This window comes from Mytilus galloprovincialis, chromosome 1 (assembly GCF_965363235.1).
Source record: "Mytilus galloprovincialis chromosome 1, xbMytGall1.hap1.1, whole genome shotgun sequence".
Taxonomy (NCBI): Eukaryota; Metazoa; Mollusca; class Bivalvia; order Mytilida; family Mytilidae; genus Mytilus; species Mytilus galloprovincialis.
In genome coordinates, this window is record NC_134838.1 from 120,584,572 (window position 1) to 120,718,833 (window position 134,262).

The window sequence follows — 134,262 nt, forward strand, 5'->3', positions numbered from 1 at the left end:
TGTGATGTTACCAAGTTGTAGTGGCGATAGGAGACATATCTAATTGGTTTGACAAAAAATTTGTTTAAGAAGGACACAGTGTAAGTCATACGTCACTATTGAGACACTTCAAAATTATCACCACAGTAATCAAAGCGATTTTAAATGACCAAACCCTGACATATGTTTCTTCATACATCAAAGACGAAGAGCCTTTGATATCATCACACCTGTTATACAGATGGAAAATAAACACAACTCTGTATCCACAATCAGACGTTCAAGATACAGCAAATATTGCAGAGTAAAATAGGAAATCTTGAATTATGCACAAAACTACAGAGAAACATACTAGACAAATTTTTAGAATTGTTGGAAAAAGGAATATCTCACGAGAGAGCAATCAACACGGGTAATGTCGTTTATATTCAGGCAATGTTACCATAAGCAAATGGAAACTAACAATTGTCGAGGAACTGGTGACGGGGAAACAATGGACATGTCAGATCTGCCATAGTGAGAACTAGCACAGGACACACACGCGACCCATTGTTATTAAAACTATAACCAATTAAAGTGAATGGACGAGCTAACGATTTTATGTTATTGTACTTTTGTTTGTCGTACTCCGTACCTCAATGACGTTATCTTGGGCAGAATTTGAAATTATATAATATTAAATGATTAACTTGATCAACTGTATTTTAATATGTCTCCTAATGCCACTTCATATTAAAGTACTTCAGGAAAAGAAGATTTTTAAACAGTTTACAGATTACTAACACCAAAGTGATAGCTAAAGTTCTCATCGGATAATCTAAAAAAAACCTTTAGCATCGATGCAAGATAAATAAATGAAATCTATTCTTAATAGAAATTTTTATTCTATATAAAACAATTATGAAAGACACTTATTAAGTTTTAAACCACATTAAATTCATATGAAAGACTTTTGATGAATGAAATATCAAACCATTAGTGAACAAAACAAACTTACTATAACCAACAACTAATTAGTCATGTCAAATCATCAGCATATCAAATGGTAAAATATTCTGAAATTCTTAGTACATGTTTTGTTTTTATAAAGTAAAGCATTCATTTCTTCATAAGTACATTGCAGATATACCTTTTTGACCCTAAAACTTTATAATTTTTCAAATGCTTGTTTCTCAAAAACAAATATACACACCAATCCACAATTTTGATTTATTTTCATACATTTAAAAAATATGATTGCAATAGCTTACAACATACTAAAAACAAAAGTATGATTGAAATTTGCTGATAGGTTCCAAAATGACACTATAGAATTGAGAAAATAAATCTTTTTCTAAAATTCAAGATCTGTTTTGTTTTTATTTCTTTAAAAAAATCTCAAGTATTAGTTCTGTGACATATGATTATTCTCAATGATTGTTTATACTTCAACAAGTTTATTATATTAATAGAAATGAGAAAATGTGGTTAGTGTGAAAAAAAGGTAAAGTCTAAGAATTCAAATGCTTACACTAGTAATCTTATATTTTCTTCAACCAAAACAATAGCACTTCAAAAGGGCAAAAAATATTTTCATATCTATGCCAAAATCCTATATGATATTATGCTTTGAGGATATCACAAACTCAACATTATTAAGAAAAATTAAAGATTAGATATGCAACACATACAGTATAATTCTAACATAAGGTAAACAAACAATTACAAAGTTTAAAAGTGTTCCAGCGTCTATAATGAAATATTTACTTTGGTTTGCATTAGTAGATTAAAAAACAAACATAACATTTAGACAAAAAGTTTTGCCAAAATGTATGGTCTCTTATTTGCACACTATCAAAATAATTAAATCAACCATGATACTAATTATCAATAATAACTTGTTGCATTCTGAGTATCATAATATATGTTTTATTTTTGTCAACACCTGAACTCAGTGTTCAGCCTTACAATTATATACATAATTCAAATTTCTCCCTTAAGAGACATATTTATAAATCAGACACAGCTCAAATACTACAAACACTTACCAAAAATTGGAATATCCCTTACTTTAGTCACCTAATGGCATAGTTGTAATTTTAGAAGATGGTTATGTTGCCTTATGTTTTAGGAAGTATGACCTTGACCCTAAAGCAAGAAACTGCACAATCAATATGGATCTTCCTCTTTTTACATGTGTCGACAAATTTAAAGAAAATTCTCTAATGTAGTGTTAGCATCCAGAAACCTCATTACTGCACAAAGTTTTGTCTTTTTAAATTCTGTTATTTTAACCCTGACCTTTGACATAATAACCTAAATCATTAAGATCTTCCTTATATTCTGTGACCATATATTCAAGTAAGTTTGCAGTCCCATATGCAGTATTTGATTGAGCATCACTTTTCTGCAAACATTGCCTTCCATTTGGTAACAATATTAAGCAAAAACAAACATCAAATTGAGGGCATAATCCATTGACAAAAATACTCATAAAAGTTCTGTAATATTTAAAATTGAGTAGGCCATTTTTGTCTGTGGTCAATATGCACCATTTTCATTTCTAAAACTTACAAATTGCGAGAATAAAGACTAGCAATACTACCTTGTAAATGATGCCACAATATAATCAGTTATTAACATTTTTTTTCCATGAAGACTAAGAATAATTAAAATAAAATTATAAGTTGTTTAAGATTAACCTGAAAATATTCTTAACTCTAAATAATGTGCACACATTAAGGAATTTGAATTTGATAAATAATTCTGACTTATTACAAATCAAATGCACAACCATTTCCTCCTCAAAGAACAGTTTGTTCATGTATCATATTATAAATTCTTTAGTAGCCAAGACAGTTTGATAAATTAGAAAATTATGTAATTATAATGAGCAACTCTTAGATTCTTTAAACTGAGCAAGATATGTTATTGTTCAAAAGCAAACCTAATGAAAATAAAAAATACAAAGTAAAAAAATTGGTATAAATAACTAAAACAAGAATATTTACATCTCCATTCTAATATCATCTGCCAGCAGATATGTAGTTAATTAAAACACAACTTCTCTTGTTGTAAAAATAGAGGGTTAAGAAATATTAATCAATATTTATAACATAGTGAGCGGTCTAAAGTATACAGGAAAACCTTGAGGTAGCTGAAGCTATTATAAGAATTACATTGATTGTTTGATAAAATTCTGTAAAATAACAAGATTATTCAAATTTACATGATGCAATATAAGCAATCACTTTAAGAGCAGGATCATTAAAAAGTTACAAAAAATCATTAACAGATCTATGGTAAAAACTGAGATAACAAAATTACAAAATCTGTGCCATCCGTAAATAACAAAATAACAAAGTTACAAAATTTGCGTCATCGTATCACAGACGATATCAAGTTTAAGGAATTCTTTTGAGTATCACAACATTTGGATGAATCTTTTCAGTCTTTAAACAAAGTTGAAACTTCTCAGAATATCTGAACATTTGGAAAGTTTTGATCACTGGCTGTACTACGTGTACTGCTACGTGAACTGTTCGGTCTAACCAGTCCTACAGTGCTTCCTGCTAAACTTTCATCGTCCGTGGTCTCCCCTCTGAAGGACCCATCTGAAAACAAAGAAACAAACTATCAATTACATTCTGAAGTTGTAAATATAATATTGATGAGTAGGCACATATTTTTGCTCTTATACTCTGAATGAAAAAATGACTACAGAAAATTTAATTTGATTTTAAACCCAAGTAATTTGAATGGTTCTAGCTGGTTGTATTATCCTTTTTTTACTCAAATCTCCTTACTTATTCTTATATATCCTTAAATTCATAGTAATTTCTACAGTGTTACATGTATGATGTTCCTTTTTATAAGATATATGGTACTCCCTTCCACTCTCTATATCAGAATAATGATGATAGGAGTTTTGAACAACCTTGACTGGCTTTACAGTCCAGGGACGATCGGTGTCAGAATAATCTGTTGAGTGTTCAATCATGCCATTTATACACCCCCCCACCCTTTCCCAATACTGGTAGATTTTTTTTTAACTACTTACAGATATGATCTGCAGTATTTCCATTATACCCCCACTTTCCCAAGAGTGTTTTGTATGACTACTTACAGATATTGAGTCCCCTTTCATGCATCATTAGAACTGCAGTATTTCCATTATACCCCCACTTTCCCAAGAGTGTTTTGTATGACTACTTACAGATATTGAGTCTCCTTTCATGCGTCATTAGATCTGCAGTACTTCCTGTTACACTTTCCATGTCAGAATCATCGGGTACAATACTGTTCCTAAAACTTAATTGTTTACCTAAAACATAGAGGAAAGAATACAATCTAAACTATTGAATGTAACAATTATAACTAAATTACTATAAATACTGTGAAGGTATTTTATTTGTTGGTACACATTTAAGCATATCCTGAGGACCAAATAATTTCAAAACTCCAAAAGTGCATATTTTCTTTTGATTTGTTATGTCTTCAGTGTGAAATAATGATTGTCTGATTAATGATATAATCTGTCAGTTATTCACAATAGAGTGTGGCCTTTCACAGTAAAACACTGTCCTCTATAAAAAGGAAATATTGTACCAATGGATTGAAAGTTATTTTTGCCAGTATCAAATAAAATGATCAAGTACTTTTTTTACTAACCTCTATGAGATGACCCTTTTTCATTGGACAGTTCATCATCTAACATGTCGGTCTGTTTGGAGGCAAAATGAATGAATACCTGAAATAATTATATCACTAATGATAAATAACTCTTAATAATTCTGAGTGAAATAGCATGATTTATAGAAGACTTATTGAAAAATTCAAATATTATTGGTAACATGAAGTATTACTTCAAACAAAATATATGAGGTCAGTAAATTCCATATGGGATGAGACCATAATACAATTTATATGGGGTCAGAAAATTCCAAAGCTGGAATCCCCATTTGGAGTTTGCTGACCCCATATAAATCATCAGGTCACTAGGACAATGTGTAATGAATTTATCTTACTGACTATCCTAACATATGGTATTTAGACTAGTCTATGCCAACAATAACAACTTTTTGGCTTTTAATGTGTTTTATGAACTTATTTCAATTATTCATCATCAATTTTTTTATCTATTGAAACCTTTCAGATTTTACAAAAGAGACATAACACTACTACTGACCATGTATTGAAATAAGCCCCACCTTCTAACCCCATATGAAATATATATGGTCTCCATGAGGTTGCTTTTAACCAATAATGTTCATAGAAATCTATAGGAGGTAAGATAAAGAAAAATGTTCAACCAGTGACCTAACAACGCATTAATTCACAAATATGAGTAGCACACACGTTATAATTAATTATCAGTGTTGTTCTGTCACGAGTTCAATATTTTTAGATATTTGAATTCATTGATTAGATGTTCTATCTATTATTTTGACCATCATGTTATTAACTGAAATAAATCATATAATGTCCCACTAACTAGCTAACTTACCTGATCTAAGGTGGTCTGAGAAACAGAGTAGTCCTCTATATTGAGATTATCCCTCACAGCTTCCATCTGACCAAATATACGAGACAATTTTATTTTGGAATTCAGTTGATACTGTAACATATTATTGTGCTCCTCTTTTAATTCTGGATCACCAAACACATTAGCCATAAAGTCTTTAACTGGTTCCAGTACTGGTATTTCTCCAGCAACACGGATTATCACAGTATAGCCATTACCAAATCTAAGATGGAAATCATACAAATGAATATATATTATACCTTAACTAAAAATATAAATTTTTTTCTCTTTCAAAATAAACACACATTTTCTATAATTCATTAAAGTAATAAGAGAACACTAACTCATAAAATTATTAAAACTGAAACAAAACAAAAAGAAACATTCTGTCAAGCTTTGCATTATTTTGATTAATTAAGGTAAATTAAACCGGTGCATTACGTTTGCGCGCATTACCATTACATTTGCGCTAAAAAATCGTTACGTTTGCGCGCAGCTTTTAATTACAATTGCTCATATTTTTTGATAGGTAAACTCAGGTAAAATACAGGTAGTAATAAAAATAATTAAAAAATATTAAAACAAATGTTAAAACAAAGCTTATCTTAAAGGCAAAAGTATTGATAAATTCATTACTTTACATGTCGGTGCGTGCCGAGACTCCATGTGTGTGCCTTAGTGTAACTTTACAAACTAACTCAACTTATTTACTAATTTTAAAAACCATCAATATTCGTTGAAACACTTTTCACTATGAAATATTCGCAATGAAGTTACATGTATGCATTAAGCTATACTACGGACTTTATAATGATACTTTATAATTGGTTCTAGAATTCAATATGAACAAAATATAATTTGAATTAAGAAATATTTTCAAAATAAATAATTGATAGTCATATTTATTATGAAATGTAGTGCCAAATTGCGGAAACGTAAAACGCTGAAAAATATATAGTCAATTATATATTAATTTAATTTCTTTTTATATTTTTACCTGAGTTTACCTGTAAAACGAATGCGCGCAAATGTAATCAAAAGCTGCGCGCAAACATAAAACATTTTAATCCCCAAATGCGCGCAAACGTAGTGCGCCCAATTAAACTGACAAACTTATGTGACTGACAAAAGGACAGACAGACACATTGACAGTCAAACAGACTGATGTATAACAATAAAATTAAATATGAGGTAATTTTATTGGTCCAACTTTTTAAAATAAGGTACTCGCATCTAGCCAACTTTTTAAATTTGATAAGTATTGGGTTGTTGGTTTAGTAATAATAAGGTGTCTTTCTAAAATTTGACAGTAAATTTGTTCCTGTATGTTTTTATATTAGTATAGTGTTATTAACTGTCTGCTTCTGTATTGACACTGGTATAGATTCAAGGTTTGTTGTATTGACCTCCAGACACGTACATGCATGAACATTTGATAAATATAATTTATTTGAAAAGAGAAATTGCACAAATTTAAAGGACATTTATATAAAACAGAATTTACAAATAGTTTAATAAAAACAGCTTGTGTTTATCTTTTAAAACAAAAGAAGTTATGTATATCGGTCGAATGGAAAAATACGTCCATAAATCTGAATTTTGAGCAATTATATAAAATTTCAACCTCATTTCACTCAAAAGTCTGAAGGATAGACTACAACAAGGACAAATCAACATTTATTATATACTTATAGCAAATAATATATAAACAGCATTGCAATTACGTGAATTCCATATTTTTTCGAAATGGTGTTTAGCGGGCTGATATAAAAAAAAATGATCACATGCCTTTCCGTAACGTTATCGCATGGCATTCCGGCGATATTATGTAAAATAATAAAAAAAGAAGAAAAAAAGGGTTCAATTAAAAGCATTTTTTAAGCATATTAATTTAGAAAGTTACTTTGTTAAAAAAAAAAAAAGTTGACTTTTCCGACAGTGCTCATTATGTATATTGTTAAATTATTTTTTTGTCGATTCGTCCATACTAAAACATTTTTCTTCTCTTTTGAGGCATATGATAGAAAGATTTCATATCGAATGTACTAAATTTGGGGTCCGACGTCTGTAAACTTTTCACTCTTTGAACTTCTATTTGTGAACCACGCAAATGGATCAAAATACGAATCTGTTATTTTTCTCCATTGTTGAAGTATATGATAAAAAGATCATAACATGTAATTTTTCATATCTGATGTATTATCAGCACTAGGTAAATATCAGCCCTCGAGCCTTCTTGGGCTGATATTGAACCTAGGGCTCATAATACATGGGATATGAAAAATGCCATGTTATAATCTGACAATATCACTACACTGATGAAATATCACACCTACTTAAACTAGGATGAAGATCTACTGAACATTCCTTTAGTATGTGCTATGGATTTGTTATGTTCCGTCTTTGTGTATTTTATTTGGATCATTTGATCAGAAGAACAGAAAAAAATATACAACCAGGTGCTCCGCAGGGCGCAGCTTTATACGACCGCAGAGGTCGAACCCTGAACAGTTGGGGCAAGTATGGACAAAACATTCAAGCGTGATACAGCTCTGAATTTGGATTGTGATCAAATTTTTGACATTACATGGGGTTTTTTTTACACAAAAAAAATGTCAAGATTTTACAAATCAATTAAAGATTTCTTCTTCAAACTTATTTAAATCTAAAATTAAATAGTTGACACAGCATAGGTTTCTGACACAGAATGAATGTGGTCTAATGAACTTAAAAATTTTTTTTTGCCTTTGAGCAATTCACTATGCTGTTGAATATTAATCTTCTCAAAAAAATGTTTGAAGAAATTTTCTTTTTATTTATGAAATCTGAAATGAGAAAAATTTAACCCCCCCCCCCCCCCCCCTTCCCCCCATTTTTTTTTCACATCCCCGTTTCCCTTTTTCCAAAACTGATATCAATTCAAATTTCTAATGGAGTTTGCAACAATAACTACTCTTTTAAATACATCATAAAATATTAAAATGTAAAATAAAGTGATGGTAAAGATTGGTTGGTAGTAAAAGTGAATATACATTGTTTATTGTATAAAACAATAAAAAAAACTTCATCAGCAACATTTTATATTGGCAAATTTCCAATGAAGTTATTTACATAAAGTTATTGGCAAATAAAAATAGAAAATGACATCATAGTCATGTCTGGCAAATGTCCAACATACATTATCTAAAAACATTTTAGATAAGATAAGGAAACTAGAGGCTCTAAAGAGCCTGTGTCGCTCACCTTGGTCTATGTGAATATTAAACAAAGGAAGCAGATGGATTCATGACAAAATTGTGTTTTGGTGATGGTGATGTGTTTGTACATCTTACTTTACTAAACATTCTTGCTGCTTACAATTATCTCTATCTATAACAGTACTTTCTGTGGAAAATGTTATTGAAAATCTTCAAATTTTAAGAAAATTGTTAAAAATTGACTATGAAGGGGAATAACTCCTTAGGGGGTCAATTGACTATTTTGGTCATAGTGACTTATTTTTAGTTCTTACTTTGCTGTACATTATTGCTGTTTACAGTTTATCTCTATCTATAATAATATTCAAGATAACAAAAAAAACAGCAAAATTTCCACAAAATTACCAATTCAGGGGCAGCAACCTAACAACCGATTATCCGATTCATCTGAAAATTCCAGGGCAGATAGATCGTGACCTGATCAACAATTTTACTTCCTGTCAGATTTGCTCTTAATGCTTTGGTTTTTTTTTTAACTAGATACCCCAATTATGGCTAAGTTTGGTTAAATTTGGCCCGGTAGTTTCAGAGAAGATTTTTCTAAAAGATTACTAAGATTTACGAAAAATGGTTAAAAATTGACTATAAAGGGCAATAACTCCTAAAGTGGTCAACTGACCATTTTGGTCATGTTGACTTATTTGTAGATCTTACTTTGCTGAACATTATTGCTGTTTACAGTTTATCTCTATCTATAAATAATATTCAAGATAATAACCAAAAACAGCAAAATTTCCTTAAAATTACCATTTCAGGGGCAGTAACCCAACAAAGGAATGTCCGATTCATCTGAAAATTTCAGGGCAGATAGATTTTGACCTGATGAACAATTTTACCCATGTCAGATTTGCTCTAAATGCTTTGGTTTTTGAGTTATAAGCCAAAAACTGCATTTTACCCCTATGTTCTATTTTTAGCCATGGCGGCCATCTCGGTTGGTTGGCGGGGTCACCGGACACATTTTTAAAACTAGATACCCCAATGATGAATATGGCCAAGTTTACTTAAATTTGGCCCAGTAGTTTCAGAAAAAGATTTTTCTAAAAGATTACTAAGATTTACGAAAAATGGTTAAAAATTGACTATAAAGGGCAATAACTCCTAAAGTGGTCAACTGACCATTTTGTTCATGCTGACTTATTTGTAGATCTTACTTTGCTGAACATTATTGCTGTTTACAGTTTATCTCTATCTATAATAATATTCAAAATAATAACCAAAAACAGCAAAATTTCCTTAAAATTATCAATTCAGGGGCAGCAACCCAACAACGGGTTGTTCGATTCATCTGACAATTTCAGGGCAGATAGATCTTGACCTGATGAACAATTTTACCCTGTCAGATTTGCTCTAAATGCTTTGGTTTTTGAGTTATAAGCCAAAAACTGCATTTTACCCCTATGTTCTATTTTTAGCCATGGCGGCCATCTCGGTTGGTTGGCCGGGTCACCGGACACATTTTTTTAACTAGATACCCCAATGATGAATATGGCCAAGTTTACTTAAATTTGGCCCAGTAGTTTCAGAAAAAGATTTTTCTAAAAGATTACTAAGATTTACGAAAAATGGTTAAAAATTGACTATAAAGGGCAATAACTCCTAAAGTGGTCAACTGACCATTTTGTTCATGCTGACTTATTTGTAGATCTTACTTTGCTGAACATTATTGCTGTTTACAGTTTATCTCTATCTATAATAATATTCAAAATAATAACCAAAAACAGCAAAATTTCCTTAAACTTATCAATTCAGGGGCAGCAACCCAACAACGGGTTGTTCGATTCATCTGACAATTTCAGGGCAGATAGATCTTGACCTGATGAACAATTTTACTTCCTGTCAGATTTGCTCTAAATACTTTGGTTTTTGAGTTATAAGCCAAAAACTGCATTTTACCCCTATGATCTATTTTTAGCCATGGTGGCCATCTTGGTTGGTTGGCAGGGTCATGCCACACATTTTTTAAACTACATACCCCAATAATGATTGTGGCCAAGTTTGGATTAATTTGTCCCAGTAGTTTCAGAGGAGAAGATTTTTGTAAAAGATACTTAAGATTTACGAAAAATGGTTAAAAATTGACTAAAAAGGGCAATAACTCCTAAAGGGGTCAACTGACCATTTCGGTCACGTTGACTTATTTGTAAATCTTACTTTGCTGAACATTATTGCTGTTTACAGTTTATCTCTATCTATAATAATATTCAAGATAATAACCAAAAACAGCAAAATTTCCTTAAAATTATCAATTCAGGGGCAGCAACCCAACAACAGGTTGTCCAATTCATCTGAAAATTTCAGGGCAGATAGATCTTGACCTGATAAACAATTTTACCCCCATGTCAGATTTGCTCTAAATGCTTTGGTTTTTGAGTTATAAGCCAAAAACTGCATTTTACCCCTATGTTCTATTTTTAGCCATGGCGGCCATCTTGGTTGGTTGGTCGGGTCACGCCACACATTTTTTAAACTATATACCCCAATGATGATTGTGGCCAAGTTTGGTTTAATTTGGCCCAGTAGTTTCAGAGGAGAAGATTTTTGTAAAAGTTAACGACGACGGACGACGACGACGGACGACGACGGACGACGGACGCCGGACGCCGGACGCAAAGTGATGGGAAAAGCTCACTTGGCCCTTCGGGCCAGGTGAGCTAAAAAAGCTTCATCAGCAACATTTTATATTGGCAAATTTCCAATGAAGTTATTTACATAAAGTTATTGGCAAATAAAAATAGAAATGACATCATAGTCATGTCTGGCAAATTTCCAACATATATTATCAACTACTATTCTATACAAAGAAAGATAACTCCAATTGAAAATTAATTGCTATTGCACAATATTGTGCAATTAGATATTTCTTGCTATTGTGCAATACTGTGCAATTGAAAATTTCTTGCTATTGCACAATACTTGATATGGAATCCTGATTTGGACCAACTTGAAAACTGGGCCCATAATCAAAAATCAAAGTACATGTTTAGATGAAGCATATCAAATAAGCCCAAGAATTTAATTTTTGTTAAAATCAAACTTAGTTTAATTTTGGACCCTTTGGACCTTAATGTAGACCAATTTGAAAACTGGACCAAAAATTAAGAATCTACATACACAGTTAGATTTGGCATATCAAAGAACCAATTTATTCAATTTTTGATGAAATCAAACAAAGTTTAATTTTGGATTCCCATTTGGACCAACTTGAAAACTAGGCCAATAATTAAAAATCTAAGTACATTTTTAAATTCAGCATATCAAAGAACCCCAAGGATTCAATTTTTGTTAAAATCAAACTAAGTTTAATTTTGGACCCTTTGGACCTTAATGTAGACCAATTTGAAAACGGGACCAAAAATTAAGAATCTACATACATAGTTAGATTCTGCATATCAAAGAACCCCAATTATTCAATTTTTGATGAAATCACACAAAGTTCAATTTTGGACCCTTTGGGCCCCTTATTCCTAAACTGTTAGGACCAAAACTCCCAAAATCAAACCCAACCTTCCTTTTATGGTCATAAACCTTGTGTTTAAATTTCATAGATTTCTATTTACTTATACTAAAGTTATGGTGCAAAAACCAAAAATAATGCTTATTTGGGCCCCTTTTTGGCCCCTAATTCATAAACTGTTGTGACCTCAACTCCAAAAATCAATCCCAACCTTCCTTTTGTGGTCATAAACCTTGTGTTTAAATTTCATTGATTTCTATTTACTTATACTAAAGTTATTGTGCGAAAACCAAGAATAATGCTTATTTGGGCCCTTTTTTGGCCCTTAATTCCTAAACTGTTGGAACCAAAACTCCCAAAATCAATCCCAACCGTCCTTTTGTGGTCATAAACCTTGTGTCAAAATTTCATAGATTTCTATTCACTTTTACTAAAGTTAGAGTGCGAAAACTAAAAGTATTCGGACGACGACGACGACGACGACGACGACGACGACGACGACGCCAACGCCAACGTGATAGCAATATACGACCAAAAAATTAAAATTTTTGCGGTCGTATAAAAAGGATCTATTACACACAAAAAAAAGCTCCCTATTACACAAAAAAAGATCCAACTCATTGACAAATCGTCATGAATAAAAGTGCAACTTTTTTTTTATCCAATTCACATTTTAATTAACAGTTCAACAAAAACTAAGAAATACTTTCAAATGATTTACATTGCATTACCTAAATGTCAGTTGCACATTTTAACATGCTATGCTAGATAGGGCGATATCTTTTTGCGCCAAAAAGTAACTCATTTGCGCCACAACTTAATTGCCCCAATACTTCTTTTGCGCCACCTTATTTTCAAAACTATAGGTATCATTTGCGCCAATAAAATAATCATCTTATTTCGCCAATTTTATTTATTTTTATTTATATATAACAACTTAATGATTGACTTCCCGCCTCCTTTATACGGGCTTGGGACCGGCAGTTTACTGACTGGCGGGTTAAAGCCATTTTAATAACAAAACATATGCTGAATTAAAACTTTCACTCGTACATATATAGTTTTAAAAAACCATAAAAATGTCTCTGTTCATTAAAGGCTGGTATTTGTAGCTGAAAATAGACACATATTCCCTTCTGCTTACTTATCCACTCATTAGTTGTTGATACTTTTCATGAGCAAGATGAAATCAACATGACTTAAAAATGACGTCTGGAAAGAGGTCTCTTACTGTTTTGTGCATTTTATCTTCAAAATCTAGATGAATGGTGGTATTATTGGAGGTCAGATTAATCTTCTTGCAAATGAAGTAAGGGAAACATTTTCTTGTAACACGCTTCTGATTTTGACGGCAACAGACAACATACTAAGGAAATATAATGTCCATTCTTAAAGCCATGTATAGAATAAAGTTGTATGAATATGATCTAATTCTCCATTCAAAATAATTGTACAGGATTCATCTGTGAATATACTAGCACAACAAGACTTAACTGTACATCTTGACATATTGACTCGTGAAAAAATATTCTATTACTAAACAATTAATTTTTTTGGTGAGTTTACTAAAATTTGATGAGTGTTCAGTTAAATCTTAAGTGGAAAGGTTAAATATAGTACAAGTATGATATAGGTAAAACATGTAGAGTTTATGATATAGGTAAAAAATATTTACAGGTAAATGTGGCGCAATTTCATTTCATTTATTGGCGCAATTAATACCATTAAAATAAAAGAGAGTGGCGCAATTAATACCTTTTCAAAACTGCAATTGGCGCAAATTGATTCTGCCCGCTAGATAATACTACAGAAAATTTAATCCGGGTATAATTTTCAGTCTTATTTTTCACCTGTCATTCAACCTAAACTCTAAATATAAACCCTTTGTTCTTGATTACCTTTGATCTCATCTATCCAACTTTTTTTTTTGACCTGTACTACCTATAATTTTAAAAAGTTGGATAAATGAGAATGAACCATTTTATTCATATGGTCCGTCTCTTTTTATATTAAAAAGAATTGTTTTAATGGCTAGAATCTTAAGTTCAAAGTTCATTTTTTCATTATATGATGTAGAGTATAAAACATGAAATGCTGTGATATGTCAAGTTCCCCAAATATTTCATCATCCTACTTATTCTAACGTAATTGTGTTTTTACCTATTTTTGAGATGTTGAGTACTTCCTATACACTTCAATCTACCGTTGACCATGATTGCTAATCTGTTACATAAAGCCTCACATTCTTCCATGCTGTAAATACAAATACATTCACATGAATGGTTAGTACAAAGCCCATACTATTCAAATTTCATAGCAAATCTTCAATATATATTTAAAGTGAAGAAACTGGTTTTAAAGCAAATGCAGTTTTTTTCATAATTTAATATTCATTTGAAATCATCTTTTCTTTAAAATAAAATACATTTCATTATCGGAATTCTTGAGACTGTTGAAGTTTACTCTTTGGATCACTACCCTAACACACAACACTTGGTCTCGCTTCTAAATTAAATATCAACCTTGAATATTTTCATTTCATGTTCCTACCTGTGTGATGTTAAAACCACTGATCTTCCATCCTTTACAATATTATTTATACAATTCCAAAGGAATCTCCTGGCATGAGGGTCCATTCCTGTTGTAGGTTCATCCTGAAATTTAAATTATCATTTTGTAATGTAATAATTGTAATTCATACAGTGTTGTATAAATTTGAAGACTTATACTTATTCTACATGCATCTTTCAAATTGAGAAAACAATCTTTCATATTATGAAAAAAGGTATATGAGAATAAAGGGGTTTTAGAAACAATTTCATAAATTTAAAGCTTATTATCCTTAACCAGAAAAATCAAGACCATAGTTATGGATGACCTTATACAACTTATCCATGTAAAAGACTTACCATAAATATAACAGATGGATTACCAATCAGTGAAATAGCTGTTGACAGTTTTCTTTTATTTCCACCAGAATAATCACCAGATCTTTTATCTCCATACTGTATCAGGCCTAGTTTACGGATACCCCATTCTGTTATCTGTAAAACAAATTATAGATATAAAGTTTTATAAGTTCCACTATTGCGATGAATTTTATCACATGATATAAGATACTATTATTTTCTTGGTACAAAAGATATAAATCAAAGCGCTGTAAGCGCTGAGGGCAGTTAACAAAAAACCAAGGCAAACGTAATTATGAAAACTGTGGCAATGTTGCTTCAAGATTGCACATTCATATATAGTACATTTATGTTTATCTAATGATTTTATTTTTAAGGCAAATAATTTATACGTTATCAAGGTTTCAAAAGCAATGCATACATCAATGTATATTTTTTATGGTGAGTCTGCAGTGGTACGAGTTCGCAATGATTGCAGTTGTTCTATTTGGTAGTTAACGTTGGTTTTAGTTGACTGCTAGTAGTACAAGTTGACTTAGTACGAACATGTAATAGTATGAATGGACTGGTTTCCCGGGAAAGAAAACTGAGTTTGTGTTCTAAGTACAAAGGTGAGGTCTGACTGGCCTGCCCATAGTAAATGTAAATAGTTTGTTATATTGTCCCATACATGAATATATATGGTTTAGGGATGGGGATCTCATCGGTTTCCAAGTTCTAAAACAGGAGGGGTACGGTGACCCCAGGGACTCCCCCTATATTTCATTTAATTAGTTATATTGGCCCATACATGAATATATATTGTTTTGGTGTGGGGATCTCAACCGTTTCCAAGTTCTCAAACAGGAGGGGTGGGGTAACGACAGGGACTGCCCCTATATTTCATTTGATTTGTTATATTGTCCCATACATGAGTATATATGGTTAAGGGGTGAGGACCTTGACCATTTCCAAATCCTCAAACAGGAGTGTGTACAGTGACCCCAGGGACTCCCCCTATCTTTCATTTGAATTGTTATATTGTCCCATACATGAATATATATGGTTAAGGGGTTGGGATCTCAACAGTTTTCAAATTCTCAAACAGGAGGGGGTGGGGTGACCCAAGGGACTCTCCCTATATTTCATCTGATTTGTTATATTGTCCCATACATGAATATATATGGTTTAGGGGTGGGGATCTTGACCGTTTTTAAATTCTAAAACAGGAGGGGTGGGGTGACCCCCAGCAACACTCCCTATACTTCATTTGATTTTTCATATTATCACAAACATGAATATATATGATTAAGGGGTGGGGATCTCAACCGTTTCCAAGTTCTCAAAAAGGAGGGGGTGGGTTAACTCCAGGGACTCCCTACATATTTTATTTCATTTATTATATTGTCCTATACTTGAATTTATGCAGGGGCGGATTCAGGCTTTTGGCGAGCGTGTGCCCCCCCCCCTAAAATTTGCAAAGCATGGGTTGTTCTCAGCTTAATAAAGAATATTTCGATAATTTTACCTCAAAATTTTTTAGCCTCGCTCTGCTCGACGAAAATTTAAGTTTGCGCCCCTCCGAACCTTAAATCCTTGATTCGCCCTCATATGGTTTAGAGGTGGGCATCTCGACTGTTTCAAAGTTATCAAACAGGAGGGGGTAGAGTGGCCCAAAGGACCCCACCTATATATCATATGATTTGCCTACATTCAGGTATTACATAATGTAGTTGCATTATTTGTGAAAATAAAGTAAGAAACTTCCAGCTACTTTAATTGACCCTTCAAAATTGAGGGAAAAAAATAATACCCCTTCAAAATTGCAGTAATATGTTTACACTTTAAAAACATCTTACATGCATTATCATCATTTATCACTGATAAAGAAAATTTATACTGTGACCATGAACATATATATTGTTAGATATACTGTTCCCAGCTGTCACATTGTATTGGATTTTGAAATTAAAATTTGTCAAAAAGTAATTTTGAGTTTCTGTATAAAATATTTTCTGCTTTTTCTTTCTTTTACATATATCTTTTGGTTTACAATTCTAGTGTTTATATGCATTTACCATGCATAGATGTATTTTTTTCACTTGCTTGTTTTTTTGTAGTTGATCGCCAAAACCCGGAATTACCCTTATCTGCTTCCGGAAACGAATCCGATTTTGTCTTCACGGCAGCCATTGTTATTGTGTTTACAATGTTGTTTTTGTCAATCAGATACGATTTTACTCGAATTTACACATTATTTGTCGGCGATTTTCTGTATAAAGCTAGCGGTTAAACAAAATGAACATCACTGTCATGAATAATAATGATAAAAATAAGTTTTTAGATCGTTTATTTGGAAACTTTGGTGAAAAGGTTTGCAAAGTTATTTCTTATTCTCTTTCAAGTGGAAGGTGACTACGTTGGGCGTAGCTGGAAACCAACTGTCCAAGTCGAAATTCAGCTTGCCAAAGTAGAAGGATGCGGACCTCGGACCACCGCTAATTTGCTCCCCTGCCTCCAAATTGAAAAGATACGAAAATTTTGTCTTCTAATTTGAAATTGCTGCCAACAGCATGAACAGTTGAACTCATTATATAAACGACTACTGACGTAGTCGTACTACGTATTGATGACAAACAATATTCCTACGACTTTTGCCATTTGGGAAATCTAAACTACTTATCTTAAGAGATTTTCGGCGATTAAATATTTCATACAATTGTTCTTTGACATCTTAGCCAAAAGCACAAGTCATAATAAACTACACAAGGATTCCTAATGAGCACTACTTCCTATGATTGACTGATTGTTGGTTGCTTAACGTCCAGTGGCAAATATTTCATGCATATTCAGGACGAGAACAAGTTCACAATAAATACAATAGGTAGGTTGTTGTAATAGAGGCCATCTTTGATGATGGTCTGGGAAATTTGGACTGCCACTGGAAAATGAGGGTATATTGGATAGGGACAGAAATTTTGCCTTGCAACAGGCCACCTACGGACCCCTCAAAGAGTTGTTGCAAGGGTTCTTAACGTGCAAAGAGCGTGGCACTCTCTTTACACGAGGCATCGGATTTAACGTCCCCTTCTGACGAACGTGACTGCGAACTTGATACATCCCGCACAGCCAAACGGACGCCCCACTTCGGCAAGCGTTTTACTGCCGGTCGGGAGAAGACCAAGTGACCATATTTCTATACCCCAGTCACCCTTGGGGTTCTACTTCCTATGAGTAACTTCAAAACTTTTGGGTTAATCGACGACCATTTAAGGTTTTTCTGGTCATATTTTTTGTAATCAAGAATAAAAGTATTAAAAGTGTTAAATTAGTTATATATAACATAGTAGCCAGCTAGATAATAACAATGACAAGTATTTCAGCTTTTATTGGGTAGAACACAAATCTAGAGTGCTCCCATAATGCAGCTTAACTGCATAAAAATGCAGATATTTAATAATCTTCACTATATTTCTCAATTATATTCTAGGCCTTTAATACATATCTAAATTTCATGCAATATGCTGCAAAAATTAAATAATGTTTAATCATAGTTGCGAAACAGCTAAACATGTCTATCATAAAAGATTTTTTTTTCTTCCACTCTGTTGTGCAAAATGACTAAATAGTACCCTATGTAGAAGATAAGCTGTCCTTATAAATTATGAAAATTGCTTTTTTTTATTATAAGTATAATATTTGGCAGGGAAAATATCTGTATTTTATTATGAAATAGTCCTAAAACCAACCTGTTTAATGTCCTTTTCTTGAATTCCCCTCAATCTAGCAAAGAAACATAGAATCTCCCTTCCTGTCAATAACGGGTCAAAGGCATCAAATTGTGGACAGTAACCCAAGTCCAACCGGACTTTCTCCAAGTCTTTTAGAATACTGAAAATAAAGAATAAAGATATTCAACTGTGAACTAGCACCTAAACTAGGAAAAAATAAAATAACATCTTAAATGTTGTCAAGTTTTGTTGAATTGTTTTTGGCAAATATGCAAAGCAAATGCAATTCTGTCCATAAACCTGTAAAATAAAATGATTTGAAGGTAGCTATAAACCACAATACATTTTCTTGGGCAAACAAGTCGTTTATCACATTGTCAATAATATTTACCTGTGTCCATTTAGTGTAGCATTTCCTTGTGTAACATCTACATCACCAGTTAACATTTTAAATGTTGTAGTTTTACCAGCCCCGTTTACACCTAGTAAACCAAAGCACTGCCCATTAGGTACACCAAAGCATGATCTGTCTACTGCTATATTCCTGCCCTTCTTTCCATGAAGTCTGTACACCTGGTGTGAATGAAGAACAGTTATGTAATTCTCAAAAATATTTTATTCAGAACTTTATACATACATCAAATGGACACCTATATGAACCTCAGTATAATTTTCATTCATAATATTTATTTTAGGGTTTATTAATACATAAATTTAATTCATCATTAGAAACTTGTTTTATTTCCTCTATTAAAAAAAAAAGGAAATGAGGCAATGCAAATCCTTTAAATTTTATAACCTAAAGTTCAGATTGCTTTGAACTCGTCTCACATCCTGGCAATGCACACAAGATAATAGACCACAGTGGCGGATCCAGAAATATTCATAAGTGAAGTGGAGGCCCACTGACTGCCTAAGATTGTGCCTGCGCCAGCAATGCTTCAGTAATTCCCTGTATAATCAACCAGTTTTTCCCACAAAAAGGGAGGGGGAGGGGGGGGCTGGACTCCCCTCAAAATTCAACTCTGGACCACAAGAATTTATGGTCACCTTATCCAGAAAAATTATTCAAAAACTGACAAGTTTTTTCTTTCTTGTTTTTATGCCTGAGAGAAGACCAGGAAAAACAAATTATAAGTTTTTGGTTAGACCCACAAAAGTATAGCATCTCCACAAGGCTTCTTAAATTTCCTGACGACAGCCGGACATTTTACAAAGAAATATTTTTGACGGTCAATGATCAGCTGGATACTTAAATGTTACTGAGAGGATGCATAAGATATATGTGTCTAAGTAATTAGAAGTGTTATATGCAATAAAATTATTTATAACTGTTTTGTTGTCTTCATTCTAAAAATAAATAAAATATTATCCTCGGTATTGTGTCATTTTTCTGTGTATCGGGAGCCATCATTGAATCAGTCAGCTTCAGTACCTGACTTTTCTTATGTTTTCGTTTTCGTTTGTGTTTAAATAATCTATCTTCTCTCTGTGAGTACTCTACACTTGTAAACTTGTTAATTAAGGCCATATTATTTTAAACTGTTGATGACAACTGGCTTTAATTGTAGTACAGCTTGATACACGTGATACTTTTCTTTTTGTGTATTGATTACCTGACCACGTGACCTTTACAACTGATGCGGTATTTATAGATAACATTGAGGAGGCCCAATGAAGGATATTGTTTTAAACCTTGTACTGAACAGTGATAACATTTTTCGTTGTACAATTTTCAAACCCGATTTAGAAAATAAGGAATAAATAAAAACATACCGTACTCAGTTGGTAGATAATTTAATGAATAACAACATGATATGTTATGTAAGCATATAACAACAATAATAGCACAATGTTGACAAACACAAGCAATAAATATTACAATGAGTTCATTGAAAAGAAGCACAGATCATAGCACAAGATTACAGTTCATTTAGTCTAATTTAAGATCTAACATTCATCAGCTTGCTGAATGCATTGTTCTGATACACATGGCGGTTACAAACGGATTGCCATTTGCGGATTGCAGGAACAGGGTCGAAGTCTTTAACATCTACACTTACTAAGCTTATTCTAATAAGTTGATCTAAAGCATCAATACCCAGACTACACCTTAGCGATTTAATAATGTTCTGCCTTGAAAAACCCCTTTCGCATTCGACACTTGAAACCGGCAAAATACGTGAAATTTCCATTAGAGAAATTGCATTAGGGAACTGTTCAATTTCAGACGAAGTCTTTATAAGAGTCAGAGATTGTCATGATTGGATATTATTCTTTATGATTTCAATTGTAAAAACATTTTTTTAATATGAAAACAAGAATAGAGAACGCCCCTCTTATTCATTGGACAAGTCAGCTTGGTATACACAAGCGAAGCTTTTCTTGGTGTTTTTACTATATATTTCAATTAATTTTCCCCTTTATAGTACCCCAGTATTTAACACGATGTACAGTGTCAAATAAATAATATATGTCTGATATCATACTTATTCATTTATAAATATACTTATTTGAAGAATTTGAAGAAAATATCAGGGAACTTTGTTAAACTGAATGCTCATTTAAAACAATATCTATAAAGCGTAATTAAATAGAATGTTGTTCTGTACACGCTTACATATTTGACCTCGTTACCTGATCATCTTTATGTACATTGTTATGCATCATTAGTTCTATTGATAAAGACAAGCTAAAGACACCTCATCAAAGGTAACAAACCTGTAATCAGTGAATGATTTATGGCTTCAATATAACTTATTGAAGGGATAATTGTTTGACAGCTTGTTGTGTTGCTGTGATTTAAATAAAAGAAAACATGTTTTTTCTACTTTTTATTGATGTACACAAGCTAAAGACCAAGCCGTACATTTATGTATCCAGAGAATTAGACTAACTGAGACACTTCAAAGAATCTTAAATTTGCTGCATCTGTTGTAATAAACCCAATTATGACCGAAATATCTTTGTGAAATAGTATGCCCAAGCGGACATGTCCAAAGCCCCAAACTGACATTTTTAATGATCGATAGTTGGTCAAAATTGAAATGACCGTTTTATGAAAAATGCCTTGAATAACAAAAAGTGGCAAACCAATTCTATTTGACCGTTTGAGGCTGAGAGCAGCCGGACTTTTTATGAAAGTTTCGGTCATGACCGGAATATATGACCGTTTTGGAAGCCTTGCATCTCCATGAAACAATTGAAGTAGTTTATTGAAGTACTGGGGTTCTATTAATCTATTCTGAAAATAAAGGGTTAGTTCATCCAACCAAAGTAGCATTCAAAAGTGCCATAATTATCTTTAAATGGAAGTGTCTCTAGTTAATAACCTTGAAGAGGTTATCAATTACATGTTTTAAGGGAACAGCCTCTATATATTTACCTTGGTGAGGTTGTCAATTATAAGAACATCCTCCTTTGTCTGTTTGTTATTTATTCTCTTTCTTTCATTAGTAACATCTATGTCTTCATCAGCCAGGGATTTAAAGTTAGGTTTGGAATTCCAGAAACAGCTCCAACTGAAAGTTTACAAACAAAAAGGTTAGGAGATTTGAAACAATCTACAACATTTAAGGTGGTACCAAACTCTTTGACTAAAATTAATTTGGCTTGTTTACTTTTCATAAAATTTTGACAAAGCATTTTTTGACCCTTTGGAAAAATTTAAGAATTTAAAAATAACTTGAACAACTCACTTTATCAGATTTTTGTTTTTGTATATATGGCAGTTTGACAACACTAATTCTGATCATTGAGAAGCTTAATATTTCCTTAACAATACAATGTGATGAAAAATTGAGATAATTTTTACAGAGTTATCTCCCTGTGGTATTATGTACCACCTTTTAAAGATGTTTTAAAAACTGAAATTAAATTTTTATGGGAAGTATAAGTAGGTCTAGCAATTAACTAACAGAAAATGATTGTATTAATTTAGTATCTGAGGAACATGAACTACAATATGTATCACAGTCCACAAACTACACTTGCAGTCATAAAATCCATTTCTTATCTGGTCTCCACTGAGCATTTCTTAAACGTATCAAACAACATGATTCTTGGCTAGATTAGTTATACTTTTTAAACTATACTGTGAATTCATTAATAATTATTAGATACCAATGTTGTTGAATTTCGTAGGTACAGGGGAACCACAAATTTAAATGTTCAACAAATTACAAATTTTCCAAAGTAATGTATGCAGCCAAAACATTGAATTTAAATATTCACAAAAACGAAAGGTTTTATCTACAACCAGGTGCTCCGCAGGGCGCAGCTTTATACGACCTCAGAGGTCAAAAGCTGAACAGTTGGGGCAAGTATGGACACAACTTTCAAGCTTGATACAGCTCTAATTTGGATTGATTAAATTCTTGACATAATATGAATTGTTGACACAAAACAAATGTCAAGATCTTACAAATCTATTATGCAATATTGTGCAATTAAAGATTTCTTCTTCAGACTTTTCAAAAATTTGAATTTGAGAAATTAGGGGGAAAAAATTGAAAACTACTACCACCCCCTTTTTTTGCAATAAGTCCAAAACTTGACATTTCTTTATACATAATTTACATATAGTGTAAGGGAGGTTAATCTGAACATACCCAGCATTGTATGTTAACTGTTTTTGAATTACCTCCCTTACGCTGCTTTTAAATTGTTGTAATTGTCCAGTGACAAGAAAAAACGGTTTTCCCCTTTTTTGTCCCTAATTCCAAAACATTTTGAGCCATAACCTCCCAGTCATTACGAACCATCCCTTCATGGTATGGAAACTTGTGGTTTAATTTCAGAGAGATTCATACACTTAAACACAAGTTATTGTTTGAAAACTACAAAAATGCTTATATTGGGCCCCCTTTTTGGCCCCTAATTCCTAAACTATAGGGACCATAGCCCCCAAAATCAATCCCAACCTTCCTTAAGTCGTGTTGAACCTTCTGGCAAAAATTTATAGAGATCCTTTCCCTTATTCTAAAGTTATTGTCCAGAAACTAAATGTGTCCTCAGGCGATGCAGACGATAACATACCATTATACGACACAAAAATATTGCGGTCGTATAAAGATTGGTGACCACAAAAATAAACTAATCTACAGTACTTAGTAGTTTTATTAACGAGCTTACCTTCTACTGAGGAAGAAGTTGTATTCTATCAGTAGATTAAGTATAAAGAACAAGATACCAACACAAAACATGGACAATAAATTCCTTCCAACTTGGTCAAACTCAAATGGTGACTTCCATACCTTTTCATCTATAATATATAATTTAATAAATTTTAGTTACATTGAAATATTCATGGTATAGTGATATATATGAGTTTAAAAACAAATCATTTAGGTGTTGTTATTTTATGCATAATCCCTATAAAAATTGAACTAAAATTTAACACTGATATCTTTTACTTTTACAGTAGACCCTTCTTGATCATATGATAACTTATCAGAAATCAGAAAGCTATAGAACATAAAAATATAATTATCTGATTTACACAACAATATGTACTTACTTAGATACTAAATGAACTTACATGAGCCAGGACTGATAATATCAGAGTTATCTGCCCATAGCTGGTTACGAGACATATCTGTCAAACCTCGTCCTAGACAGTACTGAGGTAACAATAGGAAGGCTTTTTTCAATATAGCATTGACATTTTTCAGTTCCTGAAACATACAATAAAATATATAATGAATGAATTAGTTGAGCAACTTTGATGTCATTTGTTTTACAATTCTACAGAAACTTTTCAATGGTCCATTACTTTTGCAATAAACTGATTTCTCCTATTAACATAGCAGAAATTCCCAATGACCTAGCCAACCTAGACAAGATCAGTGTTTTGCATGGGAAACCCCCAAATCATTCAGATAAAAATATTTGATAATGAAAGGTGCCCAGTGATCTATAGTTGCTAATTTCTGTGTCGTTTGGTCTCCTATGAAGAGTTGTCTCATTGGAAATCATACCACATCTTCTTCTTTTTTCTATATATAACAACTTTATTTCTTGTAGAAGAGTATTTGGCCAAACAAAACTTTAAATTATTATTGATTCTTTGTATCCTCCCTTGTTCTTATGAATGTTTTTTGCTCAGTTTGTCAAGCAAGATCTATAAATAAATCACCTCGTCGTCTCTTTCCAGGAATTCTATAATAAATGTAGCCAGTGTAGATGTGGTTCCCAGGAATATATTAACTGATGTCAGTACTACCATGGCTGTACTGGGGACACTGAAAAATCTGGTGAAGGGGTACATCAGAGGGGTCATGGCAAATCTGAAATACATAACAAAATAATAAAGTAAATCAAAAGAGACATGACACAACATTATCTAATATTTTAAAATGAAAGCGATTCAACATGTAACCTTGAATTTAATAAAACTGCCAAAACTGAATCTTTCAGTACCCTCATTAAGATTCCATATGAAAATATCTTTAACTGTAGTAAATAATCTATAACTAAGGTATATATGATCACAGCAAGAAGTTTCCCTTGAAATCTTTTAAAATGCAAACAAAAATATATGTGAACAATGTTCATACATATTATTTAATTTTATTTTCATATGGAAAAGAGAAGTTGTTAGCAGTTCTCAGATGTCAGAGACACGCACAACTATATTGCAGTATACCACTCTCTCTGTAAGTGGTGGTATAAAATGCCACTAATGAACTGCATTTATTACTGTTATTGCAGTTTATAGGAAAACTTTTTAACAAATTATAACATATTATCGCTTTTTTACGAAATTTTCCTTCAATCTTACAAACTAATAATTTCCTTTTGCAGCACAATAGAGCGATATGAAAAATTATGGGTAGAAACTAAGGGTGCACATGCTATTAATTTCAGCTTCGTCATCATGGTCATAAGCAGAATAGTGATAAACAGATTTTTGTAAGTTATCTCAACTTGATTGTTTTTTTTTCACTTTTGAAGTAACAGCTCAAGCGAGAAAATCAATCTCTTTGAGATGACCAAAGATAATTTATAAATAGTCTAGATAGTCTAGAAAATGATTAAATCAGTAATATTTACCCATATAAGATCAGCAATACAATGAGAACCTCCAGATTTCCTGGTCCAACATAGGACTTTGTTTGGAAACACAAGAAGATGATAATACATAAAATCGACGGTATCATATAATTCACCTGAAATAAAATTATGCAAGTCAGAAAAACAGGATACAATCTTAAATATATGCAGGATAAAATCTTAAATATATGATATTATCCTCATTTCTAACAACACAACATCAATATCCATCTGTCTTATGTAAACAATAGTATTCAATCTTGATTCCAAAAACTCAATCTCAACCTAATTATTTTAAAGACATTCAGTAGTTCATTTACAATAAGCATTGGTGTGAAACAGATTATCGTAACATCAGTTACCATCATCTTAAGATTGCAGAAGTCAAATTATGTCAGATTGTCTATTTTTGTATAATGTTTACAGAGCTTTTCCAAGAATAAATCAGCCATGATTATATACATCAAAATTACAGATACATGTATTAACTGAATTAAAACTGAAGTTTTAAAATTTTAGACTGATTCAGGGCCTTACTATTTAAAACTCTATTTTTAAACGAAGGCTTTTGGTATCAAACAAGTTATAAAAGACTCTTGAATAGACTGAATAAAAAATAAAGATGGACAGTCAAACACACAAGTCCGCCACAAATGAACAGACATAATTAAAATGCCATAAACGGAATACGACAAAAGACATAGAACGATCGCAAAATAATTAAATAAAAAACAACAACAATATATCAGTTGCAGTTATATAACAAAAAACACCTTATAAGGCTACAACATTCATTTAAACATGGATATATGGATATTCAAAAGTAATGAGTTCAAAGAGCACAAGTATAATAGTACTTCCTATATTTTCATTTCCTCAGTATTGTTTCGAACAGGCTTTTCATTGTATTCAAGTTTTACTGGCACTCATAATATGTGATTATATCTAAATGATAAGCACTTAGTAGTTGATATTATATTGTAAATTTATAAATGTACCGTGGGCTGGAGGCCTGTTTTTGTACAATAAACTTGATTTGATTTGATTTGATTGATAACTTATAACCATAACTGTAAATTTAGAAATTATTCTGTGCATTTATTTTTCCACTTTTTCAAAACACAAAAAAAGCAAGATTAATAATTATGATATCAGGAAAATATGCATTCAATTATATGTATCCAATACCACAATGTCAGTTCTTATTATTGCGATTCCTACCCAGTCGCATTTTTTACATTAATAAAAACCTTACAATAATTTTTGAGTATACAGTATTCCATTCCTAATGATTTAACTTACCATATCCCATAGAAAGTTTGCCAGCCAGTAAATAAATGGATTGACCCCACTAACAAATTGTAAATGTTTGGAGTTTGATGACCTCTCTTCTATCAACACCATGACAAAACTTGCAGGTATAAATGACATGGCAAATATCATACAGATTGCTATAGTCACATCTATAAAACTTTCTCGTCTGCAAATAAAGAAATAGAGAAGTGTAAATATATAAACTTTCTCGTCTACAAATAAATAAATAGAAAAGTGTAAATATACAAATGATTGCTACATTTTTCCCATGTTCAGTTATGGCTTCCATAAAAATTCCAAATGCATCTTAAATTCTTTTTGTCCATAGGTACCATAATCTTTAATTATAATTTTATCTTAAATTGTATTACATCACAACTACATCCAAAAATATTTAACAAAAAAAATTAATCATTAAAATAGTTTGTTTGGAACATGCAAATTCCATCTTTAAGAATAAGTTATTTTGTTAAATGGACTGTATTACAAGAATAAAATTAATACATGCTTACAGTGTTTCTTCAGTAAATTGTTTGACAGTTGCATTCATGGGATAATTTACAGTTGTTATACCAAACTCTTCTGGATTCTGGCCAGGACTCAGTCGGCTACGTAGAATCAGATTATTCATCACGTTCATGTATGAAACAATGGCTGTCCAACCTTTATTGTTGTACCATACCTAAAATTTTATACAAACTGAATGTATCTAACTGATATTTGAATAGAAAAACACCGTTTTTATTGAAAATATAGAAATCATAATGTCACATGTTATAAAATTTCTCATATGGTTGTGGCCTGTTACCTGTTACTTGTGTGAACATTATAAGTTACTAGAACACATCCGCGAAATCGCGGGCATTTACAGCTTGTGAACTGTTGTTTGATGATTTTTTGTTAAATATATTATGTATGGAGAATTTCATAAAAGGTATCAAAATCTCTCTCCCTTTTTCCAAAGTCCGATATTTGTTTCTTTCTGTCAAATTCGTTTTTTGTGTTTCTGGCCTCAGACCACTATTATTCTTCTCCTTTGCTACAATGCATCTTTTGGTAAAGGTCATATTAAATAAAAAATTTGCACCGCTTCAAACATGAAATAAATGTATATGGAGAATTTCATAAAAGGTATCAAAATCCCTCTCCCCTTTTTATAAAGTCCGATATTTGTTTCTTTCTGTTAAATTTGTTTTTCGTGTTTCTGGCCTCAGACCACTATTATTCTTCTCCTTTGTTACAATGCATCTTTTGGTAAAAGTCAAATTAAATAAAAAATTTGCACCGCTTCAAACATGAAATAAATGTATATGGAGAATTTCATAAAAGGTATCAAAATCCCTCTCCCCTTTTTCCAAAGTCCGATATTTGTTTCCAAAGTCCGATATTTGTTTCTTTCTGTTAAATTCAATTATTTTCGTGTGTCTGGCCTCAGACCACTATTATTATTCTCCTTTGCTACAATGCATCTTTTGGTAAAAGTCAAATTAAATTAAAAATTTGCACCGCTTCAAACATGAAATTAATGTAACTGCTTATATATAGACCATTATAAGTCTAATAAAATATGCTTCTAGGACAATCCATCAGTGCTTTTTTTCTTTTGAGAGCCTTATCAACATGCCAATGGTGGAAACCTTGTACACAGATAAAATAAGGGGAGAAATTTGATTGGTTAACTTCCAATGATGGTTATTTTCTTATATGCAATGAAATGGTATGTGAAATTTTTTCTATAGTACTGGACATAATAGAACTTTACTCATGCCAAGTATTTCTTTATTTGAAACAAAGATAAATTCTGCACATTTTTTTGAAAAGTGTTTAACAAAGACTAATAGGGGAAAATCAATGGTGGTATTACACCTAATATATGAATCTTGTATAAATGACTAAGACCGACTAAGGCTAATTTAATGGGTGGTCGGAGGGGTCCTGATCCCGAGATCCCGGGCTTAAAAACATGAAATCCCCACGTGTAGAATTTAAAGAAATTCCTATCCCGAAATCCAGAAATCGAAAAATATCTTCCCAGGATTAATCTCCAAATCCCAAGCTTAACAACACCCGATCCCGACGTCCTGAAAAAAGGCCCTGCCTCCCTCTAATCTCTACCCTACTTTCATTTTTGCCGAAAACCTTACTTTCACTTTCAACAATAAATTTCTACGCCCCATTTATGGGCATTATGTTTTCTAGTCTGTGCATCCATGCGTTCGTTTGTTCGTTCGTTCGTTCGTCTGTCCGCCCGTCTCTCCCGCTTCAGGTTAAAGTTTTTGGTCGAGGTAGTTTTTGATGAAGTTGAAAACTTAGTGAATATAGTATCGACTTGGCATCCGTGTACTATATATATCAATATATATAAAATGACTGAATAAATAGTCATCGATTAATCTTACAGGGCGATGGATCATGTAATATGATTCTGTACATTTCAAAATATATTATATAACAAGTCAGAAAGGGTACAACATCACCATTAAATAATTATAAAATGAACAAATATTATATATATGGACACATTCTTGTTTCCACATGTTTTACTTATTTTAATATATATGCAACTGGTATGACCCCTTCAATAGTAAACATTTCAAAGAAAACAGTTGACAGAATTCAGAAAGTCTCTATATATTAAAGTTGTATATTCGTAGTTTACATGTAGATAAAAGCGAAAAATAATTGTCCTCTCTAAGGAGATTTAATAGTTGTGGTTCTTGCGATCTAAACACCATGATAAAGAGAACGCTCTGATTGGCTTATTTATTTTTCAGTTTTGTCATCTATCATACGATTGGTTGTACTTGTGCATTTTCAAACCGGAAGTCTTATCTATGACTAAAAGTTATTCTGATGACGGAATCAATATTCGGACTCCTTTTTGTCGTTTTTCTCCAAAAATAACTCAATCTGATTAATTATAAGAATGGATGACAAAATCGACTATGCATGTTACCTACAGAACACAGAGGCATGATGATTAATTTATCGTGCAAGGAAGAGAAGCGACACACTAAATGAGGTCTTCTGATTTAATAGTATAGATATGGTTTGCTACTGATCCCCTACAGATCCATAGAGGGTTAGTAAAATTCATAGGGGGTGAGGCCGTAGGCCGAATCCCCTATGGATTTTACTCACCCTCTATGAATATGTAGGGGGTCAGTAGTGAACTGTATAACAAATTTATAGCATGCAGGACTTTTCCTGCTGCGTTTTGTAGAAAAATAAACAATGAAACTTAAACATCAATAGACAACATCTCCATTAACAGAAGGACATGATGTCATGAACCCCCTATGAAATTTACTAACCCCCTAAGGATCCATAGGGGGTTACCACTTGACAGCACTAAACCAATCATAACGTGATATTTTACCAGCGGTGCGGTAAGTATTTTTAGTATAAGGATGTTCAATCCTCTGTTTTAAAATAACATGATTTTCAAAAAGACAGGTCATTAATAGATAGTGTATAAATAAAGGTTCTTAAAAAGAAGGAAAAAAAGAAGGGTCAGTGTCCATGGTTATGATATACATATATCTATTAAATGTATTTATATGTATTATAATTACATATGAATTATGACCTAATAATTTAATGGGTAGATTAAAACATTGATGATGGAGGATACTGATATCAATTCCCAAACTTTCTAGCATTAAATTATGTAAGACAAAGATAAAGCTATATGTATAGATAAGACTTGCTATCCTCTCTACATATATCAAGCATTCAAGTTCATAACTGGGTAGAAAGTTGCTTATTTTTATGGTAAAGGTCACTGACAGCATATCTATCATAACCTTGAAATGTCTTACCTTGACAGTATCCTGTGTAACAGCATCTTCTAAAATGTCCTCAAGGTCATTAAAAAATTCTGATGAATTTGTTGATGTCTGAGTCAAATTATACAAAATGTCTTCAAATATTTCTCGTATTCTACTTGCGTTCAGGGCCAGGCTGATATTGTTAATGTCTCCAAAAGAAAATCCACCATACCTAGACAGAGGAGATAAGGATTAAAGATATTGAAATTAAACAAATGGATGAAAGAATCATCAAACAAACAAAACAACAGATGGAGAGACATACCCGTGCAGTGCTATAAACATCCATTATCACAAGCAAAATAAACAATAGTTTTCCCCCTTTTTCTTTATCAAGAATTAATAAACACATAACAGTTTATTATGCAATGTATTTAAACATTATGTACTCTTGTATGAATCACAGGTTAAAAAAGGTGACTTTTTCTAATATAGCTTCCTAGTTAAAAACAAGAGTGCACACTGAAATGTCTCGCCTTCTTTACTAATCATTGATATAATGTTGATAGTCCTAAATATAAATTTATTACAACCGTCACATAAACTCAACGTTAACCAAGAAAACTAATCATTGATTAATGAATCATGAAAATGAGGTCAAGGTCAGATGAAACATGCCAGGCAAACATGTACAGCTAACAATTCTTCCATACAATAAATATAGTTGAACTATTGCTTATAAATTAAAAAAAAAAAAACAGACTAAAACACTAATACTTAACACTTGGCATTGACCTGTGAAAATTATGTCAAGGTCAAATAAAACCTTCGCAACTGACATATAAATCATGAAATGAGGTCAAGGTCAAGTGAAAACTGTCTGACAGGCATGAGGACCTTGCAAGGTACACATATACCAATTATAGTTATCCTTATTTTATAATAAGTGAGAATTTAACATTACAAAAAATCTTAACTTTTTTTCAAGTAGTCACTGAACCATGAAAATGAGGTCAAGGACATTGGACATGTGACTGATGGAAAGTTCGTAACATGAGGCATCTATATACAACGTATGAAGCATCCAGGTCTTCCACCTTCTAAAATATATAGCTTTTAAGAAGTTAGATAAAGCCGCCGCCACCGCTGGATCACTATCCCTATGTCGAACTTTCTGCAACAAAAGTTGCAGGCTCGACAAAAAACAGTCACAACTTTCACACTCAAAGGTTGTCTTATCTTACCTCCTTTTCTGGAATGGCTTCATTGTCTTCACCAACCAATCACTGATGTTACGACCAGTCATGTTATATAGATAGTCTGTTGTCGGTAGCAGTTTCTTTGGTGGTTCAGGACCTCCAGCACCTGTTAATGTATAACAAATTACTTGAAATCTTTTGCTTTTTCTCTCACTGTTTTAAGAAGTTTTTACTATCATTTATTTCTACCCTTCACATTTATGTCAGAAAATTCACTAATTTCAAGGGAATGAAAAAATTAAAATTCACTAGAATACTAACAGTTCAAAAGTAAAAATGTCAATGTAAATTATTCTCCTAATTGTTTTACCTGACGGACACACTTGAAATCCACTAGAACAGTCACATTGTGGAAAGTCTATAGCGTCATTACCAGTAAACCTGCCACCATTTGTCCATAAAGATTCATAGCTATCTGCTTTACAGGAATAATCACTGCAAGAAATATAAATATTTGATTGTTTGTCTACTTTGTACATGACAAGTGTAATCATTTGATAATTAGTATCCTATCCTACACTTAAATTTGTTTTCCAAGGTCATGTCCGACTTGTCATCTTTTTAAGAATGTCTAGTTTATCTGAGTTTTAAATACCTTGCAAGTAGTCTGCCAAAATGAAGAGAACTAGATATCATTGAGATGGGAGCCATCTCTGTGGGCCCCGCTGCGAATAATGTGCATTAAAAAATTGTATCTTTACCATAGGACATGGGTTTGTCAACTGAAATCAAAGTTTTTGACCTTGACCTTTGACCTAGGAAGTTGTAAATAAATTATGACACACCCTTTGGTGTTGGTTTATAAACATGTCAAGTATAAACTTTGAAATGATAACGGTTCTCAAGATATAGAGCGGACACGATCTTTACCATAGGACATGGGGTTGTCAACTGAAACCAAAGTTTTTGACCTTGACCTTTGACCTAGGAAGTTGCACATAAATTATGACACACCCTTTGGTGTTGGTTTATATACATGTCAAGTATAAACTTTGAAATGATAACGGTTCTCAAGATATAGAGCGGACACAATCTTTACCATAGGACATGGGGTTGTCAACTGAAACCAAAGTTTTTGACCTTGAACTTTGCCCTAGGCAGTCGTTCATAAATTATGACACACCCTCTGGTGTTGGTTCATATACATGTCAAGTATAAACTTTGAAATCATAACGGTTCTCAAGATATAGAGCGGACACGATCTTCACCACAGGACACAGGGTTGTCAACTGAAACCAAAGTTTTTTGACACTGACCTTTGACCTAGGAAGTTGTACATACATCATGACACACCCTCTGGTGGTGGTTAATAATCATGTAAAGTATAAAGTATGAAATCATAATGGTTCTCTAGATATGGAGCGGACACAAAGTGTTACGGACGGACGGACGGACGGACGGACAGACGGACGGATGGACGGACGGACGGACGGACAGACTGATCACTATAGGGGACCCGCCTTTGGCATGGCCCTAATTAACCTAGAGGTTGCCAATTTACAAAAAAAAAGGTATATCATCAGTTATAACTTCATTTACTCTACAACTGTAATTCACCACATAGTGGCAATATGGTGTTTACACATACATAGGTATTGAAAAATATATCTCTTGATAGTAGGACAAAATTATGGTTAATTCACTGTTCTAGAAATACAAAAATGTAAATTGATTACATCGTAGAATCATGTAAACTATAACTGGTAAATAGTCTAACTCTTGAACTAGAACTCAAAATTTATGCTCTGAAAATATGCTCAAGAAAAAAAGCACCCTTTATTCTTAATGTTAACTGTTAGCTATTACCTGATCTGTTTAATCTTTGGGTCCATACATCTATTGCCCATCCATGGTTTTGTCAGTAATGTTTTCGTTAGGTCTGCACCAACACCAAAGTCATTTCCATCATTGCTGCAAAATAAAAAATATTAATTTGAAAATCACATGTATCTTAACTGTTATTTAGTAAAAACAAGGAATTGAAGACAATGCTCAGCAAAGTATACTACCACTAGGTATATAACATTAAAGTATACATGTTCAGTGGGTGTCATTAAAATTCAAAATGTATAAGGAAGTGACTGCCAAGTAGATCTGAAAATTGTTTACAAAGTATAACTCAAAATATGTATGTTCCTGATCAACTATCAAATCATTCCTAGAGCTCTGCTATAGGGATTATATTGGTTGAGGGTTGATACGGTGTGTGATATTAAAAAAGCCATATCATATACACTTTATTATATACATATATCTCAAGTAGATGTTTTTTATGTGACATGACGTCATACAGATAAGGAGGATTGAAATGACGTCATACAGATTATAGGTTTGACATGACGTCATACAAATTAGGGTTTTGATAAAGCCTTTGCAACAGTGACTGCAATCGATGATGTGACGTCATACAGATTAAAGGTGTGATAAAGCTTTTGCAACTGTGCTGATATCGATATCATCACGGGTGGCTGATACAGCACACTTGCCATTGATTGTATTACACATACAATTTATCTGTATTTACTACTAAGTATATAATAAACACTTTTATTCAACATTATGAAGTTCCAGACCAAATATCCTATCATTTCATACTTGACATGCTAAGTTAGATGCAATGGAAATGTTTGACAGATGATCAGAGAGACAATCAAACAAGAAGACAAACAGATGGACAAACCATCCACACCTTGAGCAGAGATATAACAGGTAATAACATATGCCTAACCTAAAGAAGGTATACAGATTTGGTGCTCCTTTCTGTGGTGTATACATCCATGGCTGAAGTTCCAGTGGTGGTTCTCCAAATGATGGTGGTCGTATCTTTGCAAGGGCCATAGAAGCCAATATGAACAATGCTGGCATAATGATCTGAAAATAGATAACAGCATTGAAATAGATATACTATGTTATATAATAATGATAATTAATAAATAATGGTAAATTATTAAACTATTTTATGCTTGGGCTTCTTATATGTATAAACACTCATTTTTTCAAAAACCAAAAAAATAGTTAAAGAAGTGAAAATTATACAATTCCAAAAATCATTCTGAAGGTAGTTTGAACTTTGCACTTCCATGGAAAACATACTTCTACAATTAAATAGAAATAAAATTATAACAAAATATATTGTTACCTCAAAGAAGAATCCTTTCTTGCTACGTCGAAGTCTGTGGAACCTTTTCAAAAAGATAGCTTTAAACTGCTGAAGTTTGAGTCTAGCTCCTGTATGTTTCACATGGTCCTTGTGGCTGAAGCCGGTCTCAATACTCTTTTCACTGGTTGGAACTGATATTACAGATTCTGTGAAAACAATTCATTTTTAATATTTTTCATTGATGGATTCTTTGCACACAATTCTCCTCAACATTTCTTTTTAAAAAGATATGATAAAAAAAAATTGCCTGCTAAAGAAATTTGAACGGTTTAAATACAATGTACCATTTCTGAGTCAGTAAGGGCTAAAAGAATTCATTGATGCCTGGTGAGTGACATTTTATATACATTTTTTGTTACCAATTGAAGAGCAAAAGAATACCTAAACAGATAAAATTCCATTTAGATGCATGCATATTTTTCTGTTCTTTGAAAAATTTAGACTGCATACTTTAATAAAGCTATTAAAGTTTTTGGGATGTATATGACTAATAACGATTTGATTTTTATACATTCATATCTTTCTGCATTTTCCTATTTTGGATAAACTAACAGCTTCATCAATTCTTACTAGAAATACAACATTTATTTTTACTGTTTGCAAGACTGAATACAAATTATGATTCAGTTTTTTTTTTAAAGTCACTTTAGAAATCAAACACTTAAATGTATAATAAAAGCTTCTATAACATGTAAGGTATTAAGATCACATACTATTATTCTTTTTGTACCATATCATTGTTCTAATTCTTTCACTGGACAGAAAAATCATGTTCATTTCATGCTATTGTCAATGTACTTTAATCCTAGCATTTCTAAACAACTTCCAAATTATTTGACAAGCTTTCAGGCAGAAAAAGATCGACATGGGTATTGTGCTTAGTGAAAGAGAAGGGAGAAAGGATGTTGACGAGGAAAATGTAAGAGAAATAATAATTTACAAAAAGGAATATGAAGCCATAACACATTCTATATATTAACAGGCCATAAAGTTATAATAAAACAATAACATTTTTAAGTTTTATAAATAATATTTATGAAAAGAAAATATATACAATAATGCATGTAAAAATTATAAAAAAAAAAAAGATGAGGAGCTGATCACTTACATTTTAAAAATTTAAATCCATTACCAAATTAGTCATGCATTTGTTTTTTTTCTGTTTTTGTTTAATAACACATATCATCATTCCTATCATGTAGTAGATCATATATTTTAACACCAACATTCATTAAATAAATAACATTCTGGACAATTCTAAAGCAAATCATGCATAAAATAAATCTTAACAAAAATTTGCTACCTTTTTGAAGAAGACATTTATCTGGAGAGTCCACTAGAACAAAATCATTACCATTAAATAAACATCACAACAAAGATTATTAGGCTAAGGAATATATAACAATTGGTTTTCATTCATTTACTGACAGTTTGCCTTCAACTAGTAAATATCAAAATTATGTTACATGATAACTAATACGTAACTGAGGGGTGGTAATGAAGGCTTTTTTTTTTTAGAATAGCCTAAGTGGATATGTAGATATCTCCAAATGTCAAAACTGAAACAAATGAGAAAGCACCAGTGCTTCCATATAACATTAGAAAGGGACATTACTACAAAATGGTAAAAGTGACGCATCCAAATTTGTACTTGATCTGAGTTGAGTGGTAATAAGGGTAATGTATAAGTTTCATAACATTTGCTAGCTAGGCAAACTCAAAGTGGAGACTGGAAATTTTTCATTTGTAAAGGAGTATAACTCTAGAACAGTAAAGGTGACGCAATTAAAATTCAAACTTGATCTGTTTCTTTGTGTTAATAAGCATTGTGTATAAGTTTAAAAACATTTGCTTAAGGCAAACTAAAGTTAAGAGAAACAAATTGTTGCCTAAACCTTATAGAAATGAGTGTTTTTCTTCCTTATTCAAACAACATTTTGTGTTTATGTGTGTCGAATCCTGCAATTCTAATTTTCACAACAGAACAATATTTATACATAAATTCTTATGTTATTAGAGACATTGGATTGTAAATTAAAATATAATATACCTGTATCATCCATAAGTTCTTCTGAGTCTACCTTAGGGTTCTTTCCTTTTATTGCTAACATTTTCAGGAATGATTTCTTTTTCTTCCTTCTGAAGCTGAGTCTAGTGACAGGTTTAGCAAATCTACCACCTGAAAATAAATTAGGTTTTAGGCTAGATAACAAATCACATAAATATAGAAAAAAATCTAATATTTGTATTTATCTTACCTCCTTTTCATTTTTATGTATATGATTGGTTAAAAGGACCATGTGGAAAGTTAGAAGGCATGGTTTATTTTGGTACATGATTAAAAGTGGTGTTACGGTCCTTCGTAAAATATTTGAAAATAACCATAAGGTCCTAGATTTTATTTACTAAGACCTTGACCATTGATGCAGTCTACAATACAAGTCTACCTCTATATATGTGACCATATATCAAAGTAAAGTTGCAATCCTATATTTTCACAGTATTTGAATTTTAAAATACCAGGTAACTACTTTTCTGCACTTTTTGGTCTATTGTTAATTACTATGATCTTGATCTTGGATGAAGTGGCCTAAAAATCAATATGGTCTTTCTCTCATTATGTGTGACCATCTACAGTATTTGATTTATCATGAAGACACTACTTTCAAGCACAATGCCAATCTATTTTGAGTAACTATGACCACGACCTTGGATGTTGGGAACTGTAACTCATTACGGATCTTCCTCTCATTATACGTGACCATAACTCCAAATATATTGGAATTAACATCAGGCAAAGATAAAATGACTGACAGATGGGTCAAAAACTAAATAACCCAGTTTCTTCATAGTGGACAAATCAATACATACTATCAGTTCCTTCCTCTAATTTCTTCCTTTTTGTTTCATCATCCTGATCAACTCCAGTCTCTTCAGCTACTTTCAAGAATACCTGTAAAATAAAAACATCAACATTAAATACTAAAAGGGAACATTGCCATAAGTTAATAGGCATTTCATTTCTATCATCCTGTAAACTGATATGAGATAAGATATGCCATGTGACTTGTCCTTCTATTACACTGCATGTTAACTGGAGTTTTGCAATGTTTTTTTGTACTCAAAAGTAATGATAAGGTATGAAAATTATCTAGCCAATCCAATCAGGGTTTTGAATGTGAATGCAATTCTTACTCCAAACCCGACACACAAATAAGCTAATTCGTCAAAACATAATTTTGTGTGTCAGGTTCCTTGCCATTTTAAACTTTCTTTTAAAGGATCTTGTTTAAGAATAATTCTTTTATGTAAATTTAAAAAAAATATCATATGATATAAGTAAATTAAATAAATTTCTTCAAAATGGTCCAGTTTATAGAAAGTTTCTAAAAGAGAAGCAGAAAATACCAAAGGGACATTCAAATTCATATCACAAAAACAAACTAATAATGCCTTGGCATATCAAGTTACTCGCTTAGGTGATTTGTATTCACTTTATTTAATGACATATCACAATTTGAGTGTTCAGAATAGACTACAGTTTAGTTTGACGTCTTTTTTCATTGAACTTGTACACATTTTTGTTTGGGAGCCAGCTGAAGACCGCCTCTGGGTGCTAAATTTTCTTACAGTGTTGAAGACCCATTGATGGATGGCCTTTGGCCATATTCTGCTCTTTGATCTAGTTATTGTCTCTTTAAAAAATTGCCCATTTCAATTCCCAATTTTCTATTTTACTAACCTCCTCTAGACTTGTATCAGATATACCAAAGCTAGATATCCCCATATCTTTATGGCATCTTTCTAACTGTTTGAATAATTGTTCAAACTGTCCTGAATGAGCTGCATCTGCTGGTAGTTGATAGGTCAGTTCTGTGCTGCTCTCTTCAACAAGCTTGGCCTTCTTTACATATTTACCAATAAATTCAGTAGTTCTCTTTGTAGAAAATCCTTAAAAAGAAAATTTGAAAATAAATCTTCCAAAAATATATTTTGATTTTTTTTTTAGCAAACATGGAAATCAATACTAAGCAATCAATGACCTACAATTTGATTGAAATACAAATTAATTTTGTACACACTTCACTTGCAAGCATCTGAAAATGCTCCCTCATACTTTTCTTTATTTTCGATTTGTATGGAAATGATAAACCTACCTGGTACCATGGTTGCACTTTCTGGAGGAGGAGTTGGAGGCTTAGATCCACCACTATCACTTTTGTCATCAGAATTGTCACCAAATCCTTCATCTTCTATTTCAAACTGCTTATTTACTATTGGCTGTAATATCATTAAAAAACAATTCATTAGTAAACTACTATAAATATACATGTATGTCTAAATGAGTATTAACCACTATTAAGTTTAAATAGAATAGATAACATTTTGATGTGAACTGGAAAATTTGGTAATTAGGATGTCATTATATGGCAAACATACATTAAAATTATTGCATAACATTATATCAAATTTGTTTTGATAGCTTTAATATGTACATACTAGTTGTACAGTGGGTTTTTTTTCCTTTCCAATATTTTCTTTATCATTTAAAAAATGAATTTACCTTGACATCTACAGTTGTCCTTACACTTCCTCTAGATTGTGGCCTGGAATCCATAAAATCCATGTCATCATCACTGTCTTCTTTGTCATTACCCTTCCCATCATCCTGTACTAAGGTCAGATAATATCCATTACCATACTGTGATTTCAGATAGAGGCTAGAACCACAACAGCATAGTTTACCTTGTGAGATAATGGCAATTCTGTCACCAAGTACATCAGCTTCATCCATGTGATGTGTAGACAGGATAATTGTTCTCTCTGTTAACAGAAACAGTAATTAATAATACAATGTTAAGATGACAATGTGTTCTATGGATACAAGTATTGGGCAGTGGAAACATAATTGATGACTGAAATTCTCTTTTTTTTTTATCTTTTCATTTTTATTCAGATTTTCTGATTCCAACAACACAAAAATGTGTAAATATTCTCATTTAACGACAATAACTTCTGTAAGACACTAAATGATGATTTCTGCTTAATTGCCTTATCAATAGATCAAGATTGTCTTGCTAAACTTGTTTGCCAATTTGAAACTACAAAGAAATCTACTAATCGATACTCATGATGAAATGAATGCATAAACATTTGTGGACTGTTTACAGATTTAACATTATAGAATTGAATGCTGTTTTTTAAAATTTATTCAAAATGAAGGCAAGTGACAAATCACATTTCAAATGAAGCTCACAATATATAAAAACTTGTTTCAAAAGATTATGAACATAGAGTAAAGAAATAGAACAAATTAAACTTCTTACTTTTCTTGAGTTTAAGTAAAATTTCCCAAATCTCTTTCCTGGCATATGGATCAATACCAGCTGTAGGCTCATCAAGAATAACTGTTTTGGCATTACCAACAAAGGCTATAGCTACAGAAAGCTTCCGCTTCATACCACCTAAAAAATAAAACATAATTATTTATATATGGCTCAATCTAAAATGAAATTATATTCTTTAGTTCTTAATGTTAACAATGTAATGTATTGTAAATAAAGGTCAGATTTCTGGTAAATTCAAGTTTTACACAGAATATTGTAAGTATAACCAATCATATTTTCCCCTGTTCTGTTTAAACAATCATATGCTTAAGCAGTTATTTTTGACAAATAATTGAGAAACACCATCTTTACTTGTTAGAACACTGTTATTTAGAATCTTAAATGCAGTTGTATACTGTGTAATTAGCGGTTTTCATGACTACCAATTTTCAAGGATTGGGTAAAAATTGTATTTTGATGGATATTTCATTTCATGGTTTTGCCAAAGTCTGCATACAAGCCTATTAAAAGTCTGTACTTCATTGAACTTCAAACAAGAATAAGAACCCAGCAAATTCACATAAATTGGTATCCAATGATTAATAATGAAGCCGCAACATATTGTTTTCATTTTGATTGTGTAACTCTTTATTCTCTAAATGCAAAATTCAATGAATATGGTGTGGTCTTGTCAATCAGACCACAGAACTATTAAACTTCAAACTCTTAGCTATTGTGATATGGTATGCTAATTTACAGACAATTTAAATGAGCAAAAGAGGACACATGAATGTTACATGTATGATGAAACACAATAATTATATTAACCAGAGAGTGATGAAGATAATTCCTTCTTTTTGTGTGGCAATCCAACATCCTGAATCATTCTCACCATTTCCCGTTTGACCTTTTCAGGTTCAAGATTCTTTAATCGAGCATAAAACCATAGATGTTCTTCAACTGTTAGTCTATAATACAATTACAGTTATGTCACAAATATAAATGTCAATACATCATTCTTTTTATTTAAGGATGGCTATTTTACCTCCTGTGTCAAATTAAATGCACATGTAGGATGAGAATATGTTTATATGAAGTAAATATAAATTCTGCTGTGTATAAGACTGACAAATTGAGCAGAATTTTTGAAGTGCTAGTTCACAAGCAAGGTAACAGTCTACAGGAAGACATGTCACACTACTTTAACACATTATTCTAAACAGGTTTTTTTTTGCATCAACTCCTTAATGCCACATGCCAAGTAGAAAAGCAGAAAATATCAGTTTTAAATCTTCAGGTTGAACCAACCAGGCATTGAACAACTACACCCAGCAACCAAGGCTAGCATACAACCATGAGCAACTGAAGCTTTAGTAATTTAAGATGACTGCCATTTGAATATCAGGTTTTATGATGTTAAGATCAAGGAAATTTTACTATTTCTCATAAACATAAATAAAGAACCAAAGTCATACTTTACCCAGAAGTCAGAATTAAAGCCGAGAAAAGTATGACAAATATTCTGTTGTTCAAACAGACAGACAAATTGCAAGTAAAATACCTCTAGAATAGGGGTATAAATCAGAAGCATACTCGTCAAGTTATACATTGTGTTGACACATTCAAAAATATTTCTTTTCAGGCTAATTCATGACCACAGATACAGGCCAATAATTTTAGACTTACTTGTCAAACAAGACATTGTGTTGTGGACACATGCCAAGACTGTCCCTGACAGCGTCCATCTCGGTCAGTATATTATGACCATAGATAAAGGCTGTGCCATCTGATGGAGGAAACAGTCCAGTCAGAATAGACCTGTAAAATAAACACATTTCAGCTTTTCTTTAATTTGTACTGTCAAAATATAAATACAAAGACAGTTCAGCAAAGGAAATTTTACTTCTCCAATTTGGTACATTCTAAAACTTAAGTGCCCACAGTGCTTTATGTAAACAAACTCAAATTCTGTAAGTGATACATTTTTCAAACATTTCCCTGGAATAGAATAATGGGAATATAAATTGCCACAAATATGCCATACTTGGCCAAAAATGTAAATTTATAAAAATAAATCGCCTATTCAAAAACAATATCAAATGACCTGGTCTTTTGACATTAAGTTTCTTTCCTGATCTTTAGTAACACTACAAAGTATAAAAGACGTTATACGTTCTGAACTTCTGAAAAAGTCATCAGATATCTTTAACAAATCTTATGCACCACAAAAAGTATTGTAAAAAACTTACATCGTAGTTGTCTTTCCAGCTCCATTATGTCCCAGGAATGATGATATTTGTCCTTCGTAAAAGTTAATTGATAGACCATCCACTGCTACTTTGTTTCCAGTTTTGTAAACTTTCTTTAGGTTTCTGATGGACACACCCACTTTTTTGTTCTTTGGCTCTTCTTCTACATTGGCATTACCTTGGATAAAAGAACAGGCATTGATTAAGTTATTCATAAATCTACATTGGCATTACCTTGGATAAAAGAACAGGGCATTGTTTTAGTTATTTATAAATCTACATTGGCATTACCTTGGAGAAAGGAACAGGCATTGATTTAGTTATTCATAAATCTACATTAGCATTACCTTGGATAAAAGAACAAGCATTGTTTTAGTTATTCATAAATCTACATTGGCATTACCTTGGATAAAAGAACAGGCATTGATTTAGTTATTTATAAATCTACATTGGCATTACCTTGGAGAAAGGAACAGGCATTGATTTAGTTATTCATAAATCTACATTAGCATTACCTTGGATAAAAGAACAAGCATTGTTTTAGTTATTCATAAATCTACATTAGCATTACCTTGGATAAAAGAAGAAGCATTGTTTTAGTTATTCATAAATCTACATTAGCATTACCTTGGATAAAAGAACAGGCATTGATTTAGTTATTTATAAATCTACATTGGCATTACCTTGGATAAAAGAACAAGCATTGTTTTAGTTATTCATAAATCTACATTGGCATTACCTTGGAGAAGGGAACAGGCATTGTTTTAGTTATTCATAAATCTACATTGGCATTACCTTGGAGAAAGGAACAGGCATTGTTTTAGTTATTCATAAATCTACATTGGCATTACCTTGGATAAAAGAACAGGCATTGTTTTAGTTATTCATAAATCTACATTGGCATTACCTTGGAGAAAGGAACAGGCATTGTTTTAGTTATTCATAAATCTACATTGGCATTACCTTGGAGAAAGGAACAGGCATTGTTTTAGTTATTCATAAATCTACATTAGCATTACCTTGGAGAAAGGAACAGGCATTGCTTTAATTATTCATAAATCTACATTGGCATTACCTTGGAGAAAGGAACTCCACATGGTTTTTATTTTTACATAAATCTACATTGGTATTACCTTACAGAAAGAATCACAGCATTGTTTTTTAAAAATCATAACTAAATCTCATTCTCACTACATTAATATTTACTTTCATTTAAAAGATATAATACTATGAAAATTTACCTACCACATAGTTTTAAAATATGACTGAATCGTTTTGTGATGTCTTAAAGTTGTTTGACAGAGTATAAAATAGGCCCAAACAATTATGCTTAGTTCATATTTAATTTCTACCAATAAGATATAGAAACATTTGTACAGATCAAGTTACTACTTACCTTGACCTTTGAGCTCCATAGTTGACCCTTGATACATGTACTGGTCACTTCTTTCTTTAGATATAGATGAGCCACACCAATATGACTTCAGAAAGGGGAAATAAAATTTCCTTGGAATTCCATACTGACCTTAAATTGATTAACAAGATATATATATAAAAAAAAAACTTGCATAACTTTTGGTTGTGAGAGTACCTGAATAAATTTAAGCCTTTAGTAGTCTTTCTCTAATTCCTACTCAATTTAATTTTTTTCCTGACAAGCTGATTATTTTTATCTTGTCAATGTGTGGTTTGTTTGATCTCAGTTCTTCATCGGTCAAAAAATTCATCATGACGTCTAATTTTCTTGTTTTCTTCTGAATTTCCTTTTGAGATGTAAAAAGGTGACCATGCCTTATGACGTCACATAAAAAGAACACATCTTTTTACAGATCATTCTAAAGAAAGGATCGAGATTGTCTGGATATCGTCTATATATTATTAGAGAAAGATTCCACCACCAAATCTTGTGCAATGCTATGTTTATCTACTTTATGCAGTGGTAGAAACTAAATTTTTAATCATAATGGTCTTGTTTTTTCGAAGTTATACATTATTCCAAAATATTTTTTTAAAAAAAGTACAATCAAATGAACATTTTTTTTTTTAATTTGTGGTTATTTTGTGCAATAAATTACTTTACTACACAAAGATATAATTACTGCTTACCAGGGAAAACAGCTTCTATATACCAGGTAAACAACCCATATATAATGGCATCAACGATCATCATGATGATACAATTCAAACAGCTGTAATCATCATCAACAATAGGTGTATCACCAATATTACTCCATTGGATACCAATGGCTTGCTCCTCATACCTAGCTACATAACTACAGGCAAAACCAAAGGCCACACTGGATGAGAGACCCTGTTATAAAGAATCACATCAGTCAATATAACTTATATGATGATGCTTTATACATGTTTATGTATTAACTAAAAAAAACATTAACATACTAGCAAAGCCTTATCACAACAGGTTAAATGAGTAGGAACTATTTTACCCTTTACCTTATTAAATCCATTTAACATATGCTAGAATATACTATGACCCTGATCCCACATAATAGTTGTCTAGCTAGATATTTATTGGTTATATGTGTCTTTGAGTTCCTGTAGCATTGACTCACTTCAAAAACCGTTACCGGTAGCCTTCTGGACCAATCATATTAAGGTATTTCCAAATATGCAAATAATATCAGAATTAAGATGCAATATTCCATTTGTAAATTTACTTGCAGAGAGACCCTTATTTATCATCTGTTCCTTCAATGAAATATATGACAAATCCGCTAGATAAAGAAAGAGGTTTACAAATAATGGAGTACATGTTATACTTACAGCTAGACTTTTATGTGTACTTGTCATTAGCTCCTCCCACTGAGTACACAGAGGGTATATCAAATACAACATGAAGTACAGAAACCCAGCAACACATGCTGCAATGTTAGCTTTGGAGAAAAAAACACTGAAGAGGAAACATTGTGATATAGTAGCCACTGTGAATGCTGTTAGCAGGAACAGGATTACTGAGGGGTCTGAATGTTCAAGAACTTTTCCAGCCTGAAATTGTATAAAAAAAATAAAACTTAATTAAATTTGTAAATCATATTGCAGACATATAATCAAATGACAATTACTAAATGAAAACAAATACCTTGCAAAGGCCTTATTACAATTATGACTAAAAGAGGCATCATGTGCTGTAGATAAAAATTAATCAAAACATGTAAAAATTAATATATTGCAAAGTCAAGTCATAAATTATATAGATATAGACTCCTAGCAATTTAGAGTGCATATATCAAACAGACCCTTATCCATTGCCAAAGGCAATATAAAAACCATAACAGTTTATGTCTTTTGTGTTGTTAGGTTACTGTCTAAACAATGTTTACTCAATATTTCCTTTTATTAATGCTATTCCTTACCTTCAAAATTATAACCATCAGTATCAGAGATATAAACATAACAATGAAGGCATCAATAAACCACGCCAGCCAGTGGACACCATTACCTAATCCCATAATCTTCATTATTTCCTTCAGACGCATCTCTTTCTCATACACAATATTCTTACATATCATGGCCACAGACAGCACCCAGGCTAACACCAAGAATAATGGCAAAGTTCTGGATATGGCGAAGATAAATCTAAACAATAAAGATAAAGGTAAAAATAATTATTTACAAATGCTTAACACTATTTAAATGATTATTTTTTTTAACTGATATTTGTTTAAAGATATATAATCTTCACAAGCTTGATGAATCTTAATAGTAAAGAATAAAGTTCCCATTCCCCTTACATTACCATCCCTCCTCTACAAACAAGTTGTCTCTAAAAATGACATGATTACTAATTATCAAAAATTTATTAATAAATGTGAAAAAGGTATCATGTATACTAAAGCATAACTAATCATTCCCTTTTATTTCAGAAAATAAATTAGATGAATATTTTCCTTGTACAATGAGTGTTGTAAATTTTCAAAATATCGACAAACAGGAAGTGGCTGCAAGGGGGATGTAAAAATCGATTACTCATAACAACTCAACATAATAAAGCTGCAGTCAGAAAACAGAATCTATTCTTTCAAAACAAGCCAAAGTAACTTTAATTTGATGAAGGTTTTTTTGTAAAATTAGTGCTTTAAATTTCAAACTATAAGCAAACAGACAGAGGCTACACAATGGATGCAAACATTGCTTTCTCCCTACAAGTCTCTATTATCAAGCTGTAGACCAAACATTATCCTTGATTAAAGTAAAGAAAGTTTGACAAAAATTTTCCTTGTACAATGATGTGTTATAAAATTTCAAACAATCAGTAAACAGGAAGTGGCTGCACAGCTGATGTAAAAAGTTACTCATTCTTTTCAAATCAATGTCAAGCTGCAGACCAAATACTAATCATTCCATCCCATAGAAACTAAAGTTTTCTACCCAAGTCTTTTGGAAGGACAAGTTGTATAAATGAATATATATGAAGTCGGGTGATCATTAGTCCTGTCTTGCCTTCATCAATGCAGGATAACCTTACAAAGATCAACATCCTTGTTAAGATATCATGTTGAATATTATGTTTTCGGGGAAGGTATATCCAAGATGTGTCAACAAAAATATATATAAAAAAAAGAACTACCATCTCACTTTTAGATATCTGAGTCAATAAAAATCTAAAAAGAACACTTTATGGACATATATAAAATTCTATACTATAAAAAACTTTTGCATTTAAAATGATTATATTTTAGCTGCAATTTACTAGCCTACTATTTAATAGTTTAGTCTATAATATACAAATATAGCATTTTTATGAGATCAATACATGTTTGATCAACCTGATTTAAGTATTTCCACATCTCAGTCATCTGCATGTTTTCCTTTTCTATTCATTTCAAGCTATACAAAGAATTCATGTTTATTTTTCAATTTAAGTTTATTAATTTTATTTTATGCAACCCCATATTTATAAGTATGTTATAATTGAAACACATGAAATTTATTAACAAATCACAGCTAGTAAATAATACAATATTGTAATAAACGACAACATGCTACTCACTTATCCTGTATATAACATGGGTAAGGAAACTGCTGTAGTACCACACCAATATCTGATATGGTGTTTGTTTGTTTCTTAACTATAGCATGATCTATCATGTCTTGTAAGAAAACAAAGCCATAACGGAGATATCTATAGTAAGTTCTTGGTCCAGGTCGCCAGTACCTGCAACAGATAATAACTTACTTATCTTGGATATAACATGGATATGGGAACATCTGTGTGATAACTCCTACATCAGATGTATTGTACGTCTGGATTTTTATAATAGCATGGTCAATCATATCCTGCAGATAGGCAAACCCATATGTTACATATTTTGTATCTATTCCAGGTGTAGCTCTAGGTCCTGGTCGCCAGTATCTAGAAATATACATTTTTAACAAAAGGGATGATATTCCTTTATTTCAACACAGTGAAAAATTGACAGCAGAGCTGACTGTTCATTGTTATAGCCAATATAGGATTAAACACATTTTTTTCTAGATTTTATTGATGTGTAAACCGGCACAATTAACTCACAAACTGAATAAAAGTCTGAAAGACTTTTATGTTAATAAAAGTTTGTGAGTAAGAGCCCAGATTTACAGATCAATAACTTACATATTTTTATTTGCAATTTTTAAATAACATTTTTATGTTTAATGGCTACTATATTTACCATCAAATGCACAATTGACATTTCAAAACTTAGGAGTTAACCACCATATAGACTTTCTAAAATCCATAAATGTTTAATAAATACAACAAATAGCACCTACCTTAGAAACTTCATTTTAATGAGATTTTATTTGAATTTGAAGCGTACTAGTAACAAAATAATCTTTCGCTTGCAAGTTTTCATTAGTATGACATCGTGTTTTGCACTGACGTAAATTTGCAAAATCATTCATGGAATTTTATTTGAATTTTAATTATATACATTTTCAAAGGTTAAATGCATTACATATTTTTTGTTATTTATGCATTAAAATCCTGGTATTCCTGCATGTATGCGTATTGTGCATGAATTGATCACAGTGAAGGTTACGAAAGTAGTTTAGGAAACATGGTTTATCGAAGAGTAAACCAAGGGAAAAAACTCTAATTGACCAATCAAATTCAAGTATTTAATAATATAAATGCAAATCATATAAGAATTATTAGTAAATATTATCTAATAATTCAATTTTGAATGTAATGCATTTTCTGATTGGCTGACGTCATTTTGTTTATCAGCCCATAGATGTAATTTTGTCATGTGACCGTGACATCATCACAGACCTGCCAACTTTTGAAAATCTCCATGGGGGATTTAGCGCGCGACCAGATTTTTAAGGGTTACAATTTTAGCGACGTTTCTGTGTGCATTGTTTTTTACTCCTAAAATAGTCTAAGTTCTCTTCTCTTTTCTTTTGGTATACTAATGATGAGCTTGTAGGCCTTGATTTCTTTTATTTGCATGATTCTTGTACTATTAAATTATAAAATTGACAAAATAACTGAAGAATAGAGAAAAATGGCATTAAAAATAAAGGATTCAAAGTAGACCCCCCCCCTTTTCCCCCTCCAAAGACCTTCTTATCTATGAACCTTGACTCAAAAGACCTAAAACTACATGTCCTAAAGTTAGAAGGATGAAGACAGATTTTGATTTAGTCTTACTTATGGTCTTATCAGTATCAATGAGAAAATGGATAAAATTTGAGTTATCTTTCTTTGTATTCAGAGGTGCTCTTACCGGCGGAGGCTTATACAGTAACACAGTAGAAGTGAATACAAAATGGCGTCGATTTTAAATCAACAGACACACAACGTCTGGTTTCAAAAATTTAACGGATTTCAAGATAAACGATGTTTTCTTGAGAGTTCATTACAGTTCTCATCTTTCAATTAATTATGATTTTGTTGTATAACTACGGCAAATGTTGCAAATTGTGTTTGTATGATAAATTGATTAAAATTGAAAGGCTGTTTGACCAAATTTGTGTATACAAATTAATTTTGAGGACTGTTACGACCCATTAGGTAATCTGATTACATACAACCACTAATTATGACACCTGTTGTGACTGTTGATTAGCGGAGGGTCATTAACTTGTCATAATATGTCCCCAGGTAAAATTATAGATTTTTTAAAATTGATCAAATAAAACTTCAAAATCGGTAAACAATAATTTTTTCGGGTATATTTGGTGAAAATCAGGATTTTGACTAGTTTTACGATCCTGATATCGGGATTCGGGTTGAGGGATAAAAATCGGGATGATACCGCGAAAATCGGGATAGTTGGCAGGTCTGTCATCAATGTTTTTTCATGACTTACTCTGGTTTGAAATGGATTTAAGAATTAAATTATAAGAAATGACTAATATTTTTTCTGCCTATTCGAAATAACATAAAAAAATGTGGTGCACGGGTTATTCAGTGTGCACCACATTTTTTATGTTATTTCTTCATAGACAGAAAAAATATTACAGTCATTCCTTAATTACATTATTTTCTAGTATATAAATTAATTCTCTTTTGTCCAATAGATAAGTTAAAGATGTGAACCAATAAATATATAATACACCTATTCAAATATAATCAAGGATCAAACACATGAACTCCAGCACAAATAAGCACATGCTACCAAAAGACCATCCAAACAATTTCTTAAAGAGTCACCAACAGTGGTTATCTAAAAATATACAAATGGCCACATCAGATACATTATCAAAACTGAAATATGTCTAGTTCAGTTGTGAGTGTAATAAAAAAAAAAAAAAGACCAAAGATATATCCAATATTACAGGTGAGTGATCTTACCTTGATAAATTTATACCCACCTATTCTGAATTTTGTTTGTTGTATCAACACGATCCTGGTTCATTCTGATGGAATATTTCACATGTGATTCAAGTCCATTTTTATGTTCTTTATCAAACACAATAGCTGTTAAATAAAAAATATAATTCTGAATAAAACGATATGTGATACATATGGTATACATCAATGAGACAACAACCCAACAACACAAATAATTGCTTCTGGGTACACTTGTCCCAACAAATATTGGTATCCAACCAATAAATATGAACCCACATTATTTGAAAAATAATTATCTGTCATCTATCACATTCAATAGGCTGTCAGCAAATTTACATTTGTTTTATTTATAGATTTAACCATGGAGTATATGTAATACACAAATATTACTGAAATTTAAACATATCAGATCATAAAACTGGTTAGTCCAAGTCAAAGATTATAGAATTAATTTGAAAATTTGTTATTTTTTTAAATAAGAACTGCACCTAAACTGACCATGAAAGAGTCTTCCCCATTACATTTGTGCTTAAAAACAATCAGTCGTTCAAAACTACCCCTTAAGAAAAACTAACATGAAAATGATTATTTTAACAAGAGAAAAATGTGTTGTTTATTACTCATAAATCATCATCTGTTTATAAACTTACCGCCAAAGTATTTATTTTGACCAATCAGCTGTAATGCTCTTGATGTCAATTCATATTCGGATTTGAATCCTTCAAACTTGTCAAATACAAAACACTGAAACAATACCACAATATTAAACATTTTATGAACATAATTTAACTATTTTGTGTTCAACTTACATCAAAACAAACAGTGTTGCATTTATGTAAATGAGTTAGATAGAAAAGCTGTGATTTGTTTCACTTTACTTTTGATTCCTAATAGCCTAATGTAACGGTACCCAAATTGCACCTATTTATCAAAAATAGCAGCGAAAATCTAACAAGATTTCCTAGAGACTAAAAAAATGGTATTTTTATGATTTGATACTATGCACGTCTTTCAACATAGGTAAAAATATTTAGATATACACAAAACGTTCACAATATTTATCAACAGATGAAGTGTTTACTGAAAAAGCAAAATGTACTGAAACGTCGCCATGCGACGTCATCAAAACGTCATCTTTTTAAAATTAACAAATACAATACGTTTCAAGTATCCATTTCTTAAAAAATGAAGAGTAAGCATGGACAAATATCCAATTGTTCAAAATATTTGAAAAAAATAAACAAAAGCTCTGTTATTCGACTTTTGACGATGCGAATTTAAGCATGGATGCAATTTGGGTACTCCTCATTACAGAATCTGGGATGGTTTGGAGGTAAGTTCAGACCAATTTTTCTATGATTCCTTATGGATTGAAAATCAAATTGGTGTACCTTTATAATAAAGAAGGATACGGCTACAAAATAAACACAAAATGGAAATTTTTGTCTTGATCATAAAAAAACTTAGTTGAAAAAACTGTCAAAATAGGTGCAATTTGGGTACCGTCACGTTACTCACCAATTTTGATTCCAACAATTTTCAAAAAGATCTTATTATCTTTATAGAAGTGAACATTTGCAGTAATATTGGTAAAGATATAAATGGTTCATACTACAACTCATCTTTTATAACATTTTTTTTATGGAGTGTTTACCCTACCTCAGACTATCCTAAAAGCTACAGTATATCATTTTTAGGTGAAGAGGAGCGGGGAGTATAAACCTAGAGGGATTGAATATGACATAGGTTATTCTACATGAACAGTTTATAAAGAAAGTACCTATAATTTATAAAAAGAGTAACTGATATCCTTTATTAAAGCTTGAGTTACAGATGTCCTTTCTAACACTACTAAGTTTTTAGTTCAACCAGACCTATTTGCTAACATCCAAAATGAATTACCTTTCCATATTCTGACACCATTTCAAGCACACTGTTAACATTCTCTAAAGCTTCCTTCCATGTATAATTGGAAATGTTAATATCAGTACCACTGTAAAGGAACTGAAACAGTGACTCACAGGGGCTGTAGTTTGGGTCCACATCACAAAGGGCTGTTAGTCCACTTTGGTTAAATCCTGGTATAGTGGACAAGAGGTCATTTATTCCACCTGTAGAGAGTCCTGGTATTAAGGACCCAATGTTAAATCCACCAACATTAAGTCCAGATAAGAGAGATGATATATTAAATCCTGGTAGTGTTCCATTACAAGCTGTTCGTCTAAGTGTATGCCATAGGTTATCACATGCTTCAGAACAAGTGAAATCCTGTAAATAAAGTCATGACTAAATAACAATAATTGAGTAAATACTTTGGATAAGTAAGGTTTGAAATCTTTTCAATCACAAAGGTCAATAAAGATGTGTGTATTATCAAATTATATAAGAAAATTAGCTTTAACTTTAAACCTTTACTAAATTAAATATTTAAAACCTTTGTTAAATTCTTTCAAAGATACAAAAATTTAGTTTGCAAGTTTGGCTGTACCTGTAGAAAATATATTTCAAATAGAATAGTACATCCTAAATTTTAATATTATGTTGTTAACCAAGCCCAGAAATTAAGATACGATCCTGATAAACTTATCAATTCTTTGAATAAACTTATTCTAAAAGTTACTTATTCAATGTTGTATTCAAATCTTTGAATATTGTTTTTATTGGTATAAATATTGATTTTGATATCAGTAGATTAAAACCATACTAAATATTATTATTATATTATATATATGTACTTTCATGATACTACAATCTGTATATATCTATATTTTGGCATTGCACCAGGTCATGTTTTAATGGGACTGTTAATGAGGTCTTTATGTGTTGTAGTATGGTCTAACCAGAATCTTAATAATTCTATTGTTACTCACTCTAAGAAGTTGTATCTCAGGGTTAGTTTCAAGAAAATTGGACAAAACATCAGATTCTGCTCTCCATGATCTGGCCAAGTCCACAATATTAAATAAATCATCAAATGTCTTGTTTGCCTATAAGATAAAAACAATATAAATTTTAATATTTTTTTTTTTAATCAGATCACACTAAAAGTTTGGTAGATCAGATGATGAATTCATTTTGACAACAATTAATTTTTTACAGAAATTGTGACCTTTTTATATATTTGCTTGATATTTTGAGGTGTTTTGGGATATTTTTGACAATTGAAACTCTAGCCTTTAGAGCCGCACATTAGTACTTCTCTTTGGTAAATTGATAGCAAGTTATTTCTATACACCTCAGAATAACAATGTATTCCTGTACTTACTAATTTAATAACATCATTAATCGCTGTTGTGTTTGGTGCATATGGTATCTTTCCTTCCACTAGAGGCTTTAACTGTTTCCAAATGGCATTACCAAAACTATTGGACTTTAAATTGTCAATCAAATCAGCACAAACAGTTCCTGTAATAAGATAAATCATATCTTAAATGATGGAAGACAAGAGGTTAGCAAAAAGTAATCTTGAAGCCTGACATTAATTTAAAGATTAGGATTTTTAACAATAAACAGGTGTGTATTCATTTAACAGCATACATTATATTGTTGACTTGACCAAAAGTTTGTTTATGTTTTCATGTAGATTAAATAGGAACATAAGTGTAAAATTGAGAATGAAAATGGAGAATGTGTCAAATTGGCAACAACCAGACCAAAAAGCAGAAAACAGCAAAAGGCCACCTATAATTGAGGCTTCGGGTCTTCAACCTAGCAAGAAAAACCCGAACCTGGAGGCTGGCATCAGCTGGCTCCTAAAAAAATGTGTACTAGTTCAGTGAAAAATGGATGTGAGTTTAATTACATCATGACTTGTATCACAATCTTTTTTAATTTTGCTTTGATTGTTCAATATGATAATGACATGTGTGAAACATGGACTGTGTTCCAGGGTTACCTATCACTTCATATCGAGCCATGCAAGCCTTACATGTGTGAAACATAGACTTACTTTTTCACTGTGTTCCAGGGTTGCCTATCACTTCATATCGAGCCATGCAAGCCTTACATGTGTGAAACATAGACTTACTTTTTCACTGTGTTCCAGGGTTGCCTATCACTTCATAACGAGCTGTGCAAGCCTTACATGTGTGAAAAATAGACTTACTTTTACATTGAGTTCTAGGGTTGCCTATCACTTCATATCGAGCTGTGCAAGCCTGACATGTGTGAAACATAGACTTACTTTTACATTGAGTTCCAGGGTTGCCTATCACTTCATATCGAGGTTTGCATGAATCGCATTGCTTTGCCATTCCTCTATCACTTTTATAATCTCCTTCAGGGCAAGGTTTACATGTATTGTCTCCAGCATTATAGAAATAGCCACGATCACAATATACTGTAAATTTTTAAAATACATTGATTATATTAACGCAAGAGTACCATGTGTACCCTGTTGTGCTGAGAGAAATTATTTTTAAATTAGGAGCATCTCAACAAACAAATTTGGGTACAAATGTTGAGTCCATCGCCCAATCATGACTTTGATTTTTGGGGAAATTCCAACTCATACCTATATTTCACAAGAGTGCACACACTGAAATGTCTCGCCTTCTATACTAATCATTGATTTTATGTTGATAGTCCTTAGTATAACAACTGTCACATAAACATAACATTAACCAAGATAACTAAACAAAGACCAATGAACCTTGAAAATGAGGTCAAGGTCAGATGAACCATGCCAGGCAGACATGTTCAGTTAACAATGCTTCTATACAATATATATAGTTGACCTATTACTTATAGTTTAAGAAAAAAATAGACCAAAACACAAAAACTTAACACTGTGCAATGAACCGTGAAAATGAGGTCACGGTCAAATAAAACCTGCACGACTGACATAAAGATCATAAAATATTTCCATACACCAAATATAGTTGACCTATGGCATATAGTATTAGAAAAAAAGACCAAAACTCAAAAACTTAACTTTGACCACTGAACCATGAAAATGAGGTCAAGGTCACATGACATCTGCCCGCTAGACATGTACACCTTACAATCATTCCATACAACAAATATAGTAGACTTATTGCATATAGTATGAGAAAAACAGACCAAAACACAAAAATTTAACTATAACCACTGAACCATGAAAATGAGGTCAAGGTCAGATGACACCTGCCAGTTGGACATGTACACCTTACAGTCCTTCCATACACCGAATATACTAGCCCTATTGCTTATAGTATCTGAGATATGGACTTGACCACCAAAACTTAACCTTGTTCACTGATCCATGAAATGAGGTCGAGGTCAAGTGAAAACTGTCTGACAGACATGAGGACCTTGCAAGGTACGCACATGTCAAATATATTTATCCTATTATTTATAATAAGAGAGAATTCAACATTACAAAAAATCTGAACTTTTTTTTCAAGTGGTCACTGAACCATGAAAATGAGGTCAAGGACATTGGACATGTGACTGACGGAAACTTCGTAACATGAGGCATCTATATACAAAGTATGAAGCATCCAGGTCTTCCACCTTCTAAAATATAAAGCTTTTAAGAAGTGAGCTAACCTCGCCGCCGCCGCCGCCGCCGCCGCCGCCGTAGCCGCCGCCGGATCACTATCCCTATGTCGAGCTTTCTGCAACAAAAGTTGCAGGCTCGACAATAGGAAAACCATAAACCATTCATATATTTCTCAGCTATCAGTTAGACACCAAATCTGTAGGTAGACCACTCATAATAAATATTTCTTAAAAAAGATCAGTACACAGATTTTACAGACATCTTAGCAGAAGATGAAATTGCACCTCTGTGATATATTCAACATGTCTGTGTTTACTTTTATAAAGGAAGAGATTCCTCTCTGGTGTTTTAAATTTACAGACATAAAAGTATGTGTGCTTTTTCAAGGGCATTTTCTCTGTCTATATCCTAATAAAAATAAGTCATTGAGTATAACTATCTTTAAAATCACTAATATGTAAAGAGAATACTTACAAACTGTACATTTAGTTCTGTCATTTTTAGTAGAGGTCATGTGACCTGTACATTGTAAACATGCTGTCCTGCCACCAGTTGATTTATAATAGTCGTCTTTACATGGAGCACATGTATCTGTCCCTTCCTCACCTGGTCCACAGTACACTGGAATAGATAGATAATATATGTGTTTATATACTTACTTTTTTATTTCTTTTGACAAATTGATGTACTATTTTCATTGAACAGTAATACATGTAGATTTAATATTTGAACATGATACCTGAAACTTATTTGTTCAGTATTTGCTGGTTTTCTGGGAAGTATTAAAAGGAAATTGCACTTTTCTTCACCAAATAAAACATAAAAATATTTTTCAGAATTACCTTTAAAGCTGTTTATATATTTTATTTGTTAGAATTTTTTTTTTAATAATGTCAAAACATCTTTGCTTACCTTTACAATCATCTTTTTTGTCAGATCCAGTGAAAGTGGTATTTTTGTTTGAGTCACATGACAAACAAGATGTCTGACCACGATTAGGCTGGTATGTGCTATAACCACAAGGAGAACATTTATTGCCATCAATGTATGAACCAGCCTTGCAATCCACTGAAAATAATATAAGGGAAATAATTACTACACCTATTATATAAAATTTCATAAAAAATCCATTTAATGTATGTGAACCAATAAAAGTGAAAATGGAATGATTTATTATATGTCCTATCGTCACCTTTAATAGGCCAGTTCCGGAATATGTTTTCAGACGAATCTGTCATGTGACTTCCCTCACCATGTGACAAAAATGTATGCATAGAAATTACCAACACATGTTGAGCAAACAGATGAAAAAGTTTTATTTTATACTGCATAAAATATTTGGGAAATTAAAATCTAAGATTGGTCACCCTCCCTCAGTCATATGGCAATCACGATTATGTACTTACAAAACATTAATTATTTATTGACTACCCTACAGAATGATGATTATGAATGTGTTGGAAACTTTTATAGAGCAGGGATACAGGCGCGCTTCTATCTGGTAAATGACGTCATAAAGGTGTGCAAAATTGACGATTTTTTTCCAGTGAAAGACATGATTCTAGAAATGACCTATATACCATGCAGGCCACAACAACTGAAACTATAATACAGACCGGAGAGGAAATTCGGGAAAAACAAAATCTTATTGCAAAAGACCTAAAAAAAATATGCAAATATCTAACTATATATAAAATGCATTGATATTAAACATAAGCATTACATTATTACAAACCATGAATTCCTATACATCTTTAGACAGTGTTTGATAGAACTATGAATTAGAAGCCTCAATTAAAATATTCTAGGTTCTTGTTATATATGTATATGCCAACACTGAAAGGAATGTGATTAAGTATGCAAGGTCAAAGGGAAAGTATCAACTATAATGTTAACAAGCTTCACTTCTTCATTATAAAGCATTCCAGGAAGTAGCAAAAGGGATACACAAGTTTACACTAAGAATCTGAGAATGTTTGGTTTAGTTTTGTTCTGTTTGAGCTCACACCTCATGTCCCCTCTCACCCCTTTTCCCTCTTCTTTCCAATTAGATCCTTTCAGCATTACATGTTATTTAAAAGTATTTAAAACAAATACGGTAGAGCTATCTTTTAAAAGAGAATAGCAATATATCAGACATGTAAATACTAAACATGTTTCTGCATTTCTACCCAAACCTCAAATAACATTTTATAATCAAATTTCTTAAATGAAATATTGCTATCCTCTAATATTTCTGTTATTTCCGACATAACCTCTATTAAAACTAAATTTACTATAAGTTGATTTTGTAGATGATTCTGTGGACCATTTTTGTTCTGTAAACCACTGATTGTTCTTTGTTGCCCTATTAGTGGTTGTTTCTGTGTTAACCTCTAGATTTACTATGTTGAAATAAAGTAATATGAAACACTAGACTGAACTTCTAGTATACTAGTAGAAATATCAGAAGAATTATGTCACATTGTGTTGACAATACTTTACTATTAAACATATATTTTCTTTGATAAAAGTTTTACAAAGCAGTTATTTATAACAGATGAGAGTTGTCTTGACAACACAAATATAAAAAAGAATCAAACATTGAAACAAACTCTTAAATATAACTAATGGAAATTTACACTATCTTTTCACCAGAATATCAAACAGAAACAGCAGTTATAAAGTTAAAAAAATAAGAGAGTTGATATTTTATTTGTTTCCTGACTATGACTAACACTTACTTATACATTTAGATCTATCATCACTTGCTGTAAACCCCTCTGAACACTTCATGCACCCCTGGATACCAGCTGTAGATTTGTAGTAATCTTTCTCACATTTCTTACAAGTGTCTCCCTCTGTACCAGCAGGGCAGATTTCTGAAAAAGTCATATACATCAAACTAAAGGACAATAACATGTAAATGCTACAAAAAACACATGAATACCATTATTATATTATTATATAATGCCTTATCTATATTTCATTAATTTATTATACTGAGTATGCATTTGACCTCCAAGCTCACAAGGTCAGTACAAAAGTGAACACGTCTTTATGATAAGATTCAATGTTAACTCTAAAACTACTAGGCTTGCTCTTAGTCCTACATACTATCTGCTTGATAAAAAACCAGCAAAAACAATATTAAAGTTTTCCATTTCACTTAAAATAGAATACACCTTCAATACCCAATGGCAATGCTCTATAGTTGATTGTACCATGAAGCACCTGACTTATCCTGACAATCTATAGATTCACTGGACCCTGCATTTTGTCTGTCATGGTTGGCTGGACATGCTGTTCATGACTTACCCTGAAAATCTGCAGATTTACTGGACCTGTTATGAATATGATATACTTGGAACTACAGATACTTGGGTTTATTATTACCAATGTACATTGGGAAGACAACCACATCATATTATGGAATTCTGGGATTCCCCATGGTATATTTGGCAGTCATTACTAGTTGTTATCCTGATCGGACATCCTCACATTGATGAGCGGCCTGATAGACGACAAATGACTCAAGCCTAGGATTGTTATATTCAGGTAATATAACACATGCACATACCCATATAAAATCATTACAGACCTGTACTTTGAGACTCATGGTTGGCTGGACATGCTGTACATGACTTACCCTGACAATCTGTAGATTTACTGGACCCTGTATTTTGTGTGTCATGGTTGGCTGGACATGCTGTACATGATGTCATGTTATACCCAGTCTGGTAGTATCCTTTCAAACATTGTATACATTGGCCATTGTTGATGTTGTATCCAGGTGCACAGTTTACTAAAGCAAATAATAAAATTCAACAGATCCGTGTTAAATAATTTTTTTTCTTCTTCAAATTTCATTAAATTCTTGACTCTCAGAACTATTATTCTAGAAGTTTGAACTCTGAAAGAGTCATATACCACTTAATCTTTTAAAAAAAACACTTTTACTTTGAAGTCTGAAATTTTTTAGAATAATAACACTGTATTTTTTTGTTATTATTTGTTATTACAAAACTGTATTGAATATTAATCTAAACATGGAAAATATTGAGTCGAAAATTTTAAGCCATTAGCCAAATATTCCGTTCATAATCTAGAATCAAATTTTTCTTAACGTTGTTTATACTTAAGACTTCCACATTCATATTTCTCCAGGCCTCGGTGGCTGAATGATCTAAGTAGTTACTACTGTAATCACTAGTCAGACACTGAGGTTGTGAGTTCGAACCCTGCTCGTGTTGGTGCACTCGGCTCCAATCTTAAATGACTAGGATCGTCAGTTTTCCTATCGAAGGTCGTGGTTTTATAGCCTAAATACGGTGCTTGAAAGTGGCATTAAAACCCAAAAAATCAAAAATTAAATCATTTATATTTCTCAAGCATTATACTCTTAGCAGGTTTTTCTTAGTTATTTTTTTATTTAGGATCTTCATAATTTAATATCTGAAGTTCAAATTTCGAAATTTTATAGGAATATATAACAGAAATATATACGAGTAGTTACTTTTTCAGTGGTACTTACAGATATTACATTGTGTCCTGGCCTGATTAGATGTTCTGTGTTGAGGACATTTCATACATGGATAAAGCCCTGCTGATGGTTTATAATAACCTAACTTACAACTGGAACAATCATCATCTCCCTCCTGGCCAGCTCCACAATTTACTACAGAAATAAAATCTATGTTTATTGTATTTTGTGTTGGCAAAGAAAATGGTATACAGACGTTTGAATAATGCCTTACAGTAGTATTTAAGATATTTTGGATTTTTAGCTAACTGAAACAATATAATCTACAGAACTGTTTGCAATTCCTACAATTCCTATATTTTTTCAGTAATATGTCTCTCACAGAACCTCTCTAGCTACAATTACATATCCAAATAATGAGACATACCTTGACAATCGTTCTCACTGGTAGAGGCTGTAGCATTAGTCTTTAGGTTGTCTTCACATTGTATACAGGACCCCTGATTGGCATTAGGCTGGAAGGTTCCTATCTTACAGGGGAGACAACTAGATCCAGCTATATAATATCCAGGTCTACATTTGGTTGCCCCTCGGCCACACACCAAATTCTGGACCAAGGCAGTGCCGTTGACTGTCTGTCCCATTGTAGTTCCCTGGAGCTGATTGAAAAGGCCTTCAACAGTTTCGATAACATCTCTGTCATTCTGGTAATCCTGGTATAAGGTTGCAAACTATCAAGTAAAAAGTAAAAAAAAATAATAATGAACTCTTGTTTCAAAGTACCAGTAGTTACCACCTACATTACTAATGACTTAAATTACAGAGAACACTGACAAATAATCATTCAGTTTGTTATGGCCTCTAAAATGTGTACCTAATAAACACTAATAACTCTTTCATTTACAGTCATACCAATCTTCATATTAAGGATAGTGTTTATCTCCATCAGTGTTCTCCCCAGGCCGTTTTAGCGTTATATTTTTTTACCGTGATGCTATAATAATTCCTGCGACGCTATAATTATTTTGAAGATGCTATTTTACTTGTCCTCAATTTTGAACTTTCATCTATTATCGATTATGATCATAAAAATTATATCACCTTTAATTGTAATCCCTTTAAGTCGGACACTAAAGGCAATTAAGAGATTGAATAGCCAGGTGTTAATTGCCCTCAGGGTGATAACTGTTTGGATGTGAATATCCCAAGCTGACACTTGTGACATGACTAATACCACGTGTCTGCAATCACCAATTTCGACATGGAAAAATGCAATCACAAAAACAGTTCGTAATCTATGTTTTGTATTACGAAATTTCAAAGATTAAAACGATTTTTTATTTTTTAAAAGGTGTCGTTTATTTGTGCAACTCTCCAAAAAATACTTTCTTTCTCTTCCGGTAATACGAGAGCGAGAATTTTGGTTTTGAGCTAAAATAAGTTTTATACTTCTTTAAAAAGTGATCATAATTGGCTTAAGTTTATGTTTAATTCATTTAATGCATTAAAAGCGTCTTATTCATTCACAATCTCTTGTCAAACAATGTTTATTCTCGGACTCATTTTCGTAAATTTTTCTACGGCCGCCATTGCACATTTTTGTGTAAACTACGGATCGGAATCGGACCAGATATGACAAAAATCCGCATTTTCACGATAATGACAACAGACGGACGGTAGACAGAAAAAATATACCAATAGAGAAAACTACGCATTAATAGACTATTTGTTAGATAACTTTGTTAAAAATACGTATCATTTTGATGTAAAGATAAGAAATAACAGGAACTAATTCATTCAGAGCCATGAAACAATGAATTTCATAAACATGATAAAAAAAAGTTTTTAAATTGATATTTTTTTTGCTACTTTTGCTACTAGTACTTTATCTTTACTTAATAATATAATATAAAAAAATAGTTAATTTTGTGTACTAGATATTTAGTTTTGTATATATACAGGTTGCACTATAATGAACCATTCATTCATTTGACTTATTGTTGGGTAACTGAAAGCACATATTTATTTTTATTTGGCACAAGAGGAAAAAAATAATTCTGTAATTATAAATGAATAAAGAAAACATAAACTGAAACAACTGTTTTTGTTGTTATAGTTTAATTGTATTCTCAGTTATGAATTGAACAATATAAACTAAAACATATAAAGGAAATAGAGCATCAACGCAACGCGACAAATGACAGTTATTTTTTTTTACGCAAAATGTGATGCTATCCAAAATTTCTGGGGAGAACACTGTCCATCAATAACAATTTGCCACCTTGATATAGCCATGATCTCTGGAAGTGGCACAGATCATGAACATTCAATCAATCTTAAAACAGTTTTAGTTTCAATAATATTTATAAGAAATAAGAATATCTAAGTAACTTACATCATTGGCTAACTGTAATAATTCTGCTGGATCAGATACTAATTCTTGTCCTCCATTCCTCTCTATATAATCTATTATCTACAACAGAACAAGATTTTACATATGATACTGTATAGAAGCCTGTCAACTGTTGAAGACTTTGATGATTTCTTTGATGTCATTTGTTTATGTGTGTAATTTGTATACCCAATATTTCCTTGTTTTCATCCACTGGATGTTAAGCAACCAACAATCAATTGATTCTTGTTTTTATAGGTGAGTCTCAGAGGATACATTTTTTATGGTTATTTAGATCAATTCATGTCTTATACAAAGAGCATTTTATATCACAAAATAAATTCTACTCTGAGCTATTCCATTCAAACATGTATGATATCCAGGGAAGGCAATTTGAAAATGAGATTTCAAAGTGTACTCCTCAGTAAAACTTTATAGAACAGTCCTTACTTGTACTAGGTAACAAACTTCTCATTTCAGTTAATATAGGCTACAGTTGAACTCTATTATAACTTTCAGATAAATACAACATCTCATAGAAATGGAAACCAAGACTAAAAGGATGGTCTCTCTTATCTTTAAACATATATTGTAAAAAGGCAGTAGCAGATCCAGGGGGTAGGTTCCGGGACGATCAATGCATTTGAATGGGGACATGTGGTTGGAACCCCCCTCTTTATCCTGGGTTAAGAACCCCCCTTTTTAAAATGGCCGGATCTGCCCCTGAAAGGCCTAAACTTAAACAAAAATATGATGACTGTCACATGAACTACCTCTGCAACCAAAAATAGAACCTCCCTATAAAATTTATACCTCTTCATTTGATCTAGTATTGTTGAGTGCTGACAGAAGTAAACCATACAGCTGGTCAAACTGGACTAGGGTCAGATTACACAGCTGTGTCTGTACTGTATCTGAGATAGACTGTGTCGGGAAAATAATAGTCTCATTTAAGTTTCTATCACAAACAAGACCACGAAGATTCTGAGCAGTTGTGTTGGTGTTTGGAATACCACCTGATGTTCCGTTGTTTTGTATCAATCGACATTCTCTAAAGTCGATCAATACACCAGTTGGCAGCTATGATAGAAAAAAAGACATATATTAGCACAAGAAAATATTGATGCAAGCTAGCTTCAATTCTTGTCAAAATTTTATTGAAATAGAAGAGCATGCAATTTATATTCCTTAATCTTAAATCAAAACATAATCCAACTCAGTTGTGTTTTAAATGTTGTTAGATTGAGATATTTTGTCAGGCTTGTTAAAAGAAAAAATTCTGCAATAATGAGTCATACTAATCTGATTCTTAATTGTTTTAAACTCAAGTATATTTTGAAGACAATTATTTATAATACAACAAACTGTGAGGAACTCTCAGATCTGTATTTGGTGTCTTTTTGTTGTTGGGATGTTCAAATACCCAGCCACATCCACTCTGTGTTTTTGTTAGATGTTTTTTAGCCTTATTCAACTTATTTTTATAGTTTGTTCTTATGTTGTATTGTTACACCACTGTCCCAGGTTAGAGTGAGGATTGGGATCCTGCTAACATGTTTAATCCTGCCCTATTCTGAATGCATGTGCCTTTTCCGAGTCAGGAGCCTGTTATTCAGAGGTTGTCGTTTGTTGCTTTGTTACATATTTGTTTTTGGTTCATTTTTTGTACATTAATTTAACTGTTAGTTTTATCGTTTGAATTGTTTTACATTTGTCATTTCGTGGCCTCTTAAAGCTGACTATGCAGTATGGGCTTTGCTTATTGATGAAGGTTGTAAGGTGACCTACTGATGTTGATTTCTGAATCAGTGGTCAAGAGTTGTCTCATCGGAAATCATATCACATCTTCTTTTTCATATCTACGTACAAATGTATGTTCATGAAGATATTGTCTCTAAATATATATGTTATGGAAAAATGGTCTCAAATATAATTTGTAGCTATTGTGGTTGCATATTTTGTGGCTAAATGCTCTCTACATACATAGTTTAAATGGTCTCTGTATATATAATGTAGTTAAATGGTCTCTACATATATTGTGGATAATTGGTCACTACAAATTTTGTGTCTAAATGGTCTGTTCAAGCATATATAATAGACTTACAGCTGGATTTATTGTGGCATTAAGTAACTGATCTATCACATCAGGAGACAGACTGATATTGTTGTTAATGATCTGGTTCCTCAGGTCTGTAGGATTAGTCACTATGTTTCCTAGGTTGAGACCACCTACAATAGACAATAAACCACATTTAAAGGGGAAATAACTCCTGCAAATGTAGAATTGATTGATATGTTTCACAGATTTATACCTGCTACAATACACAATATAAATCACCTTTAAAAGGACAATTACTCCTGCAGAAGTAGCAGATCAGCCAGATTATCAAATCCTCCAAGAGCTTGCTTATATAATCTTTGAAAAATCCAGTAAGAAATATATGAGTGTGAGTCCTTACATTTTTACAATACAATTTTAATATAAATTACATTTCAAAAGGATATGCTTCCTGTAAAAATAGATATTCAATATTAATATTCAAACTTTTTCAAGAGATAATTGACACAAACTTTTAATATGAATTTCATAAACACTTCACATGAAATGAAGGCTTTGTAGAGAGCTTACAATTTTCTATATAATTTATATTTCCAAGGGGTTTGACTCATTTAAAAATATTTGATCACATAACATTAAGTTATTTAGGATGAAAGATATCTATACATATTCCTTATGAATTATAGGTGTACAAACCTGTTGCTGTTCCATTCCTGATCATGCCAAGTACTCTAAATATAATCTGTCCATCTCTTAGCAAGTTCCGTATAAGTACAGGATCTGCTAATTGTCCTATATCTGTCAAAATTCTAGTTATCCTAGGAAATGTAAAATTCATGTCTTTTTATTTACAAAATTAATATATAGTCAATGGCATCCACGTTACACATTATTTAGAACTTGTTCAAAATTTGGTAACAATATCATGTATGAAAGTTTGAATTTAATAGATTTCAAAACAATTGCATCTATGTCAGATATTCAATTATTCTTGTTTTTGACATCACTTATAATTTGATATTTTACTTATCTGAGTTTTAAAAATTAGTAATTTCAATGCAAAGTCTACAATAATTCTGACAACTACATAAATGTTTCATTTTTAACAGTCTATGTTTTTAAATATATTTTTTTTATGTCACATTATGTTCCTGGTCATACAAAGTTGGTACAGAGAATTACTGCGCATATATATATATATATATATATATGGCTTTGGTACTGTGCATTACAGATATATTTGTAAATTTTTGCATGCATTTATTCATTGCAATTTTTTCGTGAAAGGACAGACAAGTGAGATTAATTATTGCAATTTTCAGAAAATTCTGCATATAAAAATCTTATCATTGTGATACTCAAAGAGTCACATTACTTGTATTTATGAAATCTACGCTATAATTAGTGCCTTTACAGTACTTACAAAGCCTGTGGATTTCCTGTGGCTGTTGTACCAGCAGCTTCATCAGCTGTAACGGTCTGGTAACATCTGTTCTCTGCATTACAAACTAACGATTGTAGAAAAGGCCAAGTGCCAGCACTTGGCATAGCATTGCCATCAAAGTGACCTTTAAAATAGAAAAATAAATGGTTTACACAAAGATATGTCTAACCTTTTTGTTGTTTTGATAGTAAAATGTAAATGTTAAATTAAAATACCGATACTTTAACATGCAAGTAATGCAAAATATTTAAATTCAATGAACCCTGACTGACGGTAAAGGCCCAAACAATCTCCATGTAAATAAGATGAACCAATGCTAATGCAACATGAGCAACACGACCGTTGCCACATGTGGAGCAGGATCTGCTTACCTTTCTGGAGCACCTGAGATCCCCAGTTTTGGTAATTTTCACCTCCCTTTTAGTTTATGATAAATTAACATATCTCTGTAGTTCAGGATAAATTTACTTGAGCAACCAAAAATTGGAGAATAAGTCCATGGATAACAGATGATGACCCTTTGTGCATACAACATTATGATTTTAAAAGGGCACAAATCAAGAACTGTTAAAGAGATGTATCCCAAACTTGAACTTGATCTGTGTTCTATGGTACTAAGCATTGCGTATATGTTTCATAACATTTGGTGCAGGCAAACTAAAGTTAGAGAACAGAAACAATTTTTGAATGTATAGACGGACAAGGGTAACACTTTATAATAATGTCCCCCTTGGCCTGAGAGGGAACATAGAAATTCCTATTGTATACTTTAGGTTAAATCTACATTAGATAGAATTTCCCATGGAATATATACCTTAGTTCAGCAAAAATTTACAGGATAAGTCTATATGAGACCCCGAAAAAAAAGACGGTATACTGTAATGAGAGAAACTTTCACGAGACAAAAATCCCATATAACATATTAATGATGAAACAACCAATACATCAAATGAACAACACTATTTTTGTTGTTATTGATCTTGCTTGAATGTTAGAAACTACATGTCTTACAATGTACAGCAAAACATGTCAATGCATAGCCAATACGAGAAATGTAAATATGTTTGTGCAATTATGTAAATGCAAGGAAAGAAATTATGTTTCTCATTAAACATGTTTAAGGTTTTAAAACTCTAACAATTTAAAATCAATGGGAAAATATCAAATTATCATTAAAACATCTTTTACAAATGGCCACATACTATATCTTATATCATGTATATTATACATTTTTTATATGTCATCATTCATGACAATTCAATTTAGATTATATCAGTTAAGTGTTTTATGGTCCAGACACTTTCCCACAGAATGTCCAATAGTTCACCTGAGGTAAAACCTGAGGTAAAACATTCCCTCAAATGTGAAATATATTCATATAAATAAATTACAGGTAAAATTTGACTGATTTTGAATCGTCTAGAATAAAAGAATCATACAAATTATGTATACTGGTATATATACCTGCCAACTTTTTTTAAAATCTCCATGGGGTATTTAAAGAATAAGAGAACATAATGCATGTCTTCTACATGTCAATAATGTTTTAAGCCTAATATTCTATGGTTATGAATGAGTGCATGTGTGCTTAAATGCATTTTCATTCCCTTGAATGCCAGTTTTAATGCAGTTAGTTTAAGTAATAAAGGATTTCAAGAGTCTGGCCGAGACTTCTCATGGGGGGAAATCCCCAATAAATCAGAAAACTTGGCAGGTCTCTCAGGGAGTGAGTGGTACTTTATAGTGCATAATAAAATTTCAAACTTTAATTCAACACATTCATGTAATAAATACCTGGTCTAAATGTAGATGTACATTCTTATTCTAGATTCATTTTTTAAGAAAAGGAAATTTAATTTCTCCTTTTGTGCCATATATGATATAAATTGCATAAATATGACTCCCCTGGACTGATTTGTCTTAACTTTACCTCATATATATAAATAGGTATAACCAAACAGAAAATAAATAACTAAAGACCTTAAATGTGAAAGAATTTAAAATAAATAAGAAGTATCTTCCCCCCCCCACCCCCCCTCGTCTCCAGAACAGGTTAATTTACAATGACCGACAGAAGAATTACTTACATTCAGGTTGATTGACTTTGAGATCTGGTCGTGTTCTTACTATCACAAGAATTAAAAACAAAGCTAAGGGAAATACGATCTCAGCAAACAAGCGAAACTACAAAGAAAATTTATAGTATGTTACTAATTTGATACAATTCTATTCAGATCTAATAAGGTAAATAATAAACAAATAAAATAAATTTAACTTACTCAACATGGAAAATGATCTTCTCAATTCTAATTATGAGGTCTTATTCAGTATAATAACAGAAATTATTCAACAGTAGCAACTAAAGTAATTCCCTGTGAAGTGTGGAAGAAGGACTAAATGTGAAAAAATTACTGTGGATTCATTTAATTTCGTAGATACCAATTTTTGAAGGATATAGAAAAAATTTGTAAGGGTTCCGCGGAACCCAGTGTCTCGCCTATTTTTGCTGTAAATCACAGGCTCAACAACAATGAGGAAAAAAATCAATAAAAATATTCCTCTTGTTACTATTTTATGATTGTAAGAAAATCTAAGTCCATTTGAAAGTAAATTACAGAAAAAAACAGAGTAATCTTTTTACAAACTTTACTTCTGGATACAATCTTATGATCATAAATAAGGTTATTTCCAAGTTTGGTACAAACCCAGGATAGTTTAAGAAAGTTATTTAAATTTTAAAAACTTTAACCACAGAGTGAATGTAATGGTTCCCTGCAGAAAAAACTAAGTCCATTTATAAGTAAAATACGGAAAAAATTGAATTTTATTTTTACAAAATTTTCTTCTGGATACTATCTTATGATCATAAACAAGCTTCTGTCCAAGTTTGGTACAAACCCAGGATAGTTAAAGAAAGTTATTAAAATTCTAAAAACTTTAACCACAGAGTGAATGTAATGTTTCCCCGCAGAAAAAACTAAGTCCATTTATAAGTAAAATACGGAAAAAATGGAATTTTATTTTTACAAAATTTACTTCTGGATATTATCTTATGATCATAAACAAGCTTCTGTCCAAGTTTGGTACAAACCCAGGATAGTTTGAGAAAGTTATTAAAATTCTAAAAACTTTAACCACAGAGTGAATGTTTTGTTTCCCCGCAGAAAAAACTAAGTCCATTTATAGTAAAATACGGAAAAAATGGAATTTTATTTTTACAAAATTTACTTCTGGATACTATCTTATGATCATAAACAAGCTTCTGTCAAAGTTTGGTAGAAATCCAGTATAGTTTAAGAAAGTTATTAAAATTTCAAAAACTTTAACCACAGAGTGAATATTTGTTGACGCCGCCGACGACGCCGACGACGACGGAATGTAGGATCGCTTAGTCTCGCTTTTTCGACTAAAGTCGAAGGCTCGACAAAAATTACATATTCATGGATATCTAATTTCGTGGTTTTGTCAAAGTCTGCATATAAGCATGAACAAATTGTCCTTCTTTGAATATTTAATTTTGTGGTTCACCTGTACCATTCAAATCCACGAATATTGGTATCCCACGAATAATAATGAATCCACAGTATTTGAAAATTGAAGATGCTTTACAGTTTTAATAAACTTGTACTGAGATTCAATGAATGTGACCACAACTCAAACTTAAACCAAAATTTGAACCTGAAAATGAACCTATTTAACATTTCATGTATAGTATTTTTATGCAATCAGGGTCATTCTAGTAATTTAACATATAAATTTTCAAAAGTTCACATCAAGATAAAATATGTGCACCAAGTTATTCGACATGTTGATTTTACCAAAACTTCACAGTGTAATAACTTAACTAAACACTCCCTTACCAGATATGAGATGGAAAACCAGAGTCATTTCTTAGAGAGACCAGAAAACATAATGCCCCTTACTATTGATCATGAAGATGAGGGATAATTAAACTTTGAAACAAACACTATCTCGGAATTCTCTTATTATTTTACATAAGCCAGTTAATACCTTCTGAAAGTGGCTGAAGAGTATACAAACAATGTCTTTGACTTAAACATGTTTAATGCATTGGTTATTCCTGCATAATGTTATTAACATTTATATGATAATGTTTGCATTTTCAATTAAATTTAACCAAATTCTGCCATTACAATACACTTTGATTTGTATTCTGCTCTTATAAACTCTGTTATAATCATCATGATCATATAAACTGAAATGAGTGGACAAAATAGGAGAAATAATGTATCACTCAAGAATTGAATACACTTGTACTTAAACATGTTGAACTTAAAATCTATTTTAATATTCAATGTCATACAAGTTTAATAAGTACATGTACATATTTCCTAATATATGATGATGCACATCAATTCAACAAAATCTACTTATATTATAACAGGACCTGGATTAATATTTTTACTCAATAGAATATCACAATAGGATATGGCTTTTGCTATTGAAGAGGATCAATAAATATAGCTATCGTTCTATATAGCGGCCTTCTCCTTTGTTAAAGTTCTACCTAGAAAATGTATTCTGTTACACAATCATGTTATAGAGTACAAATACACTGAGTGTCAGACAAATTTCCTAACAATTTAAATGGACATACTTAATTACAATTATTTGGTATTCATGGTATTTAACATTTATGGCAAATTTTTGAATGATTTGATTATATTGGTGAAATGCTTTCATTGTGTGTTGGGTTGCAGTCTCATTGATGTATACATGTACAGTACATCTCTTTTTATATTATCAAATGTAGTTGTATAAAAAAATCTATAATTTCCATATATATGCAATTATACATTTCTATTTTTATTTTTGTTTATTGTCTATTGCAATTGTGTGATAAAAAATCAATGTACTGATTATGCCCGTAATGGGTCCACTATTGGAAATAAAATATATCTATCTATCTATCTATTTATACGTCAAGTAGTTTTAAAAAACATATTTTATTCTTAAAAAAATAAATGTATAAAAAAAGAAGATGAGGTGTAATTGCCAATGAGACAACTCTTCACAAGAGATCAAATGACACAGAAATTAGCGACTATAATAGGTCACCGAGTAGTCTGGTTTGAAATCTTACTTTTAAGAGGAAAACTAAATACATGATAATAAGCACAATTTTACAACTACATTAACCCATTTAAAAAAATACTGTAAAAATAATATTTCAAAAATTTGTGATATTAGCTAAATTAAAATATGTAATTTTTCTGTTTGCATTGCGACTTCTAGATATAGAAATTATGGCATCGTTAAGGATAATTCCCCCCTCAGCTCTGTGGTGCAAATACTGCCCAAAAGGATATTTTGGATCACGCTCAAGGGAGCCAAAAGGATCATATCAGTACAGAAGGGTTAAACACTCAAATATTCTTTCAAAGCAAATCTAATAGTTAGTACAATTGGATTGAAAGATGCGTTGATCAAGTTAAACAAAAGATTTAGCCGAAAAGAAACTATATTGCTTTTTACAAATTTGTGATTATTTTCTCACTACATATATTATTTATGATATAAAAAGAAAGATGTGGTATGATTGCCAATGAGACAACTATCCACAAAAGACCAAAAATGACACAGACATTAACAACTATAGGTCACCATACGGCCTTCAACAATGAGCAAAGCCCATACCGCATAGATAGTTGTTTTGTTATATTTTACATGTTTTATAACAATCTCATCAAAAATATTGTCTCATTTTCAAATTTTCAAAAATTATAAACTTGGTCCTCTTCCAAATATCTATATACATCATACATGTATACTTATAAGTTATAATATTAATATTGAACAGGCTATCATTTCAACTTGGAATTATTTCAAATTATGGAATCTGCCAAATTTCTTGTGATTGAAATTATTAATAAATTCCATGCTTTTAAGGTTTTTAAACTTTCTATTATAAAGAAGATAGCACAACATTATCTATACAACAAGTATGGCATGGAAAGTGTTATGCACCACTCAAAACATTATAAACAATACAGAATAAACATGGAATTTCAAGCACAAGAAATTATGCAAATTCCATTATTTAAAATAATTCCATGTTGAAATAATAGCCTGTTATTTGTTAACTTAGGATTTTGTACATGTGTTAATATTAAGATGTTTGTCTTGGTTACAAAGCAAAACTTGGATTTTACACCAATAAATAATTTGATTTGATTTGATTAAGTTAAATGATAAGTTTACATTTTTGGTTCACATACAATTTTAACTGATCCAAGACTCTATAATCTGCCAAAACCGACTATTTAATTAGTCAAGCTGCCAAAAAATGTATATATATAGCTAGGTGTATACATGTATATGAATGTTATTTGAGTTAAACAGAATATAAGTCTTTTATACTAATTTAAGTTTCGAACATTGTTGAATGTTAAATGGTGAGTATAATAATTGCTTACACCCTCAACTTTTAGTAGGTCACTAATGTGGATAGTTGTCTCATTGGCAATCATACTGATCTCATTTTTATATTAAAAAATATGATATAAGATAAAAACTGAGAGTACATGTAGTATGCATTACATTTGTATACAGTTAATCTATAAAATGTAGGAGATATTATTAGTGTGTAGAATAATATGGATTGTCGATCAATAACTGAAGCACAATGAGTTACATGTGAAGTTCTGGTGAAGAAGAAAATTAAAATTATAAATACATGTATTGTATCTCTGTAAACTTCCTCCTGAATTTCCTCTCATCAAGTTGATTGAACATTCTGATAAGAAAAATTTAGAGGGAAATTGTACTAAAGGAAACATGGTATTGATATGATAAACCTTTATGTTCCTGTACTTAGCTGTAAACTTTATAATACCAATTGTTTCCCCCTCTCATGCAAAATATGTTTTTGTTCAAATATATTCTTTATATATAAAGGAAAGAATCTTACCTTCTGCCTTTTTCTTATTGTAAAGTTCTTCCAAAGGAGTATTCTGAGTTGTGTTCCAAACCCCATCTTTTGATTATTGTTTTATTTTTATGATCATCTAAAAAATTTAAACATACATGTATATAGAAAGTATGGACTCAGACTTCTATTAAATTAAGTTTTACTGTGTGTATTGTTGTGTGTTTGGTTTTTTCTACATTGGCTAGAGGTATAGGGGAGGCTTGAGATACCAAAAAAACATGTTTAACCCCGCCGCAATTTTGTGCCTGTCCCAAGTCAGGAGCCTCTTGCCTTTGTTAGTCTTGCATGAATTTTAATTTTAGTTTCTTGTGTATAATTTGGAGTTTAGTATGACGTCCATTATCACTGAACTACATTGTAGTATACATATTTGTTAAATTGCCAGCTGAAGGACACCTTGTGCGGGAGTTTCTCGTTACATTGAAGCCCCATTGGTGGGCTTCGGCTGTTGTCAGCTCTATGGTAGGGTTGTTGTCGCTTTGACACATTCCCCATTTCCATTCTCAATTTTATGTCAAGTATAAAAAGTCACTTTTCTCAGCTTTTTGTCTTTGTTAAATATGTTAACACTTTAAACTTTTTGTAAATTTTTGGAATCCAAATTAAACTTACAAAAATGTACACATGATGAACATGTAATTGTACTGTCAACATAAATTTGTTCCGCCTAACAGAAGTTCCACTGGAAACTTAGTTATAAACAATGTCATATTATCTGTTCCTGGTGGAACAAATATTCTATACCATTTATTTGGTTATATTTATATTAGGAACATACATTTATACAATGTACTGTAATATTTATTCTAGTGAAAATAATATTTCAGATGAGAATACTTTATCCATTTGAATCTAAATTAATATTATGAAGAAACTTTTATTTCGTGACAGTACATCAAATTTAGTTTAATTTGAATTCAATACTGAAGAATTACAACTGTTTTACTAACTAGAATGAAGATAGTACTAGTTGGATAGACTTTTTGATGGATGAAGACTGCTAGATTGGCAACAAAGATTTTTAAAGTCTGTCCTCAAGTTCTAAAATGTACTTGGGAAATAATATCTTTTGTATACTTTTCTTAGCTACATGTACATATAGCAAGTCAACATGTACCATTGCAAACTCATACCAATATTAACTTGTTCCACTGCAAACTTGTACCATTAAAATGGGTATACAATAATATGAATGTTTATGCAATTCTTTATAAAATATTCATTGATTTTCCTGCTGGGAATATGGGGATGCAGATCACAGCTTCTTCTAGCCTTTGGTCTTCCAAATATATATATTAAACAAAAAGAAGAAATGTTTCTAAATAAATACATTTCTTTAATAAGCAAATTAATATTATATAAACCAAAATCGTTATAATTTAATTTATGTCTAACATGTCTAATGATTAAACATTTAATCAAATATTTATCAGTAACAGTTAAATGATGGAATTGTTCAAGGGAGACAACAAAGCCAATCTGTTACAGTTTTCATCAACTGATTCGCAATTAAACACCATTTGAATGTATTTAATGTTCATCAATTAATACACTTTAACAAAAATGGCTGTGTTACAACACCATAAAATGTTCTCCATGTACAGACAAATTGTACAATTTGAAAAGTTTTAAAGCCTGGCAGCTCTTAGATAAATAAATATTGCAATGCATCCATTTAATGTTTTAAAAGGTTAAAAATCCTTGTGGATTTTAATGAACATTTTCTTTCCTTGTCGCAGAAATGGTGTTAAAAATAAACAAAAACATTAGTTTCATTTTATACAGTCCATTCATTTACACTATTTAAATCACCTTTGTTGTGTTGATTTTTTATTGACCCTCTATTGTCCATTTCAATCAATATGATATAATACAATCATTACCTGAGGGGGATAATCACAAAGATTTTACCAGACTGTGTTTATTTTGACACCATCTGCAGCAAGGAAACTAAATGTTTAGATAAACCCACAAATTTGTTTTGTCTATACTGAGAAAATTTCATGAGTAAACACAGCCATTTTTGTCAAAGTGTAATTTGTGAACCTTAAATAACTTAAGTTGGTCAAGTTTGCAATGGTACAAGTTAGTAGTGATACAAGCTGACATAGGTACAAGTTTGCAGTGGGCAGTGGTACCAGATAAATTATAATTCCTATTCCCAGGTTTTACAGAATCAAAAAATAATCTATAGGAGTTTAATATATCAGACCATATCAGTTATTTGTTTTAGTTTTTTAAAAACATTAATAATTCTTTAGGAAAATTTGATGCAAATAAACATATAACTAAAAAGTTAATAATTTTAAACATTGTTATTGAACATGGGATAGTCGTTTTAATGGTTTGTTAAACCAAGGGTAATATTTGTATACAAATCCTTGTGTTAAAACGATGTTCTGTTAAGTGTTACTCACAAATTATTCCTGAATCCTCATCAATATATCTACATGTATCCAATATAAGCTTACCTATCTATTCACAAATTCATAATGCCATTCGTTTAGTTTTCTTTCAAAATCACATGTTATACCTATTACAAAAAAATGTTTAGTTCTACCTATTTAGTAGACCGGAAACTTCAAACACGCGGATGTTCGGAATTAGAACGTGAGGACTTTAGGGTCAATTTTAACCTCGAACATAGAGAAGCTCGAAAACAATGTTTATGCAACAATAATTCCGTGAATGGAAATCGCCTACCTCGGTACCGTTTTTTATAAATTTTCCCGCATATTGTTATTTCCGGTTTCAAATTTAAAAGTGGAAAAATAACAAAGACAAAAATATGACTACAACTACACCAAAATTCCAGAAAACAAAGCTGAACTCTGCTCTTCACAGACAAATAAAGAAAACAAAAGTAAAACAGAAGAAAGTGTTAACATTGGTGCGAAAAATACGGTTGTATATGCTCTCGTGAACTTATTTGTAGGCCTATCTTTCTGAGTATGATATGATTGTCTTGAAACTAAAAAGATAGAAACTTTAGCTCTCTTGCTGCCAGAGGGACCCACATGTTCATGTTTCAATTTATGCAAGCTTTTCATCTTTGCTGGGGTCTCATTGGTGTTTTTTTTTTTTGGGGGGGGGGGGGGGTTGGAGGGAGGTCTGATCCCGGTTCCCAATTATTGTTTAGTGAAAATATTGTATCCTGCTTCTGGTTGCCATAATAGCTCATGTAATTTCCTGTGTCCCGCAGGTCTTCTTATTAGTTATCTCAGTTGGACTTGGTGTGTCAGTGTAAGATCACCCCATCGCACCAAGTCCGACTGGGATAACTATTTTACATCCCAGCTGTTTTAGATTAGACAAAAAACCATTTACAATTTATAAATTCTAGTTTAGAACGCCACACAACCATAACAATATACTTTATATATTACTATATGATATATACCCTTTTTGACCCCCAAACACGATGAGTAGATATCAAACAATGTCAACTCGCCCCACTTGCCAATCGGCCCACACTATATCGCCACTTTATAAAAATATCGTTCCACTCTTGTTTACTGACTTGCCCCACTTGCCAATCGGCCCACACTATATCGCCACTTTATAAAAATATCGTTCCACTCTTGTTTACTGACTTGCCCCACTTTGAAAAAGTGTAAAATCAAATTGAACAATCAGTCTGAAAATTCACTAATTAACGAAAAAGGTTAAAACCCCACTGAATAAAAGTCTGACAACTCGCCCCATTTATAAAAAGATCTTGCTTCCTTTAAGTATGTCAAATTACTATTATTTCGTATCCAGTCGTCCTTGTGTAGTGGTATGTGTCGTGGCTTGATATGCTAAAGGTCTTGAGTTCAAACCCAGCATATACACTGGATTTTTTCTACGTGAATTTTGATAGATAGTCTTTTCCGTATAATTAATTATAAGTTTTATAGTGGATTTTACATTCCCGCCAAAATGTTACAGAACAAAGGAAAGCATGCATAACAAAGAAACTCAAACTGGGGTGATCTGGTAGGGGTGATCCGGCTCAGGAGCTGGGATGTAACTAACCTGATTTCATGCTTAATTATTAGACTTTCATGTGTCACGCTTAAAAATTTTGTGGTGCGCCAAGGTACAAATGTAAAGTCATCAATTTGCTAATGGATCATCGTACGATGTAGATGTAGAATCCCAGTGAGACCCACTATCAGGGATGATTCCACTATATAGTTTAGGGCCGCTTAGCGGCCCTTAAATCTACCAGCGGCCCCCAAAAAATGTTTGTGAATATAAATTCTCAATTCAGGAAAAAAAAATAAAAATCGGTATTTCCAGAAAAGTTTCAGTCACTGATTACGGCAACTATAATTTTTCATAGTTTGTCGTCAAAATGTAGTAAAATTCGGATAAGAATGCTGACTACGATCGTATTTTATTAACAACGATTTAATTATGTCAACGTGAGGTAATCAATTTTAGAAGCCAGATTCAATTGAATAAAATTTTATGGGAGTATTTGAATTCGCAAAAGTAGATCGCTCAGCAGGTTGATCAAAAACATGCTTTTTGTCAAAATTGGTGTCAAAGCAGACCTCGGCAAAGAACAAATTCAAATTTTGATATAACATTGATAAATAAATTTTAAGGGGCGCCAATCTTATAAAAGCAGATCGCCCAGCAGAGCCGGTTGTGTAACTTGATTAAAATTTGTTTTGTAAAAGAAATTACTTTACATTTTGCTCTATTTCCTCAAAAGACAACAGTTTGAGCATTTTTGAAAATAATGTTGATGATGGACCATACATGAAATGAGCTCCCCCCCTGAAATACGATGTCATCATTATGGAACTGTTTCAAAAGATAAAAAAATGATCCAAATAATTTTAAAGTTCACTGGTGCCTGGTGCAATTGCTTTAAATATCTTATCAATTAAGTATATCACCTTTTGTAATTGCTTTTCTGAATTCGACAATTGGCCAGTTCAATTTGAAATCCATTTGAATCAAGGTAAGTTTATAAAGATGATCTGTTGAAAAAATACCGAATGGATGATTTTTTTCAGTGGTTAATATGGCAAGCCGTTTTGTTATTTAATCTAACTTCAAGATATCTCATAAACTTTATAAGATATCTTATATAATAGTTTGTAAGATATCTTATAAAGTTTATAAGATATCTTACATAGTTCATGAGATATGTTATAAAATTTATGAGATATCTTTTATAGTTTATAAGAAATCTCATATAGTTTTCTTTATCAGATATCTTTTAAATTGTATAAGATATCTTATAAACAATATGATATATATATCTTATAAACTATATATATAAGATATCTTATATACTATATATAAGATATCTTATATATAAAGTATATTTATAAGATATCTTATAAAAAAGATTATTTAAGATATCTTATTTCTCTAATTCTTCGTCAATTTATTCTTTTCTGCACCCATTGTATAAAAAACATTTAATCAACGTGTGGTTCGTTTGATCTCAGTACTTCATTGGTTAAAATCGGATTATGATGTCAAATGTTCTTGCTTTCCTCTGAATTTCCTATTGTGACGGCATGAAAAAAGACGACCATGCCTGATGAAGTCACATAGAAAGAACACATCTTTTTGCAGATCATTCGAAAAGAAGGAATAAGTGTGCCTGCATAATGTTAGAAAATCATTAGAGAAACAGATTCCACCACCAAATCTCGTGTAATACGATATTTATCCACTCTCGACAGTTAAATTTCATAAGATATCTTATTACATATATAAGATACCTCATATAATATAAGATATCTCATATAATATATAAGATAGCTTTAAAAAAATAAATTATATAAGATATCTCATTATCTTATAAAAATATATGTTATATAAGATATCTTATATATTATGAGATAATTTGAGATAATTTGAAATTTGAATAAATAGCTTTGTTTATGTTAGCTGGTATAATTATATGCCTTGTTTACCAAAGTTAAGATGATAGTGCATTATGTGCAATGGTATTCATGTATTACAACTTCCCTGATCTGAATCCAATAACTTCTTCAATCAGTGTACAGGTGAAACTTAATATACATTTTCCGTTTTTACAGGTCAGGAAACTGATATTATTTCGTTTTAGATTGTATGCATAAAAAATTCCCAATTGGGATAAAAAATTCCCAATTTGATGTTCAAGGGACCCATTTGAAAACACCTGGAATCATCCCTGACTATGCTGTATCTCTTTCAATTCACCGTTTCAGAATCTAATGCATTCTGGGTAATATTGTCAAAAGCGTACACCAAAATGTTGTGATTGGTTTAAAACGTTCTAAACAATGGAAATTGAGCCAATGATGTACCATTATTTTCATTTTGGTGTATGAACAATGAGATTATCCATAGTCCTTTAGATTCTGAAAAGGCAAATTAAAAGATCGAAGATTAAACAGTGTTATATTTTTCTTTAATGGGACCGTCCCAAATGTAACTGCCATTTATATGCATTGTTATGGGATGATGTCAAAAAATGAATGACATCATTTTTAGGCATGTGACATCACAGACGTCAAGCTGTCATATTTTCTGGCACACGAAATGCAACCTTGAAAAACTCTGGCAGCAAGAGGGTTAAATAAAAGAAATGATTAGCAAGATTTGACCTGTTGATACTATTTGTAATGCTTGCTCTTTTATTAATAATTAATGTTTAATTATTCAGGAGTATATCTCCGACTTTTTTAATATATCAGCTTTGATCAGTGTTTGGTAGGACTATAAATTTTCACTTCTTCGTACACAAACATCAAAATTATTTATTTTGTAAAAATATTGCTATTCTCCGTTTTAACTTTATTCATGTACCTTACAACAAAATTATTTTCATTTACCTGTGTGTATTATTCTTTGGCAGAAAGGTTATTATTGTGTTTCTAAAATTGTTTAACATCTCACAGCGGTATACTACTAACTGTTGCCTATATTTATTTATTCCTTATTTTATCAATTTGGTATTTACCTTGTATCATACATCATGTAGATCAAATTTATTTGTTCAGTGTATATTCACTTGTGTTGATTTGTCTTTTGATTGAGTTAAGCCATTTCAATTGATATTTTATAGTGTGTCTTTTTATGTTGTGATGTTACACTATTGTTTCAGATAAGGGTGAAGGTTGGTACTTATCAAAACATTTAAACCGGCTGCACTTGTTTGTACCTGTCCTAATATAAAAAAGAAGATGTGGTTACGTGTATGATTGCCAATGAGACAACTCTCCACAAGAGACCAAAATGACACAGAAATTAACAACTATAGGTCACCGTACAGCATTCAGCAATGAGCAAAGCCCATACCACATAGTCAGCTAAATCAGGAATTTGATGTTCAGCAGTTTTTATTTGTTAATGTGGTTCAATAGTGTTTCTTGTTTCTCATTTTTTATAAAGATAAGACTATGACTGTTGGTTTTCCCGTTTGAATGGTTTTTTCACTTGTCATTTTTGGGGCCCTTTATAGCTTGCTGTTTTGTGTGAGCCAATGCTCCATGTTGAAGACTGTACTCTGACTTGGATGGAGAGTTGTCTCATTGGCACTCATACAACATCCTCTTATATCTAAGATCTACATGTACAATCAGGTCAAATTCTGCCAAAAATGTAGAAAGGAGTGATTTCCCTTTTTTTACCATCTTTTGTGTTTTGGACAAAAATTAAATTAGATATAAACATGATAGATGGAAAATTAATAAGTAGAATACAATGTTAAAGATGCACATAGACTTAGGTGAGAGACACAGGCTCTTTAAAGCCTCTTGTTTTGTATATTGTAGTGGGTTTGATATCCAGTGTTGATGTCAGATATACTAATCTGTTGTACTTATATTATTACAGGTATGGTTACAGTATTTGTTGGCAATGCAGAAATTAGCCATTGAAGCTCAAAATAAAGCAAAGGAAGAAAAAAAGAATATTATACATAGTGATCATATAAGATCAGTATCGAAGGTGAAAATCACACATGAGAAAGAATATTATACATACATATAGTGATCATATAAGAGAGTATCAGATGTAAAAAAAATTACATATGAGTATAAAAATAGCATAGAAATACCTTAAATTACATTCAATACCATCATGCATCGTACAATGATACTTTAATGTTGTATTCTAACCAAGGTTTATCTAGTCCTATATCATCAGCCTTTTGCCATAGAAAACTTGGCGACCATCCTTGTCTTATTAGCACTCTCACATGTACAATTATTGCCAGATTTTTAGGCCTAAAATAAAATATTGTTTGTTTCCCCAATCCCGACCAACCCTGCAAAAACAGTCCGACTCATAAAAAACTAAGTCAAATATTATTTTGTTCATTTCCAATTTTCAGGCTTGCCGTATCGACCGATATTGTTCCAGCTTTTTGGAAAAATTAAATGATTTCCCTACCTACATGGGTACCTAACCACACCTGCCTTGGCAGGGTCGGGAGTGGGGAAACAAACAATATATTAATTTAGGCCTTATAAAACTTATATCATAGGTTTATATGACCAATGTTTCAGACAATATGGAAAATCAGTGCAGATAAATTATTTTTAAGTCTTCAAAGAGTTATGTCCCCCTTGGAAACATTATTGCATGGAAAATTGAATTTTTAGCGCTCTTGTGTAAATTCTTGCCAGATATTTATGAAACTTATTTTGTATGTTTATATCAGCAATGTCTCAGATTGTTATGAAAATAGTTTTCCGATCAAATATCTTTTAACGAGTTCTGCCCCTTAGAAAAATAGACATACCAAATGTGCAACAAGGGACATTAGAACTCTGTACTTTTATTATTTTTAACTTTCTTTTAACAATTGAACATTCTTTGGTCAAATGCTAAATCAAAATAAAATTTGACAATATTACAATTAATTACTCTTTTACAGAAAGTTCTACAGTCCTGCAAAGGTTAGGAGGTCAGCTGGATATTCAAGACAGCACTTCATTTGGACATTCGACTGATTCATTTGGACATTGGACTGAAATCATGACAAGTGAACATGAGTGTTATAAAGCATGTGCCTTGAATACGATATCTTCAAGAAGTTTGCCAATCAAGGTTTAACAAAAGTACTTCTCTTATCAATATCGATAGATGAGAAATGCACATCCTGGGAGAATTTGTAAAAAGCAATTATTATGTACCCATCTATGTTATGTACAGGCAGATTTTAAGATATTATTGAACTTCTCGAATGAAATGGATTAAAAAGTAATAAATTAGTAATAAGTTCCATAACTTCAGAAACATGCATGCATTTATTGTGACTAAGAATGTATATTTGTTATGTTTATAAAATTAATTACTATTGAAAAGATATATTATGAATATGTAATAAATTTATTTTAATATTTATGTGATTATTCTAGATCTTGTACTATATAAAAGAAAAACAAAGGTTATGGGGTATCCATACATGACACAAAATCAGTACATCATTTTAAATAAAACATCATATATTTAGTAAAATATGTGTGAAATAACAATATGCTATTGATAAGTTTTCAGGGGAGATAACCTAAAATATTATTCTTTTGAATAAAGACTTTTTGAAAGAAAAGTTATTATCTCCCCCATGGAAACTTCCTACAAACATATATTGCAATTTCACACATATTTTACTGAATATGAAATGTTTTAATTCACATAATGTGTGATTCTTATAAATATAGAATACTTTTAGAAAGAAAAACTATATGAAAGCTTAGTTTGGACAATTTAATAGCAATTCAAAATAAACAGTTCCCCTTCAGCATGGAAATGAATATAATATAACTATACAAACTGATAAACTAATTTTGTCACAACATCATTAAAGTGGAGTTAAAGTCTTATAGGATTGTAAGTATATTTTATTTTATCAATATAAAACAAATTGCAATTTGGTCAAAATTTTGAATGAGTTGCAATTGGTGGAGAGCAACACTAACAGTCAAGTCACTGTAAAAGATTTATACTGTGGATTCATTTATTTGCCTGGCTTCACATTTATTTGATTGAGGAAAACTTGCATTTTCGTGGATATTTAATTTTCATGGTTTTTATACAACCGCAAAAATTAAAAAAATTTTGGTCGTTTATTGCTATGACGTTGGAGTGTTGTCTGCGTCGTCGTCGTTGGCGTGTTGTCTGCGTCGTCGTCGTGCGAATACTTTTAGTTTTCGCACTCTAACTTTAGTAAAAATGAATAGAAATCTATGAAATTTTCACACAAGGTTTATGACCACAAAAGAAAGGTTGGGATTGATTTTGGGAGTTTTGGTCCCAACATTTTAGGAATTAGGGGCCAAAAAGGGCCCAAATAAGCATTTTCTTGGTTTTCGCACTATAACTTTAGTTTAAGTAAATAGAAATCTATGAAATTTTGACAAATGGTTTATGACCACAAAAGGAAGGTTGGGATTGATTTTGGGAGTTTTGGTTCTAACAGTTTAGGAATAAGGGGCAAAAAAAGGGCCCAAATAAGCATTATTCTAGGTTTTCGCACAATAACTTTAGTATAAGTAAATAGAAATCAATGAAATTTAAACACAAGGTTTATGACCACAAAAGGAAGGTTGAGATTGATTTTGGGAGTTGGGGTCCCAACAGTTTAGGAATTAGGGGCCAAAAAGGGGCCCAAGTAAGCATTATTCTTGGTTTTCGCACCATAACTTTAGTATAAGTAAATAGAAATCTATGAAATTTAAACAAGGTTTATGACCATAAAAGGAAGGTTGGGTTTGATTTTGGGAGTTTTGGTCCCAACAGTTTAGGAATAAGGAGCCCAAAGGGTCCAAAATTGAACTTTGTTTGATTTCATCAAAAATTGAATAATTGGGGTTCTTTGATATGCCGAATCTAACTGTGTATGTAGATTCTTAATTTTTGGTCCCGTTTTCAAATTGGTCTACATTAAGGTCCAAAGGGTCCAAAATTAAACTTAGTTTGATTTTAACAAAAATTGAATCCTTGGGGTTCTTTGATATGCTGAATCTAAAAATATACTTAGATTTTTGATTATTATACCCCCGCTTTAAAAAAGGGGGGGTATACTGTTTTACCTCTGTCTGTCAGTCCGTCCGTCCATCAGTCCGTCCGTCAGTCAGTCCGTCCCATGAAACTTTCGTCACATTTTTCTCAGGAACTACACATCCACCCTTTCTGTAATTTATACCCCCGCTTTAAAAAAGGGGGGTATACTGTTTTACCTCTGTCTGTCAGTCCGTCCATCAGTCCATCAGTCCGTCCGTCCATCAGTCCGTCCGTCAGTCAGTCCGTCCCATGAAACTTTCGTCACATTTTTCTCAGGAACTACACATCCACCCTTTCTGTAATTTGGTATCAACATTTATATATGTCAGCCACACCGTGTGATGCGTTTTCAGATTCATCACTTGACAACTTCCTGTTTACCGAACACTTGTCTGATTTTACACATGATAGCCAAGTTGAAAATTTTCGTCACATTTTTCTCAGGAACTACAATACAAGGATTTCTGAAATTTGGTTTCAGGATTTATATAAGTCAGCTATACCGTGTGATGCGTTTTCAGATTCATCACTCGACAACTTCCTGTTTACCGAACACTTGTATGATTTTACACATGATAGCCAAGTTGAAAATTTTCGTCACATTTTTCTCAGGAACTACAATACAAGGATTTCTGAAATTTGGTTTCAGGATTTATATAAGTCAGCTATACCGTGTGATGCGTTTTCAGATTCATCACTCGACTACTTCCTGTTTACCGAACACTTGTATGATTTTACACATGATAACCAAGTTAAAAATTTTCGTCACATTTTTCTCAGGAACTACAATACAAGGATTTCTGAAATTTGGTTTCAGGATTTTTACAAGTCAGCTATACCGTGTGATGCGTTTTCAGATTCATCACTCGACAACTTCCTGTTTACCGAACACTTGCATATTTTTACACTATTAATATTATCCACTTGCGGCGGGGGTATCATCAGTGAGCAGTAGCTCGCAGTTTCACTTGTTGGCCTAGTTTTCAAGTTGGTCCAAATCGGGGTCCAAAATTAAACTTTGTTTGATTTTATCAAAAATTGAATAATTGGGGTTCTTTGATATGCCGAATCTAACTGTTTATGTAGATTCTTAATTTTTGGTCCCGTTTTCAAATTGGTCTACATTAAGGTCCAAAGGGTCCAAAATTTAACTTAGTTTGATTTTAACAAAAATTGAATCCTTGGGGTTCTTTGATATGCTGAATCTAAAAATGTACTTTGATTTTTGATTATTGGCCTAGATTTCAAGTTGGTCCAAATCAGGGTCCAAAATTAAACTTTGTTTGATTTTATCAAAAATTGAATAATTGGGGTTCTTTGATATGCCAAATCTAACTGTGTATGTAGATTCTTAATTTTTGGTCCCGTTTTCAAATTGGTCTACTTAAAAGTCCAAAGGGTTCAAAATTAAACTAAGTTTGATTTTAACAAAAATTGAATTCTTGGGCTTTTTTTATATGCTGAATCTAAACATGTACTTAGATTTTTGATTATGGGCCCAGTTTTCAAGTTGGTTCAAATCAGGATCCAAAATTATTATATTAAATATTGTGCAATAGCAAGAAATTTTCAATTGCACAGTATTCAGCAATAGCAAGAAATTTTCAATTGCACAGTATTCAGCAATAGCAAGAAATCTTCATTTGCACAGTATTGTGCAATAACAAGAAGTTTTCAATTTGCACAGTATTGTGCAATAGCAAGAAATCTTCAATGGCTCAGTATTGTGCAATAGCAAATATTTTCAATTGCGCAATAGCAAGAAATATCTAATTTGCACAATATTGTGCAATAGCAAAAAATTTTCAATAGGAGTTATCTTTCTTTGTCTAGAATAGTAGTTGATAAAATTGAGAATGGAAATGGGGAATGTGCCAAAGAGACAACAACCCAACCATAAAAAAAAACAACAGCAGAAGGTCACCAACAGGTCTTCAATGTAGCGAGAAATTCCCGCACCCGGAGGCGTCCTTCAACTGGCCCCAACTTAAATCATTGTTTTATACAATATACAATGTATATTCACTTTTACTACCAACTGATAAATTAAAACAATCTTTACCATTCAGTGATAACAAGCACTTTATTTTACATTTTAATATTTTATGATGCATTTAAATGAGTAGTTATTGTTGCAAACTCCATTAGAAATTTGAATTGAGATCAGTTTTGGAAGAAGGGAAAGGGGGATGTGGAAAAAAAGGGAGGGAGTTAAATTTTTCTCATTTCAGATTTATAAATAAAAACAAAATTTCTACAAACATTTTTTTGAGAGGATTAATATTCAACAGCATAGTGAATTGCTCAAAGGCAAAAACATTAATTTAAGTTCATTAGACCACATTCATTCTGTGTCAGAAACCTATGCTGTGTCAACTATTTAATCACAATCCAAATTTAGAGCTGAATCCAGCTTGAATGTTGTGTCCATACTTGCCCCAACCGTTCAGGGTTCAACCTCTGCGGTCGTATAAAGCTGCACCCTGCGGAGCATCTGGTTCTAGTCTGCATACATTCCTATAGGAAATTTGTAATTCGCTAAATATTTAAATTCATGATTTTCCTGTACCCACGAAATCCACTAAAATTGGTATTTCAACAAATAATTCTGAATCCACAGTATACTGTTACTGGTAACAAAATGATATGTGCAATTACTTATTAACTGTTCAGCCAATGCTCTTAAAACTTCAATTTGCCTTTTCTGAGACAAAATGGTGGTCAAGTTTGATATTGACGTTTTGAATTTTTGACGTTTAGGACTTGTAGTCCTTGATAGATTGGAAAATGTGAATAAAATGTTGCAGTTAAAATAAGCCTGAAAGTTCCTCACAAAATACTGAAAACCCCGTTTACTGTCACTTTGCTATTTGACTGCATCAAGTCAGGAATATGAAAGTTGTTTTCCATTCGTTTGATATGTTTGAGTTTTTGATATTGCCATTTGTTAAGGGATTTTTCATTTAGAATTTTTATTGGAGTTCAGTATTTTTATGCCCCACCTACTAAAGAAGAGGGGCATAATGTTTTCTGGTCTGTGGGTCCGTCTGTCCTACTTCAGGTTAACGTTAAAATCCCTATGATTAGTCAAGGTAGTTTTTGGAATACGATTGCTTTCAAGCAATCTGTAGACTTATACCATTGGCTCTGGGCCATGCCCTCACGTCAACCGTTTTATTCTAAACACAAAGGAACATCTCAGATTCTTATGATTGTCTTGCTTTATAAGGTAAAAACAAACAAAGGGATTGAACTTTAAACAACTTTCCTATAATGCTCTTTTCATCATCCAATCTTGAAACTCAGTACATATGTTCCCTATGATGTGATCTTTCTAATTTAAATGCCAAATTTCAGGGTCCAATGAACATAAAAAATTATCGTAAGTGGGGCATCCGTGTACTTTGGACATAAATTCGTGTTCAAAATGTAATTGATAAATTAACATTGTTTCTTTTAACAGTTAACATATAGTGTCAGTCTATGGTTAAAGTTTTCATTCATCAATAACTTTATCAAACCTTCACTGAATTTAATGAAATTTTGACAAGCTTTTTATAAACAAAAGACTCTCCAGAGAAGAAATTTGGAAATATTATATCTTGGATATAAAGTTTTATTTGATTTTTGTAAATGTTTTTTAATGTCTTTAAAAGGATCTACGTACTAATACCTGATTCTGGCAAAAATAATACAAGAGACAGAATATTCCAAAGGGATGATCAAAAGTCATAAGTCCAGGAGAGACTGACACAATCATGTGAAAAAACAAAAGAAAAGACTACAACAATTTGTTGACCTATATCATTAAATTTTTCAAAAGAAAGGGGAAGAAGATACCAAGCAGACATTAATGTCAGTCTAAGAAAATCGTTGTTATATATTTTGAATAGCAAAACTACATACCCTATCATATTTTTTTATACATAAATATTTATAGCTTTCACTTTGTGTACTGATGTACTGATGTTTGTTTGTTGGACTTTTTATACGACTGCAAAAAAAATTGTATCATGTCGTCTGCGTCGTTGTCCGAAGACGCATTTTGTTTCCGGACAATAACTTTTGTTTTAGTGAATGAATCTTTATACATTTTACCAGAAGTTTCAATACCACTAAAGGAAGGTTGGGAATGATTTTGGGGTTATGGTCCCAATAGTTTAGGAATAAGGGGCCAAAAAGGGGGTCCAAAATAAGCATTTTTGTAGTTTTCAAACAATAACTTGTGTTTAAGTGTATGAATCTCTTTGAAATTATACCACAAGTTTCCATATCATGAAGGGATGGTTAGTATTGACTTTCCAGGTTACCACTCAACATTTTTTAGAAATAGGGGCAAAAGGGCCAAAAAAGGGGAAAAACTAGGTTTTTCTGGTCAATGGACAATTAAGACAATTTAAAAGCAGTGTAAGGGAAGCAACTCAAAAACTTTTTTAAAACATACAATATTGGGTATGTTCTGATTTACCTCCCTTACACTTCTTGTAAATTATGTATACAGAAATGTCAGATTTTGGACTATTAAATTGCAAAAAAAAAAGGACCTAGCAGTTTTCAATTTTTTTTCACAAATTTCTCAAATTCCAAATTTTTGAAAAGTTTGAAGAAGAAATCTTTAATTGCACAATATTGCGCAATAGATTGTAAGATCTTGACATTTTTTTGGTGTCAGAAACTCATATTATGTCAAAAATTTGATCACAATCCAAATTTAGAGCTATATCAAGCTTGAATGTTGTGTCCATACTTGCCCCAACTGTTCAGGGTTCGACCTCTGCGGTCGTATAAAGCTGCGCCCTGCGGAGCACCTGGTTTTTAATGGAGTTGTCAGTTTAGCTTTTGGACATGTCACATGTGTTGGAATGTTCCTTTGGTATTTTTTGTCTCTCTTTTTTCATTATACTAATTCATAGAGATATAAATAGGTTTGACAAATATTTACTGTAACACATATATATATGGTTTTTACTTGAATCTATGAAAAAAAATCAAGGTCTAATTTAGTTTCTCAGATACTTTAACATTATCAACTTAACAAATTAATAAACACTGCATTAAGGTTAAGCAATAAGTAAGATCAATTTTATTATTGAAGAAATTGTGTCCAAGGTTGTTTTGAAGATGTAAAGAAATTAAAAAGTTGACATAGCACGCTCTTTTTGTGTTTACTTTAAGTGTCTGATCCAATTAACCTTTAACTACCGGGTAGTAAACAATTTTTCTTTGTCGCTAATTAGTAAAGATAAAAAGGCTGTATATGTTTTTTATCCCACATATTATTATAAAAAAAAAAATTAATATTGAATAAATGGTACTATAAAGGTTCATCATTAATTGCTGCTATAGTTTCTTGGGACATTTGGGCAAATAAAAGATGCAGTATACTTATGAGTAAATATAAATTAAAAGTATAAACTTTGAAAAATACAGAATCTAGTCTATGAGTATGTGGTAAATTTTCCTTTTACTAACAGACAATTAAGTTATCAATATGCCCTTAGAATATCTAAACATTTACGATTTATAGAATTTTCACTTTCTTATAGTGGACATTTTTAAAATATTAGCAAATCAGAGTATGATTCTGTTGTTGACTCACTATTTGGTGAATCTATCAGATCAAACATAGATATTTAATGAAAATTATATGACACAGAAATATCAATTTCAGATCACAAGGGACAGTTCCAACCATGTCCTCAGTATTCAAAAGCATTGATCATCAAAACAAAGGGTTTTTGGACATTAATTCATGTGTCGCTTTTCTTTAAGGTAATTTTTTTTCTGGTTTTGAGGATGACCTTTGTATCCAGAAATACCCAGACACAATTTTTTTTTCCTAACTATTACCTTGACCTTATACAATGATCTCAAAATCAGAATAGTGATCTCTTTCTCTTGAGTAATCATTATATTCAGCTTTTTTTTAAAAAGGGTTCCCAATCCAGGATAAAGGGGGTGGGGGATGCTGGTTCCAACTTTATGTCCCCTTTCAAATGCATTGATCGTCAATAAAAAAGGGGAGTTCCAACCCCCACACCCTAGCTTCTGGAACTGCCACTGATATATTTATGCAAGTTGACATTCCATATACATGTATAGTATTTGACTTAGCATCTAGAAAACTCTTTCCTAGCAAAAATGTATTTTTGTAACTGACTATTTTCAGATGAAATGGCCTCAAAATTTTGAAGTCTTCCTCTCATTTTAAGTTACCACATATCTATGTAAGATTACAATTAATAATAAAAAGAATACTTTTGATTTAAATACTGTGCAGAAATCAGTTTTCGGCAAACTGTAAAAATAAAAATGTGGAGTCTTTTTTTTTTAGCATCCATGCCAAACTTTGACCTTAGATATCATAGGTGGATCCAGGGGGGGCCCCCTTTTGTTGGAAAAATTTGGTTGATTATATAGGGAATCACTGAAGCATGACTGGAGTGGGCCCCCTTAGGAAAAGTTCTGGATCCGCCACTGGATATAGTGATCTCAAAATCAATAGGGACCTTTTTTTCTGTATAAGTGTAAAATATCAAAGTAAGGTTGAAATCCCATATATATAAGCATTTGATATAGCACTGAAAAAACCTTTCCTGCACAAATTTGGTCTATTATTATTCACTATAACTTGGTCAGGGACAAAACTTCATGTAAGTTCCAATCGGATATGAAATATTTGGTTTTGCATTTAAAAACTCACCTTTTAGCTAATACCCCAGTCCCACTAGGCCACGATCGCACTACGATCTCTGAAAAAAATGAAAATTTTGATGATCGTAGTACGATCGTGTAGATCGCAGTCAGGTCGTATCATGGTCGTGGTGAGGTCTTCAAGATCGTGATGAGCGTGGCCAACTTTGAACATGTTCAAAACAATTGTGGTGCGGTCGTGGCCAAATAAGGTCATAGTAGAAGCGTAGTGAGAGCGCACTAAGATCGTAGTAAGATCGCAAAGGTTGCTGTACCATCGTAGTGAGAGCGTGATTCTATTCGGAGAAACTGCGCTACGATCTCATTGCGACGTTATTACGACCTCACTACGATCATACGATCATCACGTTCTCACTGCAACCAAACTACGCTTCCACTACGACTATACTACGCTGTTCACGACCATAGTACGATTCTAGCACGCCTTTGCCGTCCTCATCACACTCTTCTTACGACCTGACTATGTTCATACTACGACCATTATTCTCATTGTCATTTTCCCATAAAATATATTAATTATCTCCAGGTTTTCTTTGTCTGTATGTAATTGGGACTTTTTGTCCATTCTATCTAACGGCTCAACCATGCTTCTTGTTTTCATATAGATTAGACCGTTGGTTTTCCCGTTTGAATGGTTTTACACTAGTAATTTTTGGGGCCTTTTATATCTTGCTGTTAGGTGTAAGCTAAGGCTCCGTGTTGAAGGCCGTATCTTGGCCTATAATTGTTACTTTTAAAAATTGTTACTTGGATTGAGAGTTGTCTCATTGGCACTCATACCACATCTTCCTATATTTATTGACACATCTGTTTCATATCTGCTATCGTTCACTAAAATATCGTCATTTCAGTTTTATGGACCAGCAATAAGTTGTAATTTAGGTCGGATTGGTCAGTCCGACATCTCTACTTTCAAGATTCGTTACTATCAGAGCTCCATCTGCCTCTACATCAACCCTAACACCACGCCCACGTGTTCTAGTAGATTTTGGTGGCTTGATTGTATTTTTTTCGAGAAATCTACGTATTAAGGTGGTACCTAACACTACAGGTAGATAACTCTGTTAAATCAGCAGAACGTTTTAATGACGTAGTGTTCATAAGGGAATATAAAGCTTCTCAATGATCAAAATAAGTGTTTGTCAAACTGCTATATAACCAGTGTAATTTTTCTGATAAAACGGTTGGTTCAAATTTTTTGAAATTTTTATATTTATGTCAAAGGGTCAAAGTAAATACTTTGTCAAAATTTTAAGAAAATTAAACGAAATTAAAGTGTTAGGTACCACCTTAATTAGAAATAGAACTGAAGGAATGATACTGTATTGATATGGAACACGATGTTGACGTTATTGCTGAGAGCGTAGTAAGATCGCGGTTTGAACGTAGTGTAATCGTGGTAAGAACGTGCTATAATCGCAGTAGAAGCGTGGAATGATCGTGTTGCAATCGGATAACTCGTGGTATGGTCGTAGTGGGAACGTGACGAGCGTAGAGAGATCTTGATAAGCGTAGGAAGGTCGCAGAATAAGCGCGGTGAGAACGTGTTATAATCGTAGCGGGATCGTTGTAGAAGCGTAATGAGGACGTAGTAGCATCGTGAAAGCAACGAAAATTGTCATTTTCATGCCGCTCATACCACGACCTCACCTCGATCTGAATTTGATTTAGATCGCGGTGAGCGTGTTGCGATCGTGGTCTAGTGGGACTGGGGCTTAAATGAAAAATTTTTGTCTATAAAATAACCATGACCTCAAATTAAGTCAACTCCAAATCAATAGGAATCTTCCTCCCATTATACCTGACAATATATCAAACTTATGTTGCAATCCTATATATATACCGGTACTAGTATTGAAGTTAGAATCAACAAACCAAAATCATTGAAAAACTAATGTTAAATGCTATTGTCTAATAGGACCAAAATACATTTGGTAATTTTACATGCATTTTTCTCCATTAAGGGTAGTAAAAAAATATGAAAGTATGACCTGCAATGTACCCATGGGAAACATTACTTCCTCTCATCAAGGATTTGTATAGTTTTTCTTAAATTGGTCAAAATAATTTGCATTCAAGATCATGTAAAGGTAAGGGAAAACTTCATAGTATAACTAAGTGCTACATTCAAACTTTGGGTGCAGGATTTTCTCGTTTCGTTGAAGACTTATCGGTGGCCTTCGGCTGTTGTCTGCTCTTTGGTCAGGTTGTTGTCTCTGTGACATATTCCCCATTTCCATTCTCAATTTTATTACCAACCTTATAAAATAAAACATTGTGAAATCATATGAATTTTGAGTTAAATTGTATTTTTAGATATTTGCAGACTTAGCTTTATGTTAAGGATAATCATTTATTCAAATTATTTTAGGACTGATAGCAAGGACCAATTAAATTCCAAGTTCATTACAGTGACTTGACTGTTAGTGTTGCTCTCCACCAATTGCAACTTATTCAAAATTTTGACCAAATTGCAATTTGTTTTATTTAACCAAATTGTTCAACTGGTCAGAATATTGAACAAATTGTTCAGTCAAAATGTGAAAGTGCAAGGTGATAAAATGAAATATACTTACAATCCTATAAGACTTTGGGGGTGTTTGGATATACGCCTGAGGTGCCCTATGGTTACCCATAGGTACCTATGGGTAACCATAGGCCGCCTCAGGCATATATCCAAACACACCCCTTAACTCCACTTTAATGATGTTGTGACAGAATTAGTTTATCAGTTTGTATAGTTATATTATAGTCATTTCCATGCTGAACAGGAACTGTTTATTTTGAATTGCTATAAAATTGTCCAAACTAAGCTTTCATATAGTTTTTCTTTCTAAAAGTATTCTATATTTATAAGAATCAGATATCATTTTAAATAAAACATCATATATTCAGTAAAATATGTGTGAAATAACAATATGCTATTGATAAGTTTTCAGGGGAGATAACCTAAAATATTATTCTTTTGAATAAAGACTTTTTGAAAGAAAAGTTATTATCTCCCCCATGGAAACTTCCTACAAACATATATTGCAATTTTACACATATTTTACTGAATATGAAATGTTTTAATTCACATAATGTGTGATTCTTATAAATATAGAATATTTTTAGAAAGAAAAACTATATGAAAGCTTAGTTTGGACAATTTAATAGCAATTCAAAATAAACAGTTCCCCTTCAGCATGGAAATGAATATAATATAACTATACAAACTGATAAACTAATTTTGTCACAACATCATTAAAGTGGAGTTAAAGTCTTTTAGGATTGTAAGTATGTTTTATTTTATCACCTTGCACTTTCATGACTTGGCTGTGGTTTTCTACAGCAGTTGGTTCAAATTTCTGACCAGTTGAACAATTTGATTTTATAAAACAAATTGCAATTTGGTCAAAATTTTGAATGAGTTGCAATTGGTGGAGAGCAACACTAACAGTCAAGTCACTGTGAATGACAAAATAGTTTTTAAAAAAAAAATTGTGAGTGGGACACAGGCAAGATAAACAAGAACTAAACAATTGTTCTTGACACTTTTGTAGTTCAAAGACTTCTGATTATACTGTAAATTCAGAAATTATTGTGTGCATTTATTATTGTGATTTTGTCATTTTAGACTTAAATGCAATTTTAATTTTTACGATTTTGATAAAAATCCGGTTTAATTCATATAAAATATTTCAAAATGCGAGTTTAAATTATCTTGTTTCCAACTCTGTCGCATTTTTGGCAATATATAAAAACCTAGCAATAATTTCTGAATTTACAGTTTATAAAAAGAGAAGATGTGGTATGATTGCCAATGAGACATTTCTAAACAGGAGCCCAAATGACAAAGAAATTTAAAACAACTATAGGTCAATGTATGGCCTTCAACAATGAGCAGAGATATTTGTTCTTTCATATTCTTTAATTGGTTTTTGAAAAAGATTTCCAATTGCAGATAAATAAACTTATCACAGAAATATGTCTCACAGTTTTGTAATTTTGATGGCAATATTTAAGAAGTTAGACTAATATTCAAAGTCATTGAACCATAACTGAGATACAACACTGAACCATTTTAATGTGAATGAGATGTGCCAATGCTAATACAACTGCAAATATATAGTTGTTCCCTTTAAACTAAGCTAAACACAAATATTAATTTGTAAACTATGTAAAATTTTCAAAGTTAATAAACCATGAAGAGGGGTTGGAGCTATCTAATCACCATGGAAAAGATACTTGCAAATGCCAATAAATTAGAATTCCAAATAACATTGACTTAACATAAGCAGATCATCTTAAACTGATTTAATCAGAAACTAATACATGTAAACTAAGAAAAAGTTTCAAAGTCGATAGACCATGACGGAGAGAATGAGGCCAGATATTCTCCATTGAAATGAGATGTGCTAATGCTAGTAAAACTGAATACCAATTAACATTGGTCTACCACTAATGATTCCCTTTGAACTTACCTAATTACAAACTAATACATGTTAACTAAGCAAAATTTTCAAAGCCAATATACCATGACTAAGGGGGCTGAGCCAAATAATGTCCATGGAAATGAGATTTGTCAATGCTTATACAACTGCATACCAAATATCATTGACCTACCACTTATGGTTCCCCATACACTGACCTAATCAGAAACTGATAAATGTAAAAATAAGCAAAAGTTTGAAAGTCAATAGACCATGACTGAGGGGGCAGGGCCAAATAATCTCCATGGAAATGAGATGTGTCAATGCTTATACAACTGTATACCAAATATCATTGACCTACAACTTGTGGTCCACCACCAACCTAGACCTAATCACGAACTAATACATTGTTGACGCTGCCGAAGCAGAAAACATCACATCTATGTCTCGCTTTTTGACTCCGTCAAGCGAGACAAAAAACAGAACTAAAGCTATTGGTCTCTTGACACAGTTTTATTAATTACGGTGTCATGAGTCTGAAGTACCCCTTTTGTTATCTATTTTAAGATTGGTATAATATATTATCAATGACAAATGATTCATTTTGTTCCACCATTTCCCCCCAAAGTAACAGCAACCAAGGTGATTGCTAACCAATGAAAAAAAACAATTTTGATACTGAATTCTTAAATTATGCTGAATAAAACATGCCTCTAAAAAAAGATGTATGAGTGTTCAAAAAAGATGACAAGACACATTAACTGATAAAACAAAAAGTTAGTAAATGATAAAAACAAAAGACATGTAAATAAATCGTTTAATAAGCTTAAAGTTCAATAACAACTACATCAAATTCTAAATCTTATATCATCAATAAAATATAACTTTGGTCCTTTTAAAAAAAAATATCTCGCACAAATCTGTCATAATTCACTACAACATATAAATCTCATTTCAATAGAGATACAATATATATGGCAAGGCTGTTTGAAAATTTATAATTTATGTTTAAGCTAAAGTTGAAATAAATGAAGGTGTCATACAAAATATTTGACAACAGAGATACATTGGAACCCAAACTAATAGTTGGGGTACCAGGGTTTGTTTTCAATCAAGAAACATATTGTATATATCTTTATTCTCATACAGCCAATGCATTTAAGACAACGGTACAGAGAAAAACAATTGTGTATACCATAAACATAATGTAAATAGAGGAATGATCATCCTATCCTCAAAATTAAATAGGATACATAGAGAAATCTGACTTTTTTAACTTCATTTTTTTTCTGTCTATGATCATGTCAAAAGTGGACTTGCCTTGTGTGGCTTATATATCATTCATGTAATTTCAATTTGGCTGATTTTATAGAAATAAATCTGATATGAATAAGACATGTATAGATCCTCAGCACCTTATTATGTTAACAGTTCTATAGAACTGGAGTATTATAATTTATTGCACATGATAAAAGGTTCACACTCAAAACACAATTTTGTTCATTATAAATTCTAACAAAGTTATAACATGGTATCAAATTATTCAAAACCACCACCTTAAATCATGAAATTTAAGACTTTCAGCAGAAAAATCCATACTAGTATTGTTATAAAAACTATGATACAAATTAAAGCAGTGTATTAAAACTCTAAAACAAACACAACTTTTTTTATAATAATAAGATTCAAATTTCATGAACTACAAACCTGAAAAATTGAATAATGGAATATTTTTGAAACACTAACGAAACAAATGTAACAAAGAAATGCAATGAACAAATATAGAACATGATACAATAAGGTAAAATTGTATTCATAACACTAATTTTCTGACATATACAAAATAATCACCATTACAAATTTCCAAAAAGATATTAAAGACTTCTAAAGGTTTCAAAATAATGAATAGCACTATAATCTTGTCAAAAATATACACGAGACAGTATCTGAAAAATGTTACTCCTATTTCCCCAAATATCAAAGGGAAAAAAAATCTACATTCATACAAAAATTTTTACTCATTGTATCATGTTCACAAATTATGAAGTAGTTCTATAGAGACCAACATTACAATTCTTCGTGTGGTAGGAATGCCCCATAGTTTGTTGCTTGACTGCCTACAAAGTCTTCGCTATGATCAACAATTTCTGTTTCTGATAGTTTACCATCTTTATCATCATCAGCTCTGCCGATTAAATGATCGGATTCCTCTGTAGCTGTTTCCATGTTATCTGGTAAAATCCAGGGTTTCATCTCTTCTCTATCTAATTTACCATCATTATTTTTATCATAATCAGTAAATCTTTCTTTTTCTGTAGCTTCCCATTCTGGATCATCAGCACCCTCTGAATTATAAAGTGTGTATCATTAAATATCATCTTATTAAAAATTCTTAAAAGGCAACTTTTCAATTTCAGTTTTATGAATAAACTGCCTTTGTTTATGTGTTGACTATAGTCATATGGGGAAAACATGTCATCATGGTCAGAGAACATTGTGGTGTCATTTTTTCATTATTTAGGAAATCTTCATGTTAATCAGTTTTCTCACACAAAACAGGGTTTTTTTTTATTATGAAAAATATGATGTAAAATATATTTGTCTGAATACCAATAAAATTACCTTGTCCAAGAAATTCTTGTAATGAGATAGTTCCATCAGCATTTTTATCATAATCTTTCATTGATCTGTCCATTTCCACTTCATGCATGTGTTTGAAGTCATAAGGGAATTCAAATGCTACATATTCCTTCTCATTAAGGGCTCCATCTTTGTCTTCATCAGCAGCATTAAACTTTGAGTGGTCTTCTTCTACCATCTGAAATTATAAAGTTGAATAAGGGTTTAACAACTTATATATTTAAAGTGTGTAAGTATATAAGTTTCATCAAGTTTGCCTGTCAAAATCCGTAAATTGAGAAATCTTTGCATTGTTTTATTCACAGGCCCTTGTTTCCATTTATGGGAAGGTCAACTATCTATATATTTGGATAGTTGAATTTCCCATGGATAGAAACATGTGCCTGTGAATAAAATAATGCAAAAATTCGAATAGAATAGATTAATTCGGATTTTTATCTATTGTGCAATAACTGCGAAATAAAAAGAATGCAAAAATTTCAAATTTACAGTAAAACATGAACCGTGAAATAAGCAGCAACAAGAATATATGTGGAACATTTTAACACAAACAATTGTCCCCAATATAGGATTTTCCTGATTATGGCACCTATCTTGAGTGGAAATCTTCATACAAATTTGAAGATAACCTGATAAAAAATTAAGTTCTTATATGATGTTAATAACTAATATGTGTTATTTTGAAAAGTTCCCTTCCTGATGTCATACACAATAGAATTTCTGATAAACAAGTATCATTTGCCTAGCATTATTGCATATATTTATTAAAATGCAATAAGAATATTTCCAATAGTTTCCAACAAAAACTCAAATATATATTATCACCATACAAGGTAAAAGGGTCAACTGTAATTTCATAAATATATTTTATTTTTCCTGGTACTGGTAATTGTTTTGTCTATATACAGTGTCTCTACTATAGTTTCTGAGTGAATCATGCTGGAATGTCTTGACTACGTTACCTATTATATTAATTTCATTCCATACATCAAATAAAATAAGACTAGCAGTATTGCTAAAAAAAAATCTGAAAAACAGGTCTATTAACGAAAATTGAACATTGACCATTATGATTTTTCAATAAAATGAGGTCACAGTCAGATGCAATCATTCAATTCACCAAATATATCATACCTATTGCTTATAGTATCTGAGAAATAAGAATAACCATGAAAACTTGACATTGCCTTATGATTAGAACATGGTCAAGGTCAGATGAACTCTGCCAGACAAAAATATACACCTTATGATTATTTCATACACCAAATACTGTTGACATATTGCATGTAGCAATCTTAACATTGACCAATGACCCATGAAAAATATACGCCAAGGTCAGATGAAACATTCCAGACAGACATATACACCTTAAAATCATTCCATACACCAAATATTGTGGCTCTATTGCTTATAGTATCAGAGAAACAGATCAACCAACAAAAACTTAACACTGACCAATGCACCATAAAAATGAAATCAAAGTCAAATGAAACCTGTGAGACTGACATTTGTACAATACAATCATAACATACACCACATAAAGTTGACCTATTGATTTTATAGTAATTGAGATAAATACTTAATGATGAAAGCAAAACTATGGCCACACATCCATGATATAATGACGAGTCAGGACGACCCTGTCTGAAGTTCATGTAGACCTTGTACAGATTATAAAGTATATTAAATAATTATTGTTTTGACACCTTAAATTAAAAAAAAATAATAATAAAGAATCAGATGCAAGCACAATTATGATCATGATTTGAAAGAATTGATCTAAAAAAAAATCTATTAATTATAAATGTTTGACATTGAATTGAGAGCAGATCTATTAAACTTACAATTTTTTAATTAAAGTAAATAAAATAATTATAGTTTTGAAACCTGAAATTGAAACACCCACTTATGCATCTGAGACAAATGCCATAAGGATAATAATTTTAAAGAATTGATTTATATTTTTTTTTATATAAATTGCATTAGTTTGACATCAAATTTGAGTACATCTATAGAAGTTTCATTTTTATTAATAAATGTGTAAAACAATCTTAAATCTGGTAAACAAGTAAATTAAAGGGATCATTAAACTACTACAAAATTTTACGTGTTCAGATAATTAGTGGATTTGTTTTTTTTCACTCATTCTATTAAATCAATGTTCTACTCATCAAGGTTGTCAAACTTGCATTGATCATTCATATGATATATGTATAGTTCGCCACTTTCTGCTTAGGCAACAACTGAACTAATATATGACTCAACCAAAATGTCCCAATGAAATTTTTAAATTTTTCTTTCATCCACACAAAAATTGGAAAAAAATATTCATTGAAAGTCAATCACTCCTGGTCCTACAATGAGAAGACAAAAGTTGACTAGACTAATTTTTACTGTGTTTATATAAAAAAAGAAGATGTGGTATGTTTGCCAATGAGACAACTCTCCACAAGAGACCAAAATGACACATAATTAACAACTATAGGTCACCATACGGCCTACAACAATGGGCAAAGCCCATACCGCATAGTTAGCTATAAAAGTCCCCGAAACGACAATGTAAAACAATTCAAACGAGAAAACTGACAGCCTTATTTATGTACAAAAAATGAATGAAAAACAAATTTGTAACATTAGAAAACCTTGAACATTTTCTAACTAGATGTCCATTTCTGGAAGGGATCCGAAGGACTTTTTATGCTCTATTAAAACAGGCTATAATCAATAAAATTGGGATTGATCAGCGGAAAAGAAATTTTCAAAATAGGGAAACATTAAGCCAATTAATTGTTGACTGCAGAAAACTAGTGTTTTCTACACTTCCAAACGACAGTAATTTCTTAAATGCGTTTAAATCAATTTCTAGAAATTTGTGTGATAAATTAAATCAACAGAGGTTAACTCTGATCAATGCTCTATCACTTTATACATGTTATGATTGATAATTCAGTACATTTGTACAACTTATGAAAAAAGGTCTTTAATGATATATGAAAATAAGAGTTGTCTCATACCACATCTTCTTATATCTCTTCACCTGTAATCAGGGCAAATGAAAGAAAAAATCGGCGCAAATGAAATGCAGATTGGCACAAATGCAAAACGCTGGTTAAAATATACTAAACAATTTTTAAAAATCGTCATTCAACCAAAACAACTATACAAAGTCAACTGTCTTTCCTTTGACACCAAGTACTCCCATATGTGTCCTTCAATGGTTTTAGTTGTATTGGCATTTTTGTAGATCTTGTATAGTTGATAATTTTTTGCTGTAAAAGCTGAATTTGAAGGTCCTCAACAGAAATTAAGTAGACAAAAAGAATTTCTGCAGTCTTCAAATGTTTAAAAAAGTTGTATAAAAGTGTCAGTTTACATAAATAGTGCACCTTTCTAGAAACATGTAATCACATTGTCAAATATGGTCTCAGTACCTTATATTACAATGATAAATCAGGAGAAATAATCTTAAAACTACATTTTGTATTTGATGTATACAGGAAACTCATGATAAGATGGCAGTTTACAATCCAAACACTATCATGACTATATACACTTAACATTCAATTTTGTATTAATTAATTTGACTTGTCTTTACTTTATTTTTCAAATTAGCTTTCATTTATTGACTATGTACATTTATTAAAAGTTGTCGCATGATAAAACAACAATCTTTATACTTTGTAACACCAATTAAAATTTAGCTTCACAAGATAAAGTATAAATAGGAATTTATATATTTAAAGGTCAGAAGATGCCTTTATATATTATTTATTAGAAACCTTGAACCTTAATTATTCAGCGTTATCTTGTTCTGCTAAAAAGTAATTAAAATTGACTTTTTTTTATATCTTAGAAATACTTCTTTCAGACTTCTTATCTTTATATTTTTAACATACTTCGGCAAAAAAAAGTTTTTAGGGTCTCCTTCCTCAGAAAAAATGAGTAGGTAGGGTTACTGGGTAGGATTTCATTTTTTGTACTATTTTTAAACTTCAGTTCATGGGGTAACTAGCCATTTGTCCCAAATCACAGTCAAAAGTGTCAATAATATCAGGGAAGGCATTTTAAGACACAAGCATTTTTATAAATTTTGTTGGTCTTATTCTATATGTGAGCTAGTATATATCTTAACCACCACACCCCCTTCCCCCCAAAAAAAAATGTTCTGTCAAACCTGTATTAAGCTATCACTCATTGAAAGTATCAAAAGTGACCACTCAAAAGAGATGACCTTTGAAATGAGGTTCTGATTTTCATTTTGACTTCAACATTAAACAAATGGATTTTTTCTTTTTGATATTTCAGCAGATAAGAACATTAAAATGACCATTTTTAAAAGTTGAAAAGAAGATTTCGCCTACAAATAGGAGACTGCTGACAGCTTTAAACAGGTGACCCCCAATTTAAATTAAATTGTGTAGTGAAAACTTTTGGGAATGTCTGAAAATTACCGTTAGAAGCAGGTGACTGTTAAGGCAGGTTTGACTGTATTCAATATCTTATGCATAAGCAAATTAAAATGGACAGAAAATCTTAAATTTGTCTTGTCTAACATGCAACACAAATGAAAACATTCTGTAAGAAAATAATATAAAATATTCCTTCCATCAGATAATAAAAGTATTAAAATAACCAACTAGCTTAAAAGCAAAGTAAAAACTGTAAACTGCCACCAAAGGATATAAAATCCCTATTAACAAAGAGTTGTCCTGTATACTGACCTTTTTTACCTTGTTGAAGTCTTCTAGATCTTCTTGGTCTCTGTGTTTAAAATCTTCCATATCTTCAGGATTATAACCATATTGTTTACTAATGTATTCTTTCCACGTCACTTTCCCATCTTTGTCTGTATCATGTTCTTTTAATTGTTCTAAAGAATCTTCTTCATCTAATTTTCTAAAAGTATTGAGATGAAAAAATAAAACAATTTTGCTTAGATCTTGCATTGATTTCAATACGATTTACAAAATCAAGCAACACATATATTTTGATTGAAAAACTTTTAATTCCAAAATTGCAAATATGGATTTTATAATGCTGTTTTTGTTGAGTTAACATGACAAAATTTCTATGTTACAATAATTTATTTATTGTTATGTTAATTTATTTTTAAATACATAATTTCTAGAAAATTAATTCAGTATATAATTTTCAAATTTTGCCCATTTAACATGATTAAATCAAATTCAAAAGTTTGGATTAAATTCAAACTAAAAAAAAAAGGTTTTCAAAAGATCTCCAAATAAAGCAAAAGGTTATATCTGCATACTTCAATATCTTTTCTAGTTTCCTATGTCATGTTTAAACAGTCTCATAAAGATATAAGTTACTATATTTATTCAGCATCAGTTTTTAATTTTTGGAAGAGAAACAATACATTTAACCCTCTCTTCCTTTGTAGTATTGGACAAAACCATCATTGGTGTTCAAACTGTTGGCCTTACTTGTGGCGAGAAAAATTTTGCATTAGAAATTTGCAACAGTAGCTGAGAATAGATGGTTTGTTTACTAAGGTGTTGCTGTACTTAAGACTCATCTTTAATTGACAGTCTTTAACAGTATTTTAAGTGATACAAATATGTAAAATACTGATTTTAACAACACAAAAGAAACAAAAGGAACAAATGTAGAAATTTTGAAAATAAAACTAACTGAAATGATGTAAGAATCCACTGTGTTAGTTCCTCTGCTGTTACATATCCATCCCCATTGACATCCATCTTCTTTACCAATAGCGCCAACCGTCTTTTTGATTCCTCTGGACTTAACTCATCAAACTCTTCTTCTAATTTTTTAGACCCTAACAAGACAAACAAAACGTTATAATTTTTAACAGTAAACTATATATGATTTGTTCTTTGCAAAAGAACTACACTGTTGGTGTAGTAGAACAGACATAACATGTAAATGTGATGATAAATGTTTAACAACTCCTATTTGGTATTTGAAGCCACTTTTATCACTATTGGATAAAACACAGCGGACATTCTTTAATGGTAGAGGAAGTCAAGAGTGCTCAGAGAGAACAACCAATTATTGACAGTAAGGGGTACTACCTGTACAAGTAATTTTTATTTACTTGAAGAAGTATATACTTCTATAAGTAAATTATAATGTTTAAATAATCTCCCTTTAATTTTCTCAAACACAAGTACATGTAGTACCCCGACTGATTATTGACAGAAAAACTGAAATTTCTATTCCTTGTCCTTGTTGTAGGAAGGGTCAACATACATTTATACATTTATACATTGTCAAACAAATCTAAACGTTGCTATAACAAAAATCATGATATAAACATGAACTTCAAAAAGAATTCATGGTATTAAGAGGTTTATATATATATTATATAAGTAAAATTTGTTAACAGCTGTTGAATGAAAAAATAAATGTACTTTTATCCAAATCGTAATGTTTGATGAAATCTTAGTGAATAAAAATGTTAAGTATATAACATTGACATCATGTTACATGCACAGCACTATTATTTTCTAATCAATCAATTAATGATTCATTTGGAAAAAGTAAAACTCAAATCACTGGCTTTGCATTTTGGTTGTACAAATTGCCCCAAAAATAAAAGGAAGCATTTCAATTTCAGCCACAAACATAGAATGTTGATGCACATGTTACTGGTTAATTTGACACAAATGTACATGTTACTCGCATCTGTCATTTTTCAGAAAAATCCCATGTGCAAAATTGAGGAAAGTTAATCCAAAAATATATGGATACCCATGGAATTATCAAAAATGTTTTCTGCTTTTCTTCAACTTCTGTTTGCTAAGTTCAGACATGTTGAGCATGATAAGAACAGATGGTTGGTTTACTAAGGAAAATGTTGACACTGGTGATTATCAGTATGAAGGAGTATATATATACCTAACACTGCCTCATGGTCATAATGTGAGTTATGTTCCCCATCTTTTTCATGATCATGGTGCATGTGACTGGGTGGTTTGTGTCCTGCTCCATGCTTGTCTGTTTCTTTCTCACCACAAGAAAAACCAACAGCTAACACCACCAATAAACAAGAGAAATTCATTTCTAAAAACAAAACAAAAAACATGATGTTAAAATCATTAGACAATATAATAGTAACTTAGAAGTCACAAGAATTTCTATCACTAGTGATGAAAGTTATCTTGAGGGGCACATTCTGATTCCGTATTCTCTCACAATTTTCAAATATCGGAACATGGTAAAGATTACACCAACTTTTTGGCTTTTGGTTAAAAAGGCTTGCCGCACATATATGTAGGCCTAGATATAGATATAAAGTAAGCAAAGATCACAAAATGATGTCCATTCTATATACATTGAGCAATTCTCTATCAAGACATTCTAACATATAGGAACACAATTTTGGAATATCAAATCAACTTATAGGTCTAAGTATGAAATACTCTTTATATATGTATTTTGTTCAAAGGAATAATTAACATTAAAAAGTTCCTAACTGTTCAGTTGTTATTTATACTAAGACATAAAATTTATTTTCTGTGGCCTGATGTATTAATAACAAATAAATTAATATATATTTATATTTTTGATTGATCTCTCTTCAAATGCTTTTATCATTTTATCCAAAAAATTATATATCAATTTCAACATGTTCAACAAAATAGCCAAAGGCTTACATGATTGCTCAATTTCAAAATACAAAATTTAATTTGATTTTACGTCATGTAAATTTTTGCTCGCACTAAAAATTGCTTTTTTTTAAATGGGGCCAAAAAAATCTCTATCAAAACCAAGGCTTTCAAAACGGTCATATATTTCGGACAATTGTATAATGCCCGCAAAAGATACGGTCATTTTAACATATTTCGCTATCTTTTTGACCCAACCTTTTGCCTTTAACAGCCACACATTTCTGGTCATAAAAGTGACATGATGATTAATTACCATCAATACTTTCTAATTCTAATCAAGGTTAATTATTGTTGGACAGCTGAAATATACCTGTTCAGGTGACAGGTAAACTATTTTCAGTACCAGACATGGTATAAATTGATCGGCCTATTCACAATTATTTTCTTACATTTCAGCTTTTGTATCTAATTGATTAGTCCAAAAGATTAAAATCAAAAGAAATACATTTATAAACATGATTTGATGAAAAAATTAAAAGGTTTTAAATGAAAAATTGTCAGAACTACTTTGTATGAACAAGAACACATGTGCGCATGTGGGAAATTTAATTATGCATCCTACATTTCTTCAAAAATGCTAAAATTATCATTGATACCTGACTCTAACATACGTTTCAAGTATTTTGTTTTGAAGATATAACGTGGAAAGAGCTTCTTCACTCTGTCGTGCTTTGTTAATGTACACGGATTTTACATATCCGTTTCAAGTCCATGTTTTACTATTGTCAAGTTAACATCTGGTTTAGGAAAATGTGATTTTAAAAAACGAAAGTAAAGCTTTAGACGTCATTTTGAAAAAATAAAGAGTCTAAGGCAGATATCATTGGGATGGCCATCTGATTACCATAATTGCCTTTAGAGACTTAGTCATAAGGGATTAAAATCGGGATCAGATATAAAATGTCCGGCTGGCTCAAATATTTTTTGGAAGCCCTGAACCAAACCTCATTTTTGAGAATTTGATTTTTTAAATATAAGTTTTTTATTTTTCTACAATGGCCAGTATGCAGAATTTTGAAATATCTTCAAATCAAATATTCATATAAAATAATTTATCCTGAATCCATGAAAATTAGAACACACAAAAGTAAACGTATCCACAATGACATTTTTATCAAGGTATAATGCTACATAATTTACATTTTACTGAACATGTTTGAATTGTTAAATAAATGATATATCAATATTTTGTGGTTGTAAAAGCTGTTGCAAGCCGATCAAAATTCAATATCATGTCTAAACAATATAGGAAATGAGGTACATATTTAACAATGCTTCTTCAGTAAATCCCATAATATGTCTTTAATGAACATCTAAACATACTCTTATTTAAACAGAGTACACGTGTAAGTAGCTACAGAACTGTAGCTTGGTGAACCCTGGCAAAAATAAAAAATAGAAACAACAAGTGCAATACGAAGTTAAGTTTCACTGGAAAGGACCAATACGTACATGTACTTGGACACAATAAAGATGACATTTTTAAAATATATCAAAAAACACTGAAAAATACAGGACTACAAAAATGTAATTAAAACCTAAACAGAACTAAATCTGGTTCATAAACATAATTAATGCGTTTTTTTTTTTTTATTAAGGATAAACATGATAAATATCCTTTTAAAAAAACTCAAGTTATGCATGATTTACAATGCTTTAGCTTCTAATAGATGCAGTATAGTCTTATTATTTGAAACTTTCATAGCTATGAAAAAAAAAGAAATTTATTTTTTTATATTTTTGGCTGGAATTGTGCATACAGTATATATATATCATATATATAATTCATATAATTATTCATAATATAATTAGCCAAACAATCTTAGATCTATATATATATATGTATATATATATATATATCTATAATACTAAAATTACGAGGTCCAATTTGTCAGCCGTCATCACGTAAAAACGACGAATCACAGAATTCAACTTTATATATAACTAATATAGTACAAAGGTGTAGATTAAAAATTACACCACTCCAGGCCCTTTTGTTTTCCACGTAATTAATATTGCCAATAATTAAGAAGTTCCGGGTCGAGTCCGCTACCGATACCTATAGTATATTCACCTGTTACCTATTACCTTATCTGTACGTTCCGCATCTGACAGGCGCACCACCAAACGTTGTATTCAGGATTAATATGCTATATACACGGGTCGTAACCACAGGGTTGACACTACTAAATTGTCAAATTGTTACCTATTGTAGTATTTTAATCAGTAAGACTTTCTAAGATAACAATATGAATACTGAAAATCTGGACTAAAAATAAGGCGTATACTGAGGTACGTACAGTTTTCAATTTGTTAGTGGGCATGACGTAAAACAGCGAAGCAAAGAATTCAACTTTATTTATAACTTATATAGGACAATGCTGTTGATTAAAAAATACTCCATTCCAGGACCTTTTGTTTTCCAAATAATTAATATTATTGTTTCAGTTCGACGGGCTCAAACAGAAAGACTTGAAAGCAGAGAAAAACTGTGTATCTTATAATCGGCATGACTTTATCAGATGACAATACTACAGCTTTTACATTAATGCTAGCAAGACAAATCTTTGTTTGGCTTGCTTGCTTTGTTTGTATCAATGTTTGCTCAAGCATGGCAATTAGGATAGGCGGGGTTTCAGCTTGTATACATCATACCTAAATTTTATTGGACGTTATGTTTGAGGTTAAGGACACTAAATTTTAAAACATCACATGACAAATATTCTCATATGTTTCCTTACCTGTAAATATACAATACAGTCAGGATTCTACTTCGTCAAAATTATCTCCCCATTACGGCAGTTCATTTTCACAATCGTAGAAATGGAAACCAAATTTTTTTCGAACATATGCATTTTCATCATCCAACTTAAAGATTGTCGTCAAATACTTTTAGTAAAATAGCTATTCGAACACACACCTACTCTGATTTTGTGATTCATTGGATAGGTATTTCACTTGACCCCTACTTTCATCTTTTAGTATTGTGATTTTTTTATGTTATAAAGTCAACCTGTAGCTTTGCTATATAAAAATGATAGAATCTGAAGCGAGACGATGTATCAAATACTCTTCCTTTGTACGTTTTCAAGACAAAATATTCATCTCAAACACACCCTAACATAAAAAAAGGTGCACTCGATTTTCTCTTTTCGATACAATTGTTACCCATTTATTGGAATTTTTTCTTGAGTTACATAAATGAAAGGGCAGACATGGAAACAACTGAACTAATAGATTGATATTTTATAAAAAAAAAAAAAAAAATATTAAGTTCATATTTTTCTTTCATTGACCAATTATTGTATTTTTACAGGTGAGGAAACATGTGAGAATATTTGTCATGTGATGTTTTAAAATTAAGTGTCCTAAACCTCAAACGTAACGTCCAATAAAATTTAAGTATGATGTATACAAGCTGAAGCTCCGCCTATCTTAATTGCCATGCTTGAGCAAACATTGATACACACAAAGCAAGCAAGCCAAACAAAGATTTGTCTTGCTAGAAATAATGTAAAAGCTGTAATACTAAAATAAGGCTTGCGCATAGTTATATACTTTAATTCAGTCACGGACCCGTGATATCACGGGTGTGTTCTAGTATATATATATATATAGTAGTATATATAGTCGAACCTCGTTGTGTCAAACTCGGTTGTGTCGAAAACAGATGAGTTGAAGTAATTTTGCGGTCCCGTTAAAATTCGTTTGATCAATGCATAATTACCTCTGATGAGTCCAACATACTGCGTGCCACATTGACACTGAAGAATGTATACAACATTCTGGGTTTTGCAAGTTACATTACAAAATATTGTGTACACAGACCCAGTGGAGTGACAAGGAAATGTTTGAGTATTCAGTATTTGTTGGCAAGTCAGACATCGTTTGTTACCACATGACTTGCACCATCCTGTAGTTGAACAGCTTTTATTAGAATTTATTACTTGTCACTCCACTGGGTCTGTGTACATGTGGCATGCAGTAAGTTGGCGAGACAGAACAGCCATTCAACAAACGCATGAATGGTCATCGTAGTGACTACACCTGCAAGCCCGACCTCCCCGTTAGTCGTCATTTAAGATCACATGGGCACGACCAAGCTGATCTAAAAAAACTTACCATCACCATCATAGATCACAACGAGGATTGGTCAAAGGCCGACAGACTTGCTCGGGAAAGTTTTTGGATAAGAAAGCTCAGGACAGTTTCCCCAGGGCATTAATGAAAAAAACATAAAAGAATCACTCATTTTCCCTACCATCACTAACTTCCTGCCATCACTTGTGTCCAGTAACTCCGGCTCTCATACTGAACACTTACACTTTTCAGGAATTTTTTAATTATACTAGTTTTAATTACAGTTGGCACGGATGTGTAAATACACAGCCATGTTCTATTACTTAACCTTAGTAAAAATTTATTACTCATTTTTCTTATTATCAAATTACTATAGATATTTGGAATGTTTAAATACGCAGTCTCTTTTGCAATTTTTCTACCGCTGTCATATTTTAAATATCATACCAGCTTAGATCGGTCAGGACTGTTTATTGAGACTCTATTCCCACGCAGTTGTTTAACATCTCAACTATCACCACCTTTGGGAATTAAGAGTTGTGCCAGTTCACATCGTAAATAACTATTATTATTTTGGCATATCTCTGTAGTCTTTGCGCCGTGTTTGGAAATTTTAAAATTGTTCCAGCGTTCGCTTAAATTGTATTAATTTCAAGATTTTGATAGAGTCTTAATTTGAATTGACATGATTCATTTGTCATCGTGCTATTACCGAGGAAGGATATCTGTTATCCGAAATATCTAACATATTGTTCGTTTTATCGTGTTTTTGGTGATGTTGTACCCTTTTAGACTTGTTATATATATATATATATATTATTATAATAATTATTATTATATATATGTAAATTTTCAGGAGCAAATTTGTTGTTCATCCCTGGCAAGGATTCAAACTCATGCTACTGAAATACATGTATCATGTCACCAAATCGCCTTTGCTCTGTGCCAGACCCGCTCGACCACCTAAGCTCTACAAAAATAAAGCTTTTGGTGGCTGGGTGTTACCTTTCCTCATCAGTTTTAATCTAGCGTCTTAAGACAGTACATGATGTATAAGACATTTACATGTAGATGGTATTTTTACAGATCAGCTGAATTATCTATCATAGAAGATCTTACAACTCAAAAATTCATGTTGGATGCAGTGGCAGAAATAATTATATTACTAAACAAGTGACAACTCTATATTTTATATCAATTATACTGGATTATTTAACTGCAACAGATACTAATAGACTTAAAAGCTCTAACAAACCTCTGTATCTGATGCAGAGAAGTCAACATATTAAAGTTAACAAAAGTTCAAGTTTAATCACAGCAAATAACATATATTTTCCAGTAATAAATTCTGAGAATGTAAGTTTCCCAACTGCAACTCAACATGCTCAACAGACAAAAAGGGGCGAATCTATAGCTAACACCAAGTCTGATGCAGATGATACCACATGTATCTCTGATTTAAGCGACAAAAAAAAACAGGATAATTTACTTATATCATGTTCAAATGAAACTAACAGTAGGATATTAACTAATTAATTAATGATCAATATAAACAGTAATAAACGACAACTCTTCAATAGTAATACTTAGTTTAAACATATTTAATTATAGTGGATTGGGAAACAAGTTTTGCAACTTATATTAATCCCTTTCCACTTTGCGGGTGCGAGTGCTGCCTTGTAGCAGCATTAGCCTGCTCTTTTTCGAAATCTACAAGGGTGTCTTTCAGATGCAAGAGAAATAGTAATACTTATTTAACTGTAAATTTAATTTCCCAAAATTCAATGATAAATACCATGTAATGCTGAATAGATTTACCACTTTTCATAAGCCTATATAGATAACCTACAAGTGCAAGTCTTACAAGAAAAAAAATATACCTTCTGCAATTCTGTCGTCTGCAAACTTTGTACTGTATGACTATACAATTAAACACACGTCTACTTTTAAATTACACAGCTAATTATTATGCTAAAGGTGTATACATACACGTGGCTTTGTGTGATTAGATAGTACAAAGATCGTCTAACTCAAACAACATATAATCCCCGCCAGCTGGCTAACCGGGGAATGTTAAAGGTAGATAACTATATTTCAAGTTTATTTTCGCGGCAAAATGTCGTTGTAATATTGATCAAAGTACTGACGTACTGTTTACTCGGATGAATCTGGAACTAAAAGCACGAGTCGGAGAACACACTATTAAATTATAATCTTATTTTGTAGTGCATCTCTTTTAGACAATAAATTCAAATTAAAAAAATCCCACCTGCTCTGATCTGCTCTATCTCAAAAAGAATTTTACAGTGTAGTGTGGGCCGCAAAGGGGCTAGAGGGCCAGTCTAAGAAGGGTATGACTGTGTGTTTTGAACAGTGTCTGAAGTCTAGATGGTGCATTCAATGGAAGTTCTCATTTCGACCATACGTGGTTGTGTATATTAGCCACCCTTCGCCAATAGTAGACAGGAGAAGTATAAATGAATCAGTGACTAATTGATCATTATTCTATCCAAAAGGCACATGATATGGGCGTTTTTCAATAAAAACGTACTTTCTTGGCCCAGCCACGTTAAAAAAAATGTGTTTGATCTTTGCAAGTAATTTTTTGTGCATTCAGTACATTGAATTAGATTTAACATTTTTAAGTAAAGAAACAGTTTATTTTTTAGAAGGATTGATAAGATATTGATTCCTGAATGGTCCAAAACAACCAAAATGACATGTCCCTAGACCGCCTGTTCAACATTCATACTCAAAAATATCGTAAAAAAATGTAGAAATAAATGTTATTTTTACTTAATATAAGTTCCTTAATAATTCAAAAGTGTGTTTAGAGCCAACATATTTTAATAAACAGCTTTTAACATAGGATTTTTAATTTCAGAAGCTCTAGGTGTGTCCCTAACAAAATGTCCCGTGACTACGAAACGAAGTCATCAAAATTTGCTAATAAACAGTTTTATAAAATCAATGTAATTTTTGTTTACAAGAGACATAAACATTAGAGTCTTACAAAAGAAGTGATGCTTTTATAACGGCAATGAAATTGTTAGTAAGAAAAATTGAGCACATCAAATGGACCAGAGTGATACCGTATTTTTGTTACTGTCCACTACTCCTTCAGTATCTGGTTTAGTAAAATTATGATAAAAATATCAGTGTACAGCTTAATACATGCTTTAATGAATACAATCAGTCTTGTTACTATTGCAATATAGGGATTGTGGGGGGGAAATAAAACATGGAATGTCTATAGGAAACATTTAAAATTGCAAAAATATGTGTGTTTAGAAGCAGTTTAGTATGGGACAAACCCTACGAAGCATAACACAAATTATGGAAATAATCAAATCATTTTAAAGAGCATTTAAGATTGCACTTTTTGTTTACAAACAGGTCTATCATAGAGGAATTCAAAATAACTCTTGAAATTAAATTTAAGACAAGTTGATTTTCCATTTTTTTTTTTAGGTCTAAAAGTTACGCTATATTGAAAAACGCCCATATGTGACTCTTGCTTGTGTCAGGTAAACATAATGCGTCGGTTGTCCTTTTTCCTAAAAACTCCACAGCCGTATAACCTTTCTTATTTTCGACAATGTCTTTTTTCTCTCGACAAAATATGTTGGTATTATTTAAAGTATGCCTTCTTGTACTGACAAGAAATCGCAAAATTAACACCAAACACACACAATTATATATGCCAGTTCTAAAATATTCACTCGGAATGCTGAAAATGTGGGACATAGACCCATTACTGCCGATTACATTACCTTAATGTTACAAAACCCTTTCCAGTACTTTTTGTGCTGACATGAATTATCATTGATATGGTTATATTTATAAATTAACTGTTTACAAAATTTAGAATTTTTGATATACTAAGGCTTTTCTACCTCAGGCATAGATTGCCTTAGCTGGATTTGGCAAAACTTTTAGGAATTTTGGTCCTCAATCCTTTTCAACTTCGTACTTTATTTGGCCTTTTTAATTTTTTTGGATTCGAGCGTCACTGATGAGTCTTTGTAGACGAAACGCGCGTCTGGCGTATATACAAAATTTAGTCCTGGTATCTATGATGAGTTTATTCACAGCCCCTTATCATCGTGACATATTCTCTGTTAGGACGCATTTTGCGTCTTATTTCTGAATAAAGATTACTATGTTTTCTATATATGTCTTAATACTTATGCCAGTCACGTTGGACTCAAAATCAGCCAAACGAAAAGAGAAGTCATGACCCTTAACCTCAATAACCCAATTCCTATCCTAGTATAGACGGAAAAGATCTTCCCATCACAGAAACATTTACATACCTAGGAAGTACAATAAGAAACGATGGAGGTGCTGGAAATGACATCATGAACAGATTAAACAAACGGTCAGAAATATTTTCAGATCATTAAACAATGTATGGAAATCATCAAAGTACTGTAAGACGACCAAACTAAAACTGTACCAGAGTTGTGTATTATTTACTCTGTTATACGGATCAGAATGCTGGAGGATGACAGAAGTCGACCTAAACAAACTGTTAGTTGTTCATACCAAAAGCTTAAGAAGAATCCTGCGCATTTTCTGGCTAAACAAAATATCAAATGAAGACCTTCTAAAACAGTGTCATCAAGATAGCATGGGTACAATATTAATGATAAGGCCTTTGAAATTGATTGGCCATGCATATATGTGATAAGAAGAGATAGAAATGCAATCACTAGAACAGCATTGCATTGGACTTCAGAAGGAAGACGAAAGCGAGGAAGACCAAAAAAACAAATGAAGACGTACCGTAGAAGGAGAACCAAAGACCGTGCATGAATAACGCATAGGGAACAGTAGAAAAGACAGACAGACAGAAGTGGAGAACCTTTGTTGCTGCCCTGCATGCCAATGGCATACCAGGCAGTAAGTAAATAAGTATGTTTTCTATAAAAATCACACAAAAAGAGTCTAGTTATATCATACGAAACACAATTTGAAACTTATTACTGGTCAACATATCAACAAGTATAAAATGATTTGTATTATTATTATCCGTTACATTTTAGTAATATGCACGGAATTATAAAACATAGAACATGTTCCTTGTTCTGTTTAATGAATCATATTTTAAGTCAAGTTATGAACATATAATCAATGTACCAGCTGCATGTAATACACTTTTCATAAAATCTCACAAACTAAAACAGAGCAGGAATAAGAATCTATAAATATACATTTTGTTATGCATATTAATTAAACGACAAATAAGTGATTATCAGAATGGTTTATCCTCGTCCTTCCAATATTCTCAAATCCGATAATTTCGATCTTCTAGTGAGTCCGATCTTTTTACCGAATTAACGAGGCCAAATCTAAACATGCTAAAATAATTGTAAAAAGTCTGACCAATAAAAATGTCTATTTTTTTTCTCTATTGCCGTTCAAGTATAATGAATGGATTAAGGTAAAAAAAAATATATATATATTTTTTTTACCTTAAGCCATTCATTATACTTGAAAACTATAACATGTATTCTGCATTGACAACTTGAAAACTATAACATGTATTCTGCATTGACAATTATATCTTGGTGTAAATTATACACTCACATGTAACTTACGCCCTCATTTGTGTATCTAATACTTAGTGGTTTTTAAAAGAATTCACCCTGCCCTGGAAGTATGATGTGCAACTTTATCGATTAATCTAGGATAAAAACGAACGCAACATGTTAAAAGCAATGGGACATGTGTGCGAGTTTACAAAGGATATTCTTAATTGCTTCATGTAAGAGCAATTCGAATTTTGTTCAAAACCAACAATGACATCAGATGAGTTTTAAAGAGAATAAACATGCGACATATGTACCTTATGATTATCTTACAACAATTCACAATAATATTTATGTAGTAAACATATGTTCATTGAAAATTCATGTTCAATTTCTAAAACCTAATTATTTTTCTTATTGATGTGTCATATATAAAATAGATTGAAACATACTCAATAGTTTGTAGATAGTTTCAGTTTTGTATATGATATGTACTATACACAGCTAGGGAACTATTCTGAAAGTGAGGGTTTTCGGATTAAAAAGTTGTATAGTTTTCTTTTTGCAATGATTTATAAGGAAACAGCCACTAACCTTCATGACAAATGGAATTTGTGTAATATACGCCCAGCAGTCCAGGAACATTTAGCTGTGATTGGACTGATATATGATATTTGCTTCATAACTTGAATATCAATAATGTGCATGGTCATTTATAAATTTCCTGTTTACAAAATTTAGAATTTTTCGAAAAAACTAAGGATTTTCTTATCTCAGGCAAAAATTACCTTAGCCGTATTTTGGCACAACTTTTTGTAATTTTGGATCCTCAATGCTCTTCAACTTTGTACTTGTTTGGCTTTATAGATATTTTGATATGAGCGTCGCTGATGAGTCTTATGTAGACGAAACGCGCGTCTGGCGTACTAAATTATCATCCTGGTACCTTTGATAACTATTTACACCACTGGGTCGATGCCACTGCTGGTGGACGTTTCGTCCCCGAGGGTATCGCTAGCCCAGTAGTCAACACTTGAGTGATCAAGTGTTGGCATGCGTATCAATAATGTGGTCATTTATAAATTTCCTGTTTAGAAACAAAACTAAAGATTTTCTTATCCCAGGCAAAGATTACCTTAGCCGTATTTTGCACAACTTTTTGTAATTTTGGATCCTCATTGCTCTTCGACTTTGTACTTGTTTGGCTTTATAGATATTTTGATATGATCGTCACTGATGAGTCTTATTTAGACGAAACGCGCGTCTGGCGTACTAAATTATCATCCTGGTACCTTTGATAACTATTTACACCACTGGGTCGATGCCACTGCTGGTGGACGTTTCGTCCCCGAGGGTATCGCTAGCCCAGTAGTCAACACTTAAGTGATTAAGTGTTGACATGCGTATCAATAATGTGGATATATATAAATTTCCTGTTTACAAAACTTCGAATTTTTCGAAAAAAAAAATAAGGATTTTCTTATCCCAGGCATAGATTACCTGAGCCGTATTTTGCACAACTTTTTGGAATTTGGGATCCTCAATGCTCTTCAACTTTGTACTTGTTTGGCTTTATAAATATTTTGATATGAGCGTCACGGATTAGTCTTATGTAGACGAAACGCGCGTCTGGCGTAGAAAACTATAATCCTGGTACCTTTGATAACTATATATATTAAACTCATTTCACTATTATAAATGACAAAAAATGTAATTACAATTTCAACAAGGGCTACCTAGAAATACGACACAATGATGAATCAATGATGTTTCTTTGTACCATACCAACAACTTGACAACATTACCTTTTTTTAAATTTTCAAGATTTTTTAGTTCTGTTGACAGAAATAACGAACGTTCCGGTCAATTACTCATGTTCTTCATTGGAAAATCAACACAATATGTCAAGCCGTTTGCAGTTTTATTTGTGTAAAGGTTTCGAAGCAGTTATATATTTTTCAGATCTTCTGACTATTTGGAGCGTCCGGTTTATTAACTATTTAAGTTATTTCCGGAAACTAATTTATTTGAGTAAATTGTTGTTCTTTTATCAGTTGTAATAATCTACAATAGTTTGAACAGAATAGTATAATTTTAATGAAACATTAGAAGCTGAAAGATACAAAGTTGACTAAATGAGGGCATTCAACTATAAAAACGTGCTATAGAGGCATTGCAATAGAAGGTTATTATAAAGCAATCTTTGGCCAAGCTGTTTTATTTTATCTTTTTTTTGTGGGGTGAATCTAAAGTATGTTTCCTTTTTAATCAGATCCAAAGATAATTATTTCTTGTCACACTTTTTGCAATTGAGTTGATAATGATAACACATTAGTCTTTCTCATGAGAATGTATTACTTGGATCAGTAAAATATTGACAAGAGAAAAACATCCCTTTTCTGATCGTGACCGTTTGTAACTATACAAGTATTTCATACACGTGTTATTATTTGACGTTTGTTAAATATGATGACGGGTTGTGACTGTCCTAAGGCTAAGCGTCCGTTTTATCATTCATTTTGTGAAAATATCTAAAAAATGATAACGTGACAAGAAAATGAATTTCTACATGGATTTCAGTTTTTTTTTCTTCCAATTGTTGAATATGCTGCTGGTATTTTGGGTTGCATTTTCTTTTATAAATGCGATCCACAATAAAGCATGCATGTTTTTCTTTGTGATGGTGCCTATACTAAAAACGCTGCAGTTGTAATGAACTGTCTATTTCTGAAAGTCGAAAAAAACAGTAAAATACTCAATATTCATACAGAGAGTCTGAATATCAAGGGCAGACGATAAACATTATTTTAACAAGGATGTGTGTACTATATATCTCCTTACTTAATATACAAATATATCAGAACCAGATACTAAGAAGTCACTGAAGATTTTAAAGGACTTTGTGAAAATGGACATACGTGGAATAAATTTAAACTTCTGTTTATATTGTTATGGATTCATATGCAGAATTACATACGATACATTTATTTTCTAGTCATGGTGTCATTTTTGGATATCGTCACATCATGTGTAAATGAAGCTGAAATACTAGCAGTGAACAACACTACCCTTTCCTGGATCTTGATATCTGTAGATCCAACCGAAAGCTTAATACTGAATTAAGATAAAAAAAAAAGAGATGATTTTTCATGTCCTATTGTTAATTATCCGCTTTCAAATGCAGAAGTTCTCTTGGCATCATCGTTTGTTGTTTATGTATATTAACTTGTTCGATTCGCTCTTGTATGATTTGAGTTTTAAAGAAAGAAATCTCTTTCTCGCTGATCTATAATACTAAAATAACGAGGTCCAATTTGTCAGCCGTCATGGGGTAACAACGACAAACCAAAGAATTCAACTTTATATATAGTTTATATAGGACAATGGTGTTGATTAAAAATTTCACCACTCCAGACCCTTTTGTTTTCCACATAATTAATATTGCCAATAATTAACAAGTTCCGGGTCGAATCCGATACCGATACCAATAGTATATTCAGTTGTTACCTATTACCTTATCTGTACGTTCCGCATCTGACAGGCGCACCACCAAACGGTGTATTCAGGGTTTTTCTATATACACGGGTCATTATCACAGGGTTGACACTACTAAATTCAATCATTGTCACATTTTCCCGATTGTAGTATTTTAATCAGTATGACTTTCTAAGATGACAATACGAATACTAAAAATCTGGACTTAAGATAAGGCGTATAGGTACAGTTTTCAATTTGTTAGCCGGAATGACGTAATACAGAGAATCAAAGAATTCAACTTTATTTATAACTCATATACGACAATACTGTTGATTTAAAAATACACCATTCCAGGCCCTTTTGTTTTCCAAATAATTAATAGTACCAACAATTGATAAGTTCCAGGTCGACGGGTTAAAACAGAAAGATTTTGAAAGCAGAGAAAACTGTGCATCTTAAAACCGGCATGACTTTATCAGATGACAATACCAATACTAAAATAAGGCATAGTTATATATTTCAATTCAGCCACAGACCCGCGATATCACTGATGTGTTCTAGTATTTATAGATTATCGTTGATCATCTCAAAAAGATTGATTTTCTCGCTTGACCCGGTGTCGAGATTACCGATGATAATCTGTTTATCGCTATTTTACCTATGACGACGATGTCAATTTCATGTCAATTTCCTTAGCAACACCAAGTGCCTCTTTAGTTTCTAGCGATAATTTTCCATCTCAAACGAGTAGCATGATTTGAAAAGTTATCACAAAAAAGATCAAAGGAAAAATGCACAAATAGCCATAATTTCTTTTATCAATATTACAAACTTGTCAATTTTTTTAACATCAGCGCCAGACAGCATTTGTGAATACAAATCAACGTGTAGAGATATTATACGTTCATCTAATCTTGATACACCTTATCGCTATTCGTCCGCCATTACTGGATATCACACAGGTTCCTGTAAAGTTTTGACGTCATAAAACAAAATATCTGACGCTACAATGGAAAAGTGATTGTTGTATGCGTCAAAAGTTCAAGCGGCCGGGTCAGCCGGGATTAGCGATAAGGTGTATTCACTCATAGTGCCTTTGCATCTGAAATATTCTTATCTATTCTATAACCAGTTTCTTTCATGATACTCGTAATGCCTTCTCGTATAATCTATGATGAAATGATACTAAACCCTGAACAGGAGGGATTGTTGTTGATTTCCATATGAAGACGTAATCGTTCGAGGTGAAGTTTGGAGCTGACTTATAGTTTTTAATGTCTGTGTCATTTGGTCTCCCGTGGAGAGTTGTCTCATTGAAAATCATACCACATCTTCTTTTTTATATTTTAACATCGGAATCGACTTTTTCAAACTGAGTTTTACTGTGCGTTTTGCTGTGTGTTTGTTTATTCCAAATTGGCTAGAGTATAGGGGGTGGTTGAGATGTCACAAACCCTACTTAGATAAAGACAACAGTAGTATACCGTTGTTTAAATGTCATAAATCGATTGGGAGAAAAACAAATCCTGGTTACAAACTAAAACCAAGGAAACACATCAACTATAAGAGGAAAACAAACAAACAACAGGAACACTGAATTGGAAAAAAACAACCGCTAACATACATAAAAACGATCTATTTGATTACAATGTCGTACCCCTTAATTTAAAGGACATTTTAAGAAAAAAAAATGGTAGTTGAAAAAGGTTTAATGGCTAGCCAAACCTCCCACTTTATGACGATATTAAAAAATGTCGCTGAAATGACAACATTACGTGCCAGAAATGCAGCACACACATACACAAGAACTTTCATCGTAGAGAAACCCACAAACAAATAATATAAGAGTCAACACAACATGCAAACTGCAGAACAACAACGAACATATTTCATCAACGACAAACACCACATGATATAAAAAAAAAACAGTGACGCGCTTACGTAACTTACATACAATTCCGAATTTCAACCTGCTTCCTTTTTTTTTTATATTGATTCCATTGTAAATTCTAGAGTGTGTCATTCATTTCGCTGAATTATTATACATTATTGTTTAGTGGCCAGCTGCAGACCGAATTTGGGTTAGATATAATTTTCGCTGCGCTGGAGAACCATTACTGACCTTGATCTATTTTCTGCTCCATGTTCTGGTTGTTTCCTCTTAATAGTTATCAAAGGTAAAAGGATTATAAGTTAGTACGCCAGACGCGCGTTTCGTCTTCATAAGACTCATCAGTGACGAAAATATTTATAAAGCTAATCTTAATAAATATCCCAAATGTCTGTCATACCTTCATGACACGTTGTTGTCATCGTTGATAAAGTCTCAAATTGTCTTGTTTAAGGATGGTAAAAATCACTCTGATTCAAACAAAACAATATATGAAACTGACATTTTCAAGACTCTTCCTTGATAGAGAATTGTTGCTCACAGAAATGTTATTAAACCAAGAGTTTCAAGTGGTGAAGTCATCCTTTCGTACATTTTACGAACGCCATCAGGAGTTGGCAGATTGTTATGTAAAACTTACTATCACAGATGACGTAGGATATGTTATAGTTATCTTAACATCCCGTCCTCTTTTCCTCGAGTGTGACCTACCAAATAATATTTATCATCAGATTTGAAATTACATAAACAACAAGACGGGCGTCACATGTGGAGCATGATCTGCTTATCCTTGTGGTCCACAGGTGACCCCCCTCCGTTTGTAGATATTTTATTTTCGACTTTAATGTCTCTTTGGTATCTATCGCATCTCTTGTGACTCATTCCCCAATTTATTTCTTTATTCTATGAATGCAAACTGGTCATAGCCTTTAAAAATGTATCAGGTGCAATTGACTAAAATTGCCGTCAATTCATTTCCATTGACAATAGTATTCATAAGATTTCCTCGTCAAGATTGTATTTTTGTCGTGAATGGGAATATATAGTTCTAGTAATACACCTTTTAAACGGATATCATAGCGTTTGCTGAAATATTGTTTGTTTATTTTCTAAAGTTAGCACAAATAAAAGACGAGCTAATTATTAGAACAAGCTGTAAAATGAAATAATTGTCAATTCAATTTTCTTTAGATCCGTCATCGTTTATTGTTTTATATGAAAAATGAATGTTCCCAATCAAGGCAACAGTAGTATGCCTCTGTTCAATAGTCATAAATGGAATAAGCGAGATAAAAAAATCCGGTATACAAACTAAAACCGAGAGGATAACATCAAATATGAGAGGAAAGCAATGGAACAACAGAAACACTCAACTATCAACAAAAGAGAGCATAGAGCAGAAAACAGCAGAAAACAGCCACCAATGGGTTACAACACAGCTCGAAAATACCACAACCGGAGGAAGACCTCAGATCACCTTAGCTGGCCCCTAAATAAAAATATATACCAGTTCAGTCAAAATGGGCGTCATACGTACTCTGAAACAAAAGAGACTTAGCAAAATAACAATGATACATTAAAAAAAGGATAACCAATAGTTACTGACCTCAATTAAACTGATTGAAAGCTTATGTCTTCATCATATGAAAATCAAGCATGTTAGGGGTTCAGTATCATACCATCATGAAATATATGATAAGAACATAACCCGTATCATGCGTACAACTGGTTTTAGAATACATGTGTTTATTTCCAATGCAAATACCCCATGAGTGAATCAATATCAATACCTAAATATGTCATCCTTAATTACATTGAAACATTATCGTAACTATATCCTTCTGAACTAGTCTACTCAAAGGTTTGGTTAGCTTTTTGAGGTAAATGCTGACAGTTTGTGCCTTGTAAAGGATATTACCATAAAAGATCAGATGTGAAATACTGGAACGTATAAGATAGATATAAGAAGATGTGGGATGGATACCAATGAGACAATTTTATCATCAATTTTGATATCAAGGTTCTCATTACAATTAATCATGAATTGAAACTCAAAACAATATTGAAAAAGGTCCACAATAAGTTGTGCACAGTAAGTTCCCATTGGAACTCTGATAACATGACGATATACGGAATCTCTACAGCCAACAAAAATGTTATCTTGTAAAAGTTCAAGGGCAGTTATAATATTATGACCGGACTATTTGAACTGTGCAATGAAATTAGTTTTTAAACAACATTTTAGTCATTCAATTGTTTTAATGTATTTTTAGTTTTTACATTTATTTTATTATTCTGGATTTTGTCGTAAATGTAGGCATAAGTGTTTTACACGGATTATGTGTCATAATCTTGGACAAAGGTCTTAAATGCATTTACTCTATTTATCTCATTATTTATTCTCTGTGACAGTTTAGACTATAATTCACAAATACGTGTCGGACACTAAGTACTCTTTTAATTGTTATTTATAATTTGTCATCTGTAAATCTTCTTAATCCTTTAGTTGATTGGGCTTACATATATATATATTGTTATTGTTTGTTTGCGACATTACATTTAGTTTGGAGTTTGTTGTTCGGTCTTGCCGGAATGCAAAAATAAACGTTTAAGGAGCGAAATATTCCTTCTTGTTTTCCATTTAGTCGGAACGCCATTTCACCCGACTATATCTGGTGTTAGGACATCCGGGTAACGCATCAATCGCATACCTTGTTCTACCTGTGAAGCTGACCCCAACAAACTAAAAAATGGATGCGCAGAGAACCAGAAATGTTGGCCGAGACTATAGATACTAGATGCCTGATCATGGAACTACCTGTCAGACAAGAATCTTTCAACATATGGACAACTGCCTATGTAAGTTTTGTGGAAGAACTGAAGAACAATGTATAGCAAAAACATCGTTTTACTATAAGTGCAGAAGTTTTGGACATTTCGCCAGAATGTGTCATTTTCATAGACAATCGGACGTGAAAGTTGTAAAATTTAAATCTAAATCCAAGTTATGCCGTGACACAGAAAGGATGAAGATATTCAAAGAACAGAAAGCAATGTCAATTTTTCCCTGTGCGGAACTGAATACAATAGAACTGATGGACTTTTTTCCAACCTTAAATTATGATAGAGAATTTATAGATAACGTAAGTCTCAGGTACGACAGAGTGCATTTTATTTCTTAATAAGATATTTTTTTTTCAAGTTGTATATATGGTACAGTTTGTAAATTATTTTATGTATTTTCTATCAATGACGATACGGTATTTTTCGGTTTTTCTTCTAAACCAAAACTGTGTGTAAACAAGTACAAACTTTTGCGTATAGTTGCTTTAAAAAAAATATACTAGCTGATTTATCTAAACTTCTAGTATCTAAACTTTTAGTTTGACTGTCCCTTTGGTATTTTTCGTCCCTCTTTTACATACATCTGATATATACACTGTAGAAGAATCACGAGTAATTCGATTTAAGTAAAAGTAAAAATATCTATATATATATCTGTATACATACATGCATAAATAGATAAAAGAAGATGTGGTATAGTGCCAATGAGACAACTTTTCATACAAGTCACAATTTATAAAAGTGAATAATTATGGATCAAAGTCTTTTTTATTACTCTTGTACTGTGTAATGAAATGTGTAATTTTGGTTTCATGTATGTAATAAACCCCATAGAGGCATATTTGTGCATTATTTCAATAGAGCTATTACAAAAGTGACAAATAAAAGAAGGTAAACCAACCCAGACCCTCATTTTTGGCTTATATCATCGTAATTTGAACTCTGGTTGATAGCTGTCTCTTTTGTAATCCCACCACATTATTTTTTTTATTTTTTTTGATTAATTTATATGATTAGCTTAAAGAATTGTCTTTTTTCTTTTTAAGTTTTTCCTTAAAAACTCCATTGTGTATTGTTTCATAGGGAAATAATGATGTGCTCGTTAAAATTGACGGAACCAAAACGCTCTTCAGGGAACATAATGGATTTCAATAATTTCGTATGCTCCTTCGATTGACACAAAGGGAGAATGATTAAGAGGGCATGATAATATCACGGTTGATCAATTTAAATGTGGTTTCTTTTTAACAAAATGCTTAAGATTCATTTAATCCCAGCTTCGCCCGGATGTTATCTATCCTTAATGATCTCTACTGTTTTTATCTAGTAATTTGTATACATTATGATTGTTTTAGGCAAAAGAAGATTAAAAAAGTAGACAGAAGATACCAAAATGGACAAATAAAAATCATAAAGTCTACCATACTATGACAAGTAGTACGAGTACTGACACAAAGAAAAACTAAATAACAAAACAAAGACACATTAAAAATCTGATCAATATGAATCCCATTGGAAAGGCGAACATATTTTTTTCTTCACATGAACATATCATCGTGTTGCTCATTGTACATTTAAGGTGGTACCAACACTTTCACTAAAAGTAATTTGGCTCGTTTAATTTTCATAAAATTTTGACAAAGTATTTACTTTGACCCTTTAACAAGTATATAAAAATTTCCAAAATTTTGAACCAACCGTTTTGTCAGAAAAATTACACTGGTTATATAGCACTTTGACAAACAACAATTTTGATCATTGAGAAGCTTAATATTCCCTTTACAACACAACGTAATTAAAACGTTTAGCTGACTTTATAGAGTTATCTCCCTGTAGTGTTAGGTACCACCTTAATTGGGAGATAAAGGCAAGAGTATTATACCGCTGTTCAATAGTCATAAATCGACTAAGCGGAAACTAATCCGCTAACAAATTAAAACCGAGGGAATCACATCAACTATAAGAGGGAAACAAAGGAACAATAGAAACATCGAATTGCAACAAAAACAAACGCCAACATACACAGACAGTACTATTTGATAACAACTACAATACGTCTCATTTATTGATGTCTCAAACGAAGAAAAAAGATTTATTGCTTAAATTTCTTTATATATCAAAAGTTCTTGTGAAAACCTTGTAAAATTAAAGTGACAAACGTAATTTCTTGTTTTTGTCAAACTTATATTTCCTTCAAAATTTCCATTGGAAACGATAAAATGAATAAATGAAATGTTTCCTGAGGAAACAGTTAAACTGTTTACTGTCTGGAATGTAATTTTCTAAAACGTTTTTCTGAATGATTTGTTTCCAGGGAAAACATGCAGAACACATGTCACACATTATAGATTGTTAGTTTATTGAGTGTTTCGAACATTATTTCTTCGGACGTTGTGGTGTATGTAAATAAAGAATTTTTTGAAGAAACTGTCAAGATACAATATTTCGTGTTCAATGTTAACAGTTGTAAACGTCATTTCCACTAATTTTGCAATGAAAATAATAAATGAAAGGGTTCCGGCGAAACAGGCATAATACTATGGTTCTTTTTGACAAAGCAATCATCCATGATCAATGAGTTTGATACAATAGTAGCTTTATCATGGCATAAGTGATACTTTTATTTTTCAATAAGATAAGTAGTCAGAACTTTAGTTGTATCATGTTCATTTTCTGTAACTTTACTAATAAAAATAACAATTATTTGTCGGTTTTCCCGTACGGTATGGTGTCAGACCACCAATTAAAAATCCCTATTTGTTCAACCAAATTTTGCAATTTTCACAGCTTTCTAAATATTTTACATTAAGTTTAACTTCAAGAAAACCAGGTATATCCTGAATTGTATATGTATCAACTTTCAACACGCCAATTTTCAACCAATGTTTAAAGTCTTATAAGAAATTTCTGATATTGAAAACACAGGTACTACCAAAATAACTTCCGGTTTTCTGGAAATCTTAAATTAGTGTACTATGTAGCGCATTAAACCTGAACTATTAATGCAAAGTCCTAGACAAGTGAATTCTAGCTCAAAACGGTCTGAATATATCTCCCTTTCACCAAAAGTTTCATTTCTGCAAATATTTTGGTTAGTTTAAGTAAACAATGACATCAATGCACTATTTTTTGTCCGAGTAGGCCTACTTTCTAAAGTGGAGAGAGTAATTGGTGGTCTGATACCTAAAGTATACTTTAGTTGTGCTTGGCACAACTTGTCGGATGGTTCGGTTTTAATGTTCTAATTCTTTTGAATCGAGCGCCACTGATGAGTTTTATTGAGCCTATCGTACTAACTTATAAGCCTGGTATATATATCATGAGATTTTGTTATACTTATGAATGTTATACTAATGAATGATCTGTTAACATATGTCCGTAAATGCCCCCGCTTCAAATTGTGTCCCCTATTGCCTGCTAATGAAATAATGTTGTGCTTCTGTGTTTTTCAGAACCAACATACTAAATTAATGATATTAATAATATACTTGCTTAGCTAATTTTATGCGATTGTACAACATATATTGACTAGAGTTATGTACGACTATTGTTCAGAGATTGGTTTTGCTTTTAATCGAATTGGAGGGAAATTTAACGTCCACAAATTGCTAGCAGTGTAAGCGTTCCATCAATGAAAATCTAATGGATGACTAAAAGGTGAAGAGTTGTTTTTAATGGTAAACATCGTGCAAACAATTTTGTCTTCATTTCAAAATTAAAAAATGATATGGTTGTCAATGAATTTTTTTTTATGAAGGCATAGGGACAAGATTGAACGAGGACAGGTCGCAGGAATTCCTACAACAATAAACGAAACCAATCCTGTGTTGTAGGCAACAGTAGAATACCCCTGTCCAATAGTAATTTTATGATTAAGCAAAATAATCCAAGTAACAAACTAAATCCGAGGAAAACACATCAACTATAAGAGGAAGACAACAGAACAACAGAAACATTGAGCTTCAACAGAAGCAAACGCCAACATACATAGAAATGGACCGTAGATAATAACTGCTATATTGCTGACTTAGTACAGGACTTTCTCAGAAAAAAATGTTAGGTTAAAACTGGTTTTAAACCGGCAGCTTTTATGGCAATGTTAGAAATACTGCGAAAAAAAATTACTACGTGTAAGAAATACAGAAAAAACGGAGAATGGAGAAATATATAAATAAATAATATAATAGTACATTACAACATGAAAACAACAGAATGACAACGGACACCTCCTACGAATTTACGACAGTTCACCACACACAGAGTATTCACTGAACGTCAGATTAATAGATCAACGTCTCAAAAAGTCACGTTTTGTGACGTTTATGTTATCACGGATAAATTGTAAAAATAAAATAGTTTCTTTTAATTGTAAACAGTACAAGTATATTATGATTTTGATTGAGTTTGTAATGGTATAACGCTATTTTATGAGGTTTTTTTTAACCTAGGTAAGAATTTTAAAATGGAATTGTGTTTGTAATGGTGTTATAACCACGAGTAACTCGACAATAATGACAAATAAGACATAATTGAAATGTATCGAAAACACACAATTCAAGCCACAAACGAAATAGACAACAAACTCGGCACAAAATAACCCTTCGGACCCATACGTATAAGAAAGTAACACTAGAATAGACAAAAGCGGGATATATAAATACCGAACCACGTGGTCTTTAACAGCGGACATTAGACAAAACAAAATATCCAATTGGACTTACAAAAGAAACTCCATATAAACTAACTGCATACATGTTGGAAACTAGTATATAAATACAGAAACACGTCGAATAGAAATACGAAATTACACTAAAAAATGTAATGTTGTGGTGGTATGTCGTAATTGCTACACATAGGTTTAGAAGAATGAACTATAAATTAATCTACCTTAAAGGCCTCGCAATTCACAGAGAGTCAGTCTTGTAGACAATCAAATAATTACCCCATCTCAGCTTTAAGTCTGATATCTTTCACGAGCTTAAAGGACTGCTCTGAACATTTAAAAAAAAAAATCTATGTATTGGCTATCTAATCTCACAACAACTTGTGTCAGCTCGGCTTCCAATTATATATAGAAAATTAATGATTTAGTATAATATATCAGCTACTACCTACTCTTAATTTCCAAACCAACTGCGCCATTAATTATTTAACAATTAACTCATTGGATTTATTTAAATTTTAATTGTTTAATAGATACATATCACACGCCTGCTCCTACCATACAATTCCGCTTCCAGACAAAACGGAGAACTTGATTCATGTGGTTTTGTAATTGAGATTCTTCATTTATGGTTTATATTCAGTGCATACCATTTGTTGAAATTATAGTCTGCATTCTATACAGCGTATTTGGATATGTTATATGTAGGAGTCGTTTGTGGATGTGGTTGATAAGTGTTTCTAGTTTTTCGTTTTTTATAAAGTACGAAGTTGAAGAGCATTGAGGACCAAAATTCCTAAAAGTTTTGGCAAATACAGCTAAAATATTCTATTCGTGCGGTTGAAAAGCCTTAGTATTTGAAAACTTCAAAAGTTTTGGCAACAGTTAATTTATAAATATGACCATATCAATGATAATTCATGTTGACTACTAGGCTAGTGATACCTTCGGGGAATAAAAACTTCACCAGCAGTGGCATCGACCCAGTGGTTGTAAATAAACTCATTATAGATAAAAGGCTTACCTGTCAACCGAATTGAAAGGACGACCGAAAGCACGTAATTTATCAAGAGCATCTAGCAGCTATTTTTTTCATTTCAAGATACATATTTCAACTAGTTTCATATGCTTTATTATAAGTTCCTAATTTGTTGTAAAGGAACTAGTTAAGCGCACAGGGAAATAAGACGTAGAACATTCCTTGGAGGACGAGATCACAAGGGTCGATGTGAGGTTTAGATTGCCGAATACCTAAAAGGGATGTCCGTACCAGTCTTTTAAGCTGATATCTTTTGTGAGTGCAATTGAGACAACTCTCCATCCAAGTCACAATTTATAAAAGTAAACCATTATAGGTCAATGTACAGTCTTCAACATGGAACTGAAGCTCACACCGAACAGTAAGCTCTAAAGGGTTAAAATTAATTAATAGTTTAAAACCATTCAAACGGGAAAACTAAAGGTCTAGTCTATATAAAGAAACAAGAAACAAGAAACACTTATGAACCACATCAACACACGACAACTACTGAACATAAGATTCCTTACTTAGGACAGGTGTAAACAATTGCAGCAGGATTAAACGTTTTAACAGTACCAAACCGTCTCCCTTATCTGAAACAATTGTGTAACATCAGAACATAGAAAGACACACAATAAAATATCAATTGGTATGGCTTAACTCAATAAAAAAAACGTAGTAACACAAATGAACATACACTGAACGAATAAATTTGATCTTTGATACAATGTAAATACAAAGTTAATAAAAATAATGGATGAATAATTAAAGTAAAAGTATTATACCGCTGTAAAATGCTAACAAAAATCAGAAAATCATCAACTTTGACAAAAAATGCGTCATATTATACACAGGTAAATGAAAATAATTTTTTGCTAAGTATACTTCTTTGGTGACCTTCTGCTGTTGTCTTTTCTATGGTCGGGTTGTTGTCTCTTTGACACATTCCATATTTCCATTCTCAATTTTATTCTTCTTCTGTCTGTATAATTTTCCGTTTAAGAATACCAAGAAATTTCTTGTTTATCAATAAAATTAGTACATGTGAGGTGAAAACTTTGTGTTCGTCATGTACATGTGCCGGAAGTGTGATGTAAATACGACACCAGACTCGGACTTCTCTTGAACTGAATTTTAATGTGCGTATTGTTATGCGTTTACTTTTCTGCATTGGCTAGAGGTATAGGGGAGGGTTGAGATATCACAAACATGTTTAACCCCGCCGCATTTTTGCGCCTGTCCCAAGTCAGGAGCCTCTGGCCTTTGTTAGTCTTGTATCATTTTAACTTTTAGTTTCTTGTGTAAAATTTGGAGTTTAGTATGGTGTTCATTATCAGTGAACCAGTATATATTTGTTTAGGGGCCAGCTGAAGGACGCCTCCGGGTGCGATAATTTCTCGTTGCATTGAAGACCTGTTGGTGACCTTTTGCTGTTGTCTGCTCTATGGTCGGGTTGTTGTCTTTTTTGCACATTCCCTATTTCCATTCTCAATTTTATACGGTATAAAGAAGAAAGGAAATAAGTTTGATGTTCATAGTACGAAGAAGAAAATTTATAATTCCAAACAATCGAAGCTGGTATATAGTCAGATACAGGTTAACATAAATTAACAAAAAAGCATTACAAATAGTATCAACAGGTCAACTTAACAAGATTATACGATTTGAGATGCTCGCAGTTACTGACAGCTAGTTATAAGCCAAAGTTAATAATGAAAAATTATGCATCAGATACCAAAATCAACTAAAGCTTAGTATCATAACGTCATGGGCAGTCGAAGAAGAAATGACTTGTGCAATGCCAAAAACAAATTTATCGACAGGCAGTAAGACCGTTAGGAGTTTACCTCTTTATAGATAAAAATGAACATGCGTGTGTGTCTTTATACATCCCATTTGAAAAGAATATAAATTTAGTTATGTTTTAATCTGCTGATGACAAAATCGGCATTAGTGACAATTCAAACTATATTCAAAGATCTTATTACAGCATTGGTAAGATAACATTTACTTATACGTTTGTTAAAAGGTTCGATAAATTTACACAGATCACTAAGTGATTTCCGAGATTTTAGTACAATATTACCGTAAAAGTACCGGAACAGTCAAATTCACTAATCAAATCTGTGTATCTCTGAAAGAATTTAAAAACAGTTTACTTCACACATGGGAATAACGAACGAGTTGGGATACATAAACACCGTATGATGGAGCCAAAGGAACATCGCTGTCTAAAAAGTAAGGAAATGAAAAGTTGTCTCTCTTGTCGTAGTATGGAGTTTCTCTTTAAAAATTGAAATGCCTAATTTTAAAAAAGGACTACTGCTGTTTATGTTAGATACCTGTTTATATAACTGGTAAATTAATGCTAAGTAAGGAATATCGTTATCTTAAATAATCAAATTGAAAACCTACAAATGCATACAAAGATTTGGTTTGAAAGTTTGGCTGCACCTCCAAAATCAATGCTTATTGCTAAAATCCTTATTTAGGATGATATTAATTACAGAGCCCTTAAATTAGATAAGATTGGTTCTTGAATAAACTTATTCTGAGAGGTTAATAATAATCATTGTCTTTATTAATACTAGCTTTGATTTTATTATGAAAAAGTAAAACATAACAAAATAGAGAATGGAAACGGGGATTTTTGCAAAGATCAAGGGTAAAAAAGGTCACCAATGGGTCTTTAATGCAGCGAAAAAATCACAAACCCGGCGGCGGGCTTTAGTTGACCAATAAGCAATATAAATAAGTTAGTTAAAAATGGACGCCACAACAAATCCGAAACAAACCAATGAACTAATATTAAAGACACATGCGCAAAAAGACGACAGGGTTTATATGTATTGTTAGATCTAAACCAACCTCATATGCCTCTAACCTATGTGGAAAAACAAACACGCATGAATGTGCACAGTAAAACACAGTTTAAAAGAAGTCTGAGCATGATGACAATGATAAACATAATTAAATTAACAAGGACTACACGCAGTTACTGGCATGATACCTTCAGATATTATTAAATTGGTCGAAATATTATGTGTTCATCATATGGAAATCAAGCAAAATACCTCCCGTTAAGGGCCAAGTACGTGCCAACATAAGATATACGAGAAGAACATACAACTACTGATTTTAAAATAAATATGTTCATTTCCGCTGCAAAGACCGTATGACTTAATCAGTATTAATATTTTAAAAAAAATTACATCTTTAATGACTAGACAACAGTACCGTAACTGTATTCCTTGTGAATTAGTCTGTTTAAAGGTTTGTCATTTTATAGGGATTGAAGCTATATGTTGACTGCTGTGCCCCATTTTTTAAAAACATTTTTACCAATTATCTCTGTTTGTTTTACTCATACATTGGTGTGTACATCATACATTAAAGTGAGAAGGCAAACTAGCTGTAAACCAGGTTTAATCAACCATTTTCTATATTAGAAAATGCCTGTACTAAGTCAGGAATATGACAATTGTTTTCGAAATTTGGACAAAGTTTTTTACAAATACAAGAAACAAATACGTTGAATATACAATATATATTAAATAGGCAGACGCGACAGACATGAAACTAAGCATTAGACACTTTTCAGTATACTAAAATTAACTAATTTGAAAAGATGGAGTAGCACAGCTTCTTGTCATTTGACTAGAAGGACTATCGTCAAAACTTTTTAAAACTGTTAAATAAGAAAACACAGGAGTGAGCAGCGGTAGCTTCTGATAAAGTCTTATTTTCATGTCATATAATAAAATTTTATAAATAAGATTATAGTAAAAAAAGATGGGTGTTAAGTACCACTTTTTAAGAAGGTTCTGTAGGCTGAATGTATTTTCACAACAAATGTCTACATTTCTAGTAAATTTACAAACATTTTTTAACAGAGCTTCACAAATTTTCCGAAGTTTCATAAATGTTGTTGACATATTTGGTAGGTCATAGAACCTATATCGCATTGTTTATCCTCCACAGTTCAACATACTGCTCTGTCAAATTGTTTCGCAAGCACTGTTGCAATATTTTTCAAGTGTTATTTCGTTAGCTCTTTATTATAAAATTTATTTAATAATAAAGGCATTAATGAATAAAAAAGGGGAACACTGTTGTTCCTATGGGAAGACCGGCCCTTGAAGGTATATTCGATGAATACTAAATGTACTTTACACTTACTTTATAGATGACTATTTGGATTACATTCATTTCCTTATCTCGAAGAACCCTTTAAACTGGGTTCGGTTGTTATATATACAACCGACGAGACTTCCTTCGTTAGGTTCATTGGTTTAAATATTTTTGCTTTTATGACATACTTTATAAAATGCCTAGTCAAATTATTTTTTAGTGGTGAGGTGGCCTATGCATTGTGAAACTATTTCACCAATCCCCCACTTTCCATTGATAACTGTACAATTATATAACGTAGCTATTTATTTCTCGTTAAAATTATATTTTACTTTGATCTTGTACAGTTGACTTTTGATTGATAATTCAATACTGCTTAAATCACTGAAAATTTATAGATCCTCTAAGTTATATTAGTCTCTTATTAGAAAGTTTAACAAAAAACCGGTATGATTTGGATGACCGTTATAGAATATGTTACTGTGGTCGTTATTACAATATCGGATATCGTCCTTTCCATGATTAAAACATCACCAAATGTAACTTGTCACAACATTTTAACATGATATGAATAACTTGATGAGCGTTGTTTTTTTCAATTTGTTTCTAACAACGTGTCTTTTTTGGGAGTAAAATGTATCAAAGAAAGAG

General features: G+C 31.9%; 2 protein-coding genes across 8 annotated transcripts; both read right to left on the reverse strand.

Moving 5' to 3' along the window:
* Positions 1-843: 843 nt before the first annotated feature.
* On the reverse strand, positions 844-76,119 carry LOC143055224 (phospholipid-transporting ATPase ABCA1-like). 4 transcript variants are annotated; one of them, XM_076228370.1, is made up of 57 exons: positions 76,011-76,119; positions 73,519-73,615; positions 68,675-68,771; positions 66,567-66,711; positions 65,840-65,961; positions 65,189-65,313; positions 63,898-64,164; positions 63,088-63,165; positions 61,120-61,423; positions 60,744-60,887; positions 59,859-60,014; positions 58,954-59,091; positions 57,143-57,298; positions 56,705-56,851; positions 54,932-55,087; positions 54,014-54,153; positions 53,619-53,735; positions 52,651-53,016; positions 51,399-51,492; positions 50,769-50,874; positions 47,959-48,123; positions 46,322-46,544; positions 45,732-45,953; positions 45,054-45,258; positions 44,344-44,472; positions 42,948-43,125; positions 42,385-42,516; positions 41,527-41,666; positions 40,699-40,836; positions 39,936-40,195; positions 39,529-39,652; positions 39,114-39,322; positions 38,243-38,324; positions 37,422-37,550; positions 36,675-36,707; positions 35,351-35,517; positions 34,940-35,082; positions 34,018-34,122; positions 32,522-32,646; positions 32,197-32,317; positions 31,004-31,184; positions 27,695-27,864; positions 27,171-27,348; positions 25,869-25,984; positions 24,952-25,102; positions 24,355-24,490; positions 23,949-24,078; positions 22,201-22,336; positions 19,207-19,388; positions 18,834-18,975; positions 15,106-15,240; positions 14,747-14,850; positions 14,357-14,449; positions 5,465-5,705; positions 4,630-4,708; positions 4,175-4,282; positions 844-3,572 (listed from the first exon to the last, which is right to left on the reverse strand). In XM_076228370.1, the coding sequence occupies exons 2-57, from the start codon at positions 73,582-73,584 to the stop codon at positions 3,433-3,435; spliced, it is 8,376 nt and encodes a 2,791-aa protein (XP_076084485.1). In that variant the 5' UTR covers positions 73,585-73,615; positions 76,011-76,119; the 3' UTR covers positions 844-3,432. The 4 variants fall into 4 exon arrangements, with proteins under 4 accessions (XP_076084485.1, XP_076084473.1, XP_076084479.1 ...); XM_076228358.1 differs by lacking the exon at positions 47,959-48,123 and adding an exon at positions 48,145-48,321 and having other exon boundaries at positions 76,011-76,118; XM_076228364.1 differs by lacking the exon at positions 47,959-48,123 and adding an exon at positions 48,145-48,321 and having other exon boundaries at positions 75,957-76,050.
* A 21,074-nt stretch (positions 76,120-97,193) lies between these two features.
* On the reverse strand, positions 97,194-112,133 carry LOC143055359 (reticulocalbin-2-like). 4 transcript variants are annotated; one of them, XM_076228517.1, is made up of 6 exons: positions 112,040-112,133; positions 105,198-105,362; positions 103,968-104,115; positions 103,046-103,211; positions 98,298-98,493; positions 97,194-98,020 (listed from the first exon to the last, which is right to left on the reverse strand). In XM_076228517.1, exons 2-6 carry the CDS (start codon positions 105,358-105,360, stop codon positions 97,743-97,745), a joined length of 951 nt encoding a protein of 316 aa, XP_076084632.1. In that variant the 5' UTR covers positions 105,361-105,362; positions 112,040-112,133; the 3' UTR covers positions 97,194-97,742. The 4 variants fall into 4 exon arrangements, with proteins under 4 accessions (XP_076084632.1, XP_076084621.1, XP_076084625.1 ...); XM_076228506.1 differs by having other exon boundaries at positions 103,037-103,211; XM_076228510.1 differs by having other exon boundaries at positions 111,931-112,070.
* Between the last annotated feature and the right edge of the window lie 22,129 nt (positions 112,134-134,262).

Bases quoted from the DNA above. Each gene is read 5' to 3' on its own strand.
- LOC143055224 (XM_076228358.1), bottom strand. From the start codon at position 73,584: ATGGGGTTTGGAACACAACTCAGAATACTCCTTTGGAAGAACTTTACA. The intron at 65,314-65,839 runs GTTTGTACACCT...TGTCTATTGTAG, and splicing joins CAGGAATGGAACAGCAACAG to GTGGTCTCAACCTAGGAAAC. The intron at 37,551-38,242 runs GTATGTATTGAT...ATTTATTTTCAG, and splicing joins ATTAGAGGAAGGAACTGATA to GTGGTAGATTTGCTAAACCT.
- LOC143055359 (XM_076228506.1), bottom strand. From the start codon at position 105,360: ATGAATTTCTCTTGTTTATTGGTGGTGTTAGCTGTTGGTTTTTCTTGT. The intron at 103,212-103,967 runs GTTAGTTTTATT...CAATACTTTTAG, and splicing joins TGGATTCTTACATCATTTCA to AAAATTAGATGAAGAAGATT. The intron at 98,021-98,297 runs GTAATTTTATTG...TTTATAATTCAG, and splicing joins ACAAGAATTTCTTGGACAAG to AGGGTGCTGATGATCCAGAA.